The sequence below is a fragment of the Limanda limanda genome, chromosome 13, assembly GCF_963576545.1.
Source record: "Limanda limanda chromosome 13, fLimLim1.1, whole genome shotgun sequence".
Lineage (NCBI taxonomy): Eukaryota > Metazoa > Chordata > Actinopteri > Pleuronectiformes > Pleuronectidae > Limanda > Limanda limanda.
In genome coordinates this window covers 25,904,103-26,048,281 of record NC_083648.1, presented here as the reverse complement: position 1 = coordinate 26,048,281, position 144,179 = coordinate 25,904,103, and the positions used below count along the sequence as shown (strand labels likewise).

Here is a 144,179-nt window from a genome sequence, read left to right as displayed (position 1 = left end):
AATATAGTTTTGATCATGAAGGCACTAAAACAGATTTTTCTTCAGGACTAAATCACATTGAATGCTTACCTTGTCCTTCCCTCCTTCACGTTAAACCAAGAGAAGATGTAGATTATGCCCACCACCATGTCAAACACAATCTCCTCCCACTTGCTGATGCAGAAGTCTGTCTCACAATGGACAATCCAGAAGGTCATGATGCACCAATGGAGGACAATAAAGATGCCAAAGTAGAGTTGAAACACTGACGCAAACAGGGCAAAGGTGATGACCCTGGCTGCAATGGTGAAAAAGTGCCAGCAGAACTGGATGATGACAGCCAGGTAGCTGATTGGCTTCTTGTCATCGCGAGAATCTCGCAGAGCCTTCTGGTAGGAGGCAAGGGCCCAGGCCAGCGAGACAAGGGAGGCTGCTGCTGTCATACCTGCAATAGACAGACATACAGACACACAACTTAGAGACAAACGTGTGCAAACTTGATTTCACCAGCTAAAAAACATGCAAGCTGATCTACTAACAGTGCGCACTGAGGTACTAGTGCAGATTAACATGCGCTGTTCATTTAGTACGTTTGCCTTTGCCGTTTAATATAGACTACGTCTATATAGACTACGTCTATATTAAATACGCTTGAAAGGTAGGTGCTAATCGTCCCAGCGTTACGCACAGATGGCTGCAGTTATTGTGGTGAGGATGAGATGGCATGAAGACGGAGAGAACAGTTTTTTCAGAAAGTAAACACATCTGCTGCTCAATATTGGTCAGAGGCATTTCTTCCACCGACCCCCACCTGTTTTATATGCCAAGGTTATATAATGAGCTTTTTTTTCATTCTTTTTCTTACGTCCTTCTTACGTTCTCTTATTTTCATCGGCTGTTCTTTATGTTTTACCCACAGCATTTACCTTCTTGCAGAAACTCTCCCATATCGTGTTTCTTTGAGTTATATTAATATTTCTTTTCTGTAGCTCAACAACATGTTTGTTTGCCTTTTCCACAAACACCTTCCATGGCATTAGATTTCGCTTGCGGTCTCTCTGCTCTCTGTAATGCTCCATGGCGGAAACCAATGCTCCATGGCGGAAACCAGTAACGCACAAACACTCTTATTTAATTATTTTTAGTAGATCAGACACAAAACGCCCACCAACCATACTTGCAATCTTAAAAATAATGCAAACTCAATTTAGCACTTTATTTGGGATCTTAGTAGATCAGGCCCTATGTACTTATATGCAGGACACAGTCAGATGAGAAGATGAACAACTGTGTGTGTGTATTACACAGACTGGTAAAGAATGTGATAACTCTAGCTTATCACAAACACTGGAGCCAGAAGAAATATGTTGGGCGAGAGCATTGTTGAACAGTTGGGAGACGGATGTGAATTTAGCTTCACTAAATAGGTAGCTTTTCACCTCAGTGAGCCGTTGAATCCTAGATTAAAAGTCTATAATAGGCCCCAAACCCACTACAGCAGAACAGGGCCCCTTTATTTTCATCTAAGCCAGATTTTTTTCTTAAATGTAGAGAGATTTTGACCCATTTTAGAGGACTATTTCAGTGTTTCTTACCAGAGTTGGAGAAGTGCAACATGTTCTTAACATGCTTGCATACATCCCCACTGAAAGCTGAAAACCCCATCTGGTAATAACATTCAATTTTATCTCGAAAGCTGGAAAATACCTCTGATTACCGACATTAGCAGTTGGGGTCAGATGTTTTCAATTCAACTCAAAGTAGGAATCACTCTCTTTTTATTCATTAAGAATGTGCCATTTATATTTACATAGAGGTTTTACATGATCAAGTTTCCATAGTAGCTCAGAATGGACAAATCAAACACTCTAAAGATGACCTTTCATGATTTTATGTTACTTCTTCTAAATGCTTGAAATGGCAGGTTGAGAAGAGTGTGAGGGGGATTTAGTTGGTTGCAACCTTACTTTACCACGAGATTCCACTTAATCCTACACATTGTTCCTGTGTAGTTTCACTGATTTTGTGATATTTTTGCAACCTACACAGAAACCTGCAAAAAGCTACAGTTAGGGTTTGGAGTAATAACTTTGGCACGTTCAATTATACCTGTTCTCTCTCTCACTGTTGGTTGTTATTTCAATGAATCACTGCAATCCTCCTGCTCCCCAAACACATCAAATCTCCATATCATCAGCTCATTCAGATCCTCAGCATCTCTTCATCCCATCATAACCACCTAGTAACTGGGATGTTTCCTATATTATGCACAGACCCAGCTCCCTTCATCATGATGAAATCACAAGTGGTTTAAGTGCTAAATAGACTATTTTATATCACATCACTTTCTGCTCTTGTTGTACACAGCAATAAAGTTTGGTTCACTTTTTCAAGTGAAGACTCTCCTGATTGAAATATTTGTTAGTGCAATATCACTACCGACTAAGAATTAATTATTCGTTGACCAGGAGGTCATGGACCAATATAAAAAGTCAAAATGCACATCAAATAAATGTTTCTCAAAGATGCTTTCATCCTTTTAGTTTTTTTAGATCATAATGATAAACATTAAAGTATCCAATTTTGCGATACCTTTGAGTGGTATAAAGGGTTATAGTTGTGTAATGCTTTAAAAAATGGATGAAATGTCATGATTGACAGCTGAGAATGCATGTATTGGCATGACATTTAGTTCACGGCTCCACTCCCAATCACAAATGCACAGACTAAAAGTGCAAGATGGTGGTGCCCATATCGAGATTATTTTGTTGTGTGTGTGCGTGTGTGTGTGTGTGTGTGTGTGTGTGTGTGTGTATGAATTACCTTGCACAGCCTGGAGCTTGTGTGTCTGTATGATAATGCACAGCTGCAGCACCAATTGTGGAGCACTTTCCAGGAAGGTGGCCAGTAGGTGCAGCATGCTCACATCTGCAAACTCGTAGACCATCCTCCAATAGTAACGCCAGCGCTCTGTCTCAGCACTCTGACGACTTCGAACGCCCAGGTAGATGGTGTGAAGATACCTGAAATGGTGACAAAGTACCATGCTTCAACCAGAACTGAAAAATCATTGCCTTTCACACACACACACACACACACACACACACACACACACACAGACACACACACACACACACACACACACACACACACACACACACACACACACTAACACACACGCACACACATGCACACACTTTTGTACTTCTATCTTAGAGAGGACACTTATAGGCATTATGCATTTGGCAGCCCCTTACATAATGCTTAAACCTAACCCTTCCCCTAAATCCAACCTAAAACTAATTCTTACTCTAACCCTAAAACCACGCCTTAACCCTCACAAAGCTTTGAAAAAGTGAGGACCGGCCAAAAATGACCTCACTCTGTAGGGTCTATGTTAAAAATGGTCCATGCTGGGTACAAGAAACATACTGAACATCAACATACTGCAGCAGCTAGCAGCCTACAGACCACACTCCAAACTTAGAAGAGAGGACCATGTGGCGATGCCGGCGAGCTAGTTCTCTCAGGCAACTTGAGCTGCGCTGCGCCATTCATATTACATACATCATGTGACATACCTCACTCTCCACAACCATCTATAATACACACCCACCATATCAGCTGGTCTATTTAACTAGAGAGACATTTCCCATCAACCCCTCTTGCTCGCACTGCTGCTGCAGTATTGCCACCAGTTGCTTCAGCCCTTCCACCACCGTTACAGTATTAGCTCATCACTCCCATCATTCCTGTGTAATCATATGGGGGAATGATTAAGTTGGAGCCTCGACCCCAAACACTAAATCTGTTGTAATGCTGCAATAAATGTTCAAACGTGAGTTGTCTGACTGAACTAAAGACACTGAGAACATTTTCAAACTGAGTTCTCACAAAATCTGGATATTCATCAAACTTAATCAATGCATACACGTCTCTCAAATCACGACATGCAGATGTAGAATAGCTCAAAACGTTTCATGCTTACAAAACTTCAAAAGTAGGACAATTTTTTTGCAGAGACACAAAAATAGAATATCTGCTATTAGTTCTTTATACACCAGTTTCACCATTCAGTTTCATCCGAAAAGGCTGGATTGCAACATGGACATTGCCTGAGCAGCACACACACTCAGCCTGTGGCAATCAAGCTTCAACTGCACCTTTACAGACCTCAGGCAAGAGCTCATTTAATTAAGCGAATTCATTTTTACTTTTCTGTGGCCTACATTTTATTTGCACATCTCATATGTCTCCCACATTCATTTCCATTGTCTTTCATCTCTATCACATGGTAGTCATTTAGAAGCATTTGAATGGACTAAGAAATTAAGTTAATTTTGAAAAATTAAATCTGGACTAAAGGCATTAACACTGGAGCCTTTTCGTGGACATATTGACCTGACATATCTCTCCCTGTGTGTGTGTGTGTGTGTGTGTCTGTGTGTGTGTGTGTGTGCGTGTGTGTCTGTGTGTTGGCGAAGGTCTTTCTAAGTCTACCATCTAATTCACGCTCACACCCACAGAAAAGTTAAGTCAGCTCTTTCAGTGCCTATGTCTCAGATTAAGGCCCATTGAAATGTTGGTGATAATGACAGAACATGTCAGCCATTGCAGCAATGTGGCTAATATATATATATCTGGTACATGAATGAGTGAAAGTGAAAACATCATAATGTCTAACCAGCGATATGAATCAGTGAAATGTAAATAAAAAAATAAAAATAGAATGTTGACATATTAGCTGTATCAATATCTCTGTGTAGACAACAACTGACTGAAATCAAAGAAAGTATAATGCAATCACTTTTAAACAATATGTAATGAGGGATTATAAATAAGTACTCTTATAAAAACAAATGCTTTTTTGTTAAATGCCAAGTAAAATACATAAAAGAAAGCTTCTTTTTTTTTTACCTACCATTCTAAACCTTTTTTCAACACATCTTTACAACTTATCCGCTTTAACAGGTGTGTTATTTTCCTTTCTTTTCCTCTTATATCCCAACCCCAATTTTCTGGTTGGGTGAGAGAAGTACACATTTTCCTGCCAGGATTTTAAATCTCGGCTTAAACGCTGAGTGTTGTTTCACACACCTTTCATCTCTACCTGCCTAGTTTGCTTAGTTTATACAACATGATTTTAAGCCAGATTTTCCAGTTGCTGACATGTTTTGGAAGACGCAGAAAAAAGCCCCAGATCGGAGGCAAATCAGCATTCAATTAGTAGTAGCCAATTACTATATGTGAACTCTTCAAAGACTCGACGAGAGGGCGTCATTGACGTGTCAAGAATTCAAGTGGATTTCTAGCTGGCTCCATATGAGTCTGCAATAAATACAACCAATCAGAATGCAGACTGGGATGAGAGTGATGAAATCTAGTGGTGAGATGCCTCCTAATTATTTTACACTGCATATGTTTGTACTTGGTAAATAGACATGCAATAACCATGCCTGTGAGGGACATGATAACACAAATTCAGTGTAGCTTACAATTACGGTATTGGGCTCAGGTTGGGTTTGGACAGAAAATACTGAATGCCTATTGTGTTCCGAAAAAAAATTCAGTCTTTCACATCCACTGAATTGTTTCACCTCTCCTCCAGCTTGTCATAGAAGAGCAGGGTGAAATACTGTTGGGCTGTTTTTCATCAGTCAGTCGTGTAGTATGACCTCAAACCCTCAAGACTCCTGATCACATGAGCCAGTCATGTAGTGAGAGCTGGGCTTTACACATACAGTCTATGGCTATACACCAACTCTTGTTAAAATGGGTTGAAATGCTCTCTCTCTCTCTCTCTCTCTCTCTCTCTCTCTCTCTCTCTCTCTCTCTCTCTCTCTCACACACATTTTGACACTAGAGAATCAGGACATCTCTGCACAGATGCATACAGGAGTATTTCTCTCCAAATATGACCACCAGGTATGACAAAACCTTTGTTTAAAGGATGCCAATAGAAAGCCTTTACTGAACAAGCTATAAAGATTAGGGCTTTAAAGAAAACCACATTTGAGTCTATAGGGGCCATTTCCCTTTTTTTCCTTTCCAGGGAGGCATCCTTTAAACAAGCTTGTTTTACATATGGTACAGTGTCAAGTAAAAATCAGTTTGGCTCTCAGCATTACAATATTTTGGTTTAACATTTATCCTTAAGTGCTTTAATGAGGACTTTTGTTGCTGTTAGTATTGAATGCAGATTGACCCTTAGGACACCTTAGCAAATGTACTTGGGCAGAGCTGATTCTTGGACAACTCCAGGACTTGACAGTTTTACAGCCCAGTGTCCCTCCCTCCTAAAGGTGATAAATGATTTTGTCACCTTGCACAGGACCTCAGCTGATAAATACTTCACAAGGTTGGCCGAGCCTCTGACTGTGTCTGCCTGCTGAAGAGGTTGTGTACGACACCAGTGACAGACGATCTAATGTGCTCTTTCTTATATAAGACAATTACATACTTTTATGTAAGTGTCTTCTTATCAGGTAGAAAGTGGGACTTTACCTATACCATGGCTTGAATTCTACCTTATTCATATGCTGCTTTAGGAAAATGCACCAAATAAAGTTAAATTAAAAAAATGTTTAATGTAAAGTTATTCACAGAGCACGGCTGCCTATTGGGAGTTCGTAAGACATATAGGGACGGCTGTTGATCAGGTTGCCCACGAATCAGAAGGTAGTATTCCGATCCCTGTCTCTAAAAATGGAACCCTGTATTGGCCCTGATGGCTGGTTGAAGTGTGACAAATATAAGTGCTCCATCAAAGTGCTGTATGCATGTGTGTGTGTTTGTGAATGGACGAATGTGACTCGTGATGGCACTATATGAATACAATATATAACTAACAATTTTTTTTTGTATTTCTGATATTTTACAAATAACCAACTGATTGTTCCTCAAATCAACCTCGAAACATTCATTTACAATGCTGCCTCATATTAAAGCTAGAAGCATGGTGCATATGTGAATGGTTCTGCTATTTGTCTCTTTGAACGAACCAAATAATTTATTGTTTGCTTGTTGATTTTGTGGGGCAGCTGTGGCTCAGGGGGTAGAGCGGTCGTCCTCTAACCAGAAGGTTGTCTGTTCGACTATTCCGCAAGCTGAAGTGTCCTTAGGCAAGATACTGAACCCAATTTCCCCTGCTCATAGAAAAAAGTGCACTATATGAATTTGTGTGTAAATGTGTGAATGGCAAACTGTAATGTACATCACTTTGAGTGGTCATCAAGACTAGAAAAGCTCTATATAAATACAGACCACTATTATTATTTTATTTTTTATTACAAGATATGATTCATTTTACAAAAAAGAATATATAATATTACTGATTAACAGAATCCAGTTGTGTATGGAGCAGAGAGTGAGGCTGACTGCTCAACCTTCGCATCTCTGTGAGGAGAAGCTGAATGTCCAATAACAGCACATTCAAATGCTGCATATCAACTAATGAAAAGTATGATGAGCATGTAAAGATAATTCAATAATGTAACATTAATGTGCTGATTGTCACATATTTTAATTAATTGGTTAGACTGATCAAAAGCCCAGTGCTGTTTATCTTTAGGCACCGCTGCAATACTGAGAGGTTGATTTTTGGGATGTTTTATCAATAAATCCATAAGACTTTTGATAAATGGTCGTATGTTAAAAGTTAAAATAGAAACATTATCTGTTCTGCCGGTATTTCATGTTTTTTCTCTGTCTCTCCTATATGAGGTTCAACCTTGAACCCTCTTATTGTGAGGTGACAGTGCTTACCACTGCATCACAGTGTATATGTATTACATAGGAAAGTAAAATGTGTATTGATTATCCAATATGAATTAGGACTTGAACCGTCAATAAAGATGGAGAAAGACAGTAGTAGTAATTATGTGTAGAAGAAAGAATAAATTATATTATTAATAAGTATATTAATAATTTCCGTACTGAAGCCATGAATATAAATACAAATTATAAGAGTATAACTGAGTTGATGTGATTTTTTCAAATTCAATATCCAAAACCTAATAAATACAAGAGCTTAATGTAAGAGCTTGTTGTGACCATTGTGTTGTAAAAACACAACTTCCAGTGACACTGTTCTCTATTTTAACTTTTAGGTATTATAATATTATATTCATTGTATAAACCACCTTCGACTCTCAGATATTAATTTTTCGATTTTTAAGAATGAAATATGTTTGTAGGATCAATACATCTAGAGAAACTATCTGCTTTGCTATAAGAAAATAACTTGGGCACATCTTTGTCGCCAGTACAAGATATTTTCACCTAAATTAAAGAAATTTGACGAGAGAAAAATGTCCAATGGTGCAATGATCCCAAACAGTGAGAAAGGCAAACGAGAGGTTTTAAATAAGGGTCAGTAAAAAGTGAAAAGTATATGACCTGGGTGTCCCTGACTTCCTGCCAACAGAAAAGCTTTGGAGTATTGTAAAGCAGGAGGTAAAGCAGGAGGTAGATCAACAAACCCCTTCACCAAAGAGCAGCTGAGAAGGAGCATATTTATCAAGGATCCATAATAAATATGGATAATAAATATGGAGGTTGACTTCATATACAAATAAAATAATGGAATCTCACTAATAACGCGTGCAGTACGTTATATTCTTGTTGCTACTTTTATATGAACCTTTCATTATAGTATAACAAGTCAAACATCTGTTTTCAAATGGATTTGCCTATTTTGTCTTTGGTTAAACATAACATTTTAGTAATAATGAGCAAAGGTGAACACAAAGGTTATGTGTTTTGTTCTATAACTGGTAATCACACAATTTTCCAGCAAATAGGCAAATATTGTCTCATTCTGTTTTCCCATTTTGTAAATGTAAGAATTTGCTCTTTTTCTCTGATAGAAAAAAAAATTGTTTGCATTAAACATTTCTATATATTTCATGTTCAGCCACAAAAAATTCAAAAAAAGTGCTGGTCATAGATGGACTTAGTGAACATGTGTTTGAATGGCAAAAACTGTACTGAATTAGAAATCTAAAATAACTCAAAGTCAATAGATAATTTAGTCTCTTCTCTCAAACTCTACAATGACAGTTTTTGTATAAAAGGCAGCAGATTGAGTCTTCGAGTTAGACATCTAACTTGAATAAGACAGCAAAGATATTTTACCGCAAAGTATTTAACTCAAACCTTACAAATTGACTTGGACTCATTGAAGTCACACACCAACCACAGCCCCTCTCCCACATAAGCACCATGAGATCCTTGCAGGAGCAACTGATCAACACTGAACATAGAGAGACCTGTCCCTTCAATTCTGATTCCACAATGTTCTGCAATTGGGCTGCGACCCAGTCCAGTTATTTGTAATTACCTCATCAATTCATCTGATGGTTATTCTTTTTCAATGAAACATTGAATAGTCCAAATCCCACACATATTCATCTAACAATGATATCAAAGACAGGAATCAAAAAATCCTTACACTGTAGGAGCTACCACTAGTTTGAAATGACCTAAATGATTAGTCAATAATCAAAAAATATTGGTGAATAATTTTCTACACTATTCAGTTATTTTTGTGAAACAATAATTTAGGTTTGTACCATCAACAATCTTGCCCATAGGGAACAATTTGTGATGAATGTCACAAACAATACATTGCAATCTCTTTAAAAATGAACAGTAATCTACTCTTACAAAAATTTAACTCATGTGTTCTGGTCTCACATTTCTGCCCCATGTTAGGGTCTTCTCATCATGCATCATCTCAGATCCACAAATGAGTTTAAACTTGTGAACCCTGAAATAAGCACAAACTAGCATGAATTAGCTGAAAGCCAGCTATTACACACTAAACTGACTTGAGGTCCCAGTACAGGACTACAGTATATGAAGTATATGCAATCCAGGACAGGTCAAGCAGAGAGTGATACTTTGTCCAGGGATAAAGCTAAACTGAGGACCCTTAGATTATTTGCTCTGGGTTCGGGGCGGCAGGGAGTTTAGCAATCACTTTTGTGGAGCTGTGTCCTGCAGAATGATAATTAGTGACCACTGGCTCCCTAATATAGTATTGTATCAGTCATGATATATATGATATAATATCATATTAATTCATTAAAGTAGCTGGGTAAATCTGCTGAAGAAGATCTTGTGATATGATCAAAAGGTCCAGTTTAGCAACTGTGGGCGGCTGTGGCTGAGGGGTAGAGTGGTCGTCCTCCAACCTGAAGGTAGGCGGTTCGATCCCCAGTCTGAACCATCTGCATGCCGAAGTGTCCTTGGGCAAGATGCTGAACCCTCAATAGCCCCCCATAGAATAACAAAGTGCTGCAAGTAGATGCACTGTATGAATGTGTGTGTGAATGGGTGAATGTGAAACTGTACTGTAAAGCGCTTTGAGTGGTCTTCATCAGACTAGAAAAGCGCTATATAAATACAAATCCATTTAAAAGACCTAGCGTTTTCTCAAAAATTAATAGTTTCTAATATGAGTCACCATCAACCTTGCTCTAATGTTTTTCATTGGAACACCTCTGCACTAACATTTCGGCAACTCAGAACAATGTGTTCAAACAATCACGAAACCAGGAGGCTCTTAGGATTTGCATCCCTTTTCTTCTCCACTACTTTTAAAAGGGAAGAATAATTGCAGCTGTCATTACTGGATAGTCTGAAGAGTACAATCTTATATAGAAAACATATGAGCATCTTGTGAAATATGATGTACTTTCATAGATTTAATCACCCATCCCTAGTTTAAATTAGTTTAACCTCACACCGCTACAGCAGAAAATGCTGCCTACATATTAAAGATAAATTTAACAATTATGTATTATTTCATGCAGTCATCAGTCATGCTTACTTTTGTGCTTTTAACACATTCATCCTATTTTTTATATATATTCGACCACTGCTGAGTGTGTGCAACTCAGGATAGGTCAACAATAGTATGACTGCAGGCTTAACTTTGACTCTGGGCAAGTGGTTGTTAAACTGCCCTTATGTTTTTCTTATCTCAGTTACTGCTGATCCCAACCCATGACTTCATCCAGGTGAGGTGAACAGTGATACTTCACAACTGATTTTGGTTGTGTTCTTTCACACAATAGGAGTGACTCGAAAGCCCCCCACAGGAACATATGTATGGGCTAATGGGGAACACGCTAAAGATGGCAGGTGGGAGCCATGCTGTAGGACTTGGCATCATTCAGAGGCCATGCTGGTACCAACAGCTGTCAGAGCAGTCCTCTGCACATCCATTCATTTACTTATTACACTTACACACCCGCACACGCACACACACAAACAAACACCAAGACACACACGCACACACACACACATCATCGTCGTTACATCATGGTTACCCCTATCGAGGCCTCCATCCTACCTCCATATCTGGCCCAGCTGGAGGATGTGGATGAGAGACTGGCCGAACCAGACGCAGAAGGAGTAGTATGCCAACCGTTTCCTGCTCCTGCTGCCCACCGCCGTGCTCGCGGTGCTGTTGGTCGTGGTGTTCTTGCTGACGGTCGACGCCTGTCTCTGCGGCGTGGCCGGATGGTGTGGAGCAGTTATGTCGCCGTGTGAGGCCGAGCCACTCAGCAGCTTGCTCCCGTCTATGAGGGAGCAATCACCGGCGGATTCTGCGCCGTCCTCGGTGCTGAAATCGTGGACAAACCATCTAAAGCTAAAGAGCTGCACCGAGAAAGAGCCCAGCACAACGAAGAAGAGCGTCAGGCCGAACCACCAGTACTCGCGGCGGAGATAGTAGTCGACCGACAGCCACACGTCAGTGCCCACATCGGCCAGATACACAGCCACTGCGGCTATGATCCACAAGCAATCCCACACCGTGTACTTCTGCTGTTCCTTGCCCAGGCGAGGGAACGTTGAGTTGGTGCCTCCAGCACCGCAGCACCGCGACTCCCCGTTGGCGAATTCCCCGTCCCCGGTACCTGCAGAGTCGGGCTGGCCTCCCGGGTGGAGTCCCTGCACCGAGCCGGAGTGCTCCGAATTCTGCAGGGGGGTGAAGGCCACGTCACTCTTCTTCATCTTCAGGACCCCGTCCGATTTAGCCGCCATTATTGGAAGCTTATACTATTACTGTATTATTTTGACTCTGGTCCTCCCCTCCTGTGTCCGCTACCCCTGCCTCTCTCCGTCGACACCCTTCTGCGCGTCTCTCCTCCTCCTCTCTCTGGGCAGGACTAGCTCCTCTACACTGCCGACTGCTCATAATACAACATACGGACAAAAAGGAAGCCTATATCATATCACGTCTTCATTGGACTTCTTCGGCTCATGATCCACTCACATGCAGCTAACGCTTTGTTTCCGCCGGTCAATCTAATAAGCTTCTGCTTCTGCGGTCTGTCACCATTTGCCCTCGAAGAGTCCTGATGCTGAGGCTGATGCTGGGATTCGAGTTGGAAACAGGAGCGAAGGAAAAGGTGGAAGGCTGCAGCCATCTGCCTCTTCTGTGGCACAGACTGGAAACTATGACATCATCCTCCCATTTCTATCTGCCTTCCTCTCTCCCTTTCTCTGCCTGTTTGCATCGTGTTAGACACCTCCTCTAACAATCTTCTAACGAAGAAAAGATTCTGCTCTCAGTATGCATGTTAATATCCAGCTTCCCATTTGAATCAAAGAGATGAGATGAAGTTAAGCAGCGTTAAGTCGTAAGGCACCAAACTTTTCAGCACCATGGACAGATCCTGTTGTTACCACTTCATTAATTCCTCACAGTTCTTATATCTAGTGTTGAAACACTATGAGCAAAAATCACATTATCTTATACATATGTGACCACATAGTTGGAAGAAAACATTTTCTAAATTAACATATTGCATTAAAAAAGAAAAACAACGCAGCATGATCTAAAGTACACATACGTTTGTGTACATCAATCCCGAGTCTTCCCTATCTGCATGCCGAAGTGTCCTTGGACAAGATGCTGAATTTCCTTTTCATGGAAAAAAAAAGTGCTGCTAATAGATGCTCCGTATGAATGTGTGTCTGAATGGCAAAACTGTACTGTAAGCACTTTGAGTGGTCATCAAGACTAGAAAAGTCCTATATAAATACAAACCATTTACCATTTAGAAAAATAATCAGAAACTCACACATCACAGGGTTCAAGTGCAAGGACATCAGTTACATGAGAAATGAAGGCTCTGCACACTGAGGTCAAATATTTTTAAGTATTTAACTTTCAATGGTTTTGGCGCCTCTGTGGACAAAAGCGGTAGTGTTTCCACTGTCACCTGTAAAAACCTTGGTCCAGACAGCATGTGCCTTTTTTTTTTAATTAAATGGTAAATGGTAAATGGTTTTGTATTTATATAGCGCTTTTCTAGTCTTGATGACCACTCAAAGTGCTTTACAGTACAGTTTCACATTCACCCATTCACACATTCATACAGTGCATCTATTCGCAGCACTTTGTTATTCTATGGGGGGCCAATCAGGGTTAAGCATCTTGCCCAAGGACACTTCTGCATGCAGATGGGTCAGACTGGGGATCGAACTGCCGACCTTCAGGTTGGAGGATGACCACTCTACCCTTCAGCCACAGCCCTATGTTAATTAATTAATTAGTGAAAGAAAGACACACATGTACTAAGTTCCGGGGACACACTAAGAAAACATTGTGACACTGCAACTCTTTTTGGATTGCTTTTACGATAATGACAAAACATGAGACAGCGACTGCATCACTGTATATCCTCCAGTCAGACCCCTGTCTCTCTCAGCTCCAGATGCAAACTAAGAGAGCGATCTGGGCGCAAGTACCAAAGCGAGAAAAGGGGGGGGGGGGGGGGGTCAGTAAAGATAATCTTCAAACAATATTAGAACTTTTTTTAAATAACCATTGAGTATGAAAGAAGGGATAACATAATCATCACAGTATGTGACTTGGTGACATTTGAGTATAACACCAAGTCAGTTCAACTTCAGTTATATCAATCTGTCCATTCAGGAAACACAAGGGATTGTGATTCTGTTTCACCTGCTTTGGTGCAAATGGAAGTGTTAACAGGTGAAACAGAGAGGAAAAGCAAGACAACCCAAACAAGGTAATGGTTTTACATGTGGTGACTACAGAAGATTGCTCTCTCCTTATCCTTCCTTCCTGATGCTTCACTGGTTTTGTGTTCTGCTTGTGTCCTTGTCACTACTGGTAGCTTAAGGTTGTACCTGCAGCCCAATAAGGTTGCACAGGTAGTCCAGCTCCCGGGTCAGATTCATCAATATGAGCTGCTGCACTGTGTGTGTGTGTATTTGTGGGTATCTCTCTCTCTCTCTGTTTCTCTCTCTTTCTCTTTTAAGTTTAGACGTTTGTTTGACACCACATTATCAACACTGATCATCACATAATGAAAGATTATTTTATTAATGAGTTAAATCTTCATTCAGAGCAGCGCATTCATCCTCGCTCGCTCCCCCCCTCTCTTCCTTGCTCTCTCACACACATACTGCGATCGGACACGTGTGTAAACTCAGTCTGGGTAAAAACTTATAAACTTAGTAAAAGTATGGAGCTAGAAAAGATCATGTCGCTCTGTTTGGTTTGACGCAGTCGGAGCAGCGCACAGTACGAATGAATAACAGACAGAAAATAATTTAAATAATATTCAATTGTAGAATTTAAACAAACAAGCCACGTAAACATTACAGGGCCCAAAATTTTTTTTTTTTTCTCAGTGTATGGGACGTTATGTATCGGTGCATTCGACACTGCTAAGTACCGCCACAGAATGTACAGGAGCTCACTGCCCAGACGTTGTCATGGCTGCATACAGGCAGGTGGTGAAGTTTCCAGGAGGGAATCCACGCGAATGAGATCAGCCTGTGATTTAAATGTTTTACTTTTTGAATCTAGTCCTCAATGGGTTGATGATTCTGGTTTCCATTGACCATGGTTACGTCATTTTGTTCTCAACAAATTATACAATGTGCATCAGTAAATATTTTCAACTTGATTAATTCATTCTTTACGATCTGATATGTAATTTAAGGGTTCCCTTAAATATTTTGAGCAGTGGTGCATTTATACAGCTACGAGAAATCCATGATTCCCCTCTCTTTCCGACCTGAGACAATATCAATATCAAACCACACACAGCTGTTTGCAGGATTTATAGTAATTAATCATTCTGATCCCATCCATCTTGGACGAGACAAGGGGTTGGCTACGAACAGACTCTGGAGCGCTGGTCCATACGGCTTAGCCTTTGACCTAGCCTTTAGCCTAGCGCGTAGCCCGGCTCTCCTACCCTGCTTCTGCCTTCTTGTCCTTCACCTAAACAGAAGCTTTTCCAGCATGACTGGCATAAACCGTCATTTAGGGTCTTTAACTATAAAGCAAATCTTCCAGTAAATATATCGTATAAAGGGTAACATCAATTAAAGTACATTTGTGCCTCTTTCACCATAGATGCTTCAACAACAAGGGATGAATCAATAGACAGAGCAACCAGGAAAGGGAAAGGCATCCATCTCAGAATTACTAGCACAGCTTTGGAATCTTTTTTTGACCAGCTGCAAGTCAGAATTAGGGGGAACTATTTTCTGCCCCAATGCCCTACCAGTGACTCATGATTCACTGGTAGGGCAGTGACCTATATGTGTCATTTGTGGTGTTTAGGGAAACTGGCATGCATGGAGTGGCCTCATACAGTATATGGAGCTGGGCAAGAGAGAAAAGAAAAATCACTCTTAAAGGACCAATGGAGCCACTGAATCTAATTCAGCATATGGCAACAAAAATTAGAACCAATCACTATTACCATGTACCTGTACTCATAACCATGCACAGAATGAGGATTGAAATCTGTTTAATGTTTTGGTTGTAAGAGATTTCAAGGTAACATATAATTGACCTTCTATGTAAAGTGCTTTGAGATAATGTATATTGTGATTTGGCGCTATACAAATAAAATTAGAAATTCAATTGAATAAACAGTATATTCAACATAGTGGAATTCATGGTTACACAACTGCTCCAAGTAATTTGTGGAATTAACGTGTTAATTTTTTTAACGTACTAACGCATGCGCAGAATGACCGGCTCCATGTACCCATACCCCACTCACTCGCTCAGAGAGACACACACAGTGAGATCAGAGCTCGTTTACGTTAAGAAGCCGGTCATTGACTTTAGAAGCCAGCGAACACAGAGTTTCTCTGGTCACGGCTTCTCATTGATCAGAGCAGAAGCTGCAGTTGGTTTGTACCGAGCTGGAGTTTCTGTGTCCTCCTCCACTTTGCTCTGAATTGAACTAATAAACACTAGTTATCAGGACCTGATCAGCACATGAAGTAAATTAGTGTTTGTCTGATTCGCTCCAGAGTTTATGAGGCTGCACTTAAACATCATTAAAAAATGGCTCTGTACAACACGAGACGTGAAGCTAACAGTCAGGACTTAGTGACAAGGTGAGCGGAGTGACACGCAGACATGATCCAACACCATCGATTCATAACCAAACACATGACCTTATGTTTTTCACATAAATCATCCCAATAAAAAACTTACTATGAACGTGAACTAGTTCATTTTCATCTGCATGAGCTAAACTTGGAATTCATTCTTTTGAAGTGTGTACTGGTTCAACACTGCTTCTACAGATGGGCTCAGATTCAGATTTCACATTCACATTTAATTGTGTAAACATATGGTTGTTTGTTTGATTTAAAAAAGAAAAGAAAAAAGTGTTATTCAACCATACTATATTTACTTAAAAAAAAGAGCAAAGGCTAAGATGAACCAATTGTTAATAAGGATAAAGATAAAGGTTATCTTTAAGTTTGAATAAAAAAAACATTTTCTATATTACATCATCCTATGTTTGCTCAGAGGCATAGCAAAACAGCCAAATTTAATTATGGTGTGGTATGTTTGATTTTATATTATTTTTCAATCTTAATAATTCTATAATTTGGACTTTTCATCAATAAAAAAACAAATATTAAATATATATCCGCCTTCTGTCATATATCTTTCCGTTCCCAGAACAGTATACATAGAAAATGGAAATTTTTCAGGCATTTAGAAATCGTGATTAATCAGATTAAACACAGCTACCCTGTGATTACTCTGATAAAACAAAAATTGCGTTTGACAACCCTAATATATTCATATATTTCTATTCAATAACAAATTCTATGAGGTTGTCAGGAGTCCAGGTTTTCTGGAGATACCAAATATTATACTCTGCTGCTCCTGATACTCCGGTAGAATGCCTACAGACAGAGCAGTCCTGCGATACAGTCTCTGCTCAATCATAGCAGAGCAGGAAAACTTTAAGTCTTTTGATAATATTTTTCTATTTGCGAACTGTCTATGCCAGTAACAGATACTTAAATTTTATGACTACACCAAAAATTGCTTTAAAGGGCCCACATTGTGTAAAATACATTTTCTGGGCTTTTACTATTCGTTATTTCTTGGGGAACAGTAGGGAGCCTCAAAGTATGAAAACAGTCACTAGGCTGACTTTTTCACTCAGTCCATTCGAAGAAATATGTTATCAAAACGTTTCGTTTCGTATTTCCTCCCCTGTATGAGTCATATGTGTTCGCACTCTGCTCTCAGCCCCACCCAGCCATTACCAGTCCAGCCTCCGAACCCACCACCCCCGCTCCCCATCAACTCCACCACCACCACCCCTCCTCACCGAACGCGACACCAAGCAGACATGTTGCTGAGCCAGCAGCTTGTTAGCTACCACAGGCTAACCACAACAAACAACACTGAAGAAACACTGCAGCGTGGAAGCATGCAAGGAAGAGAATGTGTCCGTGCACATTCCTCCTAAGAATATTACTGTTCGAGACCAGCGGTTACGCTTTATTTCTTCTGACGTGGCGTGTCACTGTGCTCAGTTCGGAATAAAGCAGACGTTACTCGTTACTCTGTACTGAACTCCGTTGTGAATCTTCATACTGTAACTCAGGACGTTACTCCTCCTGCATTGGCTGACTGTCCTGTTAAAACTTGAACAAACATGAGGACGGTTCCTCACCGTTCAGACGCATCCTGTTGTAACTGACTGTGAATATGTGGCTGGTCTTCTTTAGCAATATCCAAACATAATGTGACATTCAGCTGTGTTTACAGCCAGAGATGGTCAAAAAAAGCGCCAGAATGAGACCGGTGCTAGATCGCGTGTCATTCAAAGTGCAGTCAGCCAATCAGAAACGGCAGGCGGACTCAGACTGTTGAAATACACATTGCAGCAGTCTTTTTGACTTTAAACCACTGATATATTATCTTAGGGGTACCAATACCTCAAATGAAATCCTACAAAGGTGTAAAATATGGGACCTTTAACATATTTGGAATATTTTTAAACTTTCTTCCTTTTAAAGGCTCCAGTATGCTTCTACGTATCCGTTTCTCGGAGAGGGCTCCACAGGGGGCAAAGAGTCTTTTAGATTTTTACTTCTCCGACCACTGTACGTCGACAAAAATTCACCGCCAAACCCATAGGTGGCGCAACGGAAGACGAGCTCAGAGAAGCCTACCCCATTTGGGAAGAAGAAGTCCACGTGTGTCTGTTTACATCTGTTAGCTTGCCTCCCACACACTGAACCATGGCAACTAACAGAACTAAATAAAGCGACACCCAGCGGGTCAAAATGCTGATGTTATCGTGTCTTAGCCCAGCGGTTCTCCGGTCTTGTTTCCGAACTGTGTTGCTGATTCCACAGCTTGAATCTGCTTGAGGCTACATGTAGCTAGAAGCTACACGGAGCTAGCTCCCCCCCAGCTTACACACACAGTCAGCAGGAACTCCTGACACTAACTACTACTATCCAGTGTTTGCTTCTAACCTGACGGTATTATAGAAACAGTGTCATGATAGAAGTGGAATTAAAGTCGTGACGGCGGGTTTTTGCTCTGTTACCACCGCAGTTAGCATGGTGGCTAGCCCGCTAGCCTAGCCTGCTGGCCTAGCCCGCTAGCCTAGCCTGCTAGCGCCGTTTTGAAAGCTTGTTATAACCGTATGTGACCGTGCACACATGCCGTCAGTGCTCTAACGAGCCACCGTCAGCCGGACAACTCCGCTGGCTTAACACACAAGTCACATTAATTGTAGAATCATAGTTGTGTTTGGGTTTGATGTGACACAGGGAAGAAGGCAGGAAGTGTGAGGTCCGGAAATGACGTCGTAGGGAAATGACGTTGTAGGGAAATTATGTCGTTCGCGGACCAATCAAAGCCAAGAGCTGTCCGTGGGCTCTCCGACATAAAGACGGACAGTTAGAAAAAACAGACGTGTACGAAAAGCTCTCCGAGGCGCTCGGAGAGGGCGTTCCACGACGGATATGGCGGTCTTATCTGTCCGTAATAGAAAAGACGTACAAGCATAAATTGGCCTTGAGTCTTTACATGGCAACTGTGGCTGAGGAGGTAGAGTAGATTGTCCACTAACTAGAGGGTCGGCAGTAAATCCCTGTCTCCCCAGTTCCGCATGCTGAAGTGTCCTTGGGCAAGATACTGAACACAGAATTTCCCCTGACGCAAGTGATGTGTTGGCCATATATGCACTGTATGAATGTGTGTGTGAATGTACTGCTGGTTGGCCCTTTATCTATAACCTGACCTAGGTATTGCTGGGAAAGAAGGGAGTATGTGTGGAATTAAACAGGCACCATTCTCTTGTTGTTGTACAGATGTAATGTGTGAGGATGATCAAAAATTACTCTACAATGTGAATGGCAAAACTATACTGTAAAGAGTGGTATTCAAAACTAGAAAATGATCTATATAAATCCAGACCATTTATCATTTTACTATGTAGACAAAAAGTGAATAATTGTGTTCAATTTCAACTAGGCATTTATTAGTCAATTGTGGTCATCATATTTCCTTAGTGCTGTTACCAAATTTGAGTTGATTATCTTGAAACTCATGTAGGTGAGTAAGTGTGAGATCTTCCTCCACCTGAAAGTGCATAGATGTTAAATTTTTTTTGCATAATTTATCACTGTAGGGCAAAAAGCAGTGCTCTCCTCTGTCTGGGAATATTTACCATGGTATATGGATTTACAGTAGAGGAGGATTATAATATATATCATATATTTTCCCATAATTATTTGATATATTCAGTGAAATACTGTATAAAATGGTATTGTACATTTAACAGTAAAACAGGGATTTGATTTTGAAATTCAGTAATCACATTACTTACTAGTCCCATCCACAGTTACTTTGACACCTGGGCTCAGCTTATTTGAAGTCTTATCAGTAGTATGATGGAGGGTCTGTTTCAGCCGGATCTCTGTGTGTTCAATGGGCAGAAATCTGTTCCCTGACTCACTGGGATTGGCTGAGTGCACATGAATGACCTCAAGTATTCACAAACGAAAAAACAAATGTGTTTGCAATGATTGCTATAAAATGACACAATTTCAAATTTCTTTTTTTTATAGTATGTTTATTGAGCAAAGGTAATACAAAATGAGGACATGAAAGAGATACTGTACAATGCTCACATTTTTCCAAATCTTACAATTTACAGTGACCCCCCACCCCCCCTCCCACACACCCACCCACAAATCTTTCCCCAGTAGAGGTCCCACCCCAACCTGTCTCTAGGTGAAGGGAAAAGAGAAGAGAAGAAGAGAAAAGAAAAAAAAAATTAGAAACAAAACATTTGAGAATATAAGTTTTAGTGGTACGTCAGCAGAACTCAGATATCTGACTCCTCAGGTGTAATATCTAAAGAGTCTATAATGGACAACAAGGGGTTCCAGATTTTATCAAATTTCCTCAGAGAGCCCTTGAGGGAAAACCTCAATCTTTCCAACCTTAAGTTGTGAAGAACTTCCTTAACCCATCGAGTGTAGGATGGAGGCAATTTGTGCTTCCAGTTCAACAAAATTAAGCGCCTAGCCAACAGAGTGCAAAAGGCCATGGAATGTCGTGCCTCAGCTGTTAAGATTTTGTTGTGTGGGATACCAAAGAGGGCAGAGAGGGGGTGGGGGTCGGCCACAAAATGGTAAGCAATTTGAAGGGTGTTGGGCCTAACAGGGACAAGGCCACAGACCTGAGGCCTTGTGTGACATTCCGATCCATGTCACAGTATTCTGGAGGGAAAAGTTTGAGCTTCCCCAAACTACAGTGACCCCTGCTGTGTCTCTAGCCGCGCCTCAGATTTGATCTCTGACCCCCCTATTGGCCTGAGACCTTTAGCCCCGCCGGAGGGGGGGAGCCAGTTCACAGATACTATTTAACTTCCGACTCATCTCAAATCTTTCTTTCCAGTTCCAGATACAGTAGAGCTACCATCTCAGTTTAGTTCTTAGTGTAGAGGACACAAAGGAAACACATCTTGCAGCTGTTTGACCTTTCTTAAGTTTTACTTCTAAAACTTTATCTTTTTGTAGTTCACTTTTAGTCTAAAGCTACCTTTTTCTAATCCAGTTTAAGCTTAACTTATTCTTTTTTAGTACATCGTAAGCTTATTTTTCCTTATTTTTCCTTAAAGCTTTTAATTTGAATAAGCTTCTTTTTAAGTTGCTTTTATTTTGAAGAGAGCGCGGCAGAGAATCCCCTCACTCGCTGGCCGAGCTCAGAGACATTTCCCCCGCCATCTACGGACAATCCGGACACGGGTGTCCCTTCCTGCAGACGGGCACAGACTTTGCCAAGGAGAACGAAAAGCATCCTCTCCGTTTCGGCCCAGCGTCATCCCGCCGCCGCGGCTCCGTGATCATCTTCCTGAGGCCAGGAAATCATCCACTTCCTCCTTCCGGGATTCGCGCTTCCACGGTCGTGCACGAAACCCCGCGAAGCAACACGAAGTAAGAGACATATGTCTGGGCATAGTTTAGTTTTATACTTAGTGTGTCTTATTTGAGTGTAACTTGATAGAAAGACCGCCGTGTCGATCTTATTGTGAAAAGCGAGCGGTGACGACCCGGCGCTTCCGGTTTGACTCGGCTCCCTTCAGGTCGGCCTCACTGAGTCGTGAATCTGTTAAAAAGACACCTCTCACGTAACTGGTTTGCCGGTTTCACTGTGAGATCGCCTCTGACGGCGTTTTTAAGATCATCTCCGATCTGTGTTACTACTTGCTCTCTCTCTCTCTCTCTCTCTCTCTCTCTCTCTCTCTGTTGTTCGCTCACATCCGCCGACACACACATCCTCACACACACACACACACACAGTCACCTTATACATAGTCATTCTGATATCCAGGGCTCCTGAACGCACCTCGACGCCGTTCGGCTCTAGGGCTAAACAAAGACAAAGAACCCCATTTTTCCTCTCTCAACCTTGTCTCACGAGTGTTTAAGTCAGCCATCTTTGACCATCTTGGCTCTAAGCCCTCGACGCCATTCGGCTAAAGCTAAGCTAAGATAAAGAATCCCTTTGTTCTCACTCGGCCTTTGTCTCCCGTGGGTTCAAGTCGGCCATCTTTGATTAGTCTGATTCTAAGCCACATGGTCCGGCGGCCATCGACTGTAATACACATCGAGGCCTGCCTCCATTCAGGACTCTAAACCTCTTAGGCGACTCCGCCATCTTGAGTTGTAGTTCTGGCTTATTACATCACCAATTCTGTAGTCAACCACCAGGGTTAAGCCGGCCCTCTTAAGACTCGTGAGTCATCGACCCCCCTTCTTCCTCTCTCTCTCCCACACAAAGACACACACACACACACACACACTCACACACACACTCACACACACACATACAAACACAGCTTTATCAGAAGTATTGCAGTGTGATATATTGTGATGAATGTGATGTGGCTGTATTGTGTATAGCGGATTGTGTTAAGTGAAGAATCATTTTGAACAACATTGACTTTTATAGCTTCTTTTTAATAAATCCTCTTTTATACTTAAAGTATTTGGATCTTGTGATTATTTGTGCATGACATTGTGAACACAGTTGGATAACTATAGCCAGTGCTCGAACTCAAGCCTTCACTGTTAATTATATAATCCTTAATATCAAATATTGAGATTATCAATTTAACTTTATCAGATGAGACTGATATTTATAGACTAGGTTGTTGGTCCCTGATTACCAGGGTGGTGCCCTCTTCGAGTATTGATATAGATAGTATTATTCTTAAATTGATAATTTTATTGTTTTGACTAATTATTTCATTATTCTTAGTTGATAACCTTAACATTGTTAATTGATAGCTTGTACTTTCAAATTGATAATAACTTGTTTTTCATTAATAGTTTGTTATTCATTGATTGATTATTCTTAAGTTTTTCATTGATTATTTAATTATTCTTAATTGATAAACTTTATTATTCTCAAATTAGTGATTTAATAATTCTTAATTGTTAAACTTCCTTATTTACTCATTAATAGTTTTATTGTTATTTGATTACTGATCATCTTCAATTAATAATCTAATTATTTTTAGATAAATAATCTTTATTGTTTCAATAATCATATTCCATGATTATTGATAATTAGCCAACAACGAGTCACCCTTCTATTGCACAACAAGGGTGTCAAATATTTTGGACCAGAAGTCAGTAAGTTTTGGACATGACCAAAACATGTGTATGAGGTCGGCAGGGGACTGGTTGCATCTATTGCAGGTGTCAGCCACATTGGGATAGAATTTAGACAGTCTATGATTGGTGTAGTAAGTCCTGTGTAAGAGTTTACATTGAATCAGCCCGTGTCGGGCACAGACGGAAGAGCTGTGGACCAGCTCAAGGATCCCGCCCCATTGATCTTCTGTAAAATTGAGTCCCAGATCCTGCTCCCACAGATGTTTTGTGTGCTGTGGGAAAACTGAAGCGATGGCGTCCATTGCATTAAAAATACGGGAGATATTCCTTTTCTGATTGGGGTTTATCATGAGAAGGGTGTCTAACAGAGTCTGAGGGGGGGTGTTCGGGAAATCAGTGTAGTTTTTCTGGGCAAAGTGTCTAATTTGAAAAAAACGGAACAGGTGAGATGAGGGGAGATTAAATTTAGACGATAAGTCACTGAAGGACATGAACGTGCCATTGTCGTAGAGGTCACCGACAGATGCCACACCTCTCGCCGACCACAACTCAAACGCGGAGTCCATAATGGATGGTTTAAAACTGTGATTATGGGATACTGGGGCATGAATAGAGGGACCCTGCAAGCCAAAATGTTTCCTGAATTGTAACCAAATCTTAAACGACTGTTTAACTACTGGGTTATCGCTGGCTTCAGTGGCCCACACAGGAAGTGGGGAACACAGCCATGACCGCAGTGAGACCTGGGATGATGACATTTCAATGTGGACCCAGGCAGGCTGGTCGGTGGCAGATCTGCCAGTCCAGTACAAGAGCTTGTGAATATTAGCTGCCCAATAGTAATATAAAAAATTGGGAAGAGCAAGGCCCCCTGTGCTCTTAGGAAGCTGCAATAACCTTTTCTGTATACGCACAGGTTTATCTGCCAAGAGAAATGTTGATATCGCCTTATCCAGTTTAGCAAAAAACTTTTTTGAGATAAGAACAGGAATATGCTGGAAAAGGTAAAGGAATTTTGGTAGAACTGTCATTTTAATGAGGTTCACCCTACCGGCCAGTGATAGAGGCAAGGTGGACCATCTGTGAAAGTCCTCCTCAACTCTGCCAAGCAATGGGACAAAGTTTTTATTGAAGGTGTCCGACAGGGACCCTGCTATAAGTATACCCAAGTATTTAAAGCAGTTATCGACTCTTTTAAAGGGGACTACGTTTTCTGGTAAGTCACCAACTAAGTTATTAATTGCAAATAACTCACTCTTTCCGAAGTTGAGTTTGTAGCCAGAAAGTTGGCCAAATTGCTTTAGGATGTCCAAAACTATCGGGAGAGATGTGGATGGATTTGATACATAAAGAAGTAGGTCATCTGCGTAAAGCGACAGTTTGTGTACTGAACCTTGACGGGAAACGCCCTCAAATCCATTCTCAGATCTCAGCCAGATGGCCAGGGGCTCAATGGCTATGGCAAATAATAAAGGGGATAGTGGACACCCCTGCCTTGTGCCGCGGTGGAGCTGGAAGGGGGGTGATACTGTATTGTTTGTTTGCACAGAAGCTACAGGTGTGGAGTATAGCAGTTTCACCCATGAAATAAAACCTGAACCCAGACCAAACCTCTCCATCACCTCAAATAGAAAGTCCCACTCCACCCTGTCAAAAGCCTTCTCAGCATCCAGCGACACCACTACCTCTGGGGTGCTGGAGCTGGGCATGTTCAATATGTTAAAAAGTCTTCTGGTGTTATGGAATGAGTGCCTCCCCAGCATGAAGCCAGTTTGATCCGTTGAGATGATCTGTGGCAGCACGCCCTGGAGACGAAGGGCTAAAATCTTAGCAAGAATTTTGTAATCCACATTCAGGAGAGATATAGGTCTAAAACTACTACAGAGTAAGGGATCTTTATCTTTTTTTAAGAGAAGAGTAATTGTGGCACTAGTCAGGGTCGGAGGAAGCTGGCCAAGAGACAGGGCCTCATTATACATATCGCATAAGACTGTGGAGACAGGTTGGGCGAATTTCTTATAAAATTCTACCGTAAATCCATCCAGGCCCGGTGACTTGCCACTCTGCAAAGTGCCAATAGCACTCATGATCTCAGCTGATGTAACTGGGCTGGCCAGATTACCCACCAGCCCCCCGTCCACTCTAGGAAACTCAATGGTGTTTAGTGTACTGGCTGTACTGGTCTGGGGATGGTCAGAGGCATATAAGTCAGAATAGAATTTGGTGAATGTTTCATTTATGGATTTTGGGTCAGTAAGAATAACACCTGGTGTTGACCTAATACTGTGAATAAGCCTGGAGGCAGATGCGGCTCTGGCTTGCTGGGCAAGGAGTTTTCCAGCCCTGTCCCCTGATTCAAAAAAACGCTGTCTAGACTTGAGCAATTGCAATTCTGCTTCATTCGTAGGTAAAAGGTTAAACTCAGTTTGGAGTTTTAAACGCTTTTTATAAAGTAGAGGATCTGGATTATTAGAGTAGCTATCATCAATCTCCAGGAGTCTCTGTGACAGCTCCTCCTGTCTGGACTTAGTCATTTTTCTGAGGTGCGCTGTGTAGGAAATTATGTGGCCTCTCAAGTATGCCTTGAAAGCCTCCCACAACGTTCCTTTTGATACTTCTGGTGTGTCGTTTATTTCAAAAATAGTTGTATATTGGATCTTAGGAAGTTTACAAAGAGGTCATTAGATAATAGATGTGAATTAAATCGCCATGGTTTCAAGATGCGGCTGTAATTGGGAAACTGTATGTCTAGTGATGTGGGAGCATGATCTGAGATTACAATGCTGTGGTACTCGCATGAGTGTACATTAGAAATTAGTCTGTTGTCTAAGAGAAAAAAGTCTATTCGAGAATAGGAGTGGTGGACATGCGAAAAAAAAGAAAAGGATTTTTTATTGGGGAACTTAGATCTCCATGGGTCTGACAAGCCCAGCTCCTTCGAAGTGGAGGTTAGTAACTTAGCAGAATTATTGATAGAGTATGGTCTAGAGGAGGATCTGTCTAAAACAGCATCTTGTACGAAATTAAAATCCCCCCCAACAATGATGTGGTATGTTTCAATGTTGGGAATAGAATTAAAAAAATTTGATATGAATTGTTTATCATCCCAATTTGGCGCATAGACACTAGCTAAGATGACCTGAGTGTTGCACAGCCTCCCCGTTACAATAACAAATCTGCCAGCTGGGTCAGCTACAACTTTTTCTGATTCAAATGGAATGTTGCTTTGAATCAAAATGGCAGCCCCCCTGGCCCTCACACTAAACCTTGAATGATAAACATGACCAAACCTACCCCTTTTAATACGTAATACCTTATCACTGCGCAGGTGTGTCTCCTGCAAGAAAACTACCTCACCTCTCAAATCCTGAAGATGAGACATAATCTTATTTATTTTAGTAGCCTGATTTGCCCCCTTGACGTTCCATGATATAAAACGAATGTTATTCATAGTTTTTTTATTTTCCATGCAGGCCTAAGTGATGGATTATCTTGTGTAGCATAGTGAAATATCTGGTTATATCTGAGACGAATAAAAAAGGAGAGATGAAGAGTAAAAAAGAGGAGAAGAAAAAAGAAAAAAAAAGAAAAAAAAAAAAAAAAAAAAAAAAAAAGGGGGAGAGAAAGACATAATAAGAGAGACAAGTGCAGAACTTCGCCCCCCTCCCCAGCCCACACACATTCACAGTTCCCCCCACCCACAACCCTTGCACAAAAGTGCCATGTTCCCTTAGCAAAATTCTCCCGGGGTTCCTTTCCTCCAATCTCCCACCCTGCCACACAGTAGTCTGAGTGGTAAAAAAAACTTAAGTCAATTTGTAAACAAAGGCTCAACAGATGTGATAACAGCATAGGCTTATGCAGTACAGTGTAACAGTTACACCCAGAGGGGGTGAAAATAAAACGGTGAGCCCAACTTATTTTCTATGACACTACAAATAGCTTTGGCATCTTTTAACAACAACACACGAACAGCCATATTTGTTCTGTTAACAAAACGCACTTGCATACCTGCTCCATTCGATGACATGTGATTAGGATAGGCTCTTGACAACACAACTGTCTTTAACTTGCATCAATCTTCTACTGCCTCTGGTGCGTAGCCACAAGTTGCTGTGCCTCCTTCACTGACGTGAGACGCCGTCTGCTCCTGCCTCAGCCTTGAAGAACAGCCGCGCTGGATACAACAGTGAAGGCTTGAGATTGAGAACGTAGAGCTGGCGCATGACGTCTTTATACTCCGACCGCTGGTCCAGCACTTCAGGGCAGTAATCCTCATAGATGTAGACTGGTTTGCCATCATATTTAAGTTCGCCTCTTTTCTTACGGGCAGCGCGAACGACAGCATCCTTGGTCTGGAACTTGTGGAAACAGATGATCACGGCTCTAGGCTTTTCCCCCTCCGCTGGTTTGGGTCTGAGTGCACGATGGGCTCTGTCGAGCTCTGGGGGAGATGGAAGCACATCCATCCCAAGCAAATCCACCAGAAAGTCAGAGAAAAAAGTGGTCGGCCATGAACCCTCGACTGCTTCAGGCACACCAATGAGGCGTAAGTTGCACCGCCTGCTTCTCCCCTCTAGGTCGGTTAGCTTAGCTTTCATCTTTGCGTTATTTTCAGCCATGGAGGTTACCTTTTCTTCCAAGAACTGCAACACGTTTAGCCCAGATTCCAAGTCAGTGATTCGATGCTCGTGGTTGGTTACCGTGGATTGTATCCCATCTAACTTTGAGTCGATGGCCGTCAGCTTGGATTCAAATCGTGCACTGAGTGAGTCCGGTTTGGTTAGCAGATCCGCTCTTTGCTCCGCTAGCATGTTTGCTAACGTAGCATTGTCGATAGCATTGTCCGGTGGCGCGGCTTGTTCAGACTTCTTCGACGCCTTGCTTGGTCTGGACGACATGTTGTTTGGCAAAAAACTTGTTTGGTTGCCGTTTAGTGTCAAGTTGTGACTTGGTTGGGGTCATTTAAATCGACTTATGGTCAAAACGGAGACTGTGTGGCAGGAGCCTGGAGAAACACGACTACTCCATCTTACTCACCAACCGGAAGTCCCCCAATTTCAAATTTCTGACTGGTGTATTGTTCTTACTGTACTGAGCAAGTTAATGTAGTACACACAGTACGTAACAATTAAAATAAATCAACCATGTCATACTGGACTTTGATGACACACTAGTAGTGACCGGGTGATGACTACATCATCAGAGGGTGCACAATTTTCGACACTGGAAACGCCTGCAAACTCGCCTAATACCTGGCAATTAGTTCCCGTTTACAGGATGCGAATTCCACGTTCACCCGGTACACAAACATGATCCTACACCATCGATTAATAACAAAACACAAGACCGTAAGTTTGCCTTCTAATCATTCATTAATTTTTGAACCGTAAACCTAATTCAAAATTGAAAAAAATGAACTGTGAATGTGAACTACTACAAGTACACTACTGGCTCAACACTGCATACCTGTGTGAGCACAGTGTAAAAAAAAAAGCCAAACAGGAGTCATCTCACCGATGCACACCTTCAATCAAGTAGGGTTTCCATAGCACAGAGCCTTACCCCAAACATTAATGAACCGGCAGCCAAGAAAAGATGCCAACCATTTGGCTCTGGCACAAGTACATAAAAGAAGAATGTAGCCTTCCTCATGTTTTCTTTTTGCACTTTATACAATGTCCGGTCTATCCTGTTTAATAAATGTTTACCCTGTTTGGCCCTCACCTAGTCCCAGTTTTTAATCTTGGCTCTCTCTGTGATTGAGTTTGACACCACTGTCATAGGGGAACCTCTTTAGGTTCTGAAATTAACCTTTTACTTATTGGTTCCTCAAAAAATGTCAACCTAAGGTTCTTCAAAAAACAATAATTTAAGGTTTCACAAAGAACTGTTTGTTTATTGGTTCCCTGAAGAACCAGTTCATTTGGGTGCTTTAGAAAACCAAAAGAGGTTCTTAAAATAAATTTGCCTTGGGATCAATAAAGTATCAATCTTTGTATGTATCTATCTATGTGTATCTATTTATCTATCCATCCGTCCGTCCGTCCGTAAATTCATACTTACACACATTGACGAAATTGTTGGTACCCTTCCGTTAAAGAAAGAAAAACCCACAATGGTCACTGAAATAGCTTGAAACTGACAAAAGTAATAATAAATAAAAATTAACTGAAAATGTACTAATGAAAATCAGACATTGCTTTTGAATTGTGGTTCAACAGAATAATTCAAAAAAATGATGGTACCCTTAGAAAAGATTGAAAATAATGTTGAACTAAGGTGTTTTCAAACTTGTTCTCAGTCAGTCTGCCTATTTAAAGGGTGAAAAGTAGTCACTGTGCTGTTTGGTCTCATGGTGTGTACCACACTGAACATGGACCACAGAAAGTCCAGGGGCCGGTTTTTCAAAAGTAATCTGATCGGATTACGGCTATTGGATTGGATCAAATCTTGAAAATGGGTATTTCAAAAGAAAAAAAGGATTCAGAAATTGGATCCCATTTGTGATCCCAAAAATCAGGATTACTGATTACTGATCCCAGCAGGAGGGTGGATTCATGGTGGATATCAGTAATAAAACTAGGTAACTAAAATTGGTTAGTTAAATAATACATCATTTATATCATGCATTTTACAGTATTTATATTTATTCATCAATTTCACTTGAATTGTTCAACAGGAAGTACATAAAGTAGGTAGGCTATGTAGGGCAACAAAAGACCACGCTGAAGCCAAGAACAGCCAAACAGGCAACAACCCATATAAGAGGGGTGAATACACAGAGATAGTCCTTGATATTATTGGAGGTGAAAAGTCGGAAGCTCTGCCTGGGATCCAAGATGTTGCAGAGGATGGTGAGCCTGTGATGACAGCAGAAAGTGAGCCTTCTTCAGAAACATTTATTCTTAATCTCAGCCCTGTAATCGAGGGAGAAGGTCAATCACAGGTGGAGCCAGAAGGCCTAGTTCCCACAGGACCCCCAGAGAGAGGCTCAAAGCACCCAAAGAAAGATGACGCCTTTAAGGTACTTCTGCAAAAAGAGACTGAAAGGGCAGAAATACAGATCCATCTAGCAGAGGAACAGCATATTCTTGCCCGACTGCAGCAATCCAAGCAGCAGATGATGATGATGAAGAAGAAGGAGAACTCATAAGAACTACTCCTAACAAGAACTAAGAAGTAATTTATTTTGTTAAGTATTGGACATTTAAACCTTTTTTTATCCAGTTCAATTCAATAAATCTTTGTTTGAAACCTGTTCGAAACATCCATAATGTATTTGTGAGTAAAGTATGTATTTATTTATTTATTTATTTGTTGTAGGTCTCAGATGAGTGGACTGCCTGTTTCCAAGAAATGGACAATGGAGGGGGATGTTTATATTGTTTGTTTGCTGTTCCGTTCAGTCCTATTTTCTGTTCAAATAAAGCATATTGGAGTGACCCCACACTATTCTACCTGTTGTTCTTTACATAGCTACATTGTGATAGTCCCATTTAGACCACAGGTAATCCAGATTTGGTAATCCTGAAAAGTTTGAATCCGGATCAGAGTAATCCAATCCCACATTGCTTTGAAAAACCAGCATAAAAATAAAATGGATTACGTGATCCTGGATAGCAGAAAAAGAGATTTCCAAATCTGGATCAGTTTGATCCAGATTAAAACTTTTGAAAAACCGGCTCCAGGAGAGAGTTGTCTCAGGAGATTAGAAAGAAAATTATAGACAAGCATGTTAAAGGTAAAGGCTATAAGACCATCTCCAAGCAGCTTGATGTTCATGTGACTACAGTTGCACATATTATTCCGAAATTTAAGGTCCACAGGGCTGTAGCCAACCTCCCTGGACGTGGCCACAAGAGGAAAATTGATGACAAAATGAAGAGACGAATAATACGAATGTTAACCAAAGAGCCCAGAACAACTTCCAAAGAGATTAGAGGTGAACTCCAAGGTCAAGGTCCATCAGTGTCAGATTGCATCATCCGTCGCTGTTTGAGCCAAAGTGGACTTCATGGAAGTTGGCCGAGGAGGACACCACTTTTGAAAGCAAATCCTAAAAAAGCTTGACTGGAATTTGCCAAAATGCATATTGACAAGCCACAAAGCTTCTGGGAGAGTGTCATTTGGACAGATTAGACAAAACTGGAGCTTTTTGGCAAGTCACATCAGCTTTATGTTCACAGATGCAAAAATGAAGCATCTAGAGAAGATCACTGTACCTACTGTGAAACATCGGTTATGTTCTAGGGCTGCTTAGCTGCATCTGGCAGAGGGTGTCTTGAATCTGTGCAGGGTCCAATTAAATCTCAAGACTATCAAGGCATTCTGGAGCGAAATGCGCTGCCCAGTGTTAGAAAGCTTGGTCTCAGTGGCAGGTCATGGGTCCTCCAACAGGATAATGACCCAAAACACACAGCTAAAAACACACAAGAATCGCTAAGAGCAGAACATTGGACTGTTCTGAAGTGGCCTTCTATGAGCCCTGATCCAAATCCTATTGAACATCTGTGGAAGGAGCTGAAACATGCAGTCTAGAGAAGACACCCTTACAAGCTGAGACAGCTGGAGCAGTTTGCTCACGAGGAGTGGGCCAAAATACCTGTTGACAGGTGCAGAAGTCTCATTGAGAGTTACAGAAATCGCTTGATTGCAGTGATTGCCTCAAAAGGTTGTGCAACAAAATATTAAGTTAAGGGTACCATAATTTTTGACCAGGCCATTTTCATTAGTTTGTTTTCTAAAATGATTCTGTTGAACCACAATTCAAAAGCAATGTCTGATTTTCATTAGATAATTTTCAGTAAATCTTTATTTATTATTACCTTTGTCAGTTTCAAGTTATTTCAGTGACCATTGTGGGTTTTTCTTTCTTTAACGTAAGGATACCAACTATTTTGTCCACGTGTGTACATACATATACATACATTTGTAGTGTTAGACATCTCTGCAGCAGTCTATCGTTTGACAGTCACCAGAGTGGTTAGCTTGTAGCTTCTCATAGCTAATATTCACGGGACAAAAAGGATAGCACACCTTTGTGTCTTTGGTCTGTGAACTCAAGAGACCGTTTATTCTGCGCATGCGCACAACAGCATCCCAGTGCACGCAGGCACAACATGTTATGTGACATCACTGCATGGGCTATGTAACATTGCATTGCTACTCATATTATCAAATATGCTCAACAACATTGATACATAATCAGGAACCTTTCATAAAGACTTCTCCATCTACATGCCGAAGTGTCCTTGGGCAAGATGCTGAACCCCAAATTGCCCCTCATTGAACAACAAAGTACTGCTCATAGATGCACTTTATGAATGTGTGTGTGAATGGGTGAATGTAAAACTGTACTATGAAGAGCTTTGAGTGGTCATCAAGACTAGAAAAGCGCTATATAAATACAAAACGATGTACATTCTACAATTCAGTCCAGTGTAACATTTGAATTAGTAGTTCAACCTCACAATGAAAACAGGGACCTTACCTTGAGAACAAAAAATGGCCCATGGTGTTGTAAAAATAACTTAGAATCCTCAGAGAGAGCCACATGTGAGGGACCCTCTCCCAGCTTGGACAGATTGCAATAGATGCCACGTGTAAAGGAGAATATCAGCAAGATAAGAGTATTTGCAGCATTGATCAGAATAAACAGGTTGTCGCATAATGGAAGGTATGTAAGTAGACATATTGTACATCAAGCAGGATCTGCCATGATTATCACGACCCACCAGGACGATACAGGATCCGCCATTAGGGTCATGATGTCTGATTCGCGATCCACCATCTCCGGGGAAGAAGTCAAGTCAGTAAAATGTATTGATGAGATATTCATTTCTTAGATGTGATCAGGATGGAGAAGAGGAAGGAGAAGCTGGGAAGAGAAGCTCCGTGTGTCATGTGTCCCCCGACATTAATCTAGACCTATAGCAGCATAACTAAGAGTAGGTCTAAGACAAGCCTGGACCGGCTCTAACATAAGCTTTATCGTAAAGGAAGGTTTTAAGCTAACACTTAAATGTACGGATGGTGTCTGCCTAAAATTTGATGGTCAATAGTGATGAATTATGCACTAAGATCTAACAGGACGAGGACAGACACATATCCCTGATCTGAAGCTATTAGAAGGCCATTAGTGACTTTTGCAGAGGCTGTCTCCGTGCTGTGACTAGCTCTTAACCCCGAAATGAAAGTCTTCAAAGACATTACTTTACTGGAGAAAGTCACACAGCTGATTGGCTGCAACCTTTGCAAGGAGTTGAGACAGGAAGGGAAGGTTGGATATCGGTCTGCAGTTGGCTAAAACCTCCGGGTCCAGGGTGGATTTTCTAAGAAGGGGTTTGATTACAGCTAGTTTAAAGGACTGTGGTAAATGTCCTGATGATAATTGATTGTATTCACTAAAGTACTATTAATAAGGGGCATAGAGTAATCTTGTAGGAATGGGATCTAAGACACAAGTTGGTGGTTTAGAACATGCAATTATTTTGGTCAGCTGCTCAAGGGTGATCCAAGAGAAGCTATCTGAATAATTGGTAGGATTCTCAGCCGTTTATGAGATTTCTATTCTTGATAAGGTATTAATGCCAACTGAGGGCAGGAGAAGGTTGATTTTATTTCTAATAGTTGGAATTTTATCATTAAAGAAGATCATAAAGATATTGCTATTCAGGGATCGAGGAATACTGGGTTCGGTGGAGGTGTGACTCTCTGTCAGCCTGGCTTCAGTGCTGAAGAGAAACCTGGGGTTGTTTTTATTTTCTTCTATAAGTGTGGAGTAGTAGGCAACTCTTGCTTTGTGGAGGGCCTTCTTATATGCTTTAACACTATTTTTCCAGGCTAGGTGATTTTCACCACTTCCTTTCGAGTTTTCTTGACTCCTTTTTTAATTCATGTGTGTTGGAATTATACCAGGAAGCTAATTTACACGTTTCTTTTTTAGAGGTGCTATGGAGTCTAATGTTAATCGTAATGACTTTACAGAGCTATCGACAAGATGGTCAATATCAGTGGAGCTAGGATTTTTAAAGAATTCATTGGTTATATTGACGGATAATATGGGTTTAAATGTTATTGGAAATATTTCCTTAAATGTAGCTACAGCAGGTAGACATCTAGAAAAGGAGTTTTTTTTAGAAGTGGCATGTATTCTGATTTTGAGAATTCTAAGGTTATTAAATTATGGTCTGATAGAATCGGATTATGTGGAGGTACTATTACATGTTCAAAACCGTATGATAGTACAAGGTCAAGTGGGTGGTTACAACAATAAGTAAGTTGGTGTACACACTGTCTGAAACCAATTGAGTCTAATACTGAAATGAATGCAACACTAAGGCTATCATTATTATTGTCAACATGAATAGTAAAGTCAAAGACAATAAAAAACGTTATTTGTTTTTAGGACTAGGTTTGATAAAATTCAGACTAAGCGCAAATACGATTGGTGATGGTGTTTCTTGGATGGGTGTGGAAGACTAAGAACAAGACCTTCAAATAAGTTGTAGCTTAGTTTAGGTTTAGGCAGGGGTGGACTGGCCATCTGGCATACCGGGCATAGTCCCGGTGGGCCGTTGACCCAATGTGGGCCGGTCTGGTCCGCTATGTTGTTGTTTTTTTTTTTTTTCTCTTCTTCCTCTCTAAATTCCCTCCAATTGGGCCGGCCAATTGGCTACAGAGGGCTAGCAGTGTGTTGCCAGCATCGACACATATTATTGGTCTATTGTTTGTCATTGTCAATCAATCATGGGCTGACAGGCTCAGAGAGCCCTGACAGTGCTGTCAATCACAACACAAACCAGGGTGGGGCGGGACCTCATGGCATTGGCGGGGGGAGTCGCGGGACGGGCTGCTGCTGAGACAGAAACTTAAAATGGATAATAAGAGTAAAAAACGCATCGGGAAAAAAAGCTGAAGTCTCTGGAGGTGGAGGCTGCTAAATGTGCCAAACTGACGGACCTATGTGGTGCCGGGTTCACCAGCCCAGCAGCAGCAGGTGCGCCGGGAGACGAGCGAGGAGGACTCAACAATGATGAGCGAGTGGAGGCAGACATGTGAGCGCGCATTTTCAATTTTCAATACATTCTCCAAACTGGCTCGTTACTTGAGCAGCGGAGGTTGGCGTCGCACGCCTCTACCCACGGCGCACCTCTCTCTCTCTCTCTCTCACTCGCTGCCCCCTCCCTCCTGAGATGTGCAGGTCCCGGTGGCGTGTTTGCCGTCGGGGGGGGCAACGCGAGAGGTTGGTCTATCCCTCCGCAGGTTCACCTTCAGAAATCTTGTTACGACTTTTACTTCCTCTAGAATAGGATAAGAGATAGTGTCTTATTTTGTGTGCCTAGATCTGGTTTCCCTTTGCTGAGTTATCATAAGGGGCATTGTGTATCACTCTTGCTACTGATGAGAGGTCCATGTTTAGTGATATTTACAGAATGTTTTAGTGGTTATACTGTGGTTTATTAATGTTCTTGGGCAGACACAAGAGGCATTTGTTTATAGTTAATTCTTTGTTGTCTCTAGATGCACTGGTCCATTACTATTTGAACCTCAGCATCTAGGGTTCAAAATTGGTAAAATTATACATTATATGCATATTGTTGTTGTAATTTTTCAGTCAGTTGAGATAAATCTTGAGGAGAAACATTTTGGGTTGTTTTGTGTCTGTATAGGCCTACTATAAAAAGCACTTTGCATTTTTAATTTTAGTACTTGTACTTTTACTTTTGATACTTAAGTACATTTCAACACCAGATACTTTTGATACTTAAGTACTTTTAATATGAGCTACTTTAAGACTTTTACTCAAGTCACCCTGGGCCTGCCCTTTTGGGCTGGGCTTCAGCTGCAGATCTAAAGGCTGCTTCCAGGGGCATGGGGCCCTCAGCCTTTGTTTTTCTTTGCTTCTGCACCTTACAACATACATCACACCTTATTTTCACACATCCAAACACTTTTATCACCACTGACATGTAACATATTTTACATAGGGTGACCAGACGTCCTCTTTTTCCCCGGACATGTCCTCTTTTCGAGACCTAAAAAATGCGTCCGGCAGGGATTCCAAAAACGTCCGGTATTCTGCCTCGTCGCAAAAAAATATTAATTTTTTTTTTTTTTTGCCTCGTCGCATATTTGTGTTTCTGGGTCTTTAACATAGCCTACTAGTTATTTCGGCCTTCCAAGTTCTGGAAATGGTACCACCCTTACGTTCCACCTTCTTGCGCGAGCTGACTGTAGAGAGAGTCTGTCATTGGGCGACCGATCTCAGGGTTGCCAGAGCCACGATAATTATCCTCCAAATACGACTATTTTGAGCCTTTGGAACGTTACTTTGCCATTTCCAATCTGGCAACATTGAGCACCTTGCCGCTTCCACTCCGTGCGCTGTTTACAACAGCACATAATATGGCCAACCACATGAAGAGGACTGAAAAGTGTCTTAATTTTCTTATTTTAATATGTGGCCATATAAGTAATTTATTATTTGGAATATTGTATTTGTTATCATTATTGCTTTAATATATGAGGAGGACTGAAAAGTTTCTTAATTTTCTTATTTTAATATGTGGCCATATAAAGAATTTATTATTTAGAATGTTTTATTTGTTATCATTAGTGACACATTTAAATGCCACAAAAAAGATTTGTTTTACATTTGCACTTTGCAATTTTGTTAAAGTTCAATAAATAGATGTTCATATAGTCATTTGTGTCATTTTTGTCATTTCATTTGTGACATTTGTATGCATTCACATGGTCATGGTGCGGCATGCTATACACTACACCTCCCCACGCCAACAAGAATTAAATAAAAAAATAAAAAAATAGCAGCAACTCCACCAGCCAGGTCTCAATGAAGGACAATAATTGTTTTGATCTGAGACTAGTTTATTAACTAAAATAGCCTTTGATGACAGTGATCTTATGTTTAAAAGTTCACATTTAAATATGGCCTGGCCTGTCAAGTAAACATGTTTGGATGAACATCTTATTAACTATCCAGGACACCACACGGTATCCAGAAAGGGCATTGTCTTATCTTTTATTTTCATGCATTTAAATTGTTTCAAAAATCAAAAATTTGTTAAAATTATAGTCATTAATCAGTGGCATCTGATTTAATTTTAAAATCCCTCTCTTCATTTTATCAATAACATCCTGCACACTGCATATGCTGACTAGTGGACTGGTGAATCAGTAGAAAAAACTGTAGACAATTGCTTGACTGCTACCAGGTTGGTAACACTTTGACCACCTGGCTGTTGGGGAAGTGATGAATCCTCCTGGAATCAAATAGAGGTGTGATGATGACAATACAATTCAAATTTGATAAACTAACAATACCACATACAATTTACACCTCAATAAATACTAGCTCAAAAACCTTGAATACTGTTTTGAGATCTAATAAAGCACAGACTGACAAGACAAGAAACAGAAGTGTTTTCAAAATAAATGCTTTAGAGTAATATTGAAAATTGTGTTAGGCTTAGTTGAGGCTCGGGGAAAGACAGGTTGCTATAAAGAAAGTTTTAAACTGAGCTTACATCACAGGTGGAGAGGCAGACTATACTGGGGAGTGGGCAGGGCTGCTAATGCTTACTAACTTCAGCACAGAAAGCCAGATCCAGGTAGCATCGCTGCATTTCAACATAGAATATATAGCTATTAGTTACAGTTACAAGGCACCAGTGTTCAAAGGACAACACATTTAATAAAAACCTGCTCAACAGAGAATCTAACTCTAACAAGAAAAAAATTGTGATTCATGAATATGGGCTATTTAATATATGAGTGATTGATTGATAATGTGCATCCTCAATCAGGTAAAGTGAGAAATTCTGACTGCAAATGCAACCGTGGTTGTTACCAGTAAATTCCTTTATCCCAGGAGATAATCCTTTAGACATCCAGCTGCATGAAACAGACAAGTCGACACATGGCACTGAAAGAAGTAAACCATTGACATTTATTTTGACATAGTACAGAACACAGAATAACAGCATATTCAAAGGAATACACATCAACAAGCTACAAACCTGTTAAACATGAGTTCACATTTATCAAGTATCATACTGCTGCATATTATCACAAGCACAGGATCTAATGCTATCTATAAACAACTGTAAAACTTTAATACTGGGCCCGTACACACCTGGTATTAACATATGTCCTGAGAGATTCGATAATAAATCGCTCACTTCCCCAAGTCATTTGTGTTAGTTAAGACCAAAATTTTGTTTTGGGCCAGTCTGAGACTACAGATGTGTGTGTGTGTGTCAGCAAGATCAAGAAAGAAAGAGAGGTTAGTCAGGACAATCTGAATGAATCTTGTGCAGCTGTGAAGAAAGATTTTACCAATTTAATGAAGATTAAAATAAATCATTAAGTGGGTGGCTGTGAATAAGGGGGTAGAGTTGTGGTCCTCTAAACAGAATGTGGGGTGGTTTGATCCCAGTCTTCTTCATCCTCATGCCGAAGTGTCCTGGAAACAACCACAAATCCATAGTTGCCCATAGATGCACTCTATGAATGTATGTGTGAATGGGTGAATGCGCTTTGAGTGGTCATCAAGACAAGGACAGCGTTAAATTCATATAGACCATTTACGATTATGTGGTGATTAGTGTTGATATTGTGGCAGTGGCACAAACAAATCCACGAAAAGAGAAAAAATATGATCGATTCAAAGTACAGCGGCTCAAAGGACAGCAGCCGTGTAGAAGGTCCTTCTTATGTTGCTAAGGATTGATTTGCTTTCACACTGTTAAAAGAATGCGGACACGTGGCCCAGACCACCTCGGAATGTGGTCTGGCGTGATCGGATCGCTATCTTATCTGAATGCGTTAATACCTGTGCTTAGAGATGTCCACTTGAGATCGGATCATAAAAAACACCAGGTAATACCAGGTGTGTACCAACTGATACGATACTCACATATAATATATATAATACATATAAATATGCACTATTATAGTATTTTTTTTGACACACAAAAATTAAAACATAAAATGTACAGCGAAAACACAGATTTAATGCGTGAGATCAAGCTATCTTTGGTTTTATCTCAGGTCTTCTGTATCAAGAAGCTAGCTCACTTTTAACTGGGGATAGATCACCATGGTAACCTGTACTGCACTGCTAACATCATGTTCAGCTTCGAGGATCAGATCAACACCTGCCGACTATTGAGCCAATCACATCACCATCCTACAAGCTCCTGACAGAAACAACAGCAGAGTTAACAATAAAGGGGCCTTTAACAAAAGTAAGAAACATTATTAGAGACAATTATTAAAACATACCACTGTTTTAAACTTTGCAATCTTTAATGTCATTAAATAAATAAAATACTAAAACACTAATTGTGGCATGTATAAAGGTTTGGGGCACCTTTCTACTTTGATTACACTCAGAAGTCCTGAACTTGTTTTCCATTAAGGTATTTATGAGGTAAAATAATGGTCCATGAACTTTGAGTAGTACCATATAATGAGATGACAGGGTAAAGAGAGTAAAGTATTTAAGGTGGTTGGGGCAATATTAACAGGACATTAAAATATATCAAAGTGCTACACTGTGTAAAATGTTGTTATTAAATGACAGTGAAGACAAGTGTGGAAGACAAGACAATTTCTGGAAGACCAAAAATACTTTGAGATGAAGTTGCAGGTATGATAGACAGAAAGACTAACCCAACATGCCTGCAGAGGAGCTGCAGGGGATCAGCTAACAGGAGTGGCACCATTCATGGTTGACACAAGGGTCGTCAGAGGGAAGTCTCACCTGTGACATCATCACTATTGTAAACCTCTGGAGTCTGCAAATTAACAGTTATAAATAATCTTTGTGGAATAACAATGTGAGTGCAATGCATTGCCCATAGTATTGCTCGCACCCATAATAAATCCTATCTCAGGAAACATTGAGATGATGCCTGTAGATAAAAAAAGGTATATCCACCTCATTAAGGATTACTATCTTTATTGATCTGCTTTCATCTTGATGTGACTGGCTTGTGCGTCTTTAATGCGAATGTGCTCTCGGCTGGTTCAGTAAAGTGGAGCTGTCTGAGCCAGTTGCTAACCAACTTTATGAAACAATTATCATCAGTGTTGTTAACACTCATCAGGGGCAGGTGACTCACATAGATCAAGACTAAATTCATAGAGACCCCTGCTTGTAGGAAGTTGTGTTTCGATGAATTTATCTCCTGGGCTTTCACTTGAGAGGATAAGCCTCTAAGGTACCTTAACAATATTTAAACCATATTGTTATGTTCTGTTTTCTTTCACAAACGCTAATTAAAATGGCACAGAAAACAACACTGTCCAGAGGAAAAGACATTTGTTTGCCTAGAGATGCCCCTATCCTCTATTAACACCATTACAGGAAAAATAAAACAGTTGTCATTATGTATCTTGTAGCTGAATTTAAGTGAAAAAGTCGAGATAACCACAGGAAATGAGAAACCATGTTGTTGCATTCATTTTTTGCGTGGCACCTTGTCGCCAAGCGGTACTTCGCCCATCAATTTCTGCAAAGAGCACAAAGGAAGGTTAGTGGCACATATCAAAATTAAATATAATAAATAAAATAAAATGGAGCATATTTATTTCATACAGTGTGATACATTGAATCTAAAAAAAAATCAACATCTGGTTAGACCAATTTATGTAGTAATAATAACAAACAAGCTATTTACATCAGTTCCTCATTCACTTTCAAGGGTCATTTTGTACTTAAGTAATTATCAATTCATTTATCGAAATAGAATAGGTATATGTTGGTGTTGGAAAAAACCCTGGAAGTTACTTATTATGGCTTGACCATTGATAATCCCGCTTACAAAAAGGAGCTCGCTCTACACACACTGACACAGACATACAGACACAGACAGACACACACACACACACACCTCGAGCAGTCTGCTGTAGAAGGTGAAGCCGTCCTCCCCATCCTTGCGGGTGTCGTCTACCTTGTACCGCCTGCAGGCCAGTAGCAGCTCATTGGAGCTGTAAAGGGGGGCAGGGTCGATAGAGTGGCTGTTGATCAGGCTGACCAGATACTCCCGGTAATGCTTCCTGGATATTAGAATAGCACCATATTAGCAAGTTTACATATTAGAACATGACTGCTGCTAGTACTGATGGTAAAACATTCTAACAGATAACACATGACCGAACAGATAACAGATAAATTAGATGTTTTAATTTGGGTGTGGGACCAGGAGCTTGTTGATTTTGGAGCCTCTGTGGACAAAAGCGGTAGTGTTTCCACTGTCTTCTGTTGTTCAAGCATTTATTTTGGAAGGAGTGAAACAAAGTGGTTTGCAGGATCCATAGTGATGAGGTAATCTTTTGTTGTTGCTGTATAACTGTTCTCGGGTTGGGATACTCACATTTTTATGATGTTTGGGCCTGATCAGTTTGAGAGGATGCATGATTGAAGTCCCCTAGTACGATGATCAAGCCACCTGGGTGAGCCATCAGCTGTTTGTTGATGTCGACATGCAGCTTTCAAGGTGCTATCTGAGCATTAGCTTGTGGGGGAATGTTTACCGCCATAATTGTTATTATTATGAATTCCCTTGGAAGAAAGAATGGACTGCACCGTACTGTGAGTAGCTCTAGGTCTGGGCAGCAGTGTTTGTAAACAATGATCGTGACTGTGTACCAGCTGTTGTTCACATAAAGACAAACAACTCCTCCTCAGTTCTTCCTGGAGTCTCTCGTACGGTCAGCTCTGTGAACAGACCAGCAGGATACTTCAGGATCTTATTGTTCAGCCAGGTCTCTATGTTGATAGTCACACACTAAGGCGTAAATCTCATCTGATCTTATCCATCTTGTTTGGTGAGAGACCTGGAGTTGGCGGTGGAACAGACTCAGGAGCACTGGTCTTTAGGCTAGCGCAAAGCCCAACTCGCTTCACCTACTTCCGTTGGTCAGATCGTTATTTCTTCCTTCATTACTTCATGATGTGTTTGCACAGAACATGGCCTACATTCATGGGTTATCAGGGTAAAAAGAAGTGGACTGCGGTAGCTGCAGCTCAGAGATATGGTGTTGGAGATGTTTCAAACAATCAGTGAGAGTCCAGTAGCCAGTTACTAAGTGCCATTTGACCCAATTTGCTTACCAAGTGCAGCAGTCACAAATGAGTGTTCTTCTCCTCTAGATGTGCCAGGCTCAGGTGGAGTTCAGAGAATGTGGTGTCATCAGTTTGGTTCCACAATATAAATCTCAGTGCCACCTTGTCATTGGATTTGAATGCTGCATTTCATGCTCACCGATTTGCAAGTGCTCCAGTGGTCATTCAGTGTTTCTGGTTGGCCTGCATACATCCTCTATTCACAATTGCTTGTATGCTTTTTTCTATTTTAATATTCTTCAAGGGCCATATGAAATTATTCTTTATTATTTACACATATATTATATCAGGCCTCCAGACAAATGTTTTTACCATAGTTGCACCCATAATTTTTCACTGCACCTTTTAACGTCGCGATAATATACCTATTAAACCTTTTTTTGACAGTACCCCTATACTTTGGTAATTTCTTAACTAAGGCTGGTTATCGCCCTGGATTTCCGAAAACAAATTGTTTCTGATTCACAAGGTCAGGATTGTTTCAACATTGATTCAGTTATGGATATTTCATTGTAGAATACCAATTTTGCTTGGATATGTGCCAATGTCTGTGTCATCTTTATTTATATAGCCATTTAAAACAGATAGGTTGACCGAAGTACTTTACAAAGTAAAAGGTAAAACAAGAAAATAGCAAAACGTAATAAATAAATGAAAATACTGTTAAAAAATGTTATTAAATAAAATCTGCTGGGATTAAAAAACGTTCTCACTTTGAAAAAGGAGGCCAAAGAGAATGTGTTTTTGACAATGGTTTGATGCAGGCGATAGAGGGGGCAGATTGAATATGGAGTGGTAAGCTGTTTCACAAGTTTGTGGCGGCTACTGCAAAGGCTCGATGTCCTCTGTTATGAGCCTAGTTTTAGGCAATCCAGGAGCCGCTGAGTGGCTGACCTTATCTCTCTAACTGGAGTGTGAACATGAAGGAGGTGCCAGAAATTTACTTAATGATAACATTTCAAATCGATCCTGTAACGAACAGGAAGCCAGTGGAGGCATTATGTAATATGGACCGTTTTTTTATTTCCTGTCAGGAGGCAAGCAGTAGCTTGTGCAAGGAAACATCTAACTTGGTGCATTATTAGGCCTACTAAGATAACACATTTTGTTGGATCACTGTCATATTGCTGACTTGACATCGTCCCTGGAGTCTGTGTGCTTTATCGTTTGCAGATCCAGGACCGCAGCTGCGGCCACATCTTGGACCATGATTGAAATCACAGATCATGATCATATTGGCGTATCGTTGTGACAGCTGATGGTGGAATATTTTTTTCAACAAGACTGCTTGATAAACAATTCTCACATTCTCTACCATTACTGACAATAACTCCTCAATTAATTTACTTTCAATGATGTTATAAACAGTTTTTTTCAAACCAATGTTGTACATACAGTTTTTTGGCTGATGTTATTAGTTACACGTTGCATCGATTGCACTTCTGTCTGCCCTGGGAGAGGGATCCCTCACATTTGGCTCTCTCTGAGGTTTCTTTATGTGTTTTTTCCCCCTGTTAACATTTGCTGTTTTTTCCTTACTCTTGTTGAGGGTTAAGGGCAGAGGATGTAGCACCTTGTTAAGCTCTATGAGACAAATTGTGAATATGGCCTATACAAATACAATGTTTAAATAAATATTAAACATTTGGGTCAGGATATATGTTACCAGCTCAGTAAACAGGATGGGATGGTTATGATTTGCATGAACGTTTAGGTCGGTATTGTATTGTGTATTGAATGTGCGAGGCACTCTCGAGCAAATCAAACAAATAGTAAACTTCAGTACTTGGTGGGGGCTGTCCGGGGCCTATGTGAGTGAGTGTAAACTCCACCTCGCTCCATGATTCAGAGGAGGTGAAGAACAAAGCAGCTAAATGTTTGGAGCGAGGAATGTTTTTGTCAAATAAAAAAAAATTGGTCGCATGTGGTTTTCTTTCTATTTATGAATTGCCTCGCCGGCTGGATCAAACAATCTTGATGGCTGCATAAGACCTGGAGGTCGGAGGTTCCTTAGTGCTGGCGCTGGGGGGATATATATGGCTGCAATGGTTATAATAATAATGCTTGTCCCTATTCCTCTGTCTTGGACCTACCCCTATGTATGAAGTGCCCTTCGCTGGGAGGTTCCCCCCAGGTAATACAGTTACACTGTTATTATATTGATATCCCTTATCAACGAACATGATAATAGTGACACATCTGACAACTGCAGGACAGATGGGATCTATTGATCAATACACAGTCAGCATGTTTACATCATTTGCTTTAATGCTACGTTGGTCCCTTTCACAGAAACATCTGCTCTGCAATGAAAATGCTATAACATGACAGGGGAAGTTTCTTTCAAATTTAAAATACGGGACACAGGAGTAATGAATGTTAATAGTTACTGTCACTCAGACTGTTAACATGCTTGTTTTGACGGCGTGAATACGGATTTTCCTGAAACGCTTGTCACAGCGATTCAATTACATTTTCTACGTTTGCTTCTGGATTAAAATAAGATATTCCGCTACATACAGAAATGGGACAACACTACCTCTTCACGGCCATGCGCAAAACAAAGGGGTATGGCAAGTGGTGAATTGGGACAGGGCACAAATTCCCTCTGCGGATAGCTATGGTCTGGATTGTGAAATCACTTGAGACTGCTTGAGCTTTATTGCACCAGCTGTTATTGGTGAAAAAGCATATACCAGCACGCCATTATTTATCACTGAGAGCGCCGCTCCTGTCTGCCCGGAATGTTGTTAGCCCCTCCATGCTAATGGAATCGTCTGGTAAGGAAAAGTTAAACCATGCTTCTTTCAAGATCAGGGTGCAGCAGTATCTCATAGCCCGCCTGGTTTTTAAATCCAGCTTCAGATAGTCCAGTTTATTCTCCAAGGAACAAATGGCAGTAAGCCGATTAGATGGAGGCAGGAGTTAGTCTTGAGCTTTGCTGTTAGTCCTACCCGAGTTCTTCGCTTTCGCTTCTTCTGGCAACATCTCTGCTCCTCTAAGATCACCTAATTGTGGTGAGAGGCTCCACTGCTTCGTAGGCTGCCGGTTCCAGCTAGCGTAGCAGTCCGAGGCTACATAGAGTGTCCAGAGAAGCCAGATCCATGGTAGCTAAACTGTTGGATGTGTATAATTCATGGATTGACGATCAGTTTTGCTACATATATCATACAAAGGTAAAATTGTCGTACACATTGAGTTTCTTGCTGCAATTTGTTCTTTGCTAACGGAAGCCATTGCAGGCACAGCCGAGCAAGGCACCTTCGTCTTACTTCACGAGTAAAGACTGCAAAGGGCGGCTGTGGCTGAGAGGTAGAGCAGTCGTTCTCCAACCTGAAGGTCGGCAGTTCAAACCCCAGTCTTCCCATTCCCAAAGGTTCATTTGTAACTTTTTCTCGAGTGTTGTTTCTGGAAATTTGTTGTAATATCTACAATAACAGCATACAAAAAGCGAGCTATCTTTAATCAACTCTCCTCCTATCTCCACCATAACAACCTTCTTGACCCTCACCAGTCTGGTTTCAAGGCAGGCCACTCAACTGAGACTGCCCTCCTTTCTGTCTCTGGGCAACTTCACACTGCTGGAGCAGCCTCTCTCTTTTCTGTCCTTATCTTTTTAGACCTTTCTGCTGCATTTGACAAAGTGAACAACCAGATACTTGTTTCCTCCCTTCAGGACCTGGGTGTCTCAGGCACTGCACTCTTCCTGCTCTCATCCTACCTCAAAGACCACACTAACCAGGTGACTTGGAGAGGATCTGTGTCTGAACCTTGTCCTCTCACTACTGGGGTCCCTCAAGGTTCCGTCCTGGTACCCCTCCTCTTCTCTCTGTACACCAGCTCTCTCGCTGATCACACCAAACTGACCCTCTCTTTTCCCCAATCTGAAACACAGGTAGCAGCACGAATCTCTGCCCGTCTGACTGACATCTCTCAGTGGATGTCTGCACCCCACCTGGAAATTAACCTTGACAAAACTGAACTACTTTTCCTTCCGGGGAAAGGCTCTCCCATCCAGGCTCTGACTATTACCTTTGAAAACTCCGTGTAAGCCCCCACCCAGACTGCTAGGAACCTGGGTGTGACACTCGACAGTCAACTCTACTATACCGGCGGGGGTTTTACCCCTGGCAGATACTACCAAGCCAGGCAGTTTTCAGGTTAGAGGCCAGTCTAAAAGCAGCTTTGCGATCACCCATTGGCAGTGGGATGATTGGATGAAGATTGGGCCGATGTATTTGTCTTACATATGAATGGTGTTTCTGCCTATGCAAATTAGGACATATTTAATAAGTGTGGAGCTCATGTGCATATTCAAATTCATTTCAAAAGAAACTTGTAATACAAAAAAGTTACTTTTCATGTATACTTTTACTACGTAAAGTTTTATTGTGGTAGGAGTAAAGGAAAAAATTAAGCCTATTTGAGTGTATGTTGGGCATATTCGATTAGTGTATAGCTCATTTGCATATTCAAATTCATTTTGAAAGAAACTTGTTTCACAAAAAATGTTACTTTTCATGGGTACTTTCATTGTGTAAAGTTTCATTTTGATAGGAGTAAAGGATAAAAAAATAGCCCCATTGGGGTGTATTGTTGCCTGGCCTTATTGGCACACATCTCGGATTGATGAGAATTTAACATATTTCCTCAACTAGGACTTCTTAGGACTTTTAGTATGTTGTTCTGGACACCTCTTAGAAATGATCTATGCTGAAAAAAATTATTTTACAATTACTTTTTGGCTCCAAAATGGCTTACTTTGCCTGGAGTATATGGTCTGCAGTTGTCACACAGTAGTTAATGGTAAATACAGTCTGTCCCTGTCTGATTAAACTAATCTGGTCAGTTAGTTAACTTTTCATGAAGGGTTCTTCATGAGAAAAACACGACTTTTATATGTTAATATGAGTTTATGACATTTCTATTGGTAATATATGTTTTCTTATTTGGCTTTATGTTCTTTTTTCATCATTTTTATAATTTGGTAATATTAAGCTTGGCATGCATAAAGCAAGGTGATTGAGTTCAACAACAGTTTGTACGTGATCTGGACTACAGTCACTTTAGGATTTGGTTGGTATCAATAAATAATTTACTTTATACACAACCCATTAACAAAAAATATTAGAGCCACAGAAATGCTTCAAATCTGCAGCAAAACCACGGACCTGGCAGCCCTGCTTAGTTTTAATTTAACTTTTATTAGAAACAGAATGATTTTAGAAAAAACATGTTTCGTCTTTGTTTTGATACATTGATCTCAACATACTTTTCGACTGCAATAATTCCATCTGTACAAGAAAAGTCAGTTCATTCTTACTAATTTTACTTTGTCATTTTGGCTCCTTTGTACTGTTTTTATCTACTGGTAGAACATCTTTCACTAATTTGTATTTCCCAAATTTTTTGTTGACAAAATATAGAGTAGAATGATTGCGTGAACAGTGTCAGTGTAAAGAATAGAAAGTGAAAGATATAGCTGTTTGTGAGAGCTGACTATGACGTTAGTGTATGTACTGTGTAGACATGTACATGATTCACAATTTATCATATGAGGCAAGAGGAAATGTCCACTATTATCATTCATTGTGCTTTAGATGATATAAAATGCCTAATTTGTATTGAAATGCTTTGCAGCACCTAAAGCAAACTAAAAAGATTGGACACAGATTTTGTGAGGTCCCACAGTTCACACTGCATGTCAGGACTAAAAACTCCTCTGATTGGCTGACTGCACTTTGAGTGACAGGCCTATCACTGGTCTCATTCTGGCACCTTCACTCTGGTAAACACAGCTGAAAGTCACATTGTTATGTTTTCAGCTATGGAAGACTGGCCACATATTTACAGTCGTTTACAACAGGATGTTTCTGAACGGTAAGCTACACCGTCCTCATGTTTGTTCAAATTTTAGCAGGACAGTCGGCCAATGTAGGAGTAACGCCCCGAGTTACAGTACCGAGTTGGAACTCCATTCCATTTAGAGCATGTGGTGAGCATTGTGGAACAGCTGTATCCTTGAGGAGTTGCTGTAGGTTGAGAGTCTGTGGTCAAATGAGTTGAGCACAATGCCATGTGAGAAGAAATAAAGCCTAGCCGCTGGTCTTGAACAGTAACGTTCTTAGGAGGAATGTGCAGGGACCCATTCTCTTCCTTGCATCCCTCCACGCTGCAGTGTTTCTTCTGTGTTGTTTGTTATGGTTATTCTGTGGTAGCTAACAAGCTGCTAACATGTCGCGTTCAGTGAGGAGGAGTGGTGGTGGTGGTAGAGGGGGGGTTGTGTGTTCAGAGGTTGGACTTGTACCGGCTGGATGGGGCGAAGAGAAGAGTGCGATTCCATGATGACATTATACGGAGAGGAAGTACGAAACGTGACATTTCAATAATATATTTCCTCGAATGGACTGATGAAAAAGTCAGCGTAGTGCCTGTTTACATACTTTGAGAGTACAATCTTCCCCCCTTCAAGTAATTAGGTATAGTAAAAGCCCAGAAAATGTATTTTACACAATATGGGCCCTGTAAACTACCAAACTCTTATCAGTTCATATTTTAGTCTAAAAGAAACATTTTACCATATTTAAGATTAAAACATTGTAAGGTGTTCTGAGATATTATGTTCCCAAGACAAAAAAAAAAAATTGTCACATTGATTACATATATACTGTATGTGCATGTGTGGAACTAAACATGTGTGACGAAAGGAAGCATGCCCCACAAAAGGTGACATATAGGTAACACAAAGTTGAATCACAAGTGCACCTTGGATATCTTACTGACTCAGGGGTTTGAAGCACATACACACTGTAGCTCATGTAATGCCTTGGATATAAATAATTAAGCTGTCATACTCGCAGAGTCCGGCATGTCCATGCTGGGTTTGAGCTCCACAAGCTGAATCTGGCTGTTGCCCTCCCTCATCCTTCTGCTCTATCACTCCACATAGACCTGAAAACAAATAGCAAAGGTGGATAAAGACAAAGAGCAGAAGGGGTAAAAAGTATCACATAAATTTGATTTATAATTACATTTGAATGGTGAGAAGCAATGCATCCTATCTTTTTTAGGTTGTTAGTATTTAAACAAAAAAAAACTAGCTCCAAGCTTTCTACCTGAGGCTGAGCTGTTGCTGTCATCAATTAGGTTGCAAAAGAGTTGCTTATTTACAGTAAGCCTGCAATATCTATATTATATTTTGTATGGTTTGCTGTAGTATTTGTAAACGCTTCTTAGCTGTAGAAGGCATACCCTTTGCCTGAAATAGACATGCTGTACAGATGCAGCAGGCTGGAGTCCTTTTAGTGAGTATTTGAAAGGTTGCAAGTGTATGCATTTGAGGTAGTATCACACAGATCACCGGGGAGACATGAAATCAGAGATACTCAGCCTCTAAATACATGCACTACAGAGGCTGAGACCGATTATGATCATCAGAAATAAAAAGGCAAATTAATTTGTTTAAAGAAACACTCCCCAAATAGATATCAGCAACATCACTTGTCGAAAAAAATGGCAACATAAATATATAGCAACATAACTTATTATTTCATTTTCAATTCATCTTTGTTCTATTAAGATCATTTATGTTTGCGTTAATTGTCCTCTACCAGCTCCATCTTTCTGTCGACCTTTCTCTGTCTGTCCTCACTGTAACAGGGAATTGTAAGTTTTTAGATTTTATCTGTTTTTTTATTTATCATAACACAAAATATAACAGTATATAACAGTTTATGAATCACTTCTAAATCAGGCCCTCAGTGTTATATTTTTTTTTCAGGGATTACAATTCTAAATAGAAATAAAAACAAAAACTTCTTGTGTACATTCATAGGGGCGGCTGTGGCTGAGGGGTAGAGTGGTCGTCCTCCAACCTGAAGGTCGGCGGTTCGATCCCCAGTCTGAACCATCTGCATGCCGAAGTGTCCTTGGGCAAGATGCTGAACCCTCAATAGCCCCCCATAGAATAACAAAGTGCTGCAAGTAGATGCACTGTATGAATGTGTGTGTGAATGGGTGAATGTGAAACTGTACTGTAAAGCGCTTTGAGTGGTCTTCACTCGAAAGACTAGAGACTAGAAAAGCGCTATATAAATACAAATCCATCCATTTACCATTTACATTCAAAACTTAATAGTAAATGTACTCAGCAGCCAGTTTCTTAGATCCAACTGGTGAAAAAAAATTAAATTTGTCCTATAAAGAATCCTAACGCACAGCTTTTGTTCAAACAGTTTTGGGGATATGATGATTCAAATGATTGACAAATAATTCATCAGTTGAAATTACTGTGGTGGTCGTAGTATTAGACCACAATATAGTTAAAAAGCAGCACAAATTGTAACATTTGAAGAATTACCATGAAGTCAAATCAACACTGAAAAAGTACCTTCCTGAAGAAAAGTTATCACGTTAGATAAACTGTAAGTGTATTTTTTTCCTAAACACAAGACCATTACACAGTCTCCAGTGTGCATGAGAATAATATGTTTTTGGCTCATGTCCCTCTAATAGTAAAATAACAGTAACCAAAACATACATTTATCATACTTCTATTTGGAAGAAAGTTGAACACAAAGTTGTCACAAGTTTAGAATTGTAAATATATATGAGTCATTTCCCACCTGTCTGTGTTCCAGGCGGGGGTTCAGTGTTGAACACCACTTCATTCTTCTGTGTGCCACAAAGAACAGACAACTGGTTACCCGCTTTCACAAAAAGGAAAAAGGTGGGGACACCACTTATACTTTAGGATTGGATGGAAACCAAGCAGATTTAGACTTAAATCAAGATTGCGCACTGATACCATACAGAAGAAAACTACCACTGATCCTGAATAGGCATGGGTGTTTAGTGGGATGCTACTGCTCACTATCTTTATAAGTAAATATCCATGTGTGATCAGCTACGTATTTTGGGCCCCCTGGTTTCTGATTGATACTTTGTGAAAGGTTTTGTTGTTGTGGCTTGTGAAATGTGTTCTGTAAAATATTGTTGTAATTTGTCCAAATTTGGCTGCCATAATTTTCCTAGTTGAAGACATTGACTATAATGAATCACAATGTACAATCCATTAAGTTAAATTTACCTGAAAGAGGGGTGTGTGTTTGTGTTTGTGTGTGTGTTTGTGCACCTGGAGTAACGCCTGCAGTCTGGAAGGTTCCCAGTCTCTCAGGTAGAAGAGGCAGTCTCTGGGGTGATGGGCGTGTAGTCCTGACACACTGCATTCGTCCACCGCACAGGTCTAATGTGAAGTCATGACAACAGAAGACACCTGACAAAAGTTAATAAATTCTCCAGAACCTTAAAGTGCATTTACCCCAGATGTGTTTGAACTATTTTATTTCAACGTTACATATATACATCATTATACATATAATGATGCTCCCACATATTTAATTTCATATCATACATAATTCCACTATACAATAACAACCATTGGTGTTATTTCTTCACTTTTTAATTTATTTTTTGTCTTTTGAATATGTTTTTAAATGCAACTTCTATGTATTGTCTTATGTTGCTTTTACAATTTGTCATGATGCCATTTATATTTTATGAAAGCTCTTTGAAAAAAATATTTCATAAGCTGCTCTGTAAATAAAAAAAAAAAAATTCAAATCTAAAATCCCATTCCTTCTGCTAATGTCTCCCACTCCAGCCAATGTTGATGGCACCTGACCCTCACAGCCAGTCCACAACTGACTGGGTAAGTTTCACACAAGCAATTCTGGCTATGAGATCTCTCTATGAGGGAATCCACCCAGTTTTAATGCCAACTTGTGTTCAACTTGAAGTCTCAATAGGATGCCACAGGCTCTGCAAATGATCATCACTTGTGATTTAGAAGGCAGTAGAAGCTGGTCCAGAAAAAAGGAATAAAAAAAACTCATCTCCTTAAAGTGAGGCTTAATGGAACCCAAACACATCTTACTATAAGACCTGTACTTTCACAAAGGAATAGCCCACACTCCACCCAGATGCTCACGTGATGAGATTAGAAGTCTCAGCACAAGTGTTCTGTTTAGTTCAGTTTACTTAAGCACGGTTCTTTCTTTCACTCACATTTTTTTGCAAATGATAAAAACTAATGAAAGGTGGATGCTGAAGACATGGTACATGAAGTGGGCTCTTGACGTGGTATAAAGATTGTTAGGGACTTATTGATTATTTTATGGATTGCATATTTCAAGAACATACAAATTAGTGACATTGCATTTCATGCAGTGGCTTTATTCAAAGTAAAATTGTATGACCATCAGTTCTCATAGTCAGAGAAGAAACCTGAATTCAGAATATCTCATGCACATTGAGAACTTGTTCAGCATGAGTGATGACGTTTTTTTAATGGATTGCATTGTATTTAGTTGGTTACTGAATATGTTTGATACTACATTGTCTTTGATAAAAAGGTTTAAGGCCATTTCTTGTCTGAATCATTTTTAACCGTTTTTAGTCATTGCAATGTTATATAGGAATACAGTAGGAAAGGTAAAAAAAAACAGTAAAATCAGAACAAAACGTATTATAGAGTAAAACATTTAAATACACAGTATTACGTTGTACATACGTCTTCAGGTGGACTGTGATTTATAAAGTGAAAATTGCCTTCAGGTATGCGTGCACACGGTTTTATAAATTTGAATCTTTTTTTGTGTTCGCCATTTTTGGCTTTTGTGCGCACCTTCACTTTCAATATGAATCCTACGCACTGTTGTATAAACGAGGCCCCTGAACCTTTTTATTTATGATATTATTATCACATCTTATTATCACATCTGTCACATATATAAATCAGATCTTTGAAGGTTTGCTATTATTTCTGTACTTAGTTATTGTACAAAATGTATATTTTCCTGACGTGCTGACGTGATACGATCCAGGACCATGATGGAGGTGGCAGCTGATTGTGGATCACGACGGTGGATTGTGGACTATGGTGGCATGTAACTGTGTTACGAAGTGTTTCTTCTAGTCAATGTGGTAAATACTGTTATTCTGTTTATGTTCTCAGTTACATGCGCCATCTATTGCACTTCTGTCCGTCCTAGGAGAGGGATCCCTCACATGCGGCCCTCTGAGATTTCTACGTTCTTTACCCTGTTAAAGTTTGTTTTTTTTGGTACTTTTTCCTTATTCTTTTTTAGGGTAAAGAGCAGAGGATGTCGCACCTTATTAAGGCCTCTGAGAAAAATTGTGATTTGTGACTATGGGCTAAACAAATTAAATTGTATTGCTTGTTGGTTTGATTGATTTTATTTATTTGTAATTTACTTACCTGTTCGGTTCTGAAATATATGTAAAGTTGCAGCAGCAACACTGGAATTTATCTTCAGGATTAACCCCTTAAACTATCCATTACATTAAGAATAATTGTAATAATAATAATTGTAATAATAATAATAACTTAAGAACAAACCAACCGTACAATTATTTCATTTGCAATAAGAAAACATTCATTTTACACAAATTATGTTTAATGAAAAATAAAATCTAAACAAAAACAAAATATTGCTAAAACATTTAGTCTGAGTAGTAATAAAGATTGATTAGGCGACCAGCATTTTATCTAATAAAAAATACAATATTGTCTGGATTACTACTATGACAACAATGATGAGAATTATAGAATGAGTGAGACTTACAGTGTGGAAAGGGTTGTTGCAGCCACTGCAGAACTGGTAGCGACACTGAGAGCAGCAGAAATGCATACAGCCTCCTTTAGACAGTGCATACTGGAAGCGGCAGTTTGGACAGGCTGGAGCGTGGAGGGCAAAAAGGGTGTGAATGGAGAGACAGCACAGTTGTGGCATCATATGAGACCTCTTGCACTCATCCAAAACACTTCAAGTCATAAAATACTGTTATCCTAATCACTTTGCACCCTGGAATACAGGCTCCCTTGTGGTTCCTAAAGTCTCAGCAACCAGGAAATTTTCCTATTTTTATTATTATTGTTTTTAACTGGTGGTGCTATCATCAATAATATATTACATCAATAATATCAGTTTTATTATTTTCATTAAAACCAGTTTGATAGAGCTTAAATAAGATAGTTAAACAATTGTCTCTCTACAGACTTACAGACACAAGTAGACAGGCAGGCCGAGACAGACTGGAGCTTGAGAAAACAGCAGGTGTTTGTGAAGAGCAGTAGTTTTGGTGAAGAGGGGAACTGGGATAAGGTTTGTGAGAGGGGAGGGCAGCTGGTGGAGAACAAGTGAGCAGAACAGATGTGGAGACAGGGAGTAAGTCCTTGGGCATCCGACGGGGTTTACATCTCGCACACCATCTCCCAAACCCATTTCACCTAATTTCTTCATTGTACATACTTCCCATTTTCTTTTTGTGTTTTTTCTGTGGTTATTTTATAATGTTTAGTGTCCATAAGTGGAAAATTGTTTTTCTTTTGTTTGTCTGTCACTGTTATACTACTAAAACATGTTTATGAACTTCTTTGTGCCTTCTCGTGCTAACATCTTAGTCACTTAACCTGAAACATTATTAGCATAAAAATAACATTATTACAGACGTCCATATAATTCAAATTATAAGTAAAATGATTTATTAAGAATTATTAAAATTGATCTCCATTATTTTGCTAACAATGACTTCTACTTATTCTTATTAATATTATTAATTCATTATTGTGATAGATTTATTAATACACGTTATGTGAATGATTTCACCAGACAAATAATTTATTATGTGAAGTATGTAATAACTTTGAATTAAATAAAATACATTTGAAAATAGCAGTTTAGTGGAGTATTGTGTGAGGAAGCACAATGCCCGTGGTGGTGTGCTGTTCCAGGAGTTTACCAGTCTCTGTTTGACCAACGCAGAGTGTAAACTGGATGAAACCCTAGTGGAAACCACCCAGTGGGTTCTGGTTTTTTGTTTATGTCTCGTTTTACAAAATTTCATAAATCTAAATGAGCATATCACCTGCGCTAGTACAGGCTCACTTTCCCCTCAACTACTGCTGCAAGAAGATAATGTGTGTGTGTGTGTGTGTGTGTGTGTGTGTGTGTGTACACTCACTGATGCCGTTGTCTCTGAGGTATCCGGCCAGGCCCTGCTTCTGATACTCTGGATCATTTTCTCTCTTCCAGGACTGGTACTGTTCACAGGACAAACCGGCATGCTGACACTCCCACTGCAGAGAAGATGCGCAAATTACACTGGTAAACACCTGTCAGTGCTTTTAAAAGGTTAAAGGGGAGGTAAAAATCATTGTGTTTAACATTGTTGATACAGCAATAAACTATTTGGTACTAGTTCAGGTCAGTACATTTCATGACAGTTGTCACTCATATTTAAATACTGAAATGTGTGTGTGTGTGTCTATTTATAGTGTAATATAGAGCAGTGTCTATGATGAAAGATAAAAGGCGACATTATTCCCCGACTGTGGCCATTTGTTATTAAAATAACTAGTTATGGTTGACAGACACAGGTTTGTGTCAAACATGAGGGAAGATTCAAAGCACTGAAACAGATGAGTCAACACACAGACATGTGTTGTATTAAGTCTTAAATCCATTTGAAGATTATTTGTCACTCACCACAGAATCCTGACTGGGTTTTCAAGATACAGAAACTGCTCCGTATGGGGAACAGGTGAGCGTTTTCAGCAGTGAAGTACGTTTATGATTGAGCTGGGCAAGTATTTATACAAAAACAGTTCGTCACTTCATGTTCTAAAATGGAAAATGTAATGGGAAGTGTTATGTATGAATGTGTTTTTCAACTTTACAATACAAGTTGCATTTACACATTCAAGCCACCAGTTGAATCAACACCTATTCGAAATAGATTGACTCAAAGCTTAATATCAGAACCTTCATGAGAAGTTGGGTGGGGATTTGGGAGGGTTTATTTTAGGATTAGACTTGTTGTACCTATAGGGGGACTTAACATACTGCGAGTTGAGTGTTATTTATGACTGACTCCTTCAGAAGTAAAGATCTAGAACACCACACTGAACATATACATTCTTTAATTTGAGCTTTACCTCTGACTAAAGCTTTTCTGGATATTTCTACAATTTTCTAACTTTGTACACCTAACTGAGCAGTGCAGATGGTTTACAGCTGGAATCTGGATCACTGCCTGTGTCCAAGGCCTTCTGTTGATCTTATGTAACGCATGCCAGTTCACATTGTGCCCTACCATTATTTCTGTTAATACTATGAATGCAAATACAGCTCTTTGATTCTGAGAGTATTTATTGGACAAAGCTGATGAACTGTGTCAGGTCTTTCAGATTCCTAGTGTGCTCATAGCTTTGTTTTTGCAATATGTATGTTTTTTTAGGCCATGGTTTTAATGAATCGGGGGAGAAGAGAATCTTAATGAGAGGGCAGAAAGTATAGAAAGACAACACACAGTGACACTGAACACTTACAGGTTTTTTACACTGAGCACAGAAACTGTTGCGACACTGAAAACAGGTAACCTTCAGCTGGTCTCCATCATAGATAAACCCATATGAACACTGTGGGGAAGAGGAGAAGATAGATCAGTATTATCATCTTAAAATAATACAGTGGCTTTGACTGCCATCAAATACAACATAGGCTTATAACTTTAGACAATGTTACATTTGAAAGTGGATCCTGCAACAACAAGCATAAAGAGGTGGGGCTTGAGCAAAGAGAATGTTAGGGTGTCTCCACCTGCTACTTCGGTTCATGTAGTAGGTTAGTGAAGATGAAGAGGGTTTGGTATTTATTGCATGGGCTGTATTATAACAATGACTTGAGGAATGTCTCAGGAAATTATTCTGGGTTATGCAGAGAGGCAGAAACACACACAAACACATCTGCCTCTATACATATCAGACAGATTAGCAGCAACTTTGTTGCAGTTTATTTATGAAATGCATAATGGTATTACACTGCTGTATCTTATTTTACCTTATTGATTTGACAGTTAGATAAAGCAAAATTGAGACTAAATAGACATTGTGTCCGCATCGTATATATCAACTGACAACAAAGCAACATAGTTTGTGTGTGTGTGTGTACTTGTACAGATATCTTTATGAGGACCACTTGGAGCCTACATCCTACAGAGTGAGGACATTTTGGCCTTTTCTCACTTTCTGACCCCCTTTCAATGGGCTGTTTGAGGGGTTAGATTTGGTTTTAGGGTAAGGATTAGGTGTTGGTTAGGGTTTGGCATTTAGTTTTGATGGTTAAGGTTAGGGTAAGGGGCTAGGGAATGCATTTTGTACAATGAGTGTACTCACTAATATAGATGTACAAACATGTGTGTGGTTAGGGTTAGTTTTGCGTCCGTGTTTGAACTGAAGGAGCCCAGTGTAAAATCAAAATTTAATGATCTAAGGGGAAATATTTTTATACAATATAAAGCTGCTGTGTACAACTGATACTGAAATAAATGTTAATATTGACATGCATTTATAGATCAACACAGACTGATTTACTGACATTACTACTTTAACCAAATATCAATGTTCATCTTAATGGCATTTAAACATCTACTAGTTGGAGGATGTTAAATTGGAATACACAAGTGTAACACGGAGAGGAGGGATGTCTGAGTCGTCTATTCTAAGCCAAAAGTATGAGACCCAGAATAGTACTCTTTGCTTGCATATTCCGCTGCCAAATAAAAAATAACCTGTAATTAAATTTTTAAATTGCAGTTTAGTGGAGTATTGTTTGAGGAAGCACAATGGCCGTGGTGGTGTAATGTTCCAGGAGTTTACCAGTCTCTGTTTGACTAAGTTAGAGTGTAAACTGGATGAAACCCAAGTGAAAACCACCCAGTGGGTAATCTTATTTAGTGCTTATAAAAATGATGTAACCCATTCTTTACTTACATGACAGCACCAGAGGAACTTGGGGTCCTTGATTAGAGCCTGCTCTGTCAGCTTCTTATGGAACAGTTCATAGACTTCTGGCTCCAGGCACTCTCGTAGCTTAAACATGTAAAACAATGATACAACCTGGATGTCAGAATATCAGCATTTTAAACTTAGAGTAAAACATGACAGGAAAAAAGGAAATGACTTTGGAAAGTACCCTGCATTTAAAAAACATATGGTACCCCATTTACCTACAGTATATCTGTGCTTTAAGAATGACAAATAATAAATGATCATTGATCATGTGTTTTTTGTTGTACACCGTGCGCAGTATGCAGAGAAAATAGGCGATACCTTTAATCTCTAGAAGATTCTTTGCTAAATTTCACACTAGATTAAAATCTGTTTGGCCTGTTATCTTTTTCCTTATTATGTTTTGTTCCTTAATATGGATGGGCAAGCTGTCAATGAGTCACACCCGGCACCCAATCACAAAATGGCATGCAGCTAGGGCATGGCTCCATGTAGAGAGTAGAATCTTGAAATGTATGTACCTGCTGCACATACAGAAGTGTGTCCACAATCCATTGGGAAATTCTAGGCTATGATAGAACTTATCCAGCTCAATAATGTTTTGACTCTTGAAGTAAACAAACAACTTATGTGGAAGGTGTCACATTTAGATACCCAAACAACTCAGAATCTACTTGACTGCCTGAGTAAGGAGTCTCCGCTCTCCTGTGTTTGGAACTGAAACACCAAAGGGGAGCACAATACCAGTTCTGGGGAAGGGGAAATAGCTAAATCAAAGGTCAAGCTACCTAAAGAAGAAAAGGGGGAAAGCTCAGATGAGTCCAGAGGCCTCATTTATAACCATTGCATATGCAGAAAAACGGGGCCTGAAAGATACATACTTCAAACGAACATTGGGATCTATAAAAACAAACTTGACGGGAGAATGTGAGCACTTGTACGCTAACTTTGACACACAAGTACAAATATTTTAGAGATGCAGACATGAGGTGAAGAACGGAAGCCATATTATTGATGCACTTCATCATTAACGTTAAAGAGTCATTTGTGCTTGTGTGACATAACTGTTCCATAAGAAACTTCTATTGAAAAAGATATAAAACAACTTACGTTCAGCCATTAAACAGCAGAGTTGCAGATCTGAGTCATTAATAGTTTTTAATATCTTAGGCTAAAGTACGTCATTAGTTTTCATTTAGTGTGTGTGTGAGTATGTGTGTGTAAGTGTGTGTGTGTGTGTGTTTGTGTGTATGTGTATGTGTATGTGTATGTGTATGTGTATGTGTATGTGTATGTGTATGTGTGTGTGTGTGTGTAAAATTGCTGCAGTGAAGGTGACCGTGCCATCAGGCGCGCATGAGCTCACTGGAGATCACTTACAAAAAAAATAGTAAGTACCTAGTACCTATCCAAGCGACTTACAATAAGTGCATTCAACCATGAGGGTACAAACCCAGAACAACATGAATCAGTGTGAAGCGATACGTTGTTTTCTGATGAGTGGGAGCATGCACCTATAACTGTAAGCTCAGTGAATAGGGAACTGCTAAAAATAGCAAACTGTTGCATTCAGAGCACACACATCTGATGATCTGCATTGCATTTTGCTGAGTAAAACCAAAACGTGGGAATGGAAAGATCTGGGAACAAGGGTACCAAACTATAACCTTATTAATAATTGTAGACCTATCATGTGTAAAAGGTGTGTTCAAAAGAGAGTACTGCTCAATGGTTCCTGTAAAATGTGTATAAATTGGAGATCAAAATGAAAATGCTTGCTTTCTACTTATACGCCTAAATAAAATATTGAAACATAAAAGGAGGGTCAGAGGTCGTCAAATACTGGTTTACAAAAGGATTCTCAGCATTTGAAATTTGTATATTCACAAACAAAACTTTCACAAATTTGATAGTGGATTTCAGTCAGTGGTGATGCTTTACTCAACCTGTCTAATATGTTTTAACAGCGGTCACTGCCTCAAACAATAGAGAATTGTGAACTCATCAGTGTATTTTCCCTTTAGGTTTTCCCTTAGCTGTTTAATTGGAAGCTGCACATCTAAGGCTAACTTCAGCATCATGAAATGGAGTGGAGATGCCAGCGAGGCGACCTAAGCTAGAAGCTGAACGCAAGAGGCTCCGCTGTGATGCTGTCTTACTGCTGATAGTGACTAAAGGATAGCTGGTTTCATTGTGCATCGTTGTCTGAATTAGGCAAGTTGATCTGCAGTACTGGAGTGTGTTTTCTGTTTTGCAGCGAAAAAAATGTTTCATTTGATGAATCTCTCTCTCTCTCTCTCTCTCTCTCTCTTCGGAGCTGATTATTCAATTATTGATATGTTATATTATTTTAATCACATCTCCATCCGTGTGAATCTGAACAATCTCTTTAGGGCAAATTGCCTAAGTGGAGCTGTCTGCATATACAATTTCTCCTCTCCTCCACTGCCACCTTTTGGTGTGGCGAGGCACAAACTGTTAGACGGATGCTACTACCTCCCTTAGTCCTTCCTAGCTCTATCTCTCTTCCTACCTGGATGTCAAGGGTGGAAAAATAGCTGTTCAGGTGTTCAGGATCGTTGATGTTTGGCTCCCAGCACACTGGACACACCATGTCCCTGATGTGTTTGTCCCTTACAGCGATAGTGAAGTGCTGCTGGAAACAACCACAGCACACTGAACACTGGCATGATGTTAAAGACTGCATCTGAAAGGGAAGAGAGGGGGAAATGAGTGAACATGTGCTTCTGTTTTGCAAAACTTGTAGAAACATTTACTGAATCAGTCAGTACCTTGCTGTGGGGAAAGACAGATAGGCAGATGGGACACTCTTTAGCCAGCACTCTCCTGATAAACTCTCTGTCATGGGACTCTCGTACAGCCTGCACAACATCCTCCAGGGAGTAAGAAGCAGTATGCTCCAGAAGAAGTGACAATGCTAGCTCACAGCGACCCCAGCTCGGAAGATCATATACAGCAAGTAGCCTACGACATATCCGCTGGAAGAGATGAAGGAATTATTTTTGTGTCAGATGTAATGAAACACACTCTTGGTGTAACAATGTGATAACCAAGAGATGCAAACGCAGAGAACACCAAGGAAGCCAAGTGATGAAGTCAAAATCAAGGTCTATAATACAAGAAGCAGAGGTAAAAATCCAAAAACCTGAAAAAAGGCAAAAGTAAATCCGGTAGACTGATTGATATTGAGGTGCGAGTGTGATGATTGCAGTGGTGGGGAAACAATGGGAGGAAGTGAAGCTTGAGTCCCTCTGCAGTATGAGTAAAAAACTAAATGAAACAGGAAGATACAAACTAAACTCCATGATAGTTAAGGAGCAGATGTAAAGTGTTTCTGACAAATTGAATTCACACTATGACCTTGCTGCCTCCTGCTAGATAGTAGGAAGGTAGTCAGGCTGAGGGTGGGGTCCTTCACCATGCCGTCAAAATTAATATGGCTGAAGACTTGACTCTCACCTGTTTGTCAGGGTGATGGATGTCTACTGGAGGTTCGGCTTTCGCACTCCAAATACGGTTGTGGAAGGGCTCCAGTAGGGGTCTCTGCAGCAGGGCTAGAGCTCCTCTTACCTCACCACCACTCTGTTTCAAAACCTCATGGCAGTGAGCCTCTTCTCTGAAGCCCAGTGCACACAGCTCCTTTATCTGAGGGAGTAGGGTAAAGAAAAGTGATGATACCATGTCTCGAGAGAAAGAAGACTGACAGAATAGTCAGTTGTTCAATTCCAAACAAAATTGGAGATAATGTCACCTTGGCAAGTCTGTCTCTTAGAGCTTGTCTGGCTGCTCTCTCTGAGTCTCCGCCTGCTGTCAGCCAGGCTTGCTTAGTCTCTGCTCTGGACAGCTTGATCCCACTTTCTGTCTCTACAGGGTACTCCTCTCTCCCGGCATCCGCAACAGGAGCGTCACTTGACCTGCTCTGTGTTAGAGGACAGTTAATCATTATCAGATATCCCAGCTGATAGTCACAGTCTGAGGAACATAAAGGTGTGAGAAACATCCTTCTGCAGAGCCGGACAGCCCCCACCGTTCCGGATGTAAACATGTACGAGTCATGGACCTTTTAGATCTACGTGTGCCACCAGTATGACGTACGCATACGCTGAAAATAAGGATAACCGAACTCTATTAAGGCTAACAACATTATTAAATGACTTATATATACAGGTGCATCTCAATAAATTAGAATATCATGGAAAAGTTCATCACAATTTAAAGAAAAGAATGCTTGAAACATTTCACTCTGTGTGTAATGAATCTATATAATATATGAGTTTGACTTTTTGAATTTAATTATCAAAATAAACAAACTTTTCCATGATATTCTAATTTATTGAGATGCACATACATACAGTAAATACAGTAAATTGTCCTTGTCTTCTATTTGTGAATATTGACTTTTTAAATCTATTTAAACATTTATCAATTTAAACCAACCGTAGCCCCCACCCAGACTGCTAGGAACCTGGATGGGACCCTCAACAGTCAACTCTCCCTTACTGCCAACATTACTGCAACAACCGCTCCTGTAGATACATGCTGTACAACATCTGGAAAGTCGACCCCTTCTCACTCAGAAGGTTCTGGTCCAGGCTCTCGTCATCTCATGCTTAGACTAATGCAACTCCCTCCTGGCTGGTCTACCTGCTAGTGCCATCTTACCTCTGCAGCTCATCCAAAATGCTGCAGATTAACTGGTCTTTAACCTACCTAAGCTCACTCACACTACTGTGCTGTGAATGGATCGGGCCCAGCCTACATCCAGGACATGGTTAAACCTTGCACCCCAGCCCATTCACTCTGGTCTGCATCTGCCAATCGGCTTGCTGCTCCCTCACTGCGAGCTAGCCACTCAACAAAATCACAACTCTTTGCTGTCCTGGCACCAAAATGGTGGATTGAGCTCCCCATTGACATCAGGACATTAGAAAGTCCACACATCTTGCGCCGCAGACTAAAGACAAATGTCTTCGGACTACACCTGGGATAATAATATGATGTCTAATAACCAATTAAAAAATATATATGTTAAGTTTAGTTGCACTTATATGGAACTTACATGTAACAATTGTAGTTTGGCTTTTTGAGGCAAATTGTACTTACTTGATATCATGCTGTTCTGGGTTTGAATGCACATATTGTAAGTCACTTTGGATAAAAGCGTCAGCTAAATAAAATGTAATGTAATATAATTAATCTGAAACAGCTGTATGGCTATACACATGCACTTACACATACACACATATATATATTGTGCTTTTTAAAGGAAACATAAACTTAAAGAGCCTTTCTTTGACTTTGATTTGGGCACAAAAATGGATTTAAACAAAGATGGAAATCTGAGTGGAGATACAGAGTGCTGCTAGTTGTTCACTATTATGCCACTAGTGTATTTTTTGGTCTCCTATAGATGCGGAAATTAAGTTTCAGTATAGATGATCTTAATATGAATACTAGTTTCCTTATATAAGTTGGTCTGGAACCCCTTCATGTGTAGGTCTAAAACAGTGGCTTTGGCTTGCTGGTGTATAGGTCTAACACGGTTACTCGCGCATGTGTAGGTCTAAAATGTCCGGGGGCATGGGGTCTCCTGCTCTGCAGATCGATATTGCTGAGAGAAGCATACTGACTGTGTGCTGTGTTGTAGTCTTGTCAAACTTAGGGGATGCCGCTACCAACATCCTGATCTGGTCTAGCAGCGGAGGAAGCTCTGACTTTAACCACTTGTTGGGCAAGATGCTGCTGTCTCCTGCTACCCTCATGCTTGTGTATACCTCTTCTGGACTCATTCCTTTCTTCTCCCCATCCTGATGCACACAAAAGGGACGGATACAAATAAAACACCAACTGAAATGTATATCACAGGAAGGTTAAGAGGTGATAGAGGTGACTTGCTCTTATCAGTTGAATCAACTTAAGCCCCTCCTCTTTCATCAGCCTCTGTCTCCAGCAGTCCAGGTCTTCAGGGGCAGGCTCTTTGGGTTTGATTGGCAGGGCAGGGACCCGTCTGACAGGAGAGGGAGGACGGAGCCTCACAGGCAGGGGTGCAGGCTCTGGACGAGCCAGGTCACACATGTCACACACTGTAGCAGGAGTATAGTTCAGATATGTACAGAACTGACAGACCCACTGGAGAGAAAGAGAGAGGGAGAGAGAGGGAGTTATAGATTTCAGGAAGAATGTGTAATTTCTTCTGTGGGGATTACTTCAGGCTGTGGAAGTTGTACAGCAGTACAGAGATCATGGGACTGTAATTGATGTCAAGCTGACCTTTGAGCATCACATGGACGCTGTGTGTAGGAAAGGTCATCAGCGCATATTTTTTTACGAAATCACTTTCATGAAAATGTTTTGTTGTTTTACTGAAACTGTTATTTCCTTTTCTTTTATCAGTTGGCACTGAAATTATTTTTACATTATTGAAAAAAATTTATAATTGAAACCATGCAAAATGTTTTTAGCTCCATTTCTTAACATTGCTTGGTTTCTCCTGGGGATTGAGGTTATTCTTAAAACTCCCTGGCTCATGATACCTCCACTAAACCTGCAAACAAAACAGGGGCTCCCATACAACAAGCATCATATGTTTTGGTAGAGCTCAGAGTTGTTTGTTGTGTAGACCAATTAGATGTGCCTTGACACAGCTGGTGGCTGATCTACACACCAGATAAGGCACATTTTGTTAACATGCTGCTTAACAAATAATATTGCAATGAAGGAAATATTCCATTGGCTAATCCAGCACCAAGCAAAAAACATGTGTTTTACTGCAACTTCACGTAACAATAATTTCATCTTTATTTCAGTGAACAGTGCACACCCCACACTACCAGAAAGGCTGTAGTTGGCCTCTTTATCCCACTTCAGAGGCTGCCTAAAATTCAAGACTTTGCAGTCTGGATTCCTGAAAGATGGACTTCAATCCCTTTACCCTTGTGTTCGCGCTTCCCCCGGCATATTAGGACGCATAGTAGGGCAATAGACACTGGAGCAGCCCTTGCAGATGTTACATTTGTTACACCGGCAGCACACGGTGCCAGTTTTATAGTCTTTTATCCTTGGTCATATCTGACACCTCTTCCTCTTCCTCGCCCTGAGCGGGGCTGCTGCTAGGGCCGTGGAAGAGGCCGGATGCTCTGGTCTAGTGATGTGTCGGTCGTGAACGATTCGTTCACTATGAACGAATCCTTACAAGGACTCGGGAGTAACGAGTCCTCTCAATGAGAGATTCGTTCATTTTCTTGTGGCCGCGCATCGGGACTGTTCCATAGGCTCAGTCAAGGAGGCAGAAATGATTCGTTCACTTCCCTACTGGGTCTTCGGGTACGAGTCTTTGGATCATTTATCACGTGACCTGCATTGGCTCAGTAGAGGAGCACTGGAGCTGGAGCGAGGGGCGTTCACTGTCTTCCGGAGAAATAAACACTCTGTGTTTTTAGTATAGAAAAACGTGAATTATATTCGTTCACAAGTCATACAGACTGGTTTTGTTATTTTCACTTTACATTAACACTTACAGTTTAGTGCAGTGTAATTGTTTGCCGTGATAATTAAATGCCAGTATGATAATAAATGACAATTTCAAACCATACAAACTGTAATGTTGTACTGTATTTAATAGGTTTACTTTAAAAAATATGATCTGCAGTAAACTGTAAGTGTAAATAACAAAACCAGTCATTATGACTTGTGAACGAATATAATTCACGTTTTTCTATATTAAAAACACTGAGTGTTCATTTCTCCGGAAGACAGTGAACGCCCCTCGCTCCAGCTCTCCTCTACTGAGCCAATGCAGGTCACGTGATAAATGATCCAAAGACTCGTACCCGAAGACCCAGTAGGGAAGTGAACGAATCATTTCTGCTTCCTTGACTGAGCCTATGGAACAGTCCCGTTACGCAGCCCCCCCCCCCCGTTGAAATGAACGAGTGACTCGAAAAAAGATTCGTTCCTTTTACTGAACGAGATTCAAAGAACCGGGTCGGTAAAAAGATCCGAACTTCCCATCACTACTCTGGTCGAGCATCTATGTGGACTATAGCTCTCTGTGCTTCTGCAGCTTTTACGGCGTTCACAAGGGCGGCGGAAGCTTCCGTGCGGGGGATACGATCCCTTCAATCGATGCACGGAGTTGCAAGAGCCTTTCCCAGCTGCTCCAGGAACACCCTCCGCTTGTTCAGCTTGCCCAGCATCCAGTCTCTCTCCATATCACAAAGGCGTTGTAGGAAGAGACGTTGATAATGTTGTGAAAGACAACCAGGGGCCTGCGCATGGTCATCCTCCTGCAGCTGTATGTTACGATCACCTTGTCTAGGTTGTCCAACTCACCTTTGCTGCGGTTGTAGTCCAGGACAATGACCGGTTTCCCTTCCGGTGGTCGCTGACGTCGGCCTTGGTGTGCAGCCTGCTCAGGAGTCCCACGTTCCTGTTTTTCCTTGGGATGTAAGACACCAGAGTGGCGGTGGGCGTGAAAGCAAACTTGGATGAGAACATCTCTCATTTCCTGACCAGCTGCCGCGCGAGTTGTAGGAGGTGAAGTAATTGTCGCATTTCGGATATTCAGCCTGACACAGTGTCATTTGACATAGGTATTGCGCTGAGTTTAGCAGCTGCACTCTCTCCTATCATTATTCTACACATGTCTTGCGCCCGGCAAAATCAGTGTTTCGGCAATTGTATGGGGTTTGCCAAGCTAAGCAATTATATTACCAACTACATAAGATGCCTCCAGACACTTGGAGACAGTGCTATGCTTGGAGATGCTGGTTTGTTGTTGCTGGAGGCCATCATGTTTACGTTTAAGAAGACCACAGGCTTCCACTGCATGAAAAGAAGCGTTTGTGTCAATCTGTGTCGCAGGAAAGTGTTGGCACATCCTTCGGTTAACGACTTTCACACGTATCTGCAGGCAGCAAAGGAAACGCTCAGGGTTCCTGCAGTTGTCAAGCCTGTGAGCTGTTGAGAGGTGACCCCCCTGCTCCAACGCCTAGAGGATGCTTTCACATGCAAATGACAATGCTCTGAGCTTCACAAATGCAAATCAGTTTCCCTGAGAGCAGATAACACCTTTGTGTAAGAGGCACCAAACAAACTATCTGGCTGAGTAAACCAGGCTTAAAATAAATATTAAACCTGAAATTTTAAATTGTTCTTAAGTAAGTATGTGTGCTATAATGAATTATATTGTATACCACGAACAAAGGTCAATGCAGTCAAAAGAAATGAAACAATGCACTTTATTTCAAATTTTTATTGTCATCCAAAACAATCCTAAATCTCAACAACTGTACAGAGTGGCATGATTACAGTCACTTTTTCAATTGTGCTGGTTAAATGCACAGAGGAAGTGTTAACCACACCTCTATGGCAAACTAAGCTGTTCCATGAATTATAAATGGTACCTTTTCACCACTACTTTCAAAATTGCTATGAAACATTCATGGATTTAATGATTTATTTTTTCAGTGTAATATTTAATCCCCCATGGACTGCACAGTGACAAAACACAGCAGCCGGCTGTTTGGCTACAACATACATCTCCACTCAGTTTGATTATTATTTTAAATATAAAGAAGACACAATATAGAGCTGAAACTCCTTCATAATTTGAACTTCAATTGTCTAATTGTTGTTATTAAACTTTCTCAGTATTCCATTAAAACAGTCAACACTTTTATCCAAAGCGACTTACAATAAGTGCATTCAACTATAAGGTTACGAACACAGAACAGCGTGAATCATGTGTGTACATTTACTAAACACCAGAAAAAATAAACTGGGCTTCAGTCACATACTCATCCCATATGAAGTAACCCCTGCTTTAAGATATGGAAACTGTGAAAACCTCACGTCACCCGCTCGCGTCATCAGCTGATGGACTCCTCCAATCACAGCCTCATATACGCAGTGCAGCAGCGTTGAGTCTTTCGCACACAGGAAGCGGGTCGTGTTTAGCTTGTTCCGTATGAGTGACTCTGTCTTCGGGGTAAATAACTTGCTGAAGTCGACACGACGCTGTTCCCTGGAGAAGAAGATGAGTGCGTGGGAAGCAGAGCCGCGGGCCCGGTGTGGACGAGGCGAGCCGGAGAAGACGGGCGCACAGTCCCTGAGTTAAGGTGAAAGCTAAGCTAGGAGCCGCCATGCTAACTACGAAGCTAACTGGTACATCTGAAAGCATGTCCGCCACTTTGGGATAGCGAGAAAGTTGCCAAAATACGAATACAGCATCGAGTGCTGGAGCAGATCTAGTGCATGTGTAAATATGTATGAATTACTTAGATGTAACAGTTTGTTCTCGTTAAGTTTTTTCATCAACGTGACTTTTTTCTCATCTGTTTTCACAGCCTCAGCCCCCCCCCCCCCCCCACACACAAACAAAGAGGCGTTAGGCTGAGACGCTGAAAGTCCGGATTTAAAGTGCAGAAAATTAAGCCATTGAATGTAAGTAACTGTTTATGAATTGTTTTGGTGTTTTTTGCTGTGGATCTTCCAACGGTGATGCAGCGCGGCTATTTCCGTTTATTAATAATAAACTCATGTTACTTGCGTTGTTTTCCAGCTGCCTGTCCATGACGTAGTAAGACACACTATGAGCCAGTATGATCCGACCAGACCTTACATCACCATTGAGGAGTTGTCGGAGAAGAAAGAGGATAAGGTTATATTCATTAAATCATTTTCCAGTTACATGTAAAGGTGTATGTTGTCATTGAACTGTGCTAATTTTTACTGAATGTGTTTACAGCTGATTGAAGCGAGACAGATGACATGGATCCATCCTTCCACAGCCAGGAGCGCACCGACCTGTGTCCCACACTTCATATAAGACTGGAAGCTACACTGGATCTCACAGCTACACACCACAGACGTCTACACACTGGAGAAGATTCAGACAGAGTCCCACAAAGAAGTCATGTCATTTCAAGCCTCACCTGAGTTTTTGTACAATATTTTTGCTGTATGTAAATAAAGCTTTGACTCCACATATACCTTGTTCACATTTGTTCCCTGTACAATATGTTCACCTATAACATCAAGCATCACATGAATGTTTAGTTGTAATTAACTGCAGTGCTTTTGGTAAAGGCTTACTAATAAATAATAAATATTAATATATACATTTTTATTATTAATATTGTGTGGGAGGGGCTTACCCCACGTGCGGAATGCTGTGACCCCACGTGTGCACTGCAATGACCCAGGGTGACCAATAGCAACACTTCTACCAGCCAATCACGAGTGACATTTGGTTTCAAGGGTCTATGGTTTCCTCCAATGGTGAGTAGAGAGAGGCTCTGGCCAGCGGCTGGACTCCGATTCATATGCTAATTAGATCACACGTCGCGATCGGTCCGCGCGGCGGAGCGAGCCCCCCCGCGGCTCTCTCCTTTGTTCTCCATATCCCCCATAAGGTTCGCAAACGCCGATAGACTCAGCTTATTGTCACTGGCGAACGCCGAGGTAACATCATGGAAACAGTTGGTTACAGCAGGGGATTAGGCCTGTCTGAAGAGGTTTCCTGGGACAATAACACTGCTTTTCGTCTAGTGTTCTCTTTCAAGTCACGGTGTTTGGTGTCGAGGTGCCTTTTTAATTTGCGTGGCTTCATGCGGTCGTTTTTATTATTTATTTATTTATGTATTTTTTTAAATTTCTCCGTCTGTGACATCACGCCCCTCCTGGAGAGGGTTCTCAAAGTGCCCCCCACTTTGAGAACGGGACTTTGCGTTCATCGTGGGGCCCGGACAGACCCTGCTTAGAGCCGCAGCAACCTCGGAGGAGGAGTAGCTGCTCCCCTCCTGGCCGTACGCCCTCGATGACCATGTAATATCCCGTTTCTTGACTGGAAGGTCTCTCCTTCCACGAGTCCGGTGGGGGTGGTGGTGCAGCCGTGGTCTTGTCCCTCTTCTTCATCGTCCAAGGATGACGAATCTGCAGAAGCATCACCCACTGGGTCATAGTCCTTGTCGTCTCCGTTGTCTTCTACCTCATCCTCCAAGTTTTCCTCCACGTTGTCCTCAAAGTCATCTCTATCTTCTTCCCGGTCTGCTACTCCATCTGGTTGTCCATCCGCTTCTCGGTCTGGCTCTTTTGCGTCCTCTTCGGGCTCAGAGGAGGGATCCTGGGAGAATAGCTGTTCCAATAGTGAAACGCGCCTGAAGTGATATCGTGGCATGGTCAGGGAGGGTGGCACACGGTGAATGGGACACTGGCTTCTCTATATACCCCTCTAGATTACAATTGGAATCAGGTGTGGGTCTGACTGACCCCACAGTGCAGCACCCCAGCGCCCTCCCTGGGGATCTAACTGGCCCCCCAGACGAAACGTGAATGACAATCCATTGGTCTTAACTGCACTCAGGATATTGGATAATGACAACCCTTGGGTCACCCTAACCCCCAGGGCTTGCGGATGATCACATGCATGCACGCAGACACCTAGTGCACACCAGTGTTAATTTTGACAGCAAAATTTGATTTAGTTTTAGTTATAGTCTTTTGACTAAAATGTAATTTAGTTTTAGTCATAATTTACTCATTTAAATTGTTTTAGTCTAGTTTTAGTTGACGAAATATCATAAGATTATAGTCGACGAAAACTACAGTAGATTTAGTCGACTAAAGGGTAATATGTAAACTTTCCCTTCAATTTCTGAAAGTCATTACGTTCACCTAGACTAAATGAAACCTCTATGAATGTGTTAAGGAATTTTAAGGTACTGCAATTCATACACAGACACAGATTAACTTGTTATTTGCAAACAAACATTTATTTACCTGTAATACTGTAAAATCAGCAGTGCCATTTGTGCAAATTGCAAAAATAAAAAAACATGTAAAAAAAGTGCATAGGCTCTAACGCCATCAGGCCTGCTCTCTCCAAATCAGTGTAACTGAGCTATTAAAAAGGCAAAAAAATTGTTCAGTTCACTGTTCAAACTGCAGTTCACTTCAAATCGCATCAGGATTTAAACCTATTAACAGGAAAAGAAAACATTCAAACATGCTATCAGTGGCAGGGACTGCAACCATTCCATTATAACATTTTCAACTTCAAAATAACGAGCAAATTATTTAATATATGGAGCTATACCATAAGTTAACAGAAAAACAAAAATCAGTACCATAAAATGTGCATACAAGCATCGTTAGTGTAGACCACAGATTTATTTGGCCCGATTCATTTTAAGGAAAGCACTTCGTGCCAGCATGACCCTTGCTCTGTTGCGCTTGCCTCTGGTGAGGTCACCTGTGACGCTGAAAACCCTCTCCGCGAAAGCTTGAGAAGCTGGAATAGCCAATAAGTCTAACGCAAAAGGTTTTAAACTGTGATAAAAAATGTCACTTTTTTCCAGCCAGAATCCTGTTGCTGTGGCACAGGTATTTGGTTGTGAAAGCTCTTCCTTATACTTTCTGATCTGCTGCTTAATGCTGGTTGTGGAGGAGAAGGAGATCCTCTGTTTAGGCTTTATGCGAGACTTTGACAAAAACCTGAAGATTGGCTGCTTTGATGAGGATGGTGCTGGTTCTAGCTCCTCTGGTTCCTTCTCTTTCTCCTCTCCATCATCTTCAGGCTGGTCCTCAAGTTCAACATGTTGTGAGTGTGACTGAGTGGACTGGACCACGTACACTTCAGCCTGTTTCAGCAGTTCCTGAATGTTTTCATCATCAAGTAGGGTTTCACACACAGTAGGGTTGACAAAGCAGGCAGCTGCCACAAGTGGTGAAAACTTTTCATCTGTTGGGTCCAGGATCCAAGCAAAACGCTGGTTGATATTTCTTTCCATTTTCTGTGCAAGAGCAGCAAGGCCTCTGTGGTTTGTGTTCTCTTTAAAGTCAGTAAGGTGGCTGAGCAGATCAAAGATGGCAGGGACCACTAGGGACATGGACATGGTGTCACTCGGAAGGGTCTGAGTATGTTCTGCAAAAGCATCAGTAGTTCATGCAATGATTTCAGCTTTTGCCATTCACTAGGGAGCAAGCTGTCCCATCCCATGTCGGTGGCGACTTGGCAAACTGCGTCTTTCACTCTGAGGAGTCGTGCAACCATGTTGAATGTGCTCGACCAGCGTGTGGGGCAGTCATTCACAACAATAAGGCCACACTCTTCCATTATCCTCTGTGTCGCAACCGAGGACTTGCGAAAAAGTTTCACGACTGACCTTGCTTTATCAAGGACCTTTTTCACACCAGTCTCCTTCTGGATCATGTGGACTACCAGTTGTAATGTGTGTACCACACATGGCGTCCGTTGTATATCCAGGTCATCGCATCTAATAAGAAGAATGCACACAAATAAGCATAATTAGATTTTAAGAATGTTCTTTTTAACAGGCATACTCTTAACAATAGAAATTACTACATTTTTTCCAATGACTCACCTCTGATCATCTTCTTCAGTCTCAGACTCACTTTCAGTCATGGTGGGGTTTTCTTCTTCTGAATCCTCAGAGGTGGCTTCTTCTGCCTCTGGTGTGGTGTGTTTAAAGGCTGCCACCATATTACTCCCATTGTCTGTAATCACTGTGATGATCTTCTCATGTGATATGCCCCACTCTTGCATACATTTGTCCAGACATGCTTTGATTATTTGTGCGGTGTGTGGATGGGCTACTTGTTCCAGGGCCAGCAATATGTGTTGTGGTTTTTGTAGTTCAGTGCAAAAAAAGCATGAACTTATAGCCAGGAAGGAAGCAGTCAGTCCTTTTTTTGTCCACAGATCAATTCCAATTGATACCTTCCGCACAGCAGCCAATCTCCTTTTGAATTTTTGTGATTCAGCTTCATAATGTTTTTCGATCAGATTACTTTTTTTTTTTTTTTTTGGAACAGTCAGTTTCTTATCCATTGTTTCCATCATAAGAACAAAGTCCTCATCTTCAACTGTAGTAACTGGGAGTCCTGTGCATCCAATCCATTTTGCTATAGCCTCCTCCTTTGTCTGTTGCTCTTTCGAGTCGAGTTTGTACTTTGAAGCATTTAGAATGGCCACTGAAATGTTTTGCTGGGACAGTTTAAGTCTCTTTGCACTCTGTGGTCCATCTGAGGTCTTCTGTAGCTATGATGAAGAAGAAAAAAAGGAAGAGTTAAAATGTTTCTTGTTACACCAACATTTCTTATGCAGCTTTAATCAGTAGGTACCTTTAGCTTTGCAGGACAGTGGTGTGTTATATTTGTAGCTTATATTCACGGCTCTATTAAAGTCAGTCGGTGTGTCTCACGTGCGTTACGTCTGACTCGCTCTCAGTAGAAGCTGCAGCGACTGTTGTTGCTGCATGTAGCGCTAAACATCAACAAGCTAAAGCAATAGGCTGGCTGCTTGGAAGTTAGCAGTGAAACACAACGCAGCCAGCCACACACACTCACTAAACAGGGGTAGCAAAACAGCGGAAAAGTCATAATTTGATGAAAATCATGTCTCAAATTTAATATTTCACTAGTAAGCCGTGTAATAAACGGGATAACGTCGAGTGAGTTGTATGTTGTGGAAAAATGCTTACCTGTGTGTGGATTTCGGGGTGATTCGACTGTAAATGTCGCTTCAAGTTTGTTGTGTTTTTCCCCGTAATCCTCGCGCTGCATTTCGTACACTGAGTCTTGTTATCCTTCACGTCAAATATAAAATTCTCCCATATGTCCTCTCTCCTCTTTCTCCCCGGCATTGACATGCTGTCTTTTTCAGGTGCAGAGCATGCCCGTGCAAGTCTCAAACGCAAATTACGTGTTCACGTAACTTCCTTACCACGTCTCTGATTGGTTCTCTTCCCAACTCCTCCCGCCTCTTCCTAACGAAATGTGTTCCGATTGGATCTCGTCTCTGGCAGACATTTTCGTCTCGTTTTTATTCGTTGACAAATATGTCAATACACCTCGTCATCGTCTTAGTCGTCGTAAATCATTTTTTATTTAGTTATCGTCTCGTTTTAGTCAGGAAAAAAAGGTCGTTGACGATGACTATGACGAAAAATTTTCGTCAACAAAATTAACACTGGTGCACACTAAGGGTAATCAACACACTTTTCTGAACTAACAGTTTGCTGAATCTGTCTGGCGCCCGGACAATCATTCTGCTCTGGCAATGTAAGATAGTCTGCTGTCTGCTCTAATGTTAAATGGAATGTGTTCATAAGATGCTTTTCCAGTCTTTTTGTCCATTTAAAGTGCTTTACATTACAAGTTTCATTGTTTCATTTATCTATCTATCACATAAGGGGAAAAGCTTTGTTTTCTTAAAACAATCACATCCTGGTCTTGATGGCTCTAAGACCAGGATGCAGCAACGGAGAACCTCATTACACAATAGTGTCAAGGGGTAATTGTTTAGGTGGAACATTAGACAAGGAGAGAATACCAATGTCATAGAAATGTGCAATTCTCAGCAAAGCAAAAACCACAAACACAATAACGTATATGCTGGCTGTTAGAGTGCAAAACCTTGATATTTTCAGTGTATAGATTTTCACCTTGGAGATCATTAAAAGTTATAACAGACTGTAGGAGGAGGGGGGGGGATCTGTGAAGGTCCTGTGAGTCAGACCAGGAGCAGAAGAAAAAGTTTATAAGCTATTATAAATCCTCTTGAAGTGGACTTGAATGTGTGAATAGTTGGTGAGACAATTCAGCAATATCTGGTCTGATCAAACTGGTGAAGACACAGAAGCATAAGCCTGCCATTGGCCACGTATTAAACACAGTACTCTCCTTCACTTTGTGTGAGAGTGACACTAACATTCCTGGAACTGAGGCTATGAACAAGCTTGATAAGCATCAAACACACACACACGTACACACACACCTAACTGACCTGGCTGTCGGGGTCCCCAGGCATTCCCAGCACTGGTGCTGGCGGCCTTGGAGGGTTGATAGGTGGGTGTGATGGGGTCATTGGAGGTCGTGTGGCCAAACGAGGTCTTTCACACACCTCACAAAGAATACTGCTGGCAGAATTCACCATTGTACAGCTCTTACACTGCCAGTCTGAGAAGAATACATTGCATACAAAACACACACACACACACACACAGACACACACATTGTTAATGGAACTCAGCAAAGATGGACTTAGAGTTGGGCCTGAGCCAAAATGGGTACAAATGCCTAATTTCACATACATGCTACTGGTTGGACCTAAAAAATGTAATAATATATATATAATCACTCAATACATAATAATATTACACCTTCCTCCAGTGTCACAGCTGAAGTAGAGAGTGAAGGGTGGATGCCACCGATTAATATGTTAATTTTTTTACCTCATTTTGTATGTCAGGGAATAGAAAACTAGAACATAGTGGATGAAAGGGGTGGGATCACTGCAGCAGCACACAACACTGACCAGTGATTGTTGTAGACTGAGATTCCTCTGCTTTAGAGCTGATGGATTCCAAACGAGGGCGCTCACAGTCCGAACACAGCACATCCTGGATGGAGTTGGCTTTAGTGCAGTTAAGGCAACACCATGTGGAAGAACTGACACAGGGGAACAGAGAGTGACTATTATGATATGTTTACCAGCCACGTAAAAACAGTACTGGTGTTTCACTAGCATGCCAGGACAACTGATACGGACCTATTATTGCTTCTGTTTTTGGTTGATGATGATGATGTGACAGCTGTTCGACGGTGGTGGGCTCTCTCAGTGTAGGAGTGGTATAGTCTGTCACATTCTGAGCAGAGACCCTGGAGGCAGGTGAGGCAGTGGGCAGAGATTCTGAATATTCCACAGATAGTGCAGTTCTCTGAAACAGAGTTAACAATACACTCTACCAAATTGCCACATCATTACTTATCATTATTAAGGAGAAGACCCAGCATGATAACACGTTTCTCTCCTTACCTGGGTGTTTGTTTGAGGAGGTGGAAAAGTCTTGAATGGAGTGGAGACTTTGGTGGTTGGAAGACAGGGAGAGGCCACGGCTGCTCTCCCTTAGGGAGTGGTGGTGGACGGGGAAAGCTAAAGACTTGGTCTGATTATCAGAGTGGTGTGATGTGGCAGAGGATTGGTAGACTACAGCATCAGTATTAAGGCCCACATCCTAAGAGAAGATAAGAGAGGTCATCATAAATTTGAAAATAAAAGAAAGTTAATTCAGTACCGTTATACTATAAAACATTTGGTGGCATATAGGTGTTAGAAAATTGTGGCCACCTTTAATTGACGGCCTTTGGTATAAATGGTATGTTATAGATGTAACGAGATGAAGGTATGGTGGTGGAATGATGAACTCTACCTTGTGTCTCAGTGTAGGAATGATTCTCTCGTAGAACTCAGGGTGGGGGTGGGCCTCCTGGGATGAAACCAAGTCAGGTTATCATCTGTGCTTTTATTCATACTGTATATGCATACACATGAACCAGACCAGAACCACAGAAATGTTATCCTGCAATGATTACAACAATGTTCACTGTTTCACAATCACTTGTGATTCTTCACTATTACTGACTGAGGGATTGGGTTTGCACCTGTCTGATAATGTCAAGGCTTCAAACAACGTTATGCCTCATCCACACACACACAAAAACACACCTTGATAAGCATTTCTAGTTCTGTCCTCAGACTCATCACTTCAAGTGTTACTGCAGCAACACGGCCCACATCAGGATCAGTGACATCATCAGGGAAGCTGAGTCCATCTGCCTGCTGATTGGAGTAACCATAGAGACAGAGCACTGCCCGTCCTCCCTGGGAGTCGAAAGAACAAAGTATAATATCAACAAAAGTTTTTTTTTTTACTTTTCCAAATAGTTGAGTACGACATGAGACTCTTGCTTTTATCTGGAAATTAATAATATGATTTTACTAAAATGTGGGAGCCACGGAGGCCTTAAAACTTGGAGGAAGACTCAGAGCAGTCTCCTTGTTTCACAGAGGAGTGTTCATTGCACAAAACTGGTCCACGTGTAATAAAAAAATATGTATAAAGCAAAAGAAATAAAACAATAATCAACTCAATTTAACTTGACACAACTCAACTCAACTCAGAATTAAGCGATTTATATGAAAATTACATGCACTTATCACAAAGGTTCTTTCCACTTAGAAGCAACTAAAAACCTCTTTTATTTCAATATGACCTTCTCAGGCTCTTTACAGGCTCTGTGTGAGCACAGGAAGACATTCCTTAGGATCAAGAAGAGTAAGAGGGACAAGCCTGAGAAAACATTGTGGGACGTAATCGCTCAATCCACCCATCCCGGGAACCCTTCATCCCCACACTCGTCAGGTATTCAGGTGTGTTAGGGTAATGCAAACAGTTCCTTCATTGATGTTCACTTGTGTTTGACCAGCAGTATTTAACTTACTCCGGTGATAGATCTAAGATTGCTTTTATAATGAGTCTCTTGTCTGAGAAAGCTTGGCTTGGGCTGTGGTCATGACTACCAGTAATTTACCCATTTGCCGTTGTTTTCAGTCATTTACAGCCAAGATGCTCAAAGTTTTTGACCACCGACTAAAAGGTAAGGAAGCCAGTAACCGGCTACTTTCCTTACGTCAAGGCTCAGGTTCCGGGTCAACATATTCAATTGATTTCCGCATTCTCACAATTTGATTGACTGTGACTTTATTTCGCAGTCTTACCTACCCTCTAAGCCCCTTCCTGAACCCAAGGATGTGTTTGCCCGTGTCACTCAACGTACTGTCCCAGTGTCACTACTACTTTCTGGTAACCATCACAAGACTATTTAACTTTTCATTATCCCATCACCTACTTCACCGCCAGTAGAACCTCACTAGTGTCTATTCTCCCTTTTACTCAGGTTATCCTGTGCCTTGTCATTGGTTTTTACTTCCATGTGCACTGCACTCGTGCTGTCCTTGGGATCCAGAATCCAAATGCAAAACAGTCAGGGCTCTGCTACCTGACTACTCTCATTTTCTGCACACACTGAAAAATATACAGAATCACAGTTGTGATAATAATCAGTAAAATATGGTGCAATACTTCAGAGTCTCACTGGGATGATCATCAATCAAAGTTTATTTGTATAGCCCATATTCACAAATTGTCTCAAAGTGCTTAACCAGGTGCAACATTCCCTGTCCTTAACTCTCAACAAGAGTAGGGGAAAACGACAAATAAAGAAAATACATAGAAACTTCATTGGCATGATGATGATTTGAAAATATTTCCTCAGGAGTTACATTTATTATTATCATCATTACTATAATGTAATATCTTTTTGTTACCTGAATAGCATCAACTGTGGCTCTGAACACTGGATTGTTGTGTTTCACAGTCCTCCAGTATTTGGGCCTGTTGGGATTTGTCAAGTTGCAGCCATACTTTTCCAGGATGTTCAGTGCTGTAGACAAGCGCTGGAGAGATGCAAGGGTCTGAAAAAGCACAGAGAACAGTACATGAAGCCATAGGTTTAAACGTTTTCAACTTTCAAGTTACATCTGCAAAAACACATCACACCACAGCTGTTTGGCTCTGTGCAGCAAATTCCTCCAGGGGACATGGGATTTTGCACCAGTCAGAATGATTTATCCCAACACGCTTAATCAATGACAGCATGCCAACACATTCCCCATCCATTTATTCCCTGGAAATTTTTACATTTCGCTGTGTCCTCAAAAAAAGCATTGTGTATCATTTAAATTTTTACTTTTGTACTTAAGTACATTGCAGATCCTGTACCTTCTTACTTTTACTTAAGTAAAGCAGTTAAATCAGTAGCCTACTTGTACTTTTACCAGAGTCTATTGCTACTTAAGTAAAGAATGTGAGTACTTTTGCCACCTGAGTATTCGCCTGTTCTCCCTGGAAGAGAGGAGGATGATAGGCTGTAGCAACCACACTTTCTATATTGTACATGTTGTGGAAACGCCAAGTGAAGCCAGCAGAAGCGTGGAGAGAAAAGCGGACTCTAGTAACTACAACCACTGTGGTGTACGTGATGTGGAAACGACGGAGACGCCAGCGCCTTTGTGTGAGGGACCACCCAGAAGAGCATACAGCTCATGGACTTTCACTGGCTCCTCTAGGAGCTGTGTCTGGAAGACTGACCAGTTACCAGTTTGATCACCCTCTACTGAGTCTGGTGAGTTTGATTCTCAACACTGAACGGCTGACATTGATTCACGCAAATTTGATGTTAAAATTTACAACAAGTCGGTGCGATTTACGCGTGGGGCGAGCGACTTTAATGTCAAACAACAACATTCTAACATTCCAAAAACACTTCAGATTTATAATTTCATTACACTATTACATAGTTTTGAGAATTCCGTCAATTTAGTAAACCAATTTAGTTTTCATCAAACTAATACATATACTGTGTTACATTATAGAAACAAATCACTGAGTTATTCTTTATTACATGAAAAATTATTGTCACTATTATGTGAGAGCTTGACCAGTGGCCTTTATAATTCAGATACAGTGCCCTTGTGTCACAAATGAGTGTTTATTACACAATGTTGGTCCATTGTTACATGTGTAACAACACATGTGAAAAAAAGCACAAGACACAAAATAACATTTAACTTAACTTAATTCAACAAAACTCAGCTCAGAATAAAGCAAATTAACATTACATTTGCTATGGATGTGGTGGAAGGAGAAGTGCTCAAGCAGTATCATGATCAATGGTATCAGTGATCTGCCATGAACTGTTCTGCCCATGCCTCGCTCTTCAATGGCTCAGGTCTTACAATCACACCCCCTTGAGCCACTCCTATTACGTTGATGTCTACATTATGATTCTCTCCGATTAGCTCATTAATTTCACAATAAATTAATGAGCTAATCATTCAAACATTCGAAAAAAAAATCTCTAGCCAAAAAACCTTTATTGGCCTCTGGCTTGTTTCACCGTCTAACCCAGCTCACCTAGACGAATTAACAAACAGTTAAATGCTTCATGCTTAAATGTAATTTTGTCTCAAAGTTGTTACAGCATCATTACATTTCCCAATTCAGCTAAGATGTTGCTCTACTTTAGTTGTTATCAGGGTTCCTACTTATAAATATTTGTTCTAACTAATATAGATCCCTCTGTATTAAGAACAACCATAACAACTAAACAGCATGTTAAAAATCAAATGTTAGCAAAACATTTAGGTATAGACAATATGTAATTTTGCACAATTAATCAAGAGTTTCTTACCATAAAAAAAACTTCTTCCATGTTTTTGTGTGTGACATCATAACTTGTATACCAAATTATTTGCTGACATTCACATTCGACTCGAAACGGCATCATTTACAGTGTGTCATGCCCTCCTCCTCACCTGCCTACTAGGCTCTCTCTCTCTTTCTCTCTCTCTCTCTTGGTGTGTAGGTGGCGTGGCTAATTGCTGATTGGAACCTGGTGTGCTGGAGTTGGGGCTTGATTGACCAGCTGCCTTCAAAAGCTTCACTCCTGCTCTCAGTCTGCGCCGGACTATAGACTCTGTTCACGTCAGTTATAGCAGCCGCTAATCGTTCCTAGTTAGATTTTGTAACGTCCTGTTATTCCTGTGATCTGACTTTGCCCTGTCTTCCTGCTCACGACCAGCAGCTGGATTATTGCCCTGACTCCAGCTCCAGGATTCTGCCTGCCTGCCTGTCTGCCTGCCTGCCTACCTGCTTACCTGCCTGTCTACCTGCCTGCTTACGTATTGGACATTCCAATAAAACTCTATTTTGACATTACTTCTGCCTCAGCCTCTGTCTCTGCCTGGCCTTAACAGTATAGTCCGGCCACAATGGACTTGGCAGAGCAAGCTGAGTCTCTCAGAAAGGCAATGGCTCACCAAGGAGCAGATCTGGGTCACCACGACAAGGCTCTGGAGGACATCAGAGACAAGTTGGATAAGATCACCACTGCCCTGTCTGCTCTCATCGTTCGGCTGGACACGGATCCTGCCCCCGCCGCTCGGGTCTCTGCTCCGGTTCAACAAGCCCCTCCAGCTGCACAACCTGCCTCTGCTGCCCTGGAACCCCGGATTCCTCCACCAGCTAAGTACTCTGGTGATCCCAACACCTGTCGCCAGTTTCTCACCCAATGCCAGTTAGCCTTTAATGCACAGCCCAATAGATATGCTGGTGATAATGCTAAGATCGCTTACCTGGTTAACTTGTTAGAGGGCCGTCCGCTCAGCTTTTATAATGTCCTCTTCGAGCAAGATTCTCCGCTGGCCAGGTCTGCCAATGCCTTCGCTACAGAGCTCAAGCGGATGTTTGATCACCCGATACGGGGCCAGCAAGCCGGGCAGCAGCTCTCAAGGATCCGTCAGGGAGGCCTGACAGTCCGGGAGTTTGTGATTCACTTCCAAGGTTTGGCGGTGGAGTCGGGCAGGAACGAAGCCGCACTGATCACAGCGTTTCAGAATGGCTTAAACCGGAACATTGGGAGGGAGATTGCACTCCGCGGAGAGTTCAAAACAATGAATGAGGTAATCCAACTCGCCATTAAAACCAGCGATCAACTCCTCCTGTGGCGTGCTGACTCCGCTATTTCCCCAGATTACTGTCGCTCTGAACAGCTGACTTCCAGGTCCCGCCGATAAATTCCGGAGATTTCCAAACCAGAGCCCATGCAAATAGACGGCCTCCGTCTGTCCTCCGGGGAGAAGAACCGCAGAATGAAGACCCAGTCCTGCCTGTACTGTGGCCGAAGTGGTCATTTCATTGCTGACTGCCCCATCCGCCCGGTAAAAGGTCCGGCTCGGCAGTAGAAGGAGAGTTACTGTCGAATCGTGTTGTGAGTCCCTCTCCCCCAGACCGTCCGCAGCTCGATGCCTCCCTCTTGTGGCGAGGGAGGGCATTCCCTTTCACGGCTCTAATTGATTCAGGGGCTGATGAGAGTTTCATTGATAGCAGGGTTTGTCAGCAGTTGGGCATCGAAACGGAGCTCCTCGATGTTCCACTGGATACCAAGGCCCTAAATGATATGTTACTGGCCAGGGTTGACCGTAGAACCGTCCCCATACCCTTACATCTATCTGGAAATCACCAGGAGAAGATCCGTTTTCATATTATTGACTCTCCACGTTCCCCTACTCCTGGGATTTCCCTGGCTGAAACTCCACAACCCACATTTTGATTGGACTACAGGAAAGATCCGTTCCTGGAGTCCATATTGCCACTCTCATTGTCTCCGTTCTGCCCAAAGTCCCACATCTGAGCCACCGCCTGTAGCGGTGCCCCCGGACCTGTCCTCGGTTACCCAAGTTTACCATGACCTCTCCCCAGTCTTCAGCAAGGAGCAGGCTCTCTCTCTTCCTCCTCATCGGCCGTATGACTGTGCCATTGAGCTTCTGCCTGGGGCCCCTCATCCCAGCAGCCGACTGTACAAACTTAATCGTCCAGAGCAGCTGGTCATGGAGAAGAACATTCAGGAGTCCCTGACGGCTGGGATCATCCGTCCATCATCCTCTCCAGTGGGTGCTGGATTTTTCTTTGTCGGGAAGAAGGACGGCACCTTAAGACCTTGTATTGCCTATAGAGGGCTCAACAACATCACAGTCAAAAACAAGTATCCTCTGCCTCTCATTGACTCTGCCTTTGTCCCTCTTCAAGGAGCCTCCATCTTCACCACCCTGGACCTGCGCAACGCCTACCATCTGGTAGGGCTGAACGATTTGGGGAAATAATCTAATTGCGATTTTTTCCCCCAATATTGCGATTTAATATGCGATTTTTTTATTTGATCCAATTTTTTCCCCCCAACAAAACGTAATGAATGATTTAAATATGACCAACACAATATTAGATACATTTAGTGTTAAATAATATTTAAAATTATAGATGCCTTACTGCTCCCGAGTCAGAAACATTTCACACAACTGAAACATAGAATTTGCCTCTACTATACTTTGAAAATATTTTGTAAAATCAAAGTAAATAAAGTTATAAATAAAAAACGGAGAAATGCACAGGCCATATAGTCAAACAGTACAACTGCATGAATGAACAGTTTCCTGAAGCTAATGAAAGGGTCCCACTCCTCAGACTGTGATTTTTAACCCTTTCGAACACAAGTCACGTAACAGACAGTGTGTAAGTGGAGCCACAACACAGCAGACATGAGGCGGTGTAAAGCCTTGAGCATCCTGTTCATGTCCCGGTGGTCGTGCAGCGGTACGGAGGCGCCGGGCCTCAGCAGGAAGACCCCCATGCTGAGCACCTCCGTCCCGCAGATGTGCGTGTAGGTGACCGGGGGGCTCCGGAGCCCCGCCGCCCCGGCGCTCGGCTCGCCGCCCCGGAGCTCGGCGTGCTTTTCCGGGGAGCGATTTTCAGGTCCGCCGCCCGCAACGCGGTCACCAGCGAGATGAGCTCGCTGTGTGTTTGCGCCACGTAGGTGACGCGGGCCTGATTCGCTATCTTCTGGATCAGCGGAGTTGTGTTGTCCCGCGGCATTCTGTCTGTGGGTGCATACGGCAACCCGGTGCGCTACTCTCGTTCGCACGGGATAATCGCGCACGTTGCGATTAGGAAATCGCGTTTTATCATATCGGGATTAAATCGCAAATGCATTTAATCGTTCAGCCCTACCATCTGGTGCGCATCAGGAAGGGGGATGAATGGAAAATTGCTTTCAATACCCCGTTAGGTCATTTTGAATATCTAGTTATGCCTTTTGGTCTCTCTAATGCCCCAGCAGTCTTCCAAGCTCTAGTGAATGATGTGCTCCGTGACATGCTAGGTCGTTTTGTTTTTGTTTACTTGGATGATATTCTTATCTACTCCCGCTCTCTTCAGGATCATCAGGAGCATGTTCGCACAGTGTTGCAGCGACTCCTGGAGAACAAGCTGTTTGTCAAGACCGAGAAATGTGAGTTTCATGCCACCACTACTTCCTTTCTTGGTTTCGTCATCTCTCAGGGGGAGCTCCGGATGGATCCGGCCAAGGTCTCTGCTGTTGCGGATTGGCCCACTCCTACCAATCGCAAGCAGCTGCAGCGCTTCAACGGCTTTGCCAATTTCTATAGGAGGTTTGTGAGGAACTACAGCACCATAGCAGCTCCTCTGACAGCGCTCACCTCCTCCTCAGTTCCATTCCGCTGGACTCCTGAGGCCGAGGCGGCCTTCTCCAACCTCAAGTGCCTGTTCATCTCCTCTCCCATCCTTGTCTACCCTGACCGATCACTTCAGTTTGTTGTGGAGACGGATGCGTCTGAAACTGGGGTAGGTGCTATACTATCTCAACGCTCTCCCCTAGATAACAAGATGCATCCTTGTGCTTTCTTCTCCCACAAGCTTGATCCCCCGGAGAGGAACTATGATGTTGGCAATCGAGAGCTACTAGCTGTGGTGTTGGCATTAGAGGAGTGGCGACACTGGCTCGAGGGTGCGGAGCACCCCTTCATTGTCTGGACAGACCGCAGGAACCTTGCCTATATCCAGACAGCCAAGCGGCTTAACTCACGTCAGGCAAGGTGGGCCCTGTTCCTGGGTAGATTCAATTTCACATTGACTTATCGTCCAGGGTCCAGAAATGTGAAGCCGGACACCCTGTCCCGCCAGTTCACGGTGGAGGTGCTCCACGCGGAACCAGAGACCATCGTCCCCCCGTCCTGCATCATCGCTGCTCTCACCTGGGAGGTCGAAGCCACGGTCCGCCAGGCTCAGACCACCCAGCCCGATCCAGGTACTGGACCGCCTAACTGTCTCTTTGTCCCAGACTCTGTCCGCTCTCAGGTCCTGCAGTGGGCACACTCCTCCCGCCTTACCTGTCATCCAGGGATCCACCGTACCATCTCGTTCCTCAAGCGACGCTTCTGGTGGCCGACCATGGACACGGATACCCGCGCATTCGTAGCAGCCTGCACCGTCTGTTGCCGGAATAAGACCTCCACCAAGCGCAGTTCTGGTTTGCTCCGCCCTCTGCCGATCCCCGGTCGTCCGTGGTCCCACATTGCCCTGGACTTCGTAACCGGTCTCCCCCCGTCTGGAGGTAATACTGTGGTGCTCACTGTCATTGACCGTTTCTCTAAGGCTGCCCATTTCATTGCCCTGCCCAAACTACCCTCTGCTCGGGAGACTGCTGACCTATTGGTGCAGAATGTATTCCGCATCCACGGGCTGCCGTCAGACATCGTCTCCGACAGAGGGCCACAATTTACATCTCAGGTGTGGAAGGCTTTCTGCACAGCCCTTGGAGCGACCGCAAGTCTGATGTCGGGATATCACCACCAATCCGACGGCCAGTCTGAGCGGGCCAACCAGGAGATGGAGGCGGCACTCCGTTGCGTCTCCGCTGCAGAGCCATCGTCCTGGAGTGCTCGGCTGCCCTGGGTGGAGTACGCCCACAACACACTCCCTAACGCCTCCTCCGGTATGTCTCCCTTCCTCTGTTCTCTGGGCTATGAACCCCCACTGTTTCCAGATCAGGAGGCCGAGATCACCGTCCCTTCGGTCCAGGACAATATGCGTCGCTGCCGTAGCACTTGGAGGCGTGCTCGTGCTGCCCTGCTCCGTGCTTCCTCCAGGACTCAGGTCAAGGCCAACCGTCGCCGCACCACGGCGCCCGCTTATGCTCCAGGGGACAGAGTAACCCCTGTGCTGTCCGGCTGAAGCTCCCTGCCTCCTTTCGTCGGGTTCACCCCACTTTTCATGTGTCACAGTTGAAACCTGTTCAGTCCAGTCCCCTGTCCCCCCCTGTTGCTGCCCCCCCTCCCCCCCGGATGGTGGACGGTGGTCCTGTTTACACGGTGCGTCGCATCCTGGACATGCAGCGTATGGGGCGTGGCTTTCGCTACTTGGTGGACTGGGTGGGGTATGGTCCAGAGGAACGCTGTTGGGTTCCCTGGCGGAACATCCTTGACCCCTCCCTCATCACTGACTTTCGCCGGGATCACCCCGACCGCTTCCTGAGGGCGCCAGGTGGCGGCCGTAGAGGGGGAGGTACTGTCATGCCCTCCTCCTCACCTGCCTACTAGGCTCTCTCTCTCTTTCTCTCTCTCTCTCTTGGTGTGTAGGTGGCGTGGCTAATTGCTGATTGGAACCTGGTGTGCTGGAGTTGGGGCTTGATAGACCAGCTGCCTTCAAAAGCTCCACTCCTGCTCTCAGTCACGGCCGGACTATAGACTCTGTTCGCGTCAGTTATAGCAGCCGCTAATCGTTCCTAGTTAGATTTTGTAACGTCCTGTTATTCCTGTGATCTGCCTTTTCCCTGTCTTCCTGCTCACGACCAGCAGCTGGATTATTGCCCTGACTCCAGTTCAAGGATTCTGCCTGCCTGCCTGTCTGCCTGCCTGCCTACCTGCTTACCTGCCTGTCTACCTGCCTGCTTACTTATTGGACATTCCAATAAAACTCTATTTTGACATTACTTCCGCCTCAGCCTCTGTCTCTGCCTCTACGTCCGAAGCCTGGCCTTAACACAGTGTTTTTTAAAAGTTGAGTGTGTAGAACTTAGTGTTGAAGTTGCGTGTTGCAGCTGAATACCCCAAACATGAATGAAAACCTGTGGTAGCCTTCAGTTGTCATAAAAACTCAAAAGGTGTATTAGTTTGTCCAGTCTGGGCTACTGTAAAAAGCATGGCAAACTCTGTATAGAGGACCCGCTCCAGTTGGACATATCAAGTGTTTAAAAATAAAGGGCCCATTAGGGGGTAAAGAAAACAACAAATTCTATAATTTAGATGAAACACACTACTGAAAATATCCAAAGGATTACTTTATATTCAATTGTTGCCAATAGATCCCTTTCACCTAAATCTTACATACTGGACCTTTAAGCCTAAATGTCCTTTGATATCCTCCTCCGAGAGACACCGGAAAAACACACACTGCAATCACGCTCTCACCCGGTAGGCAGAACTTTTAGGCTCAAAACACAGCGTAAATGATGGTGTTTCGGGGCCAATATGAATGTCGCGGCTTGCGGACAATTGGATGACACCACACAAGCAGTGTGGAGGCATGTTATGTTTAAATGTTGTTTTATTACATCTGAAGAAGGGGTCACTTTGGCTGCTTAAAGGTGATAGTATGGTTGAAACAAACAATTAACAAGTATGGTTAAATTAGATGTACCGTATGATGCCCACCCACTCTGTCACATAATGTTATTGTGATTTAGTTAGTTCTTATCACACTTTCAGAAAAACTATAATTGTTTATGTTGCCCTCCGTTTAAGCAGATGGGACACGAACCAAACAAAAAATTCACAGTACAAAGTCTGTCTGACATTTCTAGGTAGTTCTTATCACACTGAGTGGATGGGTTGGTAGGCAAATGGGTGGGAATTTGTTATTTTAATTTATTTGCCAGAGTTATCCAGATGTAACTTACAATTCTGACTGAGCTAGCTTTTGACTCAGTCTGGATAGTTGGTATATGGGTACTTCCAGGTTGGGATACTTTATATGCACTTGTTACCCCTCACCTCCTTTCTGTTGCTGCCAAAGCTGTTTTCAATGACCATGGACTCTGCAGCGATGTGGCAGTATTTGGAGCAGGGTGGTAATGGCAGATTTGTCATAGCCATGACCCCAGCCCGCACCTCCACCACCCTGCCGCTGGAGTACAGACACACTTCAGTTTGACTCCGCACCTCCTGCAGCTGCTCTGACAGAGATGGCATTCTACTTACCAACACACACCCACACACACACGCACACAGACACATACATACATACATGTCAGTTATTGCCAGAAATTTGAATGAAACCAGAACACATCAATGATCCTACATTAAGTATTTGGATAGACCACTCTGAGCATGGTTGAAAAATTATATATAATATTATTATTATACATTTTTTTTGGGGGGGGGAGGGTCTTTTTTAAAATACTGCTTATATGTTACACCTTTGTTTTGAAAGTCAAAATGTCCAGAGTGGAAAGTCACTACTCAACACACATTCCCCATGCCGATGTCAGGCCTGCAGAGCCAGTCAGCAGCAGGGCTGGAAGCACCGGACTCATGTGCATCAATTTATCACTTGTATCTTGTGTAACTCTACATTTCATAGCAGATTCATACCTCAGATCTCCTAACATCCGTGTGACAGCTGCAGATGTAGCTGACTTTCCAGGTGAATATTTGAAATCCTGACAGAAGCTGTGATGTGATGCTCTGTTACAGAAACAGTGGAAACATAAGTATTGAACAGTAAATTATGCGGATGTCGTGAATTAACTGCAATAATCACTATAAGAGGAAGTTTAATGCCAGCTGTGGCCCATTGAAACGATGATGCAGCTACATCCAGCTACTCTGCCTGGGTCTTAGTGCAGAGGTCTGCGGTGCGACCGCGGCTGCGGTCGCTGCTGTGGTTCTTACCTCCGCTCTCCAAGAACAGCGATGCAATCCCGGGGCTGCTCCTCTCGGTGCTGCTTCACATGGTCTCCTCGTGTCACAGCAGTGATGGTGCCTCTTACTGAGACGCTTCTCGAACCGTGCGCTGTGTGATCCTGTGTAATCCCGATGATAACATACCGCGCCGTCTCCTCAGGCTCCAGCAAACATGGACGCAGTGTCGGTGACGTCATCCGTAGGTTTTTGAATGGAAGTGTGTTATTATGACTCATTTGTATCCTACATTACGCATACATGTGGCCATTTAAATACCATTCATCATTTCTTTACCATAGGAATTACATATATTATATACATTGTACACCAAATTAAACTTACTATTTATCAGGGTTTAGATATGTTGCATATTATTTCCTGATATGTTTACTTACATTATCACTATGGTTTTAACTTTAAGATTTTTAGGTTTCAAATAAAAAAATATCTAGGCTTCAATTGCTTCAACTCTGACAGTTTTGTTGATATTATAACCAAAATCTTTAGCTTTTATAGGTAATTTATTTTATTGCTCCACTGTCTTTTCAGTAGACTAGACACATTTCCATTATCATGCCAATAAATGTATATCTGTAACCAGTAATTTAACACTATTTTCTCCCAAGTCCCTAAAGCCAACATATTTCCATACAAAAAACAAAGAGTTCTGCATTAGTGGCAGAGCTTCAAAATGTCTCAATTGATTATTATTGAAAAATTAAATAAGACAAATTGTGTGCTATGTTTCAATTGATGGGCTAATATTTAATGCGTATCAAGTTTTTGTCCAAATTTCAAATTAATGAATACAGGATGTAGAGTTCTTGTCTGCCATCTGTGGGTTTGACTCGTTACTGGATATCAATAATTTTTTCTTGATGCCTGGGATTGAGGTTTTCTTGAAACTGGTGAAATGAGAACTCAGGCAGCAGCTGATGTATTATGCAGAAGATGTTAATGTAGACTTGATGCATTAAGGAGACCAGAAGGTAAAACAATATACAAACGCTCACAGAGTAACATGAGCAATTGTCAGCCCAAGTCTGAAGATGTCTCCCACAGCATCCCCATATATGTTCTTCTACTTGCATCACCCATTCTAACAGCACATGCATGCATGGCTAGAATTGCTGTCACTAGAATTCCTCAACAAGGCCCAAACACATATTTATAATCACAAAAAAAAGGCAAAAAGACAACAAAAAAAACACAAGACAAAGGTAGGTCACATGAATATATTTATTTGTTTTGCATATTGGTAACTGAAGTCCCTATAATTCACTATCATTCACTTACATTATGTTGCCTTAAAAATAATGAATGAGACTAATCATCACATAGGCTACTCTTAAACAAAGTAGATGATTGTGGAAGAAACATTAAGAAACGAAAAACGAAAAAGAGCAGAAGCAAATGTTTAGTGTCTGGTTTATACGAGTGTATGATATCTAACTGTACAAAATCTCAGTGATTACAAGAACAAATACAACTGGAAACTTTGTGGGATTCTTTAAATGATTGTGTGGACATGAGGTTGTGCATAGAGGAGACAAAGCTGTGTTCAAGTCCCTGATGTATAACAGTGACAATAACCAGCACCTTTGGTAGCACAAAGCCACATATAGTCAAACAAAGCAGCAAAGTTGCACTAAACATTCCCACCGCATGAGGACAGATGGCAACAGATGGCAACCAAGAAAGGCTACACAATAACCTCCAGCACTGAATCATTTGCATCTAAGCAGAGCGTCCCTGGGCTCAGTTGCTCCCAAGCTGCAGTGTATAGCGATGGAAAAATCTCCTTAATAATTTTTTGTGTGTGTATATTTATGTCATGACCATTTAGAATATTTTGGGAGCATTTATATGCTCTTCTATAAAGAAAACTGGCTTTCATCTGAGTCACTCAGTGAAGAACCTTTATTCAATCAACAGCCTTGACTGGCTGGCTTGGGATACTGGCTTCCATGAGATACTGAGAATATAATTACTTATGTGATCAGTTACAGAAGCAGTTGACTGCTGGTGGTTTACATGGTTTACTATTATGATGATTTTAAACCTTTTGTGGTGGCATCTGTCTTTGTTATGGTTGACTAACACCTACTTAATGTCTGCTGTCTTTTTAGTATAGTGTTGCAGTTCTTATACAGGATGCTGCTGCAGCACCAAAAGTGAGCCAAGCTGAAATCGCTACTGAACCTGAAGCCACTGCATTCCACAAAAACTTCCATTTGCTGAAATAAAATGACATAGTGGCACAGTGAGGTTAGAAATGTAAGCCATGATGCATGAAAACTAAATAGCTGATACTAAAGTTGGTGCGAGAACAAGATACTGCTGTAAATGTATGCAAACCCTGAGATATAGACCCAGATTATCCACTACCGCAGAAAAAAATCAAGAGAGACAAATAAAACAAAAAATCTGGCCATACTGTACAGGTTTTTTTCCTTCTCATAAATTTTCTGTTTATGAAAAGGCACGCATTTTTAAATAAACTGAGATGTTAACAACACAGCTTCAAGTTTTTCTTAAATAATGCACTAAATCAGTTTTAAATCTTCATCTAGAAAAAGTCGGAATACTTTGAAACACAATCATAGTACATGTTACACCTTGTGACAGGCCCCATCACCATACGCTCACTCTGTGTGTGAATAATCGGTTGTGCCCACAGCTAAATGTGGGCTTGATAGCATCAGCATGCATTCAAACTGCACAACTGATCCAAAAACAAGAGAGCCTATACATTGTATACATTACACAGAGTGCTAAAGAGGCATTAGGTCCTTTCATTCAAGTGCCTAGAGAATGCCTGTAGAGGTCACTGTTAGACTACCTTTACATTACAATCAGCCCCCATGCAAAATAAGTCACACAGACACATGCTTTCACACTCTCTACAGTAATCATACATGGACATGGGCTAGTTAGAACCGCACAGTGTGTGGATTCACAGGAGCTAATGGGCCACAGTCTTCGTATGTGCAGAATTTGCATGACTGAGGGCCAGTGGGGTGAACATACACTTCCTCCCCCAAAGGATATATTGTTAATAACCACATGGTCTTATTTCAGTAGTATTGCCCATCTCTTCTTTTGGTTAGAATTACACACTTTCAAGGTGAATTGCTGAGGTCTGTGAGCATGGTGACATCACTACAACAAAGTTCAATATATTAACTACAGAAAAGAGTTTGAAGATATTAATTCTTGAAAGAAAGTAGTTTAAATGCCTTTACACCCGTTCAGAAATGTCACTATTGAAGGTGGGGTGAAAAAAGTATGTATTTACAGTCTTAATTATAAAATAATTGTAATATAATATAATGGCACACTTTTCAGACAACCTCTCCTTGAAAACATTCAGCGTGGCACGGGGTTGTTCATAAAAATGTAACGACGTATAAAGAATTTTTAAAAAAGAAATAGACAGAGAGGTTTAAACTTGACCTGACCGATCAAACTGGTAAATTGTTGGATGCTGCTCCTGCCTCATTAAAATCAGTAAGATACTTTCTTTGACGCATACTGAGGCATTAATTATGGTGGTGGGTCTGTCATCCATGATGGATATTTGGGTAATGCTTTTGCCTTCTTCCAACATGTTCTTCTGCTCGTGTCTTCTGACTTATTGCTCATTATTTCTTTGAAGTCATCATGTTCCCAGGTCACAGCAAGTAACTTGATAGTACATCATTGATATTTCAGACTAAAATTATTGTCTCAATAACAGGTAAGACCAATGTTATAATCAACCATCTTTAATAAGAGACTAGTCTCACAGAGACCAAAACAGATAGGGTGTTTGGGTGATTTTTGTCAAGCTGCTCAGTTGATATTCCTGAATTTAAGATGGTTGCCTGTATGTCAGTCACATAAAGAGCTTGTGTTGCATTGAAGTAAGCCTCACTCACCTGTCATAATACATTCAGGACGGGCAGAGTGTGATGACCCAAACATGAGTATTCATTGAACTTCTCTGTCTTTCTGTTTTTATTTGTCTGCTCATTTCACCTGTCTCTATGTGCTACCAAGATCTCTATTTTGTTATTTTGTGGGCAAACAGTGGTCTAGCAATTAATAAAAATAACCTTTTCATCACTATCCCGTTCCCTTTTTAATTTCAAGAGTCTGTTTTCTGTATTATAGGAAAACGAACATTCATGGTTGAAGCACTGAGACAGGCATCGGTGTACAGAAGATGTATATTTTGTTTTGAACTGTGAGATTCTATGTGTGTCACACTAAGTTATAAGAGTAGGACTTTTTGTCCTTTCTTGTTTGCTTGTGTTTGATATGGATTCTCGCTTATACCTGTACTGTGATAATGATGAGAAATCATCATACAGTATAATGACTGATCATAGTTTTTCAAGTCTTGCAAAAGATACATTTTTAAAAGTTGATCAGACAAATATAAAAATATAATATCTCTCCAACTTCTGTCTTTCCTTGGTGCAAGTAGTCCATCAAAATAAATAGGCCTATATAGCAAGCAATACGAAACTGTTATTTATACCTGTTGAGTTGTACACAAGACCTCTCCAGGATAGTCGTAAATTTTGTCATTCACACAAGTCTTTATATGCTCACATTTGAGCCCTAAGAGATCAGTTGTCATTGTTTTCTCTTCTTGCCAATTAATCTGGTCCTCAAAGAGCAAATCAGTATCAACGGGCGTGAGACAGTGTCCTTCAGATTCTACCCAGACAGTGGGCCTGTGCTTCTGACTTCCCTCAGTGCTTCATAAATAATCCATGTGACAACACTAAAGAGATATCAGTTTGTGGAAAGTAGTGATTTGCCAAGACAGAGGTGAGAGCCCAAAAGTTTTGGGGGATTTCCTTAACCCATCAGTTGGCGTCCTTGTCAGTAAACCTCCTCCGATTTTAAGCTTACATGCTCGTTTCACAGGGTGGTGTCATGCATCCATCCAGAGCAATGTGATTTTCTTGTTTCTCTCCACACTGTTCTGCTTCCTCCTCGGCTCCTTCCTCCCCTCCTTCCACAGTTACTAGCTGCTGGGTGCAGTTGAGGGGGCAGGCTTTTGACGAAAGTGGGATAGCACTGCTACTTGAGGTAGTGACAGACCTCTCCATGTGATTCCTTCTCTGTTGGCTTAAGCCTGTGAGCTGCCCTTCACCTTCTAAGCTCCTGGCTGCTGAGCCTTCACCTCCCCCATGGGAGTAGCTTGGACTGACAGATTGCTGGGGCAGAGATGGGGATTGCAGGATCGCCAGCGGAGACTTAACTTCTGTTGCAGAACTTGGAGGTGGAGAAAACCTTGAGATAATGTCATCAGAAAGTAGTTGAGCAAGCTTGGTAAAGCCAGTAGAGGCTGGGGCTGCATTAGGTGTCATCACAGCCATAAGCACGTCATCTTGGGATTCAATGAGGTCAACCTTTAGGGCTCCTGACTTTTGGAGGTTGCTATAGCCTTGCAAGGAGCTGCAGGTACTGTCATAGGTAGCTCCAAAGCTTTCCCCACTCTGTGACACCAAACTCATATCCCCAGCCCCACTTCTTTTGGGGCAAGACACAAACTCATACAAACCCTCTTTGATGATAGTACCTGATTGGCTGCTGTCAGGGCCCCTGTTTACCTCCATGGTGCTTATCTGACTTAGATCCAAAGGTGGGGGGATGCGTTGGTATCTAGCACCAGTTTGACTTCCTTCAGCACTCAACACAAGAGATCTTTTGCCCCCCCTTTCGACTAAAATATCATCGGTTACATTGGATAATTTCCTGATAAGGCTGACATCAGGTGAATTTTGCTGGACTTGTGTGGAGGTCATTGTTTTCATCTCTACTTGCTCCTCTATAATTTTGTCCCGTTGTTCCTGGGTGTTTGCTGTCTTGTTGTAAGTCTCTTCTAGCCTCTTTGCACTGAGGTGTTGAGGGGTAGTTTTGTTAGATGAGAGCTTGGCTCGTTCAGGAGAGCCCTGCTGAGCTACTTCCTGATAATGAGAATGTTGGGACCTAGCTGGACTAGCCCCCTCTGCATTAGTGTAGTGTTTGTGGTAGCTCCAGCGGCTTGGTGAGAGGTGATTATCCACAGGACACTTGCCGTCCTCTCTCTTTTCCACTAACACATCTGTGAGTTCCATACTGCGTGCAAAAGCATCCTTTAGGTTGATAGAGATAATGCTTCCACTGCGTTTGGCTCTTTCAAGGGCTTCCCTCCTCTTGATTGCTTTCTCCTGCCTCTTTTGCTCTCTGTAGAACTCAGAGAAGTTGTTGACAATGATTGGGATAGGAAGGGCAATGACTAACACACCTGCTATACAGCAAAGCCCTCCCACAATCTTACCCAGCAGGGTTTTAGGGTAGATATCTCCATAACCAACAGTGGTCATAGTAATTGTAGCCCACCAGAAGGAGGCGGGGATACTGGTGAATTTGGTGGAATCCTCATCCTTCTCTGCAAAGAACACCAAGCTAGAGAATATCATAATGCCCATGGCTAAGAATAAGATGAGCAGACCTAACTCATTGTAGCTCCTTCGCAGAGTGAAGCCTAAAGACTGAAGCCCTGTTGAGTGCCTGGCTAGCTTCAGTATCCTCAGGATCCTCATAATTCGGAAGATCTGGACCACACGGCGCACATTCTGGAATTGCATCACATTCTTGTTAGACTCAGTTAGGCAGAGGGTCACATAGTAAGGCATTATAGCCAGCAAATCAATGATGTTTAGTGGTGCTTTGATGAAATCCCACTTGTCGGGTGCTGAGAGCAGGCGCAGCATATACTCCATGGTAAACCAGGCAATGCACACAGCCTCCACGTGGGCCAGACTGGGGTTGTCATTGAACTGGCCAAATTCATCTACCACTTGCAGTTCAGGCAATGTGTTGAGAGACAATGAGATGGTGGAAATGATGATAAATAGGATGGAGATCATGGCCAGTACCTGCAAGACAAAGTTAAGATCGAAGGTTACTGTATTGACATATTTATATACTGCATAACACATTTTGTTCTTTCTCCATATCTCTATATCCCTACATAGTCAGATGAAGGGATGCAGAGCCCTGTTGTTAGTTTTGGCCACCCTAGCTTAATGAATGTGTTAACTGTCTGCCTAAAAAAACGTGGCAGTGTATTACACTGCCTACGTTTTTTTTATTCTGCATTTAAATCTAAACTAAGGTTCTAGACTCTAGAACCTTAGTTTATATTTAAATGCCTCCATAACTGTGGGTGGTTTGTCACATTCTCTAGAGGATTAACTCTCATGACTAATGATCTGACTTATCCTTCAATGGAATCATGCAGTTGACCTGTTTGGATTTGAGTAAATTATCTTCCCGACTATTGGATAGTCCCTAGAAGATGAATCTTAATGGTTTTGGTGATCAAATGTATTTACTTCATGCCGCACTTAATGACAATCATACAAAAGGCCATGCTATTCTTTATGAAACATTTGCCATATAAAATATGAGAATGGCTTTAAGTCAGATAGAATTCTTAATGGCCTTTTTCCTGCAAGCATAAGCCCATAGAGGTAATATGCACAGGCATTGTGATTATCCTATTCCATTGTCTGTTTTGACTATATTTGCACTTTATTTAAATAAGGACTTGGAGTCAGGCATTATTGGAAATGCCCATTTATCTAAATGGGTTCCCGAAGATATTTTTGGGTACCGAAAACATTTTTCAAAACACACATGACAAATGCTCTTACTGACTCTTCTCACTGTCAAATAACAACTCTCTCAGTTTAATTATTTTGTGGGGAGCTGGGCCTTCTATGTAACACATTTGTGCAGTATAATGTTGCATTGAAACATAAAGACCAGTCACCATGTTACTTTTTATTTGTAACTTTAGTTTCCTCAAACTCAATAATCTTCAGCCATTTTTCAGACAAAAATATGAATTGATTAAAGGTCCGGACCCGGACACACCCAATCACACCTGGGAATGCCATTTGCATTCTGCCTATATGTGAAAACAAGGCCTACATCTGTACTGTTTTGTAAATTTTCATTCCTTTCGATAAAGTGAAAAAATGGGCTGATGGTGGCAGCCTTATCAGTTTAGCAGAAATTAGCGTTTCGACCAGAGTCACTGAGATACACATTTTAGCAAGAGAAGAGAAAGACTATTCGGTGAGTCAGAGAAAAGAAAGACAAAATAGTTTCACATTGTGTGGTCTAAAAAATTATCCTTCATCTCTCCTGTTCAATGTGGAAACTGAATCAATATCTTTCAAATGTTATTGCATTATAGTGTCACTGATATGGCATTAAGTTGTTGAATAAATACAGATGTTGATACATCTTGTCTATACCTCTGTCAGGGAGGTTATGTTTTTGACTGCATTAGTTTGTTTGTCTTTCTACTAGTTAGCAGGATTATGCAAAATCTACTGGTCAGATTATCACAAAACGAGGTGGAGGGGTATGGGATTTTTTTTCCACTTTTAAACATTGCTGCATTTTTGTTTATTTCACATAGAATAATTATAAGATCTTGATAAAAAAAATCCTTATTTTTTAGGACACTGATATGAGTTTTGAGCTGATCCAAATGAAAATCTGGGTGTAGTGAATTTGAAAGTGGGTTCATAAGGGGACTGTGTTGCACTGAATCATCTCGGTAGTTAGACATTATGATACGGTGGATCTTTGCTTAAAGAAATATTCTCCATCTGGACCTCTATGAATTTCAATAGTATACACCTGCCCTAGAGGGTTGGCCTGACAAATAGATACACTTTTTTCTGTAACTCTTGACTCTTAGGAGCTTTTTTTAAACTTCAGATTCACCAGACAGCCTTGTCTGTGTGACAGACAAATCTTTCACTTATACTCTCTGCTGCAAAGATGTGTCATTGCAGCCAGATGTCGTTCCAAATGTATTTTTCTTGGATCCTACACCACCTATTAAAAACCACCAGTGCTCAGAGTAGACAGGAGAGAATAAAAGTAAAATAAAATACAGAATTACCACAATTATGTTCTGACTGAAGGAAGTTATTGCCTTTTTACATATTAGAACTGCACATGTCATATTTATATATAAAAAAAAGACGATATCCAATGGGCATCTTGTGAGCCACAGGATTTAAAAATAAAAAAGGTCAGCCTATAGTCAGAGCCACTGAATGTTGAAAAGACAAAATCAGAGGACTGTTATGAAGAATAGGGGCTGTTCTCACAAAATGTGATCATGATAAAATAAGCTCTACTAAAACTCTAAATTCTAAATTACAAACTTCTTATAAGTTTTGCTTGTCTAGTAATTTATTATTAACATTAAATTCCTATTACTTCAGATCAGCAATTCTCTATCTTTGTGTACATGGTATGTTCTTCAAACTATATGAAAATGTATTGCTGCTCCAACAGAAATAGAAAACAGATCAGTTCCATACAATTGTGGTAATGGTTACATTATCATTTTGTATAATGAAACCAACCTTACCATGTAAAGTTCCCTGAGATAATGTATGTTGTGTTTTGATACTATACAATTATAACTAAAATTGGATTTAAAATGGCCAACTCGGTTGCCTCTATTCATACTTAATATACATTTGTAGCCCTTACTGTGCAGGCATTACTGTACTGTGCACATTTTTATAGGAAACCCCTTGATTCAATTTTTGCCAATGGGTTAGGCACATGTTTCAGTCAGAGATCTTTGCAGAATACACTTACTGGTTGAGACATCAAAAGTCATGGTCCCCTAGACTGTTGAAAGACATTTGTCACTCACAAGACAAAATGGTATTTTGGTGTCAACTGTTATGTATGGCTCGATGTATTTTGGAGGCAAATACTGGCCTGATCAGTGCCACAGCAAAAAATGAATGTATCACAGTTGGTTACTACGGAGCCCAGGAAGGGACATAGAGAAAAAACATGTACTTTTGCAAGATCTCGCAAAGGTTTTAGGTAAGGGTTTTACATAAATGAAAGACATCTCAAGACAATACTCAGGCACATGCTCTGCACAAAGCAAACTTTGACCTGACAGACCTGGTCCAGGTGCCAGGTGAAGTTCGGTCCTCTTGAGAAGTAAGTCCTTCGTCTAAGACGTCCTGCTTGCCTTAGTGACACTCCTCCGGGATCCTGCTCCTTCAACACCAAGCGCACATCCTCTTACCTCAGGCACAGTCCATGTTCTCTTTTTTAGTGTACATCCACCGGAACCCCTGAATCTGCCTATAGTAGTACTGCAGCTAGCTGCATTTGAAGTCAACCAGGACCACCAGTTCAGAATATGCTTTGCAACAAGCATGTCCCCTTGTGCCGAGTATTCTCAAATCAAATCAAATCAAAGTTTATTGTCACATGCACCAATGACAGCGTCATTGGAGCAGTGAAATTCTTGTGACCTGGCAGGCAACATCTACGCAGTAGACAGGCTTGAGATGTCTTTCATTTATGTGAAACTTACTGCCAAGCACAGATTTTTGATAAGCTCAAAATTAAGATCTATGAACCACTCCATTGTTGTAGTTTCCATGTTACTGAACTGAACCGGAAGTACATTGAAATAGTAAATACAAAAATGTGCCAGATCTTTCAAACCCTTTGGGAGATTTAGTTTTTTTCAAACTATCAATTTGTTTTTCCTTTATAAAGACAGGACAGACAGTCTCAGACTTTTTCGACCCCACTGAGTGTTTTGCTGTTTTGCTTTGTAATTAACACATTCATAAACAGTATGAATATACTAGACGTGGGTAGGTAATTAATCCATAATGGCAGACTTAATAAATTACTATTTATATATGACTCAGTCTGCATTTCTTTAGATTAATCCATGCCTTAGTTCTTTATGAGTCAAGCATTAACTCATGATGATCTTTCCTTTAATTAGACAATAATAAATGCATATTAGCGCACCAGTATTTCACAGATTAATCTCTTTGAACAGGTCTTTTATATGCCTTGGGTTGAACCATATAGACATCTGAAACAAATCTGGTGGATACCTTACTACACTTTGTGTATATTATGTATATATTATATTTATATAATATTATACCAGCAAGATTTGGTCGAAGGGCTAGCAGATATTCAAGCATCAATATTAAATTTGTTGAGTAAAATGTGAACAAAGTGAATACATTTTTGCTCCTTCGTATTTAAGTTCACAGATGATGGAACTGTGACCCTTTCATTGTCCCTTCCCATATTCACTCCCATTCCTGGATTATTATAAACTACAGTCATTTTAGTTTGCCCAGCATGGGTCACTGAAGGGATTCAACACTACTATCTACAGCTCCTGTTTTAAAACGGGCTTAGTGAGGTAGCTGAAGCATGTGCAGTCTGAGTCTTCTCTCTGCAGCCCTTGCTAGGACATTTCAGGATAATTGTAATAGGATTGTGTTGCTATCTATAGAAAGGATAGAAAGAGGTTAGAAGTGGTTACTCATTCTTTCCTCCTCTACCAGGAAGAATAAGGCAACAGTTGGTCCACAAGTAAAGTGTTATATAATTAGAAGAATACATACAAATATAATAACAATAACAATATATTGAATGTCAAAACAGACTGATAAAAACACCTGCATCTGAAAGATGCTTAAAAGAATGACAGCTGAGGGGTTCTATAAAGGTTATCTAAATGGTGAAAGTAAATACATCCTAATTTTGTTAGTATCCATCTGAGTGCATACAGCTGATATCATAAATGTAGTCTGAATTCTGAGTGGTGGTCCGAGTGGTGCTGAGCTTGCACACCTCTTAGGTCAAGTTCTACAGTCACTATTATTGCTGTTTTCAGGTCAGTTTTCATAATGTGAAACATATATCAGCATCAATTTAAACAAAGCAGTTTCTACTGACAAGATGACATATTTATAAAGCTACTGCTTAAATATGTAGTAAGAGTAACAGCAATGCCGCACCTTCTGTATTTTTAACTGACCTGACTTTGAGTGCAGGTGGAAGGAAAACACATGTCCTATGTCCTACATATGTCCTAAGAATTACGACGTATCTACATAATGATACTATGATACAGAGTTCCTGTAACAAGAATCCACTTTGTAACTATGATTAATGATTCATATGGCATAACTTCTCTTTGTGCATAGGGATATACACACCCCTTTCGATTTTATAATAGGCTACCATTAAGTCCAGAGCCACAGGAATCATTAAAGTCTTTTAGTATTTCATTAGAAACATAATCTTTCTTCTGTCTTTAAATTAAATGGCAAATGGTACTACATATTACATATTATGAATTAATAATAATAAAAGATTTTAAGGAAAACATGTTTTTAAATGTTTTTGTTTCTCACGATATTCTTTTGATAATACTAGTTCTATGTTTTATGTCATTTTATGATTATTTCAATGTAAAGAGGGATGTCTTTAATTAAAAAAATGTACAAGGAGCATATTGGCTTAGATGAAAAGTAATGCGAATTATAACCAATTCAATTCACTGAAAGAATTAAAAAAATGAATAAATAAGTGTAGGATAATGTGTCACCCCAAGAAATGAAACTGTGTATCTGTTTTTAAACACTTGTCCCTGTGACAATTCCAGTGAAATCACAAGAGGGAAGGATTGTCTCTGCCATTTCTGACAAGAGATTGTATGGCGTCTCAGAGTCATGTTAAATGTCACTAATCATCATTAGTAATACTCGTCATCCATAAAGTGACTTTGTTCAAAGCCTGGTAAAAAAACTGAGACATAGAGAAAGACAAGAGAGAAGTTATAAACCAACGAGAGACAGGACAGGAAAGTAAAGAGAGCAGGTATATCAAAGTGTGTCCACCCTTCGGCGTCTTAATGGCTTAATGGCTGCCAAATGCTGTGACCTTGGCACCCAGGTCAGATTTAAAGCAGTACTAGGAATACACAAGCTGCTTTGGAACCTGCAGTGCAGGAAGAATTAAAACAGGTTCCCAATTTAAGATTCAGCTGACCAATAACACTTTGAGAACATTTAACATTGATCCACCAGCAAAGAACTCTGAACAATATGACCCAGGTCTAATCTATATTAACATGCCTCTCTGGTGATGCCGTCATGAGTTAACAGATCTGCGCTCATCAGTTTGACACCATAATGTGTCTTCAGTGACCACATGTCATCTCACTTCCCTGCTTTATATGCAAATAGACACAAGCCCAAATAATCTTATTTCTGGCCAGTATGAGAGTGTGTGTGTGTGTGTGTGTGTGTGAGAGAGAGAGAGAGAGAGAGAGAGAGAGAGAGAGAGAGAGAGAGAGAGAGATGGCAAAGGAAGTGCAAACACATGATAGAATGAAAGAGTGTAAGAAGTGACTTGACAGAGAAACTCAAAACCTGATCAATATGTGGAGACGTATTACTGGAATAACAGACACAGGATCTGTTGGACAGCTGCTGTATCTGCAGAGGGCAACACAGTTTGAAACTGCGGCTTTCCCCAGTCATATTGTTTTTATTTGCTCTTAAAGGCTTCCAAGGTTATAATGATATTAACTTATTCTTCCAGTCAACTAATCCACATGTTCTACTTCCATTGCTAACACAAGGAGCATGTTGTTAGTAGTAACACTTACTTTCACATACCCTTATCCCAATGGAAGAGTTAATGTTATTGTGCAGTGTTTTGAGGAGCCAACAGCTTCAACATACCTTGAATCAGCAGTCCTCCCAGCTCTCTGATGTTGCTGTGCAGAGCAGATTTTGGAGGCACAATCTGTTTTTTCCCCAACATGTACTAGACTGCAATATTTCTTAAGTGAACAATCCAGCATTTATTCTAACATAGATTCTCAACCAAGAGTGGACTCAAACATGATGATACCTGCCCCACACTGTTGAAGAGAAAGCAGGTGTATAAGGTGAGGCAATGGAGACCTCTGGGGGAAATCTGGGGATCTGGTGTGCAATGAGGGAGACTTCAAGGATCTGGATGAAACAAATTTGCTCTATTGGGTGGTGACGGTGGTCAGAGTGACAAATACAGTAATTATTCCAAGAGAAGCCTCTGCTGGTCTGCACTAATCTTTATTTGATTGTTCAGTCATCACGTGTGATATCTGTTTCCTTGTCCAAGCTAAGATACCGCAGTGCTGTGTCCCTCGTATTGTGGATCTCCGATGGTGGAATTGATTAAATATGATGCAAAACAATTATTTTCTTTTAGCAGCAGTGTATGGGAATGTTTTGCTAGCTAGACTTAGCAGGGCAGTACAGATGCAATAGGTGTGAGGATCAAACTTATTTAGAATAAAGGAGTCAAGTCAAGTGTGCTCCTGCTCAGCAGAAAAAAACAACTAATTGATGCCGCACTAAAAACGATGGTGAATAAATTCATAGGTTCTGTCATTGTTTGCTTGTTACCTGAAGGTTTGGACCCAGATATTGTCATAACACTTAACAAGAAGATTTGCGTAATATGTGTTATTATTTAACCAGGCACAGCAATTACTACAACTACAATGAACCACAATGATGGCTTCTCCATTGTGAGGCTGTTGGTTTGGTCATTCTTAGGAATTTTTTGTTAATGTGTCACATAAACTATTTAAAAAATATATTTGAAGTTATGTTATTCCAAAGAGGAATCTAAATATGCTGAACGATGGAGGATGGTGCCACTGCCACAGTCAATTCTGTGATTAAGATCTGTTTAATCTCAGGCCAGCAGGAAAAACAAAAAGTAGCATATCTACTGTGCAATGTCTTAACAAGGACACAATACACGGTCAGAGACTGAAACCGCGGATGGTGACTTCAACTTAAATTCACACTTCCCACATTAAAAAAAGTTCAATTGCTATACAGATAAAGACTGAAAATACGGTTGGGTTTCTCTATAAATGTTAAGGTCTCTACATTATTATGTTAGGATTTGGTGCTTAAAATTCAACTGAATCAACTACCTTTTATTTTAGTTCATTCTTTTTTTGCCATTTGTAACCTTGTTTAGATAAGTGCGATACACATTAAGTTATTATTATTATTATTATTTATATTATTATTGATGATGTACTGTAAAGTGCTTTGAATGGTAAAAAGAGATAGATAAACTCTGTCCATTGACCATTCTTATAACAAGATATTTTCCCATTGATAGATACTATCTTGCAATTTATCTATCTACTATCTACTATCTACTATCTATAGTATCTTGCATAGATTGCAAGATACTGATCCCCAAATGGCCCCTAATAGAAAAAGTGCTGCTCATAGATGCACTGTATGAATGCGTGTGCGAATGGGTGAATGGCAATAGACTAGTACTGTAAAGTTCTTTGAGTGGTCATTAGGACTAGAAAATCTTTCTATACATACAGACCATTTACCAATTAACATTATGGATTGTGAAATGATTCACATCATCATCTGAGGACACTTTGCGGAGAGCAGATAAATTGAGGAATATTGCTCAGTTACATGATATAATTCAGTTCTTCTTCATGCTTGGGTTGATGGTGGAGGAGAACCAGTGTTACTGTCATATGCATATGAGAGCGTGCTGTGTGCTTATAACAGGATTAGTCTCCCTGCTCAATAATAGCCACTTTACAACTCTAACGTAAAGACCCAATCCAAGCATCCAAAAATTCAAATGGAACACATAAACAACCCAGAGAGACAGCCTGGCAGCTGGCTGTCTTTCTGGGTTGTTTTGGACGTCTCACAGAGGAACACATAACTAATTTACAGTGGAAAGGATGAACAAGCTACTTTGTATCAGCCTATATCTGCTGGAATGATAAATCAATGTCTTCTGAAGTAGCCTTCAATACCAAAAGGCTATAAGTGATAAGTGAATCCACATCATTTTGTGGCTCCTCCTACAGTAAAGTGTGGACTTGGGGAGCAACTTACCTTCTTACAACACATAAGCAATGACTCATCTAGATTTAGAATGAAAATCAAAAAATAGATGAAGTTTAAACAGCTTATTAACAATATGATATCATGAAGAGGTACTGCTTATATTTGACTGGCAGCTCATGGCTATGCTTCTTATGAAATGTCATTCATTCGGTTTTATGTAGCTTCCCCTTTTATGTTATTTTTCCTGCACCACAGAGCTTGTTGTTTATTGTTACCCGTAAATACAACACAATGTGAGAAAGGATGCACAGGGCTGCATATCTGGATTAAACAAACTGCACAACAGGAAACATAGGCAAACACACACAACACAAACTGTGTCCACAAAAGTACAGCCATGAATTTGATATATTTATATATATATAAAACTTTCTGACTGTGGTCATTTCTAAATGGCCAATCAGATTCTTCCATAGTCTTCCAGCCTATAATGCGGATGCGGTCAAATTTAAAATCCCTTCTCCTCTCTTCCGAGGTCAGCTGTAATTCAGCCATGCGCATATCCCACCTCCACCCCAATCTAATCTGGATCCTCAACTGAACGTGATTGTATTTGGGATCCAGTGTAGTGTTGGCAGCTGATGGGGGATCACGACAATGGGTCCTGATAGTGTCAGTGGATCATGACTATGGATTGTGAATTATGGTGACATCTGATCATGGTGGCGGCTGATCGCAGACCAATTTCAACAAGACTGCTTGATAAACAATATGCATACTCGTATAAAGTCCTCTACCATAACTGACAATAATTCCACAATTCTTATACTTTTCATTATGTTAGAAACTGTTTATCTAATCAAGGTCATAAATACTTGCAAAAATATTTTTCTGATGTCTCCTTTACACGTATTATCTACTGCACTTCTGTTTGTCCTGGGAGAGGGATCCCTCACATGTGGCTCTCACGGAGGTTTCTACATTCAGTTATTTTTTTCTGTTAATAGTGCTTTTTGCTAGATTTACTCTTGTTGAGGGTTAATACTATGTTAAGCCCTTTGAGACCATTATTCATGAATATGGGCCATACAAGCAAATTTGACCGATTTACGCCCCCCACTCACTAGACCCTGGGGGTATTCCTGTACTACATTGTGCTCCACCCCCTCTTAATCCCAATGACGTCACATAGGGTTCAAATACGCTGAAGACTATAACTTTCACATCACTTCCTGTGTGTTAAAAGGTTGAATCAAAGTCTCTCCTGATTGAAATGGATGTTTTTAATAAGTAAAACAACAATAAATTTAAATGTCCTTAACTTTCACTCTCATTTACACATGCACATAATAATAATTATAAAAAACAATTATATTTTTTATTTAAATAGAAATATAAAACACAGATCTGTAAATAAACCTTGTTTTCAACAACCATGCAAAGAAGTAAGAATCTAGTAAACCAACATTAAAAAAAAATGCCTTGTAAGAAAACTTCTGTTTATAAAATGCAGATCATCTTCCTCATCACTGACACAGAGCAGTCCACAGGGTAAAAAAAGAAACAATATTTTAAAAGCATAGAGTCAGAGGTGGAGGGCCAGCTATGGACCAATGATTCACCAAACCCTCTGTGTGTTTGTATGTGTGTTTGTGTGGTTTAATGCCTAATTACTCTAAATCGGTATATGAGAAATACTTACAAGGAATAAAGATCAAAGGTGTCTGGCATAGATATGTTGAAATAATTAATTTGCGTCAAAGTTTGAATCCTACTTTCAGAATTGTCCGGTTAAAATTTTTAGATTATGATTGACCACCCTGACCGACTTGCTGTCTTTCATCTTGTTACTCTCCTGCTCCATCCATATGCAAACCCCACCCCCGCTCAGACAGGTCAAACAGTGGACAGACGATCCAAACCTGCCAACAGTTTGTCTATTTGCAGCAGCAGCAGTCCTGGTAAAAGCTCCAAAGGAGATTAAGCCATACTCCTAAGTCATACTGTGTGTGTGTTGTGCGTGTGTGTGTGTGAGGTGACTACTCAGTTGGACTTAATATTGATATCCAGGGTTAGAAGGAGGACTGAGAAAATGTTCTCAACTGTGTGCATGTGGGTGTGTATCTGTATGAAGTACGGACATTTTGTACAGTGCTCACTTTCTGAACCATCTTCAAAGAGCTTTTAAAAAGTTGGATTAGAATCCAGTTTCAAGTTAAGATTAGGGAAATTTAGATGTTATGGCATTTAGTCTCGAAGAGTTCAGGGAATGCATCATGTCAGTGAGTATCTTGACAAAGTAAGTCAAGTGCAAACAATTGTGTCAGTGTATATGTGTTTGTGTGTGTCTCACTACAATATAAAGAGCAAAGGAAATATGTCAAGAAATATAGTCAAATTCAAAACTAGAACATTACACAGATTGTGAAAAGTATATGACACTAATCTCTATTATTGGAACATTTAATACTATATATTATTCAATAAAACTAAACTATTATAGATTGGTGTCCATCTGGACTCTGAGCTAAAGTTGTGTGTGTGTGTGTGTGTGTGTGTGTGTGTGTGTGTGTGTGTGTGTGTGTGTGTGTGTGTGTGTGTGTGTGTGTGTGTCTTCCAAAGGACCAGGTAATGCTTCTATTCTAATCAGAAGTAGCACTGAGCTGTACACATCACAAGGAAGGGGCCCTCCTATTGGTTAAGAGCTGAGCTGCATCACTGCTGCCAAACACAGCGGATCTCAGCACAGAGCAGCCTAAGCAGCTTCCCTCCTGCTGACACTACACCTACAACATGGTCACATGGACCTGTGAAGGCTGTGAAAAGACATGTTTTAGTCTGGTCCATTTTTATTGTCGCTGTTGTAAACAGCTGAATTGCATATTGAGATGGCGGGGGTGGGGTGAGGTGGGGTCATTTCATGCTTAAGAAAAAATTTCTATAAAAAGGAAAGAGCATCAAAATATGGGTTGTCAACATGGTTCACAGCTGTTCACTGCAGCAGCGAAACAACCAATCACCTACAGTGTCTCCAGAGCCACAAGCTGCTTCTCCTACTCTCAGCATACACACACAAGTGTACAATCAAAGACCACTCTATCAGGCAGGGTCTGCAGTCTTGCACACATCTGACGGCCTCGTCAGCCCTGCCTTGTTTCTCTGCATCAAAGCATACGACATGACAAAAAAACATGGTATGTCTTCAAATACATGGTGGCTGGAAATATTGCCCTTCCAGTATTCCTACTACTTGTTGTCGGCACATCTTTTGATTTGTAGTATCCTTCCAAAATGAGCAACCAAGTTTTTCCAACTGTACCCATACGTGTGCCTCCCCCTTTGTCATCTCAATTATATTCCTCTCAAATGTTATGAAGAGCACAAATGCTGAATTTATGTCTTGGACATGGCTGACAACATATCTGGTGGGGCCTTGAACTGTTTTGATGATATAAGCAGCAATACGTCTACCCTGTTGTTGAAGTGAAGAACTTCAACATCCTCTTCTTATTCACATTAGAAGAGGATGTCTCATTATCAGTGTCCTCCTCAACATTCTCCTCAAAATCGGACATAATCTCCTCTATGTCACTCTCAATGGGAAATGGCTGTGACAAAACTTCATTGGCAGAAAAGATTTTCTTAGATATTATACAACCAAACCTATATACATACATATATCAGTGTAATACCAACAACCCTAAATGACAGACGCTATCTATGATAACGTTCTGTACTTGACATGAACTTAGATGTTCGATTTTGGTCCATGTCCCATTTCTTCTTTTGCTACTGCAGCTTCCCCTGAAACCCCAACCTCATCCCAATGTGCAATACTTTGGTATTTTGGCTGCACAAAGTCACGTGTTCTATGACAGATTACACTTGTGTCACACAGATATCTTTCTTCCATGTTGGGTATACATATGTTGATTCAGCCATTACAGCCCAGATCTGTGTGCGCTTTAACCACAACACACATGCTTGTGTTTCATCTGGAAGTAACAAGCCTGCACTGATCTACATTATTAGATATAACCCATTCAGTATCACTGTAATTATCTTGAAGACCTTCTTGTTATTTCAGCGCAAGCTGATCAAGTAATCTTTGCATCTCTCCTGAATTTGAGGAGGATATTAAGATTCCATTATCACACAATGAAAATGCTGCTTTACCCAAATTACCAAAAAATGTGAATATCAAGAGTTTGATCCGAAGTGAGCATTTCCACTGAAACCTGTTCACTGTGTTTTTAGATCATCCAGAGTAACACGGACACCTCCTCTGGTTGAATGGTAATTTTTCAATTTGTGATATCTGAATTGCATTCGTGTCCTCACAATGGGGTTAAGGCGACAATGTTAGAGACAGACACTTGAAAACATGATAAAACAGATAAAACCCAGCCTGTCCAAATGCATAAATACTACTATAGAAAAGTTTGGTGAATTAACTCTTTAAACACAAAGCCCTTTTCACTGGTGAGGACTATAATACAGTCAGACGGTGCTAACATGACAGAGTGCAGGATGGCGCACTTAAGGAAGACAGACAGCTCTCTAATGTCCCCTGATACATTAATCTACAGGAAGCTGCTAATCACAAAGCAGGAGTTCAATGGGTGTCCCAGACTCACTTTGAAGAATAACTGGGGCTGAAGACAATTATTGAGTATTACACAGTGAGTTCAACAGAGAGCAAATAATAAACTCCTTCTTATTGGTGGGAATTCATCAAGTTTGTGTTGTATTGGAACTTGGACATGCATTTAATTCAATCACAGTTATAAAGAACCCTAATTATTCCTGCCACTGCGTCATCTTTTGTCCAATGATGAAATGCATACAAAGGTTTACTTTGTGAACCTACAGAATACAACTGAAATGATGATGTATTATTGCATTAAAATGTATTAAAAATGTTGTTAAAAGTTAACTTAATACAAGTTCTCCTCATGACATGACTTGGTTCCTGCTTCCTCATTTCTGTTATTATGCTGAGAAATGGTGGATGATTTAGTTTAGCAGTTAAATGAAGGGTCTAACAAGAGACAGTTAAAAAAAAGGTTTTGTCATATCTTGTAGGTGTGTAGGCTATGAATGACCACATATAAAAATGGTATTACTGTTGGTTCGAGTTGAGCTGAGGAGTCTGGCTTTATCCATTTGACCCCATATTTCACATTTTCTTTGTACCATCAAAATAAACGAAAAACCTTGAAAAGAAATAGTTCAAATCAATTATATTTGTTTGACATCTGGATTCAACATCCACCCTATTGGAATTCCTTTTATTATTTGTATTTTTATTATAAAGCCAATTTAGAGCGCTTAATTATGCTCAAAAACTCATGAAACCTATAGAAAATTCAAAAGTAATGAAAAAGTGATCGTTTCCCCGATCTCAATGAAAATCAGTTTCGGGCGGTCCATGCCCTGTCGTTGCCACCGGAATATTACTGTTTTCACAAGCTAAAGAAGACTAACCTACTAATTTTGATGTGTGCCATGAGGGACTGGCACAATTATTCAGTTGAACCCTAAAATGATTTCAATCTCAGCCTCTGGGCTTCAGTCATCAAGTAGTGTGGACAGCTATTGTTACCTTTGCAGCCACAGATGAGCTTGGTTTCTCCAGCAGATCCCAGAGCTTCTGTCTTTTGTCGGGCCAACAGCCATGCTCCTCCTCTTCCCCATCATTCTCCCTTAGCGCATCTGCCTCCCTCCTCAGCTCCTCATTCATCTGCTCCTTTTTCTGGTGGTACCGTGCCTGGCAGCAGGACTCGAGGTAGATTTCATCAATACCCCAGTAGTCCAGCTCTTGGCCAAAGGAAAGGGCACACATCTCCTCCATCATGTGCAGCTTCCCTGTTCGGTAGAAGTTCAAGATGGAGGAGAAGGCCACAGGGTGCCGGTCGAAAAAGTACTCGTTCTCATTGAGGCTGTAGTCATCACAAATCTCCAGCAATGACTCATGGGTGTTACAGTCTCTCAGTCGTCCCAGACGGGTTCTGGGCAACCGGTCTAGCGTTCGCCATAGGACTTCATGTGTGAGGCCTCCAACATTGAGCCTGACCCGTCGGGAGCGGGCCTTGATCCGAATGATGTCTATCGGCTCAGGTGGGAGCACAGGGGGTGCGTTGGGTCGGAGGTTTGCTTTGGATGTGCCATAACCTCTGTCTGTCATGTCTGCTGTGTGGGTGTTGTCGTCTTACTAGGGATGTCGAGTGTGTGAAGGTCTGTCACTTGTACAATGATGGTAAGGTGGTGGTTGTTCCAGAAAAGGTTGTGCAGGCCCACCAAACTTGCTTTGCTCAGACCACTAAGCTCTTGGTTAGATCCATGCCTGGAAAAACAAAACGTAAAATATGATGCATGTTTGACCAGAGTAAACTATAAACCCATCAGCTGCAACATTTAAACCAATTGCTGGTTCTAATGTTGTGTCTGATTGATATATTGTCAATTAAACATCTCAGTGTCACTATGGCTTAAATCACTGGGTTAAATTAATCATGCATCCAGGTTTGATCAGCCCGTGGTGGTCTTGCCTTAGAAGAGGGTGTCGTGTGATTAAAAGGCATGAAACACCTGTTGACGCTAAGGTACACAAATTAAGATAGGTCCCTAACATCTACTGGTGGTTGGAAACATAACTCAAATGTACAAGGGATTTTCACCATCTTTTCCTGTGTTCTAAAATAAAATGAGGGGTTCTGTGCTAAGGAGTTCTGTGCTACATTGTTTATGTTTTGCATGTGCAACATATGAACACAAAACTTTTTATTTGTTTGTCTGTATAACAGTAGATAATGCAGTGAGTGGTCAAGCAATGGTCAACACTTCACAGTAAACTATGTTGGTTTAGTCAGTGTCAGAGACTCACACAATGTCTGAGTATTTCCGTTGGAGCCACACTGAAGCCACATTATGGATATAGGTGAGGTAGACAGTCCCGTTTAACTCTGGAGAACACATCAATACCCAGGAAAATCTGTAATTTGAATCCTCTGAACATGATGAGGTTATGATGAATACCACTTTTAATAAATGAAATCCAAAAGGAAGCCTTACTCCAGTGGATCCATAAAGGCTTATGCTGTCGTTTGAAGTCCTCTGACAGTGGGACCTTTATCTGATTGTGTAATGGAGTTCCATAAAATCCCAGTAGTGGCATTAGGCATCGTCTCCCCTGGCTCAAGTCTGCCTTAGTTAATTATAGACTGTCTATCTCCTCCTGGGACACTCATAGGACACACGGCTACGTCAGGAACCAAGCTGGTACGTCACCGTTAAAAAAAATCCTATCCAGTTCTTTCTTTCTAAAATAAATAACATTTCATTTAATTTATTTAGACAAATCAACTAAGTGCACAGTTTATATCAGAGGTAATATTAAACCAAGGATGACTTATTTACCATTAATAGTTTTGTAACAGATTAACAAGGGTGTAACAGTTTACATAGCTGACAGATTTTCTTTATTAAACCAGACCAAATCAGTTAATATCTGTTGAATGATGGACATAGAATCCAGAATTAGAGTCTAACGGGACAGCGTTCATTTCTAATTCATGTCAAGAGATTAAAAGGACTCAGGCTTAACCCATGATTAGTCCACAGTAAGTCTAACAGCTACAAGGTGGGCTGGGTAGAAAGTGGATATAAAGTATATGTGGACCAATAGAAAACATGCTCAGGTCTGTTTTACTGTCTCTAGCCCATCACCACAATTCCACCAGTATGTTAAGTAAAATAATGTACAGGTAGCTCACCTCTATGCAAACTGCAGAAATTTTGGGAACGCCGAACTCTTGTACTTCCAGGAGGTCCCACCATAGCACTCGCTAGGTTATTTCAGCTGCTTCACCTCCCCTTCAACCGCTGATTCATGAAGCCCCTCGATAGCACTCAGACCACTGGAGATCCACATTTTGGTAATAAGCTAAATCTAACAGCGCAGGAGAAGAAATGTCCCAGGATGTACCTCAGCAATGAGCGCCATGAGGAGACACACACACAGTGAGCACAGCGAGAGAAGTGTGAACCGGCTGTGGCCTGGAGGAATAAAGAGAGTGAGGGAGAGATGTGGGGGAGGGGAGGGGGTGAGAGAGAGAGAGAGAGAGAGAGAGAGAGAGAGAGAGAGAGAGAGAGAGAGAGAGAGAGAGAGAGAGAGAGAGAGAGTGGATCGGAGTTCAGCACCAAGGACAGCTCCACATTTGTCTCCACCTGGATTCCTCTTTTCTTTAACTTGGCAGAGACCATGGATACTCGTGACCTATGCGCTCAGCCACGTCCATTTCATGCACTTAGGAGCATAAACTGATCATTACATTTCTCCTCCAGACAATATTACTGATGCATCTGCAAAAGTTTGTTTTAACTTTATTGTAATATGTGTCACATAGAGCCAGTATTTGTCCTGATTGAAATGGTTCTCAGCCTATGACAGTACGCTTTAGATCCCTTAAATGATGGAGGGGTGGCTGAGAGGTTGAGATTCCTCCAATCAAGGAGCCAGAGTATCATAAAAGAAGCCAGGAAATATCATTACATTAACAGAGAACATTAATAGAATGATAATATTTAGATTTGTGAAATTGCATTCTTTGCAGTAGGGAGAGGTGGTGAAATTTATGGAATAGCCTCCGTATTTAAAAATGAGGCAGGCAAATATACTTCAATATTCGGAAGATAAATGATGATAACTGTTGATGCAGTAAGTTGAAAATTACCATTTAAATTTATCAAACCAAAAAGTTTCTGTTTAGAAATCATTGTGCATTGATGACATTGAGAACGATTTCTTATTCAGGACCCCTGGTGGCAGCAGAGCCCAAAACAAAAAATAAGTTCAACTCGCCTTTTTAAATAACTTTATTTTTTTTGTCACAGAGAAATATTCTATACATATACAAAAAATGTGGAAATCAAACATGGTAGAAAGTCCTCATGATCAATAAAAGACAAAAAAACACATTACAATTCATAAGGTAATTCAATGCCAGGGTTTAAGTGTTTTGTTTTATGCTAAATTATTACATTTTTTAAAGTTCAGTAATCTTTTTGAGCACCATCTGTACATCAGGCCATCGTTGTTTTTTGAAGTGTGCGACAGCTTTGAGTATTTATGCAAAGTAAACTTTCATGACGCAACGAAACCCAAGTTGAGTTGTGAGAGTTGAGTAACAGATGTTACCATGTTGAACATATTTAATTTCAAAACACATGGTGTACTTGAATGCAAGCTAAAGTGTTGCACACATTCATCTCTCGTGTTCCTAACTCTGGGGTCTCAGATGAGGTCATGTTACACAGATGATGTGATTCAAAATAGCTGTTTACCTGTTAGCACTGCAGCTCAGTGACTTTAATTCAGTCACAATTGTTTTATTGATTTGTTTTGTGTAAAATCATGAACAATCATGTTAATTTCAGAAAGTGAAGTGAAATTGAACTGTGAGCACTGACAATTTGGTTATAAACCAATGCAAGTTGAAGGTCAGACTATAGATTGTTGGTGAATTCACTTACTAAGTATCTAACAGAGCAGCGAGCAGCTATGATGTCAGTGTCCTGAAAACAGGCTGAAACTCAGATTCATTGGTTTACAAAGTACACAAAATTCCTTCTGTATTCATATATCATTTATAGACTGCTTTCCATTATTTGTGCATCATAATGCAGCTTTAACATTAAGACTCAACATCAACAGGTGTACATGCATAATTAAATAAACAAAAAACCACAATGGAATTATAACATATAAAATTGCATAACTCATCCTACCAGCATTGTATTTTTTAATAAAAAATAATTATTACTAAGAAAAGGGTTAGACAAGCAGTAAACACAGACAGGAGAGATGCTTCAATTATTTACTTGATCCACTGTGGAAAACCAAATTCAACTTTTTTTATACATTAAGATGAAAAAACAAAGTTGTGTTTCTGAACACAGCATGTGTGCTGTTGGCAGACAGACAGACGCCAATGGAGTGCATACACAAAGTACTGGAAGGGGGAAGGGGCTGGTCATATAAGCCATTTTCAGACATGAACTCTGGAGGATGTCTGTAGAATTGGGTCTGGACTTTCTTCGGAGGTTGCATTTCACACATAAACAACGCAGCTAAGATTCTTGGCTCAGACGTGTTCACAACAACACACAAATCTCCCGAGTGTTCAGGTGAGGGGTGTGCAGCAGGCAGAGGCAGGATGTAACAGACTCATTCCGCTCCAGAGATCTTGTGTATTTATTTACAGCACATCAACACCAGCCCTCATCACCAAAAATTATCTTGACATCTTAGATGGTGACGTCCTATTGTATGGCACCACTTTTTCATCCACAGGTTTTTCTTTCTTATTTCTGCTTCTGTCGCGTGATCAACACACCCACTTACTTGTAGTGAATGAGGCGGGGGGTCTCCTGCTGTGTTCTCACATCAGCTCCTTTGGACATTCTGCTGAGTTTTTACAAGGGGACTGGCCTGAGAAACTTCTCGCCTCATTCTGTCATTTGCATTCTCAAATACAGCCCCTCCGAAGAATGTCCGGATGTTTTCGGGAGCTCAGTGCATGTCTGAAAGCAGCTATACAGTACAACAGAACAATACTGTGGTCCCAAACACTAAAACAATAACACCACCCTGAGCTAAAATATAATGACAGCTCCAATTCATAAATGCATTAACAAAATGCATAGAAAGGTCTGCATCCAAATCCTCTGATCTGAATTGTTATTAACAAAGGAGAGTCAGCAGGGAGAGGACATGAGGGGAAATAAACACAACCTAAATATGTACATCCAAACAATAGTAGAGCACTATCATTACATTGTTTTGTTGCTTTTTTTCCTCCAGTTGAAGCTCAAGTTTATTGGTAAGTTTGTGCTGAGGTAACACTTCTGCAGCAGAGGATGTTAGGGTCTTTACTTGTGTTCCAGTCGCAGTGGCTGCTCCATACCATTAATGGTTAATGACCGCAAGTGCCCGTCCTCCTCCACCTCCACCCGCTCCTGACCATTCTCCACAATTCTGTAGGAGGAAGAAACCACAAGAAGCAAAGGCTAAGGAAGAGGAGAGGAAGTACATAGAGGTTTAAACCAGACTTAGGTGATAAAATGACACATTGGAACCAAATGGAGATCGCAGCTTAGATGAAACTTAACTCAAACACTGGCTTCATTCATCTAATAAAAAGGTCTTTACTTCACTGAGCAAATTTCCCATAATAAATCTATTTAAACACGTATAACTCTTTAAAACCCCTACAAGCTTTTAACTGGTTATTGCGGCCTCTTTATGACCTACAACAGCAAATGAGACAATCAGGGATAAAATTTGCATTTTCTATACACTACTCTCAATATATGTGGTCGGGATGAATTACCCACAAGGTCAAAGCAACGATTTACGGCATGCTGGAAATTTTTTGGCAGGGACAGGAAACAGAAGCGGGGGAAATGACTAGCTGAATGCTAGGCTAAAGGCTAACCCGTACAGACCACCCTCCCAGGTCTGTTCCTCGCCAACTCCAGGTCAAGATGAATGAGATACGAATGAGAATTATGATACAATTCGTCATCACTAGGCCATCTTAAAACGGCTGTGTGCAAAGGTGTGGATTGATATTCCAGCCAACTTTAAGCCCCTTAAAATTGACTTGGTATTGTCTGAGGCAGGATGTTCCATTTACCCACATAGTTATCCTTATGTATGCATTTCTCATACCTGTGTACATTTAGTCCACAGAGGTGCCACAATCAGCCACAATGCTTGGATGGTTATTTCATTTCGTCTCCAGAAGGAGTGCTGGACCCACATCCCAAAGAAACAAAAAACCCAGAACTACTAATACACACCACGAAGGTTGGCTATCAATTGGGTTGTTTCCAAATTCCATATTCGATACTTTTGAAACGGTTAAGATGCCTGAACGGTGCCAGAACTAATACTTTCTTTAAAAAGAGCACAAAAGGATCATCAACAATAAGGACAGGTTTTTTTTAAATTGCTATGTTAAAAGTTGCTAATTGGAAGTTGAAATTTTATATATTAACTGTCAACAGTTTAAAATATATTTAACTTACATGTAAAAGTAAAATGTAAACGATTAACAAATTTACAGTAATTAAACACTAAATAACTGTTTGAGTGCTATCACATTAAGATACTATACTATTTCCCCCACTGGCAGGGCCGGGGACACCCACACTGTCAGGTGAGGTGCTTGGCATGGGGTCATGCAGGAAGTCAAACATGATGCATCTCCTGATTTCAAATGTATCTTTGCGCCACAAGGTGACAAATTAAGTTTGTCGTGTTCCTCCTTGTACATAGGATTCTCAAAAATTTGCTGCACTTCCTGGTATCAGAATCCTTTCACATGGAATACAACCAGACTTTCAATCATTTAGCTGTGGGAATTTTGTAACAGTTGTTCAGGGTCTATCTACCTTTTAGTAGTGATCTTCCTGCCATTGATGATCTTGGAGGAAGTGGACACAGAGCGGAAGTTGCCCATCCCTCCTCCACCTCCTCCTCCCCCAAAGGATGTGGAGGAAAAAGAGGTGAAGCCTCCACCTCCCAGACTGCCCATTGGTGACATGTGACCCATGTGACCCATATGACCCATGGTGCCCATGGTGCCCATGGTGCCAAAAGAACCAAAGCCTGAGGTGAAAAGGAAAAAGAATAAGACTCATTCAAACAAATGACAGTGATTTGTGACAATGTGTTCATTCCTGAGCTTTAAGTAATGAAAATCCTTCAGTTAATTTTCTCTTTTCACTGGTGCACATCTTACCCGGGTCAAAATGTGAAAAGCCAGCACCAAAGGGTGGAAAACCAACAAAGCCTCCAAAAAATGAGCCACCTGTCCTATGGCGATTTGCCCGACTTTGGTGCTGCCGGCTGCTGCCAAAAAAAGGATCCTCACTGAAAGGATCTGCACCTGAAAGAACATGGAGGAAAATAAAGGAGTTTATGCTTCCTCAAAACTGCATTTTCACGAAAACAGATTTAGTGATGACAGTTGGAACAACTGACCAAAAAAGTTGGCAAATGGGTCCCTGCCACCGAAGAATTCCCTGAAGACATCTTCTGGGTTGCGGAATGTGAATTGATCATGGAAATGATCTCCATTGTGGAAGTGACCCCCTGAAACATCATGTTTAAGAAAACTCATGTAAATCGTGGAAATCTGGATCCAGCCCGCAAAATAACTGAAGAAATTCAATTCTGCTTTTAGGTCCAGGAAAAAACAGAAATGCTTTGGTTATTGGTTAGTTTTATGCAAGGTTATTAAACAGAGACTTTACCTCTTCCTCCATTATTCCCCGTCAGTCCCTCTTTGCCATATTGATCATATATGCTCCTCTTGTTTACTGGAAGAGGAAAGTGAAACATCTCCAAGTATTAATAGCAAAAATCAAATTCAACAAATAATTCAGAACCAGTAGGATCCCTGAAGAGGAAAGGGAATTGGGTGCTTCATTAGAACTGCTCTACTGCCCTCAGAAGGATGCTATTAGCTTTACTCCATTAACTTTGCAGTGTGTCCCCTGGTATCTGTTGTTCATTTGCAGACTTGTACAGACACTTGTTTTACGAACCATCTGACAAGACTTCGTAAGCCTCTGACAGCTCCTTGAACTTCTTTTCAGCGTCCTCCTTGTTCTCTGGGTTTTTATCAGGGTGCCATCTCAGGGCCAACTTCCTGTACCTTCACACGGACAGAAGGAAGACAATGGCCATGAAATAACACATGACTGAAAAAGATAAATACTGTACTCAGGAATGTCTCATTTGCTTTCTTTATCTCCTTGTACTGTTTTCTTGTTTTTACATCTTATTATTGTTAAATGTTGTTTCTCTAATCAATGTTGTAAATATTGGTACTGTGTAGAGGTGTTCAGCTAAGTCTATTGCACCTCTGTCCGTCCTGAAAGAGGGATCCCTCACATGTGACTCTATCTGGGGTTTCTACAGGGTTTCCCCCCCCCCTGTTAATATAGTTTTTTGGTAGTTTTTCCTCACCCTTGTTGAGGTTCAAGGACAGAAGATGTAACACCTTGTTAAGCCGTATGTAACATATTGTGACTTGTGAACATGGGCTACACAAATAAATCTTGATTGAAATGTATGATATCAAACCTTTTAATTCTACTGACATTTTTGTGTTTTTCTTTTAAAGATCCTAATGTTTGTCATCATAGTAAACCTGTTTTAAATTCTATATACCAACTGCTTCAGCTGTAGCTAAAAAACTGCAGGCTTTATATTAAAGGACACAGAGCAGCATGCACTCCAGCATTACTGTGCGTTACTTTATCTCAGTCAGTAGGTGAATCTTTAATATGGCTAGGGATCAATCAGTGAGTTGTAAAAAGAAGAGCAGCCACATCCACACTCATGTTTAAAGTAATAATAGATGACCCAGTGAGTCCAGTCTGTTCTGCTCTTAGAGATGGAGGATAGAGCATAGAGAGGTATGAGCACAGAGAAGAGGCAAGGAGAGGAGATGAGGGTAAATGACAAAGACAGATGAGACAAAAATAAAATCTCCAATCAGAGACATCTGAATGGGACCCATATTGAGCTAATATTACAGGATTCAATGTGTGCTCAACTGTTCCAGAGCGCCACACCTGAGATATCTTTATCAACTCACGCTTTCTTTATGTCATCCGCAGACGCTTCCCTCCGTACTCCTAACACCTGGTAGTATTCCACCATGATGAGGGGATGAAAGGAGAAACCTGAAAACAAAGAAGCCTGTTGACAAATATTACACATACAGTTGCCTTAAATGGCTTCCGAATGCCAACACAGCACTGATGCGACTGTCAGTGCTAAACCACTGGTAAGTGTCCTGGGTCCTGTAACACTGTGTCAACCAGATGTGACCATATTTCCATTGTGATGACTCATTTAACCTATATACAGTATACCATGAAAATAACATGCTCTCCTTGTGTGACTTTGCCCTGGGTATTCCAACTTCCTGCCACAGTCTAGAGACATGCAGGTTACCTGGAGACTATAAAAACCCTGTAGATGACTGTGAGCGTGAATAGTTGTCTCTATCAGCCCAATGATACGCCGGTTACCTGTCCCCCACCTCTCATTCAATGTCACTTGGGACTGGCTCCATCCCCCCCAACAACCCTCAAAGGATTTGCTGTGATGCATGTGCTACGAAAAGGAAAATTATCAGAACAGCAAATACATATTTTCAGTATTACAAAAGCGTGACAGCTAAGACGTCATGAAATGCTGCTTACAGCATTCACATCTATTTTCTGCAGGAACCTTTTGTTATTCGAGGAGGTCTACAGCAGCTTTTCTAGGTGAGGAGGCTCCACACTGATCGGTTGTGCCAAAAACGATAATGGCACCGATGTGCAGCTATGAAAAGGTGTCTTTGTCCTGATTTGACTCTACTTCAATCAACTGAAATCGTCAACGTTTCAAACGTATGATTCACCTATCATGAAACCACAACTGACGGACTTAAACACCGACCTCTGCTTTCAAACCTCCGAGTGGAGCTTGCTTGTTTACCTGTGACCCTGAATGGTTGCTACTGAATGGCTAACGCTGGTGAATAGAAAGAGCCACGAAGTGCATGGTTACCTGGGGTTTATCAACAGCATAGCGTCGAATTACATTTTATTCAGCTATTCCAATTGGAGAAAATAAGCACATGCAAACCCTTTTGTTCGTAGCGCTGTCTGCTGATATTAGCGAATCACACACACGCTGGTTAGAGCGTTAGCTTAGCAGTAAACATCATTAGCCACATTAGCTGTGCTATCAAATACTTACCCAATTAGAGTGTAGTTGTCTGTGACCTCAGCAGAAATATAGGAAAGAGACACGGGGTGTTACATCTGGTAAGACACGAGCTAAACAGGTTTATTCATGGTGGGCAGTGAATAGTCCTCAAATCACATCTATGGATCAGACGATGCGTTGTTTCTCAATTCTTCTTTCCTCTCAGCTTGTTCGTCGGCGGATTAAAGTAGGTAGGCGCGATACTGCCACCAACTGGTTAAAGCAGGACACAAAACAGTGCTATCGGTAAGGAACCATCATCCCCAATCTCATTCTGCCTCCTAAGCATATACTATCAGCAGCTTGGGCAGTAATCGTTACACAGTCATTTACTGACTTGACTTCACTGCACTGGTAAAGGCCAAACTAAATGATGATACTGCAAAGTAGTCATTAAGAATTGAAGAGAATTTACCATTATCTAAAATGAACTGCACTGTTCTTATTAACCATTTGCATTAACTGGATGCAATGACCAGTGAAAAATCAGTTTTGATAATTAGTCACTGTTTGAGATTATTTGACACTGACAATTGAAAATTGTAAATAAAATTCACAGGTAAAGATGCACAGTATTGAGTGACAGGCATTATATGGAGCCACTTTGATACCAGAAAAGCAAAGAAGACAAGGAAGAAGAGAAATAAAAGTGGGGAACCACTTCCTGTGAAGCTTTGAACTCTAATAAGGAGTCATGTAAATCAGTTTTAACAAGGACATTTTATTTTTTTGTTGAAACTGGCATTATTATGGAAAGAAAAGCAGCAACTGCAAATAAGCAAATTGTGTTTAATAGGGATATCAATGGCTGGATGGACAAAGAGAAATGTGCTTATGTTATTGTGTCTGATGGTGGTTAGGCTGGAGATGCTTGCATGTTTATTAGTTTTATTTGAGCAGCTTTGCAGTTGCCATGGAGGTCATGGTATTCATTGTTGTCATCGTCATAGTGGGCACGGTGATGTCTTTGAAGATGGGCTGTGTGACACCAGAATAGGACACTTTGTTCTCACTCAGAGTCCCAATGATCATCTGGCGCATCTCCCTGCTGGCATCACCACGCACTGCCAGCAATGCCTGGATGTGCTCCTCCCTATGGAGTGTATGAAAGAAAAAAAGTTCATGACAACAGAGCAAAACCTGTTAACGGCCCAATTACTGACCAATCAGATCACTGGAAATTCATTAATCTGCAGGATTCTGACAGGGGGAAATCAGTTTACAATTAATGCTGAATTAATTAAGAGCAGCAGATATTTTTTATAGATTAGGGGAATCATTTAGCTTTTCCAGATTTTCCCTGTGTCCACTGCGGTATTACAACAGATCTTCTAACATGTGACACAGAAAAAGTTTATCAAACTGAATACATATTTAATGACTATTATAGATTCATTTTAATTTAACAAAGATAGTTTGTTTCCTCACAATTTACCTGACAGCTGCAGCACATATTGATTTTAAGAGCAGTTTAGTTTTTCATACAACCAAGTGTATGGGTGCGTGCATGAGAATATAAAAAAAAACCATGAGAATGAAAAACTCTGAGAATTGAATGGCTTTTTTTATAAAGGCTGAGGGGTAGAGCAGTCCTACTCATCAAGACTAGATAAGCGTTTAATAAATATAGACCATTTACCATTACTATAAATCTTATTGTTAGGGCTGACTAAGGTGAGACCTGAATCATCACTAAGTAATGCTGCTATAGGCCTACCTACAGTGCCCATTTCTTTCCCTGCCTCTCCCCTCTCTTGCATCGTCCTTCTTTCACCCATCTCTCCTCACTCCCCAGTTTTCTCTTATCATCCCAACCAGCCGAGTCTGCACAGGTCTCTTCCTGTTGATAAGGGATTTTTTTTTGCTCCACAGTGGCCAAAGTGCTTGCTTTTTCTATTATTTAAAGGTTTTGACCTTACTATGTTTAAGTGCCTAAATGCTGCAGCACGTGTCCTGACAAGAATCAGGAAAAGAGACCACATTTCTCCTGTATTAGCTTCACTAAACTTCTTTTTACCCTGTTTGGTAGTTTTTCCTTTCTCTTGTTGAGGGTTAAGGGCAGAGGATGTCACACATGATGAGGATGATTTGTGAATATGGTCTTTGAAATTAAAAGACAAAAAAATATGTATCTGGAACATATTGTGTGTGTGTGTTTGTGTGTGTGTGTGTGTGTCTGTACCTGATGTCAGGATATTTGGACAAGAGAGTGGTGACTTCAAGGTACAGTAGTGTGGGGTCAGTCAGCTTAAAAACTTCTGCAATGGCAGTGATGGCACCACAAAGACGGTCTGTGTCTTCACCCTACACATGAAAATCAACAAAGGTTAAGCAAGCCCTTCCAAACCTAACAGGTTTTCCTGGTTGCATTGGCTAAACAGAGAGAGCAGCATAAATAATTAATTAAAATGCATGAATAATGTTGCAATGACACAATCCATTATATGTTAACTCACGGCAGCCAGTTTTCTGAAGAGGAACTTGAACTGATCAGCCTCTTTGATCATCCTCTCTGCTCCTTCCCTCCTCTCATCAGCGTTTTTAAAGGTGATCCTCTTCTGCATCACTGCTTTAATGTACTCCACAACCACCCTGCGCAGGGCCTCACTTGTCATCTCCTGCGCACACCACAGCCAAACAACATTAGATCTTATGAATAATCTCTATTTAAAACACAGGATGGCACTCACAACTCTCTCGCAGCTGTGGATCTGTGACAATATATCACATCCACATGTTGGATGCTTTTCAAGTCAGTCAGCTCCATACTGACAAACACTTTTATCAAACAAACTAACATTAGAATTTATTGAAGACACCCTGCTAAGTGCCTCAGGTCAGTGCCATTCCTACCTGATTGAAGGGTTTCTTAATCTTGTTGAAGTCATTAAAGTAGTCCTCCACTGTCACACAGATGGTGTCCACAGCATGCGAGCCTATCAGCCACTTCCTGGTCAGCAGCTCATTCAGGTGATTCTGGTAAATGCATAGTCAAAATGAAACCAACTAAATGCATTATTAATCACTGCAGTAACCTTATGTCAAAGGCTGGTTTTCTACCTTAATTTAGCTCTCAATTAAGATGGAAGGTGCTTTAATTGTCTTAAACTAATTTATGCATTAGTTAGTGCACACATGTGGTACCTTTGACAAAACAAGTGACATCAACATAAATACAATCTGTGAAGGAAATGCAAAGATTTGTAACTGTAAACAATTACTTTTAATTTGCTAACTACTTGTAAACCAGGATTTTTACATGAGTTGTTTTACTTTGACAGTGAAAAAACTGATAAGGCAGGATTTTATTTTATAGTATTTTAGTTAAGCTTACACCAATTCAAAAGAATCCAATAAAATACCAAATAATCCTGGCGCTCACTACCAATCTGTTACCAGTCTTTGCTACAAATAGAACAAACACCTTTCATATAAACAATAGATACAGTACAGTTGAAATGTCCTTACGTCAAGGTCTAGAAAGACTTCGTCCAATAGGAACTGACACCCCTCCTTAGCCACCTCATTCAGCGTCCTCTCTATAGCAGCATCACTGTCAGTGGCCTCTGATGACTGAGAGTACTTCCTCTTCAGACTGTTGATGGACTCCCTGAGGAGCACACAAACAATTAATGAATTATAATATAGTACATAGTAAACTACAGTATAATAAATACATTTGAAATACAGTGGTATAAAATATCTTTGGGTTTATTATGAAGGCAGGACAAATCAGAAAATGTCTTTATTAGGCACACCTGTTCAATTGCTTGTTAACACAAATCGCTAATCAGCCAATCACATGGCAGCAACTCAATGCATTTAGGCATCTAGACGTGGTGAAAATGACTTGCTGAAGTTCAAACCGAGCATCAGAATAGGGAAGAGAGGGGATTTAAGTGACTTTGAACTTGGCATGGTTGTTAGTGCCAGACGGTCTGGTCTGAGTATTTCAAAAACTGATCTTCTGGGATATTCACGCACAACCATCTCTAGGGTTTAAAGAGAATGGTCTGAAAAAGAGAAAATATCCAGTGAGCGGCAGTTGTGTGGACGAAAATGCATTATTGATGTCAGAGGGTGGTTCGAGATGATAGAAAGGCAACAGTAAATCAAGTCACCACCCGTTACAACCAAGGTATGCAGAATACCATCTCTGAACGCACAACACGTCGAACCTTGAAGCAGATGGGATACAGCAGCAGAAGACCACACCGGGTGCCACTCCTTGAAAAAAGTTGCCTGGTCTGATGAGTCTCGATTTCAGCTGCGACATTCAGATGGTAGGGTCAGAATTTGGCGTAAACAACATTAAAGCATGGATCAATCCTGCCTTATATCCATCCTGCCTTGTATCAACGGTGCAGGATGGTGGTGGTGGTGTAATGGTGTGGGGGATATTTTCTTGGCACACTTTGGGCCCCTTAGTACCAATTGAGCTTTGTTTAAATGCCACGCCTTGTTGAATCTATGCTACGAAGAATTAAGGCAGTTCTGAAGGAAAAAGGGGGTCCAATCCGGTAGTAGCAAGGTGTATCTAATACAGTGGCCGGTGAGTGTATATTTTTGTTCATTCAAATTAGGGTTCAAGCCCTTAAAGCGAGAACCAGTTTTAGAAAATGCCAAGCCTTGAAATTTGACACACAAGTTCAGCTCAATGTGCTCGACGAAGAAGCCGCTTAGAAAATAAAAGTTAGCCATGATGGATATTCACCCATTTTTGATTCTCTGAGAACATCTCGTAGACCAGGAATTAGGTGCAATATATATTGAAAGATTAATCAACAATCAATCAACAACTGACAAACAACTAAAGAATAATGCAATCACCTTTTATAAAGATAAAGCTTTTTAAAATGCATCTCTAAAAAGTGCTTGTATTTGAAAATTAATAAAAAGTGTAAATCAAGTTTCCCTTTTTCTTATTATCAGGTTATGTAACTGACTGCTAACCTGATAGATTATGCGGATTGTTTCATTTACTATTTGGGTTGGGTTTATTTTGTTATTAATGTTCAAGTATGTATCATGTTATTTAAGTAAGTAATTTGTTGTCCTTTTAAATGTAGTGAATCTTGAGTAGCAACCGCATGAAACAGCTTAAATCCCCCCAAAATAATAACCTTAGGTTATGATGAACAAACTCAACTGAAATGGACATGAATCAAACATTTTGACATTCTGACAGAAATGTAAAAAAAAGTGTATATACAAGAGCATGGACAAGATCAATTCTTACTTGAATGTCTGGCAGTTGTTGATGATGGCTATCATGTACTGAACGTAACACTGAGGCAGCTTTCTGTCTCTCAAGTGGTCTTCTTTGTAGGCCACTGCCTCTTCTCTGTACCTACATACAACACAAACATCTGTGAGGTTCACACTAATAATTTTAATTATTGCAGGCATTCATTCAATTCATCACTTTTTACATAGAAACGATATTATAAATGTTATTATTCTACCCATGTTTTCATGTTATCCATGTAATTTTTTGAATTCGAATCAATCTAAATTGAATCTGACAGCTTCCTTTGCTGACGAAATTGGTAATTTTGGCTTGCTTTTTGCTTTCCATTAGGTGCTACAGGCAGAACAGAAACTACAGTCGGTTACCTAAAGTTATTTATGTTAACTTTTAATAACTTTTAAACTGAAGCCGTGCATCTACGGCAAATATTTCAGAATAAAAGCTTTTGAAAAATAAATTAATTCAGTCAATGGACAGACACAATGAAGAGCAGGTACAGGAAGTGTTGCAAACATTTGTGTTTGGCTTTTTAAATTTAAGTCATTGGCACAACAACTGGGAGAAAAAAGTTAAGAAGCTTAAAATGTAAACAATCTAAATAAACTTATCTTTAACAGCTCTGTTTAAATAAAATAACACATCGAAACCTTTAATAGCAGGTCGATCTAACTACCTTTTTCAAATTTTTAGATTAACACCCCTGGCTGTTGGTGATCGTGAATAAATTCCATAATTCTAAAATTATGTTAAAAAGATTTTAGTAAGAAAGTCAAAAATACCTGATGAGGAAAGTGTTCATCTGTTTCAGGCACAGCTTCAGAACTTGCTCTTTGAAATCCCCATCAATCTGTGCAGCAACTTGAAGATTCTGCTCAAACATCTGACAAGTGATGTGAAAATACATGAAAATTAGGTACAGAATCAGTTAATTAATGTTGTTAGAAAATGTTTTTATCAATCACATCAGCAAGCTAAAAAAAAATGGCTAGAGGAGATATTCAAACCTTCCACTTTTTTCAGTTAACCACAGGTCACAACGGTGCAATGTCCAAATTGAAATAAAAATTGCTCATTTGTATCGATTTTGTTTTAGCGAAAACTGCAAAATGATTGTATGCATGTACCATTTAAAGAGAAGAGACCCTGATATACATGAAGACAATTTAATGCAGTAGGCTATCTTTTACGTCTTAAGACTATTACATCTGCAAGGCCTTAGTGAGTCAGTCTTCAACTGAAGTTGGAATTTCTAGGAGGATGTTGGAACACAAGAGCAGAATGAAGTGGCTTTGATGTTGAAGCGGCCAAGAGCAAAATAATTATATAAAGAAGACTGGATGGGACCCTCCTCCACAAAAGTACACTCCTGCAGAGCAGCGGGCAATAACGATGCTTGAAAACAACACATTAGTTTGTTCCGAATCTGGTTAAAACCTGTACGATTCATCTGGGGCCTGTACTACGAAGCAAGTTTACCAGCTTATCAGGGAACTTCAGGGGTGACTTTGTTACATTGGGAGTAGCTTCACGGTTAACTGGTGCATTGAAAGGTTGAAAGGTTTAACCCAAGATATGCTGCCATGGCAACTTAGGCTGCAACTTAAAACTGCTCTCAACAGTTTTGTTAATGGTTAACGCGATATTGCCCTATTTAAGCTGTCCTCTGCACATTTAAAAGAAAATCAATAGTTTCACAAGGAACTCTACATGAGACAGACATATGAACTACATTTTGGCACAAACTATAATGCAGTAACAACATATCACAGCATTAACTGTATTTCTTTTTCTCCTGAGATGATTTTACAGGAGATATAACCATACTGCAATTGTACCTGCACTTCTTACACCATTTTAAATGCTCTGTTAAAATAGATAGAAATAGACACATTTCTAAAAAAGTCAAATTCATTTAATTCTTGCGGGTCTTGTGTCCATGAGCAGTATTTGACAAATGAGACCTTCTAGACCAGACACCACCTTACCCACTAGCCCCCTACATCCGGCACAAACCCCCAGTTCTCAAATCGGTCCCAGGTGAGACATGAGCTCAAGGCAAGAAGTAGTGGGACCTGATGGCATCCTCTCAAGGGCTCCCCAAGTTCTGCACGGACAAGCTGTGCAGGACTTGGGGAGCCCTTGAGCATCTCCTGCAGTACTTTCTTAACTCGCCTCACACAACTGTGCCAGCATTATCTGGTCAGATGCAATTTCAGAGTGGTCTCTGTTGCCACTCTGTGGTCAGCGTGACTGAGTTAGCCTGTTTGTGTTGGGAAGTTAACTCGGTGAGAAGCAGATCAGCTTAGTGCAGCATTCAACACTATTGATCATCAAATTCTATCAAGTTCCTCTCCTGTGGAATCATCTCCCACTTTCAGTTCGGGAGGCACACAGGGTGTCTGCCTCCCTACGTTTAAGAGTAGGCTTAAAACCTTCCTTTATGATAAAGCTTATTGTTAGAGCTGGTTATGGTTTGTCTTGGACCTGATTGTAGTTATGCTGCTGTAGGTCTAGAACAGACATGGGCAAAGTAAGGCCCGCGGGCCGTACACGGCCCGTTGGGCTTTTTAATCCGGCCCGCCGAACTTGTAAAAAAAAAAAAAAAAAAAAATTTAATTTAAAAAAAAATATTTTTTTAATTTTTTTTTTGGAAACTGACAATTTTGTAGCACTTAAATGGCAGGTACTTATAGAACTTTGTAGTTTTGCTTTATTTTTGAAGAAATCGTACTATCTTGATTCTTGTTGTTCTGGGTTTGAACCCTCGGGGTTGAATGCACTTATTGTAAGTTGCTTTGGATAAAAGCGTCAGCTAAATTAAATTTGCCCGGGAGTGTGGTGTATAGGGCACGAAAGGGCACATGATCTCCCTTGACTTTTTCCCTTTGTCCTGTGAGCCCTTCTGTAAAATGAGAGGATCAAGGAAACGAAAAGTGGACAATGAGTGCCGAGTGTTTAACACGGAGTCGACAACAAAATACTTTTTCACTGAAGTCCAATCGAAGGCTGTATGCCTGATATGCCGAGAAACTGTCGCAGTTTACAGAGAGTACAACATCAGCCGTCACTTTGCTACGAAGTCAGTCAACGCAAGAACGGGTTGCTGCAGCTCAGAGGTTGGCGACTTATTTACAGACTCAGCAACATTTTTTTTCACAGACAAACTGCGATTAAAGAGTATTCTACCAAGGCATGTTTTTTGGGGGGGCATTCGAAATAGCAAAGGCTAGCAAGCCTTTTTCTGAAGGCGGGTTTTTGTTAAATGGCCTTAAATAAGTGCTATGCTACTTGGTAAAGGCAAAATCCTTTCATGTAAGGATTTTTAAATGTCATTTATATTAGTTCACAAAAACACTCCATCCATCTGTTCCTGGCCCGGCCCCTCTGTCAAATTTTGGAACCCATTGTGGCCCGCGAGTCAAAAAGTTTGCCCACCTCTGGTCTAGAATGTCAGGGGACACATGGAGCTTCTCTTTTCTCTTCTCCCTCTTTATCATATTAAAGACATTAATGTCTCATCGATACAGGTTACTGACTTGACTTCTTCCCCGGAGACCTTGTGTCTTAACGTTTGCAGATTCAGGGCTGCAGCTGCGCCCACATCATGAAATATGATGGTGGATCATGAATTAGATATTGGGATCGAAATGGCGAATCCTGTATCATGCCAGAGGATTGTGATCGTATTGGAAGATCCTGTATCGTATGGCAGTTAATTGTGGATAGTGGTGGTGGAGCATGATCGATGTGGCAGCTGATAGTGGATCCTCATGGCGGCAGTGGATCATGAGGATGGATTGTGAATTATGGTGGCATCTGATTGTGGTGGTGGATCCTAATTGTGGACTATTATTTACAACAAGACTGCTTGATATACAATATGTCTACTCAGATACTCTACCATTACTAACAATTATCCATCAATTCATTTACTTTCCATTAAGTTCCTTTCTCATAGTTTTTCCTTACTCTTGTTGGGGGGGTTTAGAGCAGAGGATGTTAAACCTTATTTAAGCCCTATGAGACAAATTGTGATTTGTGAATATGGGCTATACAATTTAAATTTGATTGATTGATTGATTATTCAGGGTCAGGAATACAGCATGGTCTGAAGTGAATTGAGAGTGTGCTTGTGTGGGGGGTACCTGAAATGCAATGGCTGGCAGTGTGGTCTGGTAGTATCCGTCTTGGTCAGCCTCAGGCTCCGTTTCTTTCTGCCAGTCTTTTTTATCTGTTTCCAGGGCCTTCCTCAGCCAGCCTGTTATATTTGACTGAAGACATGGACAATCACCCTTAGCAAAAAAACACCCAAACCACTGTGACCCTAATGACTCAAGGCCGATTTATAGTACAGCCTTGCTGTACAATCACAGCCTTGCGGGCTGCATGAGGCTTGCGTAGCTTTGTCGTATAGTTAGAAAAATTGACGCTTGCAAGCCGCAAGAGGGGGTACGCAAGCACGCAAGGGGCACGTTGTGTGTCTTGCGTGCCTGCGTAAAATCCGACTATAAATCGGCCTTCACACAATAGCAGAGCTAGTCTACGATTTACAGATATCAACAAGCCATTTGCACCTTGACTGGAACGGACCCCAGCAACCCACTAACTAGTGGGGGTTTCACTGACCTTCCTGCTTAACATAATAACTTTCAACAAATGACACACAGAGGTTTATCACCTAAAAACCTCCCATTAGTTGGTAAGAACTGAAGAAAACTCTTGGATGAGTGATGAAAAGAAACAATAAAGTCCAGTTGACCATGTGAACTTTTCTGAAGTAAACAAAAGGATAATTTTCTAACATTGTTCCAATTGAAATATAGGCAAGTATGATGTGTACTGTATAAAGGCGTCAAACTAAATTACTAATTCAGTCAATATGCATGCACTTCCCTCTTGGTGTGTGGTGCTTACTGTAAAAGTCTGGACATATTTGCTGAGCAGGTCATTCACCACATCCTGAGGCAGCAGAGGTTCCAGCTGGTTGATGTCACACTCTGAATGGAGCTCTGGATGGCCCATCATCTCCACACTGAAACATACACAAGAACACACTTTGATTAATAACAGTTTCCATCTGCAGGTGCCTCTTGGATTCTATAAGCTTGTGATAACACATATTGAGTTGATACATATTTCACTTACAATTAACTGTTGGATCTTTTGGTAAATATGATTTGCGAATGTATTATAACAAGATTATCAATAATACTGTATCAGACTGTAATTTAGACTCTAGATGTGAAGGGATATCATACAAACTATAAGGGATGCACAATATATCTCCGTCCAATATATTATCGGCTCGATAATGGAATTTTTTTTAATTGTATGAACAGAACCCCTTGTTTTCTATGTGATTACTAACTAATAAAGTTTTGTCTTTGAACTGGTGAAAGTCCAAAATTATATACCTAATTCACATGCAGCTAGTTTAAGTATTTACAATTATTTGTGTACCTCTTGTATGTGTTGAGAACCCATGTTAACATAGACACGATCTCATTTGCCTCCAAGTCCTCAGCAGCCAGTTCTTTGACACGAGTGGACACAGCATTGTGATAGAGACTGAAAAACCTGAGACACACGTATGCAAAATTGCACATGTTAATCTTAAATGGTCTGTACACATGCATGCATACATACATACATACATATTCACTCATATACATATAGATGTATAGGATAGATCACACAGCAGTCATACACACTGGCAGCATAGCTGTCAGGGGCAGTGGGGTTTATAATCTACCTACTTAGACATACATATATACACTGCTCGGTAAGGGAACACTTAATTGTGACAGTACAAAACCAAGTCAGTGAACTCCTGTGCTTAAGAAAGCACAGGTGAGTGTGAATCAATTTCACCTGCTTTGGCACTGTGTATGTACACTGCTCAAAAAAATGTAAAGACTCTTATCACACATCAGAACTTGATGAACGAATTATTCAGGTTCTAAATCTTTACTGAAGTACATTATATAATTTGTTAAGAACAAAATAACATAACAATGGTAAAAAAAACGATAATGTATTTGAACCGAAAACACTTAGGAGTGTGCAGACTCCCCCCCATCATTTAAAGCCCAATCCCATTTCACCCCTTGGCCTTTCCCCTTCATTTTGGGTGTTCAGGTGTAGGGGTAGACTGTCCCGATACCTGTTGGGACGGAGGGGTAGGGCTAAGGCGTAGGGCTTTATAGAAGGCCAAACTGCGATTCATCAGACCATCATTTGGAACGTAGGGGTACCCAGAATGTCTTAATGTAGTATTTTCTCAATTAATACGGATTCAAAAATTATGATATGGTTGTAAGACCTTGGTTTAAGATCATTTGAATGTGGTGTGGTCACGTTTTTCACAACAACCTTAAAACAAAAGACTGTGACCGTGTGTAGCATGCTAGCAATATTTTTGTTTGCACTATGGTCCCGTACTTTCACAGAATTTCATTTGGAACCCCCCCTCTTTGAAGACACACAATGCACTTGATTGAGCCCCTGTATAGCAACGATGTTACTGAACTTAACTGCTCCTCTAATTACAAAGCATCCTGGTAGTGTTGCAAACAGACCACTGTTAGCAGCCTGTGTGCTTTTGATACATACATGAAATAATGCAGAATATACAAGCTTTTCATTTTCCAATGTCATTGATTCACTTGCACTAGCGCAGATGTTATTTGGATATTATAGGTTTGTCACTCTAGTCACTGCAAACCAATAGCATCGGTTTTAGGGCTGTCCCACTGAGAAGCGAACATGCAACATGCAACAATTATCTGTTATTGAGAAAGCAGGATTCAAATACAGGCTGAAAGTAATCCATTCCCGGTACGAACTTCCCTCCCGTCCGCATTTCAGCCAGCAAGTCAAACTAGCCCTTTATTAACCTATGTCTCTAAAGTGAGAGTGTCCTCCACAGCGGAGACAATGTTAGTGGCAGCAGGGCATCAAAGCCTCTCTGCAAACAATGTGGACAACTAAATTTCTTTTAAGAAAAAAATCTGTTTAGGCACCTTAATGGATATTTATTTTACTATTCAAATGTATTTATGAATGAGTGTTTATTTTGTCATTAGTCTTTTGTAAAAATAACTTAAGTAAGAAAGTGACAGCCATAGTTAACCAGGGGAGAATACAAATAATTACTACACAGTTCAGTAAGGACAGGTCCCATTAGTAGGGTTGGGTACCGAGAACCGGTTCCAATATGACACCGGTTCCAATACAACCGGTACCTACCCGGACCAAAATGCAACGCAGATTTCGGTTCTTCATTTTGGTGCCTGAGCCAATTGAAGACTGAGGTCTTCGTTCCTTCCGCCTCCTCACACTTCCACTCCTTCCTTCATGCGAAGGGGCGCCTCCCGCATGAGTCGGGCGCGGCTGCCGGTGGACAAACTCTTGTATCCGTGCTGCCCGCGTTACGCATGCGTCAGGGCTTCTGTGCAGGTGTGGGAGGATCTCCTCGCGAGACCTCTCCGTGGCGCTGGCTGGCCCCCGCCGGGCGCATTTCTTCCGTGGCGGTGCGCCACTACTCTGGGTCGGCTTGGAAAGGCTGGGGGCGGGAGGAACGAAGACCACGGCGAGTAAGGTTTCATAAAAGCGTCTGCATTTTGGGGGGACGAAGGCGGGCCGAAGCCTAGCTGTGACAGCCCCAGCCGCGGAGACACGGGGGTCACCGAGTGATGGAAAAGCGACCCTCAGTCTTCAATTGGCTCAGGCACCGAAATCAGAGTCACAAGTCAGAGTGTGTGTGTTTTGTTTTTATTTATTTAAGTTTAGAGTATATATTATTCATAGTTTTAAGTTAAAAAAGTGTTTTGTATTTATTTATAATCTACTTTAAACAGTTCATATATTTGGCAATAAAAAAAGCCTTTCTTAAATGTTGTCAAGTGTCGTTTTGTGCACTTTTTTTTTTTTTTTTAAAGTATCGGTTCAGGCACCGTTAAGGCACCGGTATCATTTTAAAAGTATCGGTTAAGCACCGGTATTGGATAAAACACCCATCCCTACCCATTAGTGGACATCATTTTGTGTTCTGCTAATGTCCTCGTTACCCCTATGTAGGCAGATCCATGATGACGAAGGCATCTATGTCATTGACTGGCCCTCACGTTCCACTAACCTAAATCCAATGGGGCACGTATTGGACAGTATGAATCAGTTTATCTGACGTTTCATTAACCCCAAATGTGATGGGGAGAATCATTGAAAAGGCTTGGTTTAACGGATCGACTGAAATTTCTTTTCACTATAAATGTTGCAATATAGGGCCCCTATATAATTGTCAGCTGCTGAGCCAGTGAAAATATACGTAGGACCAACAAAAGTGGAGTGAGGGAATGTGTCTGAAACTTTATCTGTGTTGACAGAAAAACTGTCTGTATCCATTACCTGTTGGAAGTGTTGTAGTGTGGGGGAAAGCACTGCACCATGAGGTTCTTGACAACAATGAGGTCATCCAGAACATATTTCCTGGTTATTTCGAGAAGACGAACCAGCCACATTTTATCTTCGTCTCTCGTCACCGACTGGGAGCCCTCAATGCGAGTGCTGACTGTTCCCTCCAACACCTACAACAGATACACAGGGCTGAGTGAGCATGGCTCTGTCTGAGGTTTATTCCAAAACAAAATCCAAAAGAACAAGATGAGCAAGATGAGGATGAAGGGATCAAAGAAGAGAAGGATAAATTCTCATCAGAAGTAGATGATGAAGAGTTGGGTGAAGAAAAACAACAGACGCAGGGAGCGAACTGAGTACAAAGGAAAAATAAACTTCAATCCAACTGCCAAACTAATATTCTTCATGAATGAATACAATTATTACTCTGATCCCTCTTCTTACCTCAAACATCTTGTCCTTCCATTGTTTGGGTCGCCCAGGTGGGATGAACCCAGTCTGCTTTTTACGGTCAACCATACGCCGATCGATCTTCTCCTCCCTCTCAATAATACGAACCACTGACACCAGCATAGTAGGGTCACGGCGAACTGTTACCATGGACCTCTGTAGTACCATCCATAACTGTTTTGCCAGCTCATCTGACAAGCCCTGAACCTGGAAAAGAACAGAGGCTATAATCTGACTACCTTAAATATTTAACTTAACATAAATAAAACAAATTATAACTCATTTATTTATTCAAAAGTGAAATGAACTGTCTGTAGTTTAAGACTAAAGCTACTAACTCTTCTACAATGAGGGTCATTGTTTGCAAATTAATTGATATTTCTAAATTGGAAGATTGGTTTAAACTCGTTTAATTAGTAATTGATGTCTCCTGCAGCAAGAATATGGTGTTCACTACAAAGTCTTCCTACAACAAAGATGTCTCTGCACTCAGTGAAAGGGATAATAGTTTATATCTACACATTATTCTTGTAAAGATAAATCTTTGTATTAAAAAAGACATGATGGTGTATCTGCACTCATGTCAGGATACAGGGGGTAAGTATCTGAGGTGGGTGTAGCATGAACCCAGTTGAGTTATTTGCCTGGAGTTGTCCTTCCTGGTCCGGCAAAATACCAGGGCTGAGGGTGGAGCCTGGTTTAATGCAAAGGCTCAAGCAAAATTGGCCTCTTTTAAGGGACCTAAAACTCTGTTGATTTAGTTTTCTTAGGTTTGTATTAGGGCTGCAAGATATTAGGAAAACATGTTTTATATATTATTAACGCAACCTTTTTTTTAAACTTTAAACTTGTATTGTTTGCCTTGACTGCTGCTTGGTTCAAGGCAGCAATCTTCCTCAAATTGTTAGAGGGTACTGCTAGTTGTGTTCAGAGAGAATAAAGGTTGAGGGAGAAAATATTGAGGTATTGAAATAATCTGATCTCTTACATGGTAAAGTCAACATTATGTACTTTTCCGAGCCTTGATTTCATCATTAAAACAGAGATAAGGCATGCTAGCAATTATGCTGAAAACATTTTCATTTAAAACAGTTTTACTTTTGGATCCTTATTAGAACAACATCAGTAAAATCTGAAAGATCCTCCCAATTATTCACACTACAAGAACATCATCTGATAAGGAAGGGCTGAATTAGTGACGGAAGCTCAACAGTGATCCAAAATGTCCAAAACGTGGAATGGATAAGAGATTAATCAAGGAAAATATGTGTGCTGTTTGGATCACATTGATTATACTTTATCAAGGTAACAAAGCACACACACACTTTTTACAATGTCTCCCTAACCACACTAGGGCTGCAACAACTAAACGATTATACTAGATTAAAAAAATATTCAGGCGACCAATTTAGTTATCGATTAGTCAGGTTTGATATAATACATGGCACACACCGTAGCAGCATCTACTGTAATTTAACTGTAAATTAACGACACCGTCTGTCAACATTTGAAATATGGCGAAGACATTCAAAGACATACAGAAAGATATCTTGAACTTAGATAATGACTAGTCAGAATTAAATTGTAGATATCTGTACCTGAAATTATATTCTTAATTAAGTTGCAGAAATCTATAATACATTTAGAAACAGCCTTGTACAAGAAGATGAGGTTGCTTTTGGAATAAACTGCTGGAAAGAGTCAAATGTAGCTTTTGTCCTTTTATCCAATGATTTGAAAAAAGATAAACAGATAAATTGATTATCAAAATAATAGTTAGTTGCAGCCCTAAACCACACTGATGCTGTACGATTCTCTGGTGTTTCAGTTAAGTTACTTACATCTTCAAAGTAGATCGAGATGAGGTTCATGTCACTGGTGTTCCTGCTGTCCATACGATACTGCTCATACATGAGGTCATCCCGTGAACACTCCAGCTCTATCAGCTTCCTGTGGGCTTGCAGCAGGTCTGCCTGCTCTATCAGTTGCTGCGTCTCAGCAACAATTTCAGGTACTGTAAATACAGCAAAGTGACAGACAGATTGCTTAAGAGATAGCAGGAGAAAAGTTCATCTGTAACAGGGTCAAGACAATAACTTTTTCTTTCCATTATGAGACAGAGTCAATATTCATGGATTCCTTGTTGCCTCAAACCAATCGAAGGCCCAGGATGTTTCAGCAATAATAGTGTCTTCTCTAAAGCAGGAGTATCCAGTTTGACTGGACAATTGATGGATCCATCACCTGACCACTTGGTTAGACAAGTGTGAAGTCCAATTCATTCTTCTGCATCTAAGTACGCACCTAGCCTACGCACAGGGACTCGATTCATTTATACCTGGTCATCAAGACTAGAAACTAGCTATAAAAATACAAACAATTTTCTATTAACAGACCATTTAGACAAAAACACAGGGGAAAACAATATCCTGCTTACAGTTACAGCTTCATGCCATGTAAAAGTAGAGTGTGAACGGCAGTTTTAATATCAGAGCTCAACAGCCAAAATCATTTAAAAGCAGAAGAATAACCTGTCTGTGTTAAGATGCTCAATCAGCTCTGGGTTTAACGTTTGATGCTTTGAGTGCAAACATATTAGAACAAGCACTTAAATTACTCAATGCACTGTGGCTTATCTAGACATTATGGACATTCTGAGCAGATTTTTTTTCTCTGTAACCAATTCATTGGTTGAGAGTATGTGCAATTTCAATCAACTGAGATTTAATGTTGTCTACTGTTGATATTGCCTGTGATTTGTAACACACAAGACACATCTTTTGTGTGGGCTTGAAATGAACTTACCAGAGAAAATGTTTTTAAGGTTTTCCACAGCGGAGGCCAGCTGACTGTGTTGAACTACAGCATCTTTGACATCTTTCAGGTTCTCAATGGTGTTGATGCTCTGCCTCCAATCCTTACTCACATCAGCCAATGAGCTCTGGATATCTTTGACATCCAGCAGGGCACTGTGCAGCTGGGTCAGACCAGTGCGAACACCATCCAACTGGGACTGGATGGCTGCCTGATGCATGTTAGGGGTGGTCAAAAAACAGACTTTATCGTTACTTTAATTTGTTCTTCTTGGGAACAAGGAGGCCAGAGGTATAGGTCAATGTGACCTCACATAACCACTCTTTGCCTTGTGAAAGCATTATCTTATAGACACCTATGAAATCCTTTCAAAATTTGCACAAGGGTTCACTTAGACTCGCAGATTAACAGACTCAATTTTTGGTTTTGAAAGGCCAAGGGTGGCCTCAAAATATATTTTTGGCCTTATAAACATTAGGATATCTCAATATTGCCTTAATTTAGTTAGGGGGGAACTGGGAGGTAACAGGAAGGAAGGAGAAGTTTGTTTCAGTAGAATTAACTGGTATGAAGCAACTTTAACTGCATTTGCTGTGTTACTGTGACGTGCAAGCTTCACTGACATGTTCTTTGAATACTTAACAACTTTATTAATTTAGCATATAAAATCCAATTTTCATCACTGATCATTTACCAAGCAAATATATCAACCATTCCCTGGTCCTAGCTTCTGAGGACTGGTGATAAATACCTGCTTTTCACTATCTGTTGGCAGTGTGATTAAATATGGTTTTCAGATGGCTGACATTTGAAGAAAATGTGAGGCTTTCCAATTGTTTCTGAGATTTTACTTACAAAACAGTTATTTGTGAACAGAAGAATGAGTGAATACATCAAATGAAAGAGTGTATCCTTTATTGCACCCTGCTGTCTGTTAACACATCACCTTCAGCCTGGCTTCCACTGAGGCCTTTTTGCGAGCCTCTCTTCGTCTGTACTGCTCCACTTTGTCCAGCTGATCAGATCTCTGCAGCATTCCTGCCACCCGCTGCACTGCAGTGGCAACCGCCTCCCGACTTGTCTCTTCCATAGTATTTCTCTCTGAGGGCTTCATGTAAATGCTCCGAGGCTTAAAGAGAAACACAGAGTGTTACACTTTGTGTCACCAACAATTGCAGCACAACAGAAGCACAGAAGGACAGTTATGCCACATCCTTTGTTACATCTTCTTCTTAGAGCTGTTCAGTTGATGCCCTGTTAAATGGCCTAACTGGTTCAATAAAGCATTGAGTTACGTTAAAACATAATATTGCAAGCAGCTAACCACAAAGCGGTTACCTAAAGTGGCATATTGTTTACTCTAACAGAAGGATATCCTATTTACTGTGACATACAAGGTGTCTTTTAAAACATTAGAGTTTAATACACTTGACAGTATAAGCTAGGCTAACAACAAACCGAGAGAGGCTAACACTATCTTACCGCCTGTGAAACAAGCTCATTATACAATCCCAGTAAATACTTACCAGAGGGATTTAAAGCATAAACATTATGAAGATGAAATCCATGTCGACAAATATAAAGAGCAATTTTAAATACGTGTTTGCGCTGTTATGGTTCCACTTCCTCCTTACAGCTATTGATGTGTCTTTCCGGGTCGAGGCTTGTGTTGATGACGTATGTGGTGACGTTCGAAGCCTCGCGAGAAGGCGGAGCTGGCCGTACCACGTGACTGAGTCAGGAAATGGTTCGCGGGTTTTGCGTGCGAATCGAAATATAGGGGCAGCGAAACTCAATCGGCCCCCCCCCCTTACATTTTGTGGACTTGGGTCTCTATTGCGCGTGTTTGGAAAAAAGAAAAGAAACCGGCTGAAACACAGCACTGTGGAAAAGTTTTAATTTTTTAATTAAAATGAATAAAATGTTGTCACTATTTTACGTGTTAAATGTTATCCCTAGTAACACTAGCACAGTCAAATCAAAACCATCTGCCAAATTTGTTTCCACTTTCCCTTTTGACCCCGCCATTGTATGAATTGAATAAAGACAGACACCATATTAATGAGTTCATATTTTATGTACTGGCGTCAGAAACATCACCAAAGCCAAGCCTATTTCATGAAGTGTATCATTTAATCCTGATGACTTTCTCTCTTCTACCAGTGCTTAGATGTTTTTGAATTTTGTACAAATCTCTTCCTGTGTTGTTTAAATCCCAGTATTCTTGCCATGTTTTGTGAGTGTATTCGTTAATGACTGTTTTTATTTCTGCCTGGCTTAGTGGTACCTGATTGTTGATTGTCGTTAGTTTTAATGAAATTTTGCTAATATGGCTGCCTTTCGTTACCGTCCACTCCCCCCTGAACTAGAATCCATATGAAGGAGGTATTGCATCCTATCTGATGTAATTTGAGGACCATATGAAAAATGTCTAGCTCAGCAACATGTCTGCCTGTTGTCCCGTTCGGTGTGGAGGGATGGTGGTGGTTGGGAGCAGGCGATTCCATGATGACACCATACGGAGTGGCAGTACGAAAAGCGAGGTTGATAAGTCTGCAGAGTGACTGTTTTCATACTTTAAGGGGGGCCTACTGTTCCCCTTCAAGTACTAATGGATAGTAAAAGCCCAGAAAATGTATTATACACAATATGGGCCCCTTAAAGTGGGTTTCTTCAAACTTTGGGGACATTGACCATTTCATAAATTTCGAGTGTGCTTTTCCAAGATAGCTAAAGTTTCCCTCTCCGGAACCTGAACATACATTCCTATATTATAGTCATGGAACAATTTGTCCTTAAAAGCATCTTCTATGCATCTTTTATATCTTTTAAATTAAGATAATTAATCATAATATTTGGCTAAATGGATTTAATGCAAACATTACTGCATTTTGAATCCACTGAATTGCCTCTATGTTCATCTGATATCAAATATATCTAATACGTGTAGGGGAGAGATAAAGGGAATGACGGGGTAAATCCCTTTTGAAATCCCTTCAGCTTTAGAATAACTAGAAAACCCAAACGCTAAAGATTTCTTAATATCTGTAACCCCGGTTCAAAAAATGTACATCTTCTCTTCCAGGGGCCGGCCCTGGCAATGTTGGAGCCCTAGGCGAGATTCACTTGCGGCAAGCGGCTCTTCTCTGTGCTTTGCTGCCGGTGTGAACAGCCCAATTGATTAATATGGGCGCAGAGAGGCCGTTAGCTTTTCGTGGCGCTTCACATTGCTTCTGCCTCCGATGTGTTCCCGGGGTTACAGGATGATGGTGTGACGTTACTGTATTGGTTAACATTGCATGTATCACGTCATGATAAATCTGCCTCTTGTGCCTCCCTCTCTGCATTTTGCGCCGTAGGCAACCGCATATGCCAGGAGTCGCTCCTGCTCCTCCTAATGAGTGGTCAGAAGAGGAGGAGCTTGTTCTGGTAACTTACATGTCCCACACAAAATAAACACTATTCAAAGTGCACACAAATAGAATAAATAAGTTAATGAATTGCTGAACAGAATAAATGATGACTTTCACACTGATGTGATTTCGAGGTGACCAGACCCACAAATCAAACTTCACTAAAACCATAAATCTCTGACTTCGCTATGAGCATTGAGTGTGCCTCTACAGATGACGTCCAGAAAGAACCATTGCTGCCAAAACTAAAATAATACAGAGGCAAGCAGCAGTTTGCAGAAGAGGTAACGTCCAACATCACTATGATCCATCAAAGGAATTTGTAAAGAAAAACTGTGAAAACAATGTCTGTTCTGTGACTTGAATCCAACAGGAAACCTTTGACAATTTTAAAACTGAAGACAAAAAAATGGTATAAAAAATTAATAAAATAATTATTTAGGGCTCTGGATGTACCTCAACATCCTTGGCCTCATTTTTTCTTATGTGGGAATATCATTTCAAATAGGGCAGGTATGTCATGTTAACCGGACAGCTCAGGCTCCATTTGTGTTCTCAGCAAGGTGTTTACTATACAGTCCGAGTATGTTGGGAGACCCAGTGAAAGTGGGTGACGAACACAAAACCAGAGGCACAACTGAATACAAGTTGTTAGTCTAAGACTATACACAAACAGCACATACTAAATGTTGTAGTCATAATCTGCTTTCAGACATGCACTGAATGCCAGGACATCTGGAAAAACCCCGCTGCCAGCCTGAGCTGAAGTTGCAGAATAAGAAAGAAAAGACATATGTAGCGCCCCTTTAAGTTCTACGCCAATGGTAGAAGCTGAGGTGCTAACATCTATATTGGTCCGAGAGCGGTTGCCTTAATTATAACTCAAGAAAGGAGTTTAACTGTGTTGAACAGATGACAAAAATATTGCCTCACAACAATCAACATACATTCACAGAATTGGATTTGTTGCATTAAACACAATGAAAAATCAGAAATAGAGCTCTGTTAAAGTACCAAATAAAAGAGAAAAATTAAGAATAAATGTCCTTTAAATGTGGGGATTTGTGACCCCAAAAGTGCAGTTTTTGCCTCCTTGTGTGTGTGATCAATATTATGTTCCCTGCTACCCAGGTAGGCTTTGTGTGTTTCGTTTCCTCTTAGCAAAGCTGGATGAAAATGTTTGTACAACGGGGCATCAGAACAGTCTTTGACCTCACTCTGGAATTAGAAATGTTTGTTCGTTTTGCTTTAAACAAGAATACATTTACCGAAAGGCAACAGAATCGACAATTGCAGCGTTATGATTTTGACTTTCTTAATGTGTGAGTCAAGAAGCGGAGTCCCGTTACAGTGGCACAGAATAAAAATCAAATAACAGGCCACCACACCAGAATCAGGCAGTTTGAAGGTCATGAGACAGATTTTGTTCTTCATGTTGGAAATGAAAACGTAAATAAGTAACTCGGAATATTATGTTATATATATGTATATTAACACCCTTTAGTTTGTCTTTGTCTGTTAAACGTGGATATAATGCAACTTAATGGCTCTGTTGCTTTGTCAGCTACTGTATCTCAGTGTGTGGTGGAGGTCGATCGACCCACGTTACGTCCCATCACTGCAGTAGAAAGGCACAGCAACCTGAACACTGCCAACACTTTTCCAAACTATGAGAACTACATGTTCAGTACATGCTTCTGTTTGTGTCATTTATATACAGTATACATCACAAATCCATGGTTGATTTCACCATAGCAGTAAAAAGTTACATTTTATTTTATTTTTTTAAGCTCTTTTATGAATTCAATTTGTGTGGACACTATTGGAGCTGAGTTCATTCCACTTTATAACTGCTGTTGTGGCTGCTGCTGTGTTGTAGCACACTACACTATTGGAAGCTGTTTTATGTTCTTCAACACATGTGAGAGCAGAATACAAACATTTCTTGAGTCTAATACAGTCCAGTACATCATTCGATTCTATTGATTTGATTTGTATAGCGCTAAATCACAACATAAATTATCTCTAGGCGCTCTACGTGTTATGGTTCAGACCTTGAATATAACAGAGAAAACCAACAATTCCCAAAATGAACAAGCACTATGGTGACAGTAAAACTAAGTAAATCTACTTAAAGTATGCAAGGTAAAGTGCAGCCCATTCTCTGCAATGTCTACTGTATATTGTTCAACACAATGCTAGTCCACACTGACATATATCTCTTTTAAATTAAGTCATGGACAGGGTTTATTTCATGACTGAGTCTTGGTGGTGGCGTCTTCCAATTCCATTTTACATGAATCTTCCCCCACAAGTGCTACTGCTGCAGGAGGCGTGGTCTAATCTTACCAGCCTGGTTGGATTTCTGGGTTTAAATGTGAGACTAATTCTTTAGACATTATTCAGAAATCATTTAAAAACCTGTGATTATTTGTTGACCCTTTGCAAACCTGTGAGTAAGACAACAAAGGATTTGTTTATAAAGTCTAAATAACAGTTTCTTCTACAGACTCTTCTACAGGTTGCATTGTGGGAGATGAAAAGTCTAATACTTGGTTAATACATTCCAACACGTATACTTTGCTATAACTGGAGTCTCAATAGTTAAAATAATTCTTTGGAGATTTTCAGAGTTCAATGCAGTAGAGTTTATTTTATTAATAAGTTGTAAATCCGAGCTGGCTCCGGAACCCAACTGAAGACTGAGCTTCAAACCCTCTGCTTATTTGTTCATCCTCGTCTCTGCTGTTTCCCGTTCAACCAATCGATTGGTTCAAAACTTCTGACTTGTTTCGAACCTAATGGTGTCAAACCTTTCCAAGTTGACTTTGTCTCCCCCTACAGTTACGTCAGGGGTCAATTCTAATGATGTATTAAAGTAGTGGTTGTTGGTCAAACTTTGACACCATTAAAAATCTTGGAGTTTTAGAGTCCTCTGTTTCAGGCCTTACTCGATTTAGAAGGTCCTGTCTCCAGACTCCCTTAGATTCGGGTGATGTCTATCTGCATTTTTTTTAATTATTATTACATTTCCACACACTTAATATAGGTTTAACAAACAATCATTCCAGTAAGGGCGCATACATGATTACATTTCTTAATGCTGGATATATGGTGCTGTCTTATGAAAGCGTATACTGTTTTACATGGACTTGACCTGTGGTAAGGGTCTATGGCATTCCCTTAGTATAAAGTTCCTGATGCTCATTATAGACAGACGCACAGTTTAACAAAAACATTAGCGCATGCAATAAAAGTTATATTCAAATATTAAAGCTCAGTTTTTCTTTTCTTGTCGGAACCTTTTTCCTCCTTGTGGAAGACCTTTTCTTTCCACTTCAAAGTGACGCCACTCAGTCCGTTCTCCTTCAATCTTTCCTGGAGCTGAAAATGGCGATATTTGAAATACTTTTAACAGATTCCTTTGCTCTCTAAGACAAAGAGTTATGTGTTTTTAGTCAATTCAATTCTATTTA

At 40.8% G+C, this 144,179-nt stretch overlaps 5 protein-coding genes and 1 long non-coding RNA gene across 7 annotated transcripts in view; 1 reads left to right on the top strand and 5 right to left on the bottom strand.

Moving 5' to 3' along the window:
- Positions 1-12,033, bottom strand: part of xkr4 (XK related 4) — a 14,371-nt gene extending 2,338 nt beyond the window's left edge. The window contains exons 1-3 of one of the 2 annotated variants that reach the window (XM_061084849.1): positions 11,339-12,033; positions 2,803-3,002; positions 70-424 (exon numbers count right to left, since the gene is read on the bottom strand). In XM_061084849.1, the coding sequence (XP_060940832.1) occupies positions 70-424; positions 2,803-3,002; positions 11,339-12,033 (1,250 nt within the window). The remainder of the gene's footprint in view (positions 1-69; positions 425-2,802; positions 3,003-11,338) is intronic. The other variant, XM_061084850.1, reaches the window with a different exon arrangement.
- An 18,573-nt stretch (positions 12,034-30,606) lies between these two features.
- On the top strand, positions 30,607-30,904 carry LOC133018599 (uncharacterized). The gene is made up of 2 exons (XR_009682816.1): positions 30,607-30,636; positions 30,781-30,904. It is a non-coding gene; the product is annotated as an uncharacterized LOC133018599 (long non-coding RNA).
- Positions 30,905-38,428: 7,524 nt separating this feature from the next.
- Positions 38,429-88,029, bottom strand: LOC133018753 (E3 ubiquitin-protein ligase RNF31-like). The gene is made up of 23 exons (XM_061085185.1): positions 87,832-88,029; positions 78,697-78,843; positions 77,035-77,190; positions 76,739-76,795; positions 76,345-76,543; positions 76,078-76,246; positions 75,844-75,977; positions 75,313-75,485; positions 64,401-64,634; positions 64,136-64,312; positions 62,257-62,424; positions 61,965-62,150; positions 61,277-61,483; positions 61,018-61,191; positions 58,467-58,565; positions 57,024-57,113; positions 55,658-55,772; positions 54,259-54,371; positions 51,747-51,857; positions 51,238-51,286; positions 49,468-49,564; positions 41,379-41,544; positions 38,429-40,997 (listed from the first exon to the last, which is right to left on the bottom strand). The coding sequence occupies exons 1-23, from the start codon at positions 88,027-88,029 to the stop codon at positions 40,947-40,949; spliced, it is 3,270 nt and encodes a 1,089-aa protein (XP_060941168.1). The 3' UTR covers positions 38,429-40,946.
- A 5,615-nt stretch (positions 88,030-93,644) lies between these two features.
- LOC133018515 (potassium voltage-gated channel subfamily B member 2-like) lies at positions 93,645-110,706 on the bottom strand. Its single transcript, XM_061084888.1, has 2 exons — positions 110,125-110,706; positions 93,645-95,663 (listed from the first exon to the last, which is right to left on the bottom strand). Exons 1-2 carry the CDS (start codon positions 110,704-110,706, stop codon positions 93,645-93,647), a joined length of 2,601 nt encoding a protein of 866 aa, XP_060940871.1.
- Positions 110,707-113,381: 2,675 nt separating this feature from the next.
- Positions 113,382-120,524, bottom strand: dnajb6a (DnaJ heat shock protein family (Hsp40) member B6a). The gene is made up of 8 exons (XM_061083986.1): positions 120,352-120,524; positions 119,195-119,282; positions 118,137-118,246; positions 117,843-117,908; positions 117,571-117,681; positions 117,329-117,475; positions 116,979-117,195; positions 113,382-115,557 (listed from the first exon to the last, which is right to left on the bottom strand). Exons 2-8 carry the CDS (start codon positions 119,257-119,259, stop codon positions 115,452-115,454), a joined length of 822 nt encoding a protein of 273 aa, XP_060939969.1. The 5' UTR covers positions 119,260-119,282; positions 120,352-120,524; the 3' UTR covers positions 113,382-115,451.
- A 537-nt stretch (positions 120,525-121,061) lies between these two features.
- Positions 121,062-138,948, bottom strand: exoc3 (exocyst complex component 3). The gene is made up of 16 exons (XM_061084632.1): positions 138,817-138,948; positions 138,237-138,419; positions 137,282-137,501; positions 136,318-136,490; positions 134,471-134,683; positions 134,018-134,196; positions 131,072-131,188; positions 130,526-130,643; positions 129,757-129,882; positions 126,391-126,491; positions 125,600-125,710; positions 123,829-123,970; positions 123,214-123,336; positions 122,817-122,978; positions 122,543-122,664; positions 121,062-121,453 (listed from the first exon to the last, which is right to left on the bottom strand). The coding sequence occupies exons 2-16, from the start codon at positions 138,402-138,404 to the stop codon at positions 121,249-121,251; spliced, it is 2,280 nt and encodes a 759-aa protein (XP_060940615.1). The 5' UTR covers positions 138,405-138,419; positions 138,817-138,948; the 3' UTR covers positions 121,062-121,248.
- Positions 138,949-144,179: the final 5,231 nt, after the last annotated feature.

Excerpts from the sequence above, each read along its gene's own strand:
- LOC133018753 (XM_061085185.1), bottom strand. The coding sequence starts at position 88,029 with ATGCCATCTCTGTCAGAGCAGCTGCAGGAGGTGCGGAGTCAAACTGAA. Across the intron at positions 78,844-87,831 it reads TTGGCAGCAACAGAAAGGAG|ACCCTTGCATCTCTCCAGCG; the intron begins GTGAGGGGTAAC and ends GTGCTTTTTCAG. Across the intron at positions 76,247-76,344 it reads CTCCTCAAACAAACACCCAG|AGAACTGCACTATCTGTGGA; the intron begins GTAAGGAGAGAA and ends ACTCTGTTTCAG.
- LOC133018515 (XM_061084888.1), bottom strand. The coding sequence starts at position 110,706 with ATGACAGACAGAGGTTATGGCACATCCAAAGCAAACCTCCGACCCAAC. Across the intron at positions 95,664-110,124 it reads GCTCATCTGTGGCTGCAAAG|GTACTGGCCATGATCTCCAT; the intron begins GTAACAATAGCT and ends TTTGTCTTGCAG.
- dnajb6a (XM_061083986.1), bottom strand. The coding sequence starts at position 119,259 with ATGGTGGAATACTACCAGGTGTTAGGAGTACGGAGGGAAGCGTCTGCG. Across the intron at positions 117,476-117,570 it reads CCCATTTGCCAACTTTTTTG|GTGCAGATCCTTTCAGTGAG; the intron begins GTCAGTTGTTCC and ends ATGTTCTTTCAG. Across the intron at positions 115,558-116,978 it reads AGGAAGATCACTACTAAAAG|AATTGTGGAGAATGGTCAGG; the intron begins GTAGATAGACCC and ends TTCCTCCTACAG.
- exoc3 (XM_061084632.1), bottom strand. The coding sequence starts at position 138,404 with ATGAAGCCCTCAGAGAGAAATACTATGGAAGAGACAAGTCGGGAGGCG. Across the intron at positions 130,644-131,071 it reads GTTCTCAACACATACAAGAG|TGTGGAGATGATGGGCCATC; the intron begins GTACACAAATAA and ends TGTATGTTTCAG. Across the intron at positions 126,492-129,756 it reads TGCCAGCCATTGCATTTCAG|ATGTTTGAGCAGAATCTTCA; the intron begins GTACCCCCCACA and ends ATCACTTGTCAG.